Source organism: Clarias gariepinus, chromosome 21 (assembly GCF_024256425.1).
Source record: "Clarias gariepinus isolate MV-2021 ecotype Netherlands chromosome 21, CGAR_prim_01v2, whole genome shotgun sequence".
Classification (NCBI taxonomy): domain Eukaryota; kingdom Metazoa; phylum Chordata; class Actinopteri; order Siluriformes; family Clariidae; genus Clarias; species Clarias gariepinus.
In genome coordinates this window covers 28,347,411-28,470,000 of record NC_071120.1, presented here as the reverse complement: position 1 = coordinate 28,470,000, position 122,590 = coordinate 28,347,411, and the positions used below count along the sequence as shown (strand labels likewise).

Here is a 122,590-nt window from a genome sequence, read left to right as displayed (position 1 = left end):
TACATAAATAAATCCCACAAAGATTTAGGGACTGTTTATTTAGGCTTTTTTTCATCCAAAGGAAATGATTATACAGTACACATCAGGGTTGAAATTTATTCCATTTAAATTGGATCGTCTTGTCACCAATCATAATCCCTGCTGTCTCTTGTGTTTTGAATATTTATGACCTATGCTTTGCATATTGATGAGTTTCCAGTGACGTCACGGCGCGTGCAGGAGAAGGCAGCGCGGATTAGGGCGGGAAGCAGAGCGAGCGCGCGGGCACTGGAGCTCGCGGGAGTACGTACAGAGCTGCGCGCGAGCTCAGCACAGCGCCTCAGAGAGAGTAACGGCTGTTTCCCCTGAGGTAAAAAAAAAAAAAAAAAACACTCCTAATGATAATTATATTAATGATAATCAATCCGGAAATACGGGGTGTTTCCACTGTGAATTCTTGATGATATTTATTTATTGGGTGACCGAGCTCCTTGTGGAGTGCTCGCCGTTTTCTTCGACCGAGAGAGGAGGGATGTAGCGGGTAAAGAGAGGAGGATGCTGCTGCTGCTGCTAGCGCTAAACCTGCGGCTGGACATCAGACATCGCCATTGGACTGGACTGCGCGTGAAATGTCTCTCTGTCCGGGGTACAGAAGACGCGTGAATGTTCCACAGTGTGTGTGTGTGTGAGTGTGTGTGTGTTTAGCATAAAGCTCTGAGGTAACCTAGTGGATAATCTCGGAGATGATGCAGCTGTGGGGTTTAACGCACAATGGAGGCTGAAGGAGATAAAATCCTGAGGTAAAAAACATTAACAATGTAATAATAATAATGATGATCCTATTTCTTCTTTCTTTCTTTGTTATATTCATATCCTGAGGTAAATGTGACACGTTATTCCGTTATACAGGCTACCGAAATGACCTCTCAGAGCATCCTCCTCCTCCTCCTTCTCATCATCCTCATCACCAACGCTGAATTCAGGTCTGATCTGATCGGTGGAACGTTCGCTATCTGAACATATTTATTGATAGATTTTTTTTGTTGTAAATGGCTGCGGCACGGAAGATCAAAACTTTGCTGACGGTGAACATCCTGGTGTTCGTCGGGATCGTGCTGTTCTCGGTGTACTGCCGGATCCAGGACCGGTCCGAGGAGCTCGTGCAGATCGGGAGGTCGGCGGAGGCGCGCGCACGGACCCGACATGGCAAAGTTAGCGACACGGACCGGCAGTCCATCCTGCAGAGACTGGAGCGGCTGGAGGACGTGGTGTACAACCAGCTGAACGGTAACCTCACACCCAGTCGACACCACGGCACTGTCCTGCTGCCCTCTGCCCAGGGTGCGAGGTGACAGGGGTGCAGAATGCATGAGATCGATCCATCACACATCGGTTCACAAACGGGTTCAGGTTGGTTCCAATCTCTGGGAGGTGACAGGAAATCAGCCAGCCCTTTATGACAGGAGGAGTAACCCGGAATAACATACACACTAGGTACAGTCTCACATATAAAGGTGCAGCATTCTGTACATCCGCTTAGTACTGTTAAGACCCCTGACTTAGGTGTACTGTGGTACCTTTAGAACGTATCCATTGAACATGTCCAGTGTTGTCCACAAACGACCATTATGTGTGTGTGTGTGTGTGTGTGTGTGAAGGCTTTTATTCCAACCAAGCAGAAGCCACACCTGATTTCACCTGATTTCACCTGATTAATTAGTCGTTTTTGGCTTTCTATAGATCAGGGGTACTCCAAATCAAAATCCAGGAAGGTCTGGTCAAAAAGGTCTAAAATTTGTGTTTGTATAAAGATTCTCTCATTTTATATATATATATATATATATATATATATATATATATATATATATATATAAAATATATAGGCATTAAGTACAGTAAGTATTAAAAATAAGCAATTAAATTTTTTTTTTTTTATTGCCAGTCTTCAGTAACTATGTTAAACATGTGGACAGTTTGATCTTTGATATTTTCCTTGTACATTATGTGTATATAATGTACGGTGGTGTAGTGGTCAGCACTGGCGCCTTGCACCTCCAGGGTCTGGCCTCGATCCCCATCTCTGTGTGTATGAATAGGTAAATGTGAAAGGACTCCGGGTTGTTCTGTCACACTGAGCTCTCAGTTCGGGTATCTTACATGCCATCACTTCGGACTGCTAAAACCATAGAATATATTTTATGGTTTTAGAATATATTAGTCAAACTACTTTTAAGATTCCAGCAGGAAAAATAAATATAATTGATCTGTACAGTACATTCATCTTTGAAGGTTCAGTGTATATAGTCTAGGTGTAAGCGATGCTCTGTCACACTTTCGTGTTTCTTCCACACTGTCTATACATCGTAATTTATAGCCTTGATTGGCTCTGAGTGACTCGTGTAGCCATGCCCACCTCGAAGGAAAAAGCATTACTTTACTGGTATAATAATTATCCTCGTTTATAAGTAAGCATCAGGTCCGGATAGTACTCTCACTCTTTTTGGATCCGAACCGCGGTCCACCATTTAGTGATGCTTGCAGTAGACTATTAGGTGTGGCATCTGTTTGGGTAGAATGATTATCCCTGTTTGGGTAGAATTTTTATCCCCCCAAAAAACTGCTTTGTTAGCGAACAGTTTGCACCTACTTTACCATCAATGCCTTTTGAGTACCTGCTAATACTGCTACTATTACTAATACTACTACTACTACTAAAAATAATAATAATAATGGTAGTCCAGTGCACTGGGACTCTACACAAAGACGCTTTACACTGCACTTTAATCTTTTAGCTGTCCTGATCAGTGTGCTCTGCTGAAATGGATGACTTTCGATCTAACATCACCGTCACGCTCATCATCTCGTACGTCGCTAACCAGCCAAGAGCCGAGTTTCTGCTGTATATCAGCCTTGTGTAGAGCTTCACTGCTACAGACTTTGGGTCCAAAGTTAATTACAACGTCTTCACTAATTCTGTGCTCGAACTGTAACTGTAACAGCGCTAGCAGCTTGACATCAGCGCTGAACAAGACCAATTTGTAGAACATGACAAAGCACCTAATATAAATGCATAAAAAAACCTGGAAGTCTTTTTAATATGCAGATTTTTCTTGAACATATCTAGTACTCTTTATGATCGTCAAGTTAGAAATACAAACAAACAGGAACAGACTCTGCACATAAAGAAAAGACCTTCAGTGGCAGTAAATACTTTTAAATCAGAGTCACGTTCACACAGGACAGCAGTCTGGAAGATGGAAATCATGTAATTTTTACTCACATCGCAAATAAATTGCATAAATTATTTTTTGGCAACATTTTTGGTTTGTGCAATGTTGTAAATCATGGACATTTCAAAACAAAATAACTTTAATACGATTGTATTGTATTTATTTTGCAACATTAGAGTCCTACAAAGTATTTTTATGTGTCTCATTTTATGTACACACCAAATCTTCAATGAAAGTACAGGAATTTAATTATACTACTACAATTTATCGTTATCTGATAAAAGATTGATAGTAAAAGCACAAATCCCATCCTTTTTCATCGATATTGTCCCAGAAACAAGTAAAGTACAGTTTGTGCCTCTATTTCTGAGAGTGTGGTAGGAAAAACCTTAATAAATATTGTATGTAACACATCTGACTGATTTGATGGATGATGTAATTAACTTGATGGCACGGTGGCATAGTGGTTAGCGCTGTGGCTTCACACCTCAAGTGTCGAGGGTTCAGTTCCAAGTCGAGCCGGTCCTTGTTCTCCTCGGGCTTGGTGGTTTCCTCCGGATATTCCGGTTTCCTTCCAAAGACTAGGCAGATTAGGCTAATTGCCTTTTTCAAATTCCCGTGAGTGTGTGTGTACTTGTGGCCCGGTACCCAGGGATAGTCTCCAGGCCTCCTGTGACCCTGTACAGGATAAGTGTTATAGAGAATTTTCGAGAGAGTGAGAGTGTAATTAACTTTAGTGTCATTTTTTACACGCTTGCACAAGCAAGAGTGCAGGCAGAGTTCAAAAATAATCCCATGGTCTAATATATATATATCAGTAAATCTTTGTGTGTGTATGTGTGTGTTTGTGTGTGTTCGTGTGTGTGTGAGATGGTGACACAACTAAACATCTCAAAGCAGTCCTCACTCAAACCTCATATTTCAGTCTGATGGTTTTATAAAGGGGCAGAAATAAGGCATGTGTGAAGAATGTTTTTTTGCACCCCCATGCAATTCCTTGCAAAACCATGCAAAAACCCTATTGTTTGATACATCTACACAGGCATGTACAGTGTGAAATAGACACCCATAGTTGGCCTACTGTAGGTATAGAATGAGTGTGTTGTTCTGAACAGATTTCAGAACAGCAGGAAGATGTATTTTAGGCAGACCAGCTTGACCTGCTTGTGACTTTGCTGGTATTTGACCTTTAGCATTAAACCAAACTACAATTCTGTAGAATAGAGATTCCCAGCTATTCGTTCCAGCGACAAGACTGACCAAAAAATCTGTCTCTTTAAAAATCATAGAAGATTTTTGCCACATCATAGAAGACCAGGATAGCTAGGTAAAATTACTGGTTCCTGGCAAACGCCACAAATAGTGACGATCAGTTTAAGCGAAAAAGATCAGCTGCATTCTATCTGAATAAATTCTATCCATATGTGTATTTTGATTTCTTAGCATGTGTGTAATTATTGTCCACATCCCGTTAAGGGCTTATTGGTATTACTGCACCAAATTCACTTCCAGAATTAAACTACAGGTGCACATGTAAAATCTTTCAGACAAAATAATTATTCTACATAACACATTAACTCCTTAACTACTGCTTTTTCTACATTTTAAGGTACTGAGTAGCTGCCCAGGTGTTCCGTGGCCAGGTGCGTGACCGCACGTCTTTAGGTCACTTGCTAATCAAACAGATAAAAAGTGCAGAGTTGATTTCCAAGTGCGGCATTTGTTTTTAGAGTCTTTAAATATAGAGTGAGAAGAGCTGTGATTTCCAGTGGGGGCGAGCTGTTGTGTGCTGAAAAATCACTTGATTTAGTTCACCGCACTCCTTAACACTCAGAACAGCATAAATGTGCCTGGGTGTATTTTTAATTTATTATTATCCTTTAGACTAACAGGCATTATCACAACCTTACGGGCGATTTCATGCAAAGGTCAAGTTTACCATGAAAGGAAGATTATTCAAAATTCATATGTTTTATTACCAATTTGTACCGATCAATTAAAGGCGGCTACATTTTGATTATGGTGATTACCTTTTTACTTGCAAATTAAACAGTAAAGTTTAATCATTGTCAAAAAGTGTTGAAAGGCACAATGAAAACCAACAAGAAAAAGAAAAAAGAAACAAAAGAGAGAGAAAAGGACCATAAAAATGTCAGCAGTTATTGCTGGTATAGTAATTTCATCGTTTTTATTTTTAATTACTATGTCAAGTGTTTCATGTTAAATGAACTTATTAGACTAAAGCAAGTAATGGCACCAGAAGCAGCTGCACAAAGTCAGCTTATTTTCCAGTCTCATGTGTTTAATAGTTTATGAAATCCCACTTTCACAACATAACCTTTGCTAAGTAATATGTGACAGCATCTGTGTCTTCAGTGTTCGATGTTTACTTAGCACGATGCATGTAAGCAATTTATGTTGATTATTTATATTAATATATGTCAAAAAAACACCAAATTAGCCTTTCCTGGTCAACAAAGACCACATACATACACACACACACATACACACACACACACACACACACACACACACACACACACACACACACACAGATCACTGAAGTAAAACAAACATGAAGTGTTTGATTGGACAGTTTTAGCATGAATCTCTGTGGTGATAGATCATGTTCAGGATACTTCAGGCAAAACTCCACATGAATTACTGACTATGCAAACATAACCTGTAACACATTTTCTGCGATTAGATAGATAGATTAGTAAATTTCCCCCAAACCTGCCACACATGTGCTGCGAAAGCTTACCAACAAAAATGGTGTCCAAACAAATAGGTCAGGTGACTTGTGATGCGTTTGGGATATGCATGTATATTTAAAACCTGGTAGTTATAACATTTATTAGACAGTATTGTTTATATCATAAACCTATGGGTATCTGTTTACTTGCATGTGTGTAAAGTTGTAGGGTGTCATGTTAATGCATACACTACGCAATGAATACTCTAAATGATAAAGCTAGCAAACTGCGCTTATCCTAGTTATCAAGGGTGCTTGTAACCCATTACCCATAAGCTACAGTAACATCTTTCACACATTCCTTCCAGTTTCTTTTGCGTGATGCTGAACTGCAATATTAGCATTGTGCCAAGCATTCACACCCCGGACATTAAACTGTGGTAGAAGTCCTGCCTTAAGATGTTCAGAAGTTTTTTATTTTAGCACTCAAAGGCTGTGTTGCTCCGAATTTCATTTCTGATTTACTCCCCCCGGCCAACCCTCCATCCCCATTGCTCATTCAGTCTTATAATTATGAGCACAGTGTGCTAAAAGTCTCCTCGCCGCAGTCGTTTGGAAAGTGTCCATTCGAGCTTATTGTTATTCCGCAGTGGCGTCGTGTGTGTATGAAGGCGGTCACTCTGTCACTCTGAATTATCCCTTCTGAATTGGAAGGAGCGCCAAGAAGGCACCCCTTTACATACCTGATCACTGAAGCGTCTCTATAACCATAGCTGTGTGGTAGGGTAACGCTTTTATACTGGAAATTTGCCACTAAATTCTGAAAAGGTTTGAAAAAGTCTGAGTAAAGCTACACATGCTTTACTACTGTGTTCATTACTTACAGTGTATGTTTTAAATGTTAATAGAATGTCAGGCTGTCGCGACCCCTAAAGGAAACCACAGAGAACCAAGAAGAACAAGATGCTTGTACATGTTTGTCTTTATACTTTATGCACTTTATCAGCCGCTAAATTGATGGTGTTGTGGATTTTGCTCAACATCTTGCTCCCTTTGGTTCCTGAGGGAGAACCAAATTAGAGCGCTGTCGAGTTCTTGATTGTGATTGGTCAGAAACAGCGGGTCTGGGATTAGTGCAGGTTTTTATCCACACACTCATTCTGGGTCATTTTCGTTTAACTGTTTGTTCACACTAACACTGATCAAGAGCAAGGAAGTGAATATTGAGCGTCTACAATGACATGCTGAACTTCAACTTGCTTACCCGAAGACATGTACCTGAAAGCATCCTAATATGTTATCGTTTCTATAGCAACAGGTTACTCACATGAACTCATATGGTGGCAAGCTTTGACAATATCATCTTAGATGTTTTCTGTAGTAAGAATTGTGTGTGAAAAAAAGAATAGTGTTGTGTAGGGCCAGGGGTAGCTCAGTGGTTAAGACATTGGACTATGATCCCAGGTTCAAACCCCGCAACCACCAAGTTGCCACTGTTGGGCCCTTGAGCGCGGCCCTTAACCCTCAACTGCTCAAATGTATAATGAGATAAAAATGTAAGTCACTCTGGATAAGAGTGTCTGCCAAATGCCTAAATGTGTTGTTTGTATAGTGTAAGTGGAGGAAGTCTCCAGTGAAAGCACATTTTCAGGACAGAGAAGTTTACACTGCTTTGTATTTTCTCATGACATGCCAACCTGTAATTTATGTATCATTGTCTTACTATCCTACAGGGCGAGAGAGAGAGAGAGGAAGGCTTGTGAGGAAAACAAATGTTTATAGCTGCTGTAACGTAAATGAGACGAGGAACTAACTCATTTCACAAACATTAAGTGTGACAATAAACAGAGCAGTGTTTATTACATGTTGCTCTTTAGCTTTAATAAAATAAAACGTTGACAATGTTCCATTGCTAAGGTATAAGAGGAATAAAACACGTGTGGATGTGGTAGGAAAGGAAAAATAATTCATTCTGGGCTGTTAAAGGAACTTTGCTTCATTTCAACACCCTGTTACTCAGTATTTTACTGACACACACACACGCACACACAGACAAAGTGTTTATTATAATTAACAATATGTAACCCAGAATCACCTCAAACCTTTTAAAGCTCTCAGAAACAATAATTAAACCATAGTCGAGGAGAGGAATTGTTTTTTTGTCTGTAATTATAAAGGTTTTTTGGGACACACGTGTAAATATGCAGTGTGTTTAGAGCGTGACGGCTCTCAGGATGGTCACTATCATCCACAATGACACCCTGCAGTTTGAGTGTACATGTGGTTTGGGACAGACCCACGGTAAACAGATGATCGTGAATTTTGTTAGTGTGATTTGGGACACGCCCACAGTGGACTGACGATAATAGTGAACAGTGTCAGTGTGATTTAGGACACGCCCACAGTGAGGAGATAATAGTGAATAGGGTCACTGTGATTTGGGACACGCCCACAGTGAGCTGAGAATGGTGAATAGGTTCCAAAAGATTTGGGGCACGTCCACAGTCAACTGATGACAGTCAACAGGTTCAGAGTGATTTGTGACATGCCGGCGGTGAACTAATGACAGTTAACAGGGTCGGCGTGATTCAGGAAACGCCCACAGTGGACCTATAGGTCAGAGTGCTTGATGTGAGCTGAAGCCTGCTAAACTGTTCCACATGTTTATTTAAGTGGAAATAAAGTTCCACTTGTGTCTGTGTGAGCTCATGCTTTGTGACTTGTCAGGTTTAAATCAGGACTTAATGAAATGATCTTAACATGCAGACTTTAGTGTTTAACGCGTCTCAGTTACAGGGCACATGAACGTCTGCTGCTGAAGTATTTTTTCCATTGCATTTATTGATTAGGGTTTTAAATCTTTCTCAGTGCGGGAGTGAATCTTAGTTCAGGCGCAGAATAAATGGAGCACAGGTATAGTTTGGAGCACCGTCACAGAGATTTGTCTCATTGTATGTGTCTGATAGAGTGAGTTCAGCAAATGGCTGGATAAGGAATATACAGTTCATATTCCTGTACAGTGAAACCTCGGATTGCGTGTAACCCTGTTTGTGATCGTTCTGCAAGACGAGCAAAATTTTGTAATAAACAAGCTTGCTTGCTTTACGAGTACGAAATACCATCAAGCATCATGTATCACGCATGCGGTTCTTGTTTTGAGTGTCACGTGATGACAACTGAGCCAATGGTTTTTCTCTATCTCGCGCTGTGGAATTGTGGTTAATCGTCTCTAATGCTTGGTCTTTGTGCACTGTAACCACGTGTGTGTGCATAAAGCATATTTTATTTTGTGTTTGTATATATGTGTGTATAACAAAAAGCAATTCTCATTAGAGAGGTTAAAGATCTATTTTCTCTCTCCCTCTCTGTTAGCCTGCACAGATTCCATTTATGTGTGTGTGCACATCATTGGACAGCCTCTTTCCTTCTCATCTCGCCTTCTCACACACACACACACACACACACACACACACACACACACACACACACACACACACACACACACACTTCAATGGACATCACTGTTTTGTCACGTTTAAATTTACAAAGCGCAGACAGGCTTTCTTAAATCTGCCTCCCAAATGACACACACTCCATCCAAAAAACATCATCTTAAGGATCTCGAGTGTCATGGAAACAATCCAGTGTTCTCTGATATAAGTTGATTATACAGTACACCTAACACGCCTTTTCTCAGTGCATCCTGTTTAAATAGCTGGTGTTCCTCGTCCCTCTTACATCTTTTTATAACTAAACACATTTATTTATAGTAAGCTTATAATAAGAATTATAATATAAATGTCACCGTAATGAAGATTTTTTTATTTTATACTGAATTAAAAATTCTCCAGTATTTTAAAATGGTTTATAATTAGATGAGACCTGCACTATCACCAAGGAAAAATACGGTTAGTGTAAAGTCACTCATCCTGCATTCCTCTGTTGAGTTTTTGTGAGCGTCAATAAGAAATTTGGGAATGTGACTCTTCACATAATCTCTTATTGACCTCTTATTGACCTCTTATTGACTCTTTTATTTACAGCACAGTCTTTACTCACTATTTTTACATCTATCTTTCTCACTAACCTACTGTCTTTCTCTTCCTGTCCTGTTTCTGCCTCTCTTTTCCTAGTGTTTCTCTATATCCCTGTCTGATTTACTCTCTCTCTCTCTTTTTTCTCTTTGTCTCACTATTTCTCCGTTTCCCTTTCTGTTTTCTTCGTCCCCTTTTCTGAGTGAGGGAGCAAGAGAGACAGTCTCTCTCTCTCCATCCTACTGTTTCTTTCTCTCTCGCTCACTCTCTCTTTCTCTCTCTCTCTCTCGCTCACTCTCTCTCGCTTTCGTTGCTTTCTATCTCCCTGACTGTAATTTTCTTTCCTTCACACTGTTTCTTTATCTATCTCTCTCTCCCTCTATCTCACAATCTCCTCTCCTCTGTTCTACTATCTCTGTTTCTCTCTCCTCAGCTCTCCCTGTCCACCTGCCTTTCTCTCACTCTGTCACTCTCTCAGTTCTTATGTTTCTCTTTTTCCCCATCACCCTCTCTCCTCCCGTCTTTCTCCATCTCCATCCTATTTTCTCTCAGTTCTTCTGTTTCTCTCATTCTCCACCTCTCTTCCTCTGGCTCGGCCTTTGTGCTATTTTTTCTCTCTCTCTCCTTTTTGTCCTACGGTCTCTCACTACACCCTATCACTTTACCCTTGTCATTTACTCCTCCATCCTTCCCCACCTCTTTATCTCTCCTTCTCTCTTGCTCACCCCTTTCTCTCATATTATATTATTTATGTATAAAAGCTCTGATTATTAACTACTGAAATTATAATAGAAGTAAATGGAGTTATTTAAACCTTGCTGTGTTAAAGGTGTCCTGCTGTTTCTCTCCTTTTCTCATATAAAAGCAGAGAAACACTTACACACACACACACACACACACACACACACACACACACACACACACACACACACACACAAGCAAACAAAGAGATGAATCAGCAGCTTTGAGCTTCATAACCAATGACTGTAAGTCTCTGGTGTATTAAGGAGGATTTCTCTTGCAGTAAGTTTATTAGTCAATGCTAAAACAAACTCATTTTCCTCAGGACGGCAAAAAGCGTGCGAGTCAGCACAACGCAGAGGCTCATTCGGTTCCGCTGAGACCACAACTGTACGCATCGGCATACACACGTGATCAGCCTGGCTTTAGCGGTAATCATTTCTGACACGCTCGAACTGAATAGGTGCAAAAGAAAAGAAAAGCGACGGTGTCTCTCAGCTCTGCTATTCTAACAGCTTTTGTGCAGTTTATATGAGAACTAATTCATTTGTGCATGTGTGTGTAAGAGAGAGAGAGAGAGAGAGAGAGTGATGGGTCGGTGAAATGAAGTAGAGATGCTGTTATCACCCTGTTTTTCATCTAAGAGCACAGCACTGGGTGTTTGTTAAAAAAAAAAGACGACACGTAATACCTTTTATCCATTTCTTATTGAATTCAATGTTGAAGATCTGTGCATAATGTAGTGAATGGACTTACGGTGAAGTTACACACTGATGGTACAGACAATCCACAAACACTGCAGCTGTGTTAAGGTAATATAAAGTTTCAGATAGCTGTGATGAGATTAGAATGTTTTTTATCTGTTAGAGAAACATGCCTGAAACTGAAGTCTATCCAGCGTGGGCCGAGTGACAGGACCCGTAGGTTGCAGGTTTGCATCTGTGTGTCTGTGGACTCAGCCAGACATCTGTGTTCTTTCGCAATGCACCACTCACCTTTCAGCCCCTTTCAATCTGCTGGGATTTCTTAATCCCTGCTGCAGTCTCCAAGTCTTCACTGCTTCACACTGATGTTGGGTCCCGTGGCCTCGGGCTGTCTCTGTACTTTTCACAGCAGTACAGATAGAGACATAAGAGATGCATAAGAGACATTCCAGCCTTACAGTGTGAGGGTTATAACACACATACACACACACACAACCAAGTAAAGGTCAACCAGCATCTGAGTAACAAGCAAAAGTCAAAACAAAGAAATAAAGAAATGGCTTCAAAATGGAGAAGAAATTATTAGTTTCGGCCAGCTCTCGAGATTTAGCTGCTGTTAAAATTTCTACACCACCGGTTCCGGGCTGCTGGACTGCAACAGTTATGTTGGTGTCTTTGCGGTCAAATTCGTATTTCTGTTGCTGCTGTCGAACTCTGAGTGGCTTTTATGCGTCGACTCCGGGTTTCCACTGAACTGTGGTTGGCCCTCTTGGGCCTTCAGTGCGGACTTGCCATGTGTCTGTGTATCTGTGGTGCTCTCCACAGCTCTTACACAATCTACAACACAATCACCAGAATCCAAATCTTTGGAATGAGAATGTGAATTAGAATTTTTTAAATCGTAATGAGATGCGTGAGATTTGTTAGATCTGGAATGGACAGAATCAGAACTGTCATGTTTTTATTTACGCTGCCTTAAAAAAATAGATTAAAATATTTTCTGTCACAGATCATCATGACTAGGTGAAGGCTTTCTGTAAGGTGAAGGAAGGTCTGTCATATGGATCATATATCCTGTATACAGTGAGTGTGTATAAGGGAAATCATTAGGCTGAATTCTCACATAAACTCTGAAGCAGCTCCAGTCCTCCTTCTGAGTGTGTGAGTGAGGCAGAGTGATGATGTGCAAGAGCACGGAAGACTTTTAAATCAGCAAAGTGACAGGTCTGAGACGATTCTCTTCATTGCCGTTATGTTATTTGGCACAGCGAGTGATAACGTTTTTATCCTCCATCTTTAATATGTCTGTATAAGAACAACACGTTATGATTTAAATGTCAGAACGAAAGAGAATCCGTAACGTCTCGGCTCATCTCAACCCCATATCCTGTATTAAAAAAGATTTTATCCAGCTGTGAAATTAGATGAAGGAAAACAAAACAAAACAAAGATATTTACACGCAAATAAAACTGCAGTGTAATAGAAGGATGAATAAATAAAAAACTGGAACAATAACGGAATCTAATTTAAACAGTAATTTTTTCAGGTTTATTCTTTCTTCTTCATTAGCATTTTCTTCAGTCTTTATTATTTATTTAATATTTTGTTATTATATTCTTCTTTCATATGCAAAGATCTGAGTCATAATTTAAGCCGATGCCGGTGAAACGCTCACGTTTGTGTGAAGCTGTCCTGCCTGGTGGCTGAAACTCATTTTCCTTTAATCAAATCCTAATTACAGGAAAGACAGAAATGCTGCAGCGGTAAGAGAGAGATTGGAGCTCTAGGGCTCGTCATCACACTGTGTTCATCACGCAGATATAAACATATCTAGCCATCACACCAAGTGGAATCTTCCGCTGTTCCTCTGCTCCATTGTTCCTCAGTTGCTCTGTAAATGAACACTGCAGATGTACTGAGGTTCCTGTTCTAAAACACAGTATGGTGATATTTCCTGCTCAAAGACGTATGACTCAATGCATCAGTTAATTAGCAGGTGTGTTAGAGTGGGGACTAACGCACTGTGCTGCTCTCTGACACCTCAGCACTGCGGAACTGCATTCATTCAGCCTGGCACACCTTTACCAACATCTGATTGTGTCATAAGCAGCGATGAGAATTGTTATAATAAAAACTGGAACAATCACTTTAATCACATTCTAAATCAAAATCATCACAATAAGAATCATAATCCTCTTTTCTTTTTTTTTTTTTGGATTTTTTTCTCGATTTTCTTCCTAATTTAGTCATGTCCAATTGCTCCCCGTCACTAGGGGGCTCACACATTAAGCTTCTACTACCACTCAGTCGGGAGGGCCGCAGACTATCACGCGTTTCCTCCCACCCACGTGAAGTCACCGACCGCACTTTTTCGAACCGCTTGCTCACGCCCCGTTAGGGGTGGCATAACACACTCAGAGGACAGCGCTATCCACTCCTTTCGCTTGCGTGAGCTCACAGATGCCCTTGATTGGCTGTATGGCTGTCATTAATGTGGGAGCACTAAGTACCTCTCATCCCTCCCCTCTAAGAGAGCTCGGCCAATCAGCTCTCTCTAGGCCTCCGACTGTGAGAGGTTACAGCATCACCCGGGGATCGAACTCGCGATCTCCGGATGATAGGGCGAGCACTTTACCACTGCGAGCGACAATGTGAGGCCCGCCATCACAAAAATCTTTATTATCAAAATAAACTTAAAATCATCACAATCTTAATTAGAACCAGAATCAAAATCATCATTGGACTCATTACAGCAAGAGTCAGAATCATCACAATAAGAATCACCAGAACTTAAATCAAAATCATCAAAATGTGAACTAGAATCTTCACAAAATTCTAAATTATGCAGGTCAGGATTAAGAGACCGTAATCAGAATCATCAAGAATCAGTAAAAATTAATATCACAGTAAGATTTGTCAAAATGATTTTACAGACAGTTACTGGTTCCAGCTGAAGTTATTCCTCTTACACGACTGCACCGATTACAATTATCACATGAAATGAAACACTGTGCTTTTTAAAAAGCTTACAGTAACATGTAATGTTGTGGAATGTTGGTGAAGCGAGTTAGTTCCTGTTTTCTAATTTGATGTAAACCAGCTAATAAAAATATGTTTTTATTGTTTTAAGAGTTGCTGTTATAGAAAGATAATCATAGAAAGATAACTTACCAATACTGTGGTCTGAAGAACTCTGACATTGAAAGTAAAATCTGTGTGTGTGTGTGTTTTCTGGATGTAGGAGTGTCGAAGGCGATGGGGCTGCTAGAGGGTCCTGGAGGTCTCGGTCAGGGAGGAGCTGCAGCCACACTGGGGGGTGAAAGTCCTGAAGGCGGTGGCAAATACGAAGAGTACGGCTACAACGCACAGCTCAGCGAGCGCATCTCCCTCGATAGGAACATTCCCGACTACAGGCCAAAAAAGTGAGCGTTCTTTTTTAAAAATCTATCTTTACTTCAGTGTGCCATTAAAACTGCAGCAGCTTATGAGTTTCTCCTTCTCCACATCGCTTCGGTTAGAACACACACACACACACACACACACACACACACACACACACACACACATGCTGTTAGTGTTTTCTGATATTTTCATTAACTTCCACATGCTTCCCCCTCTCTTTAAGTTCTTCATGGCAGCACTTCCTACAGGTTACCAGATGTCTATATATAAAAAATATATATAATAATAACAATACAAAGGGACTTATATACCTCTCTGTTTTGTAAACAAACCAGACAACATCCTGACGCTCCACGGTGCATGCGTGTGAGTGTTTGTGTGTGTGTGTGTGTGTGTGTGTGTGCACGTGTGTAAGTGTGTGTAATGTGTGAATCATATTTAAATGTACCACACACTGACTGGGTGATTGGCGATGTCCAGCTGGTAAATGATCCATTAGCGAACTGACACAGAGACACTGACACTGCTGTATTTAAAATACAAAATGGTAAACGCCTTAATTAAAAAAATATAAACACTTTTGTATAAATCCTAACATGTTGACTCTATAAAACATGCTTATTGAAATACCTGTAAATTAAAATTTTCTAAATGTCAAGATCCCCCCCCCCCCGACTTCTTACTTTTGTGATTAATTTTTTTTTTCATTTGTAAGTTTCAATTAAATTCAGTAAAATTTTATTTGTATAGCGCTTTTAACAGTGATCATTGTTGCAAGTTAGCTTTACATAATCAAAATAAAATTATGGAAGTGTGTATGAAATGTGAATATGTATGAGTCAGAATAATCAGATCGTCCCTGATGAACAAGCCGAGGGTGACGGTAGGGAGGTAAAACATCCCTGAGATGGCAATAGGAAGAAACCTTGAGAGGAACCAGATTCAACAGGGAACCCATCCTCATCTGGGTGATAACAGATAGCAGGGATTGATCTGCACTCATAGCAAACTGAACCCTTTTTTCTGATGAGTCTTACAGTTTTCTTATGGACACACAGCTGTTTTGTCCCAATCTTGCGAGTTCTTATCACACTGTGTGTGTGTGTGTGTGTGTGTGTGTGTCTGTTTGTGTGTGTATGTGTGGAAATTCTTCTACTTTAACTAGTAAACACAGCTCTGTTTTTTTATCATTGGTATTTATTTTTTTAAACCGTGCAACTTCAATAAAAATTTAAATTGATTCCTGTTTATGATTTTTATTAATGTTCCAGTAATTTCAAATCTTCTTAGTTTGTTTTCTTTGCTTAATGCAGACCAATAATTTGACTTATCTGAAATGGTGACTTTTATTTTGGCCTGGCAGTGTGTTGTGACACATGATATCATCAATCACAAAAAAGGTCTGAAGGAGCACCCATTCTTACTGTTAGTGTGGGTGTTTAATGTCCTGCTTACCTGTAAAAGGAACAGCGAGGTGTGAGTGTTTGTTGTAGATGGCGATGTGCGGTGTTTGTGTTTTAATAATAATTAGCACGGAGCTCATCTCCTCTTACAAGTTTACATAGGACAAGTAATAAACCACTTGATTTTTTAGCTTTTGCTCTCTGTGATTTACGATATTTAAATAAAAGTACGGAATTGCCTGCTTGATTCAGCCCCTTAAAGTATTAGCAATATATAATCTCTAAAGTGAGGCACTGGAATGTTCGCTGTGGTTCTCTGAGGGTTATAATTCTCTCCTGTATCACCACTGGGCCTTTAGTGGACTTCTTGTCCATCATCTCCTCTGTATCGACTGTGTAAGTTAGAATTTAATAGATAAAAATAAAAGACACAGACACGCTGCATAAAATCACCTTAGAGAGATGACATTCACACCCAGTCACAGAAGCACTTTCAGTAAGAACACACATCTGATAACGTTATGGCGTCTTAAACAACACGCCGTCTCTGCACTAATCACTTCTATGTCGTTCTGAATCGCCTCTGAACCGTCTGTGAGTTTACGGCTAATGCCAGCGACAAGCTAACTAGTGGGTAACACAAGGCTGAATCCCAAATGTAGGGCTGTAGCTATCGAATATTTTAGTAATCGAGTATTTTAATAATTTTATCGAGTAATCGGAAAAAATCTACTTTTGCTTAAATAAACAGCAATGTAAAATATATCAGAGAAACAAAGAATAATTGGTTTTCTTTTTTAAAAAAAATCTACTTTTATTTTTTAAATGCTCACAGCATTTTATCAATTACTTTAAGTATCAAAAAACTAAGACACACAATAAAATAAATAATTATACAAAAACAGTTTTTGAACAATTTTCAGAACTAAAAGTTTCTAAATTTACAGCTCAGGCATAACATAAGACTTAACTGACAATTTCTGTAGTTTTCTCTTGCTGCTTCCTTCTTTCTCTTGGCTCGCTGATGAACATTCAATGCTTGTTTGGGTGACTTAAGCGCTTCTTCTTCGTCGGTGTTTACTGGCGTCTTGCATCTGGAAGCGCGCTGTGTCACGTCAAACAAATAATCTACAAAAACGTAACGCAAGCTTATAAAATTGATTGAAAGAAGCTTCGCGGCAAAAGATTTTGCCTCTATCATTTTTTGTAAGCGAATTACTCGAGTTACTCGAGGAATCGTTTCAGCCCTACCCAAATCCCTCTCTAACCCCTGATCAAGGGCACTACTCAAACTGATATCCTTAGGTTGCACCCTCATGCCTTTGACCGAATCACAACCGCACTGATATTCAGTACAACATCATGGCGTTGAGTGTGATACTGCACAGACAGACAGACAGAGAGAGAGAGTCTGAATAAACATACAAAAGACTACAGATTATAATCACTGTTTATCCCCAAAGGAAATCAGAACTGTTTGTGTGTGTGTGTGTGTGTGTATTTCCTGGCAGAAAAACGCACTGCTTGTCTTCCAAATAAACACACGATTGTTTACGCCTCTGCACACAAACATATGCTACCCGAGATATCACCTTTTTATTCTAAATCATTTCACAAGTGTCACATCTCTCGCTCACACACACACATACACACACACACACACACACACAGACGATAAACAAAAGCTGAATTAGTCATGTTTAAAGATGTGTTATAACCCCATCTCTGTGATCAGAAGCCAAAGCGTCGGTGCTGCTGTAATCCACGTCACCTCTCAGCTAATCAGAAAGCAGGATGCTTTGCAGGAATGTTATAAAAATAGATGATTAACATAAAACAACTACATTAACTTTAAACATGTTATAACGTTTTTAAACATTTTATAACAGGAACATGATTATTAAAACTTTTTTTCTTATCTTTATTGTAATTATTAATAACTTATAGTTAGCGTGTTGGGTCAGCGGTAGCTCCGTGGTAACAGTGTTGAACTACTAATCAGAAGGTCACAGGCTCAAACCCAAGCTCCAGCGAGATGTCACTGTTGGGCCCTTAACCTTCAGCTGCTCAGATGTTTATTGAGATTTAAAAATGTTAGTCGCTCTGAATAAGGGAGTCTGTCAAATGTACTTTTCTTCTGTGCTCTTTCATAATCATTATAATATTTATTAATGATTATAACATTTATAAACCCCAGAACGGCTTTGAAAATAATCTTAAAGCTCTTTAATAATTTATTAAAATGTAATATGGATAGCATGTGCTTCTTCACTCCTGTTCTGAAACTCCCATAATGACCTTAAAGCGGCGTTAATATTTATGAGCAGTTATAAATCCTGACATGTGAGTGTTTCGGGTAGCGTAGAGACACAAGTGCCCTTATCTAACACTCACTCATCCCCCAATAAAGCTCCAGTCAAGCACACTAATTCCTTCTTGACTTCAAATTAATTATTCTCTAATGAGTCACAGTTCATTATAATGCTATGTGGCCTACGCAGCCATGACGGGCATAAACATTTATCAACAATAATAATAATAATAATAATAATAATGATGGTGATGATGAATCATCACCTTTAATATATATAATTAAGATAATTAAATGATGTAGAGCACCCCTCATGTACAGGGTGGGTTTGAGGAATGACGTAGAGGTGGACGCAAGTGCAGGTTAGAATGATGGGATTTATTGAACAACAACAACAGCAAACACGGATAAATCGTAGGAGTAGTGAAAGAAAAAACAAGGGTCGATCGTTACACAAAGGGCTATCAGAATATCTGAAACCAAAACAACGGATCAAAGTTGAACAGCGTAAAGCTAACACAAACAAACACAGCTTGGTAACTTTGCAAAGTCCCTCTATAGCCTTTTTTTGTGTTTGTAAGAGTTCTATTTAAGCACCTGGGTACTTGGGTGCAGGTGTGTTTAGAACTCACCGACTTGGAACGTGACAGTTGCAAGTTGTAGTTTGTTTCCACCATGTTTGTATGCGGATAAGGTCTTGTCTGTTCTGCCGTCTTAGCTGGCCTGACCATGGGTGAAAAGTAACTAGATATTAAAAATTGCTAATAAAGTCCATATTTATAATACAAATGTATTAAAACTAATTATACATGTACTTTATAACACAGAAGAATGAAAGTAAAAGCCTCTGCATCAAACATTTCTTCTTGCATTGTTCGTCGAGCCTGAGGTCATCAGTTTTTTAGGACAATTTATTATTGTCTCCGGACGTAGAGCTGCGGAGTGTCCTCCCTCTCACTGTACGCCACCTGTACGCTTGTTTTACGTGGCACGTGCTGGCTCTCGTGGCTAATTCCTGTACGGTTAAATTATAAAATCCTATTTACTTTTATCTATTTAGAGACTGTTTTAATCATGACTCCAGTGATACTACAAGTTCTATAGACATTAAACATTGACTAGTTCATTTTCACTCACCCTGTGCACCTGGTTGGTCAGGAGCTGTTGATTAATTCTCTCTAACAGCAGCTCTTACAGTTTATATTAATGAGCTTACGCTGATACATTACTGTTTCTATAGTAACTGATAATAAACAGATTAATAAAAATAGTAGAAGTAGGGATGAAACGATTCCTTGAGTGACTTGAGTAATTCGATTACAAAAAATAATCGAGGCAAAATTTTTCTGCCTCAAGGCGTTTTAAAATTAATTTAAAAGCTTGCGTTATTGTTTTTGTATTTTGCGTTCTGTGTATTGATTTGATGGACCACAATCAAAAATTCATATTATTATTATTAAATATATTATTACTATTATAATTGACATGTGACAAATTAATACACGAAATAATATACACGAAGTAATACAAAAATGTTTACACTAAATAAATATGGCTTATGATGAAAAATTACCCCAAACGATTTTTATTATAAAATAAGCAATATAAAAATATACATGTATGGAAAAAATATATATAATTTATATATTTATAATTTATATTTTTTTATATTGCTTATTTTATAATCAAATTCATTTGGTGTAATTTGTAAATCATAAATTTATAAATTTATGTACTGATATAATATTTGATAGAGATTATGTGGGGGGGGCAGTTTGTGGCAGGGAGGGATTTTAGCGCATAACAGTGTGTCTTAGTTTTTTTTATACTTAAAGTCATTTTAAATACCTTTTTTAGTTTTTGCATCTGAGAAAAGGCTTTAAAATAAGAATGTATGACACTGTAATGCACTTAATTCATCTGTCAACTCTAATCTATTCCTTGTATTGTGAATAATGACAATGTTTATTTTTGATAAAATGCTGTATGAATTTCAAAAATAAAAGCAGATTTTTCTAAAAAGAAAAACAATTAATCTTTGTTTCTCTTATATATTTTATATTTATGTGCTCTTATAATTATTTTATATTTACATGCTGTTTAATTAAGCAAAAGTACATTTTATCCGATTAATCAATTCCATTTTTGGTAGAATAGTCGATTACTAAAATATTCGATAGCTACAGCCTTTAATACTGTAGAAGTGATGTCTCCTTGAAGTAACAGAGTGTTTGTTAAACCTTTGTATAGGCAGTCTCCAGGGTCAGAGGTCAAGCTTTACCCCAACATCCTATATATAAATAAATGTCATTCTTCTTCTTCTTCTTCTTTATCACTCTGGTCTTCCTGCGCTTTCCCAGATAGAGATGAGTGATATTTGGTTTGCTCTAGCGTCCACATGATGACCTTGTCTTCACCCTCTTGAAGTGTCTCATGTCTCTCACAGTCCCCTGGTGCATCTTGTATTCCTCCTCACATGACCAGGCCACGCCCACCACCACTGCTCCATATTGTCATTTATCTTTCACTTCCACGTCTTTATTTTAGCTGTGTGCATGTGTGTGTGTGTGTGTGTGTGTGTTTGTAAGTGTGCACCACATTCTTGCAGATCTTACTGGATCTGATCTTTTTCTGCATTTGGCAGTGCTGATGCATTCACACACACACACACACACACACACACACACACACACACACACACACACACACACTGCATCGACTCTCTGAGAGCTGAGTGTGTGTGTTCTTTTGCTTCTTAGTGCTATTTTTCACTCACAGCTTTTTCACTGTCAGCCACCTCCACTATATATACATACTGTATATATCTGTCTCTCTCTCTCTCTCTATCTCTCTCACACACACACACACACACACACACACACACATTCTGCTGGCAGAGTATGATGCACAAGTGCCACACACACACACAGCAGATGGTACACAGCACGCATTCTAACCGACTCTAGCTCTTCTGGCGCTATTTCTATTTTCACACTAATGGCATCCTGGTGCTTATTGTGTGTGTGTGTGTGTGTGTGTGTGTGTGTGTGTGTGTCTGTGTGTGTGTGTGCATGCTTATGGCCTCCCGAGTGTGCACTGTCCAACAGATTAGCAAAGCGAGCTAACTGTATTCACACTCAGCACTGTACACACTGTTCATACACTTACCTGACACACATGCGACCTTATAAACCGTGTTTTTCTTTCTCAAGTCTCTGTACACGTTTATCACAAGGTCGCTCATGCACCAAATGCAGGCTGTGACACACACACACACACACACACACACACACACCTCATTCCACCAGCTGGTTGAATTTGTCACCTCTTTATAGCCTCATACCTAATTTGTAGACCTTCATTCAAAATTTTTTTTACGATCCAATTAAAAGCGACAGCGGCCTGTGAGTGCAGTATCCCTGTGCTTTAGACCTGTTTTTATCTTTTTTTGCCACTGTTAAAAAAAAAATACCACAACTTTTTTATTACAGTTTAACGGTAAAGCGCTCTGTTTCTCTAGATGTGTTTTTGAATCTTGAATGTAAAGTTTTTGATCCCGGCACTGATTTATTTACCCCGGATTGAATCGATCTGTATGTTTACATGGATATTGTTCCTCCAGTCTGATTAATATCATTCATATTACGTTATATCTCGTCTGTGATTGATTAGATGCTTTACACTGTGAGAAACGTGAGTCGTTCAGAGCTCCTTAACCCGCCAAAGACCCAAGAGATGAGCGTGTGACGTAAAGACAGATGAGAGAGAGAGAGAGAGAGAGGTGGTTGTTCTTACAAGTTTACTGATCAGGAACGGGAGAAAAATTTCCCTCTCGGAAACACGTCATGTCACCTTGTGTCGCCCTTACGAGGGGCAAACATGCACAGAGAGAATATATTTATTCCAACAAACTAATTACTAAAATAATTGTTTACGTGGCTAATATTTACCTACCGAACAGTTTATCAAAAGTTTACACCACCCTCTAAATCAGATCGGGCCGGGTCGAGTCAGAATGTTCCGATCGGGGTGTTTACATGACACGTGTTGTTCTGATTGGACAATTATTTGGACTATTAGTGTAATATTAGGGTTGGTGTAAATGCGTTGATGAGGAAACACACACTGCACGTGTTAAACAGCCAGTCAGAATAATCACCAGTCTCTGATTGGCCGATTTGATGTCACATGTGATTTGCTCTCGTAGTGAGAGCAAGCTGCTGTATACAGTATAGACGACACACACACACACACACACACACACACATAAGAAAAATTTAACCAAAAATACAAATTTTCAGCTCAGTAATTAGGTGGTGGGAGGGGTTTAGTCTGACTACCCTGTCAATCAGAGAGCTCATATGTGTAGAAAAGGGCAGACAGCACAGTCCTATGTGTGTATATGTGTGTGTGTGTGTGTATGTGAGACACAGCAGGAGATGCAGTAAAATCATTATTCCTGCTCCTTGCTGCTCTCGCTGTTTTTCGGACAGTAATAATGAAACGGTCAGAGGACGTGTGAGTGTGTTGACCTGCTGCAATTTGGATGCAATCAGCGCCTCTAATTGTGCAGCGCAAAAATATTTCAGGCACGCCATGATGGCTAATAATGAAGCTAATGATTGTGAATAAATTAATGCTCTCTCTCTTTCTCTCTCTCTCTCCCTCTCTTGCTTTCGTTGTGTATCACATGTAATTACTGTTGCGCACGCTTGACTGCACAGCAATATCATCATATTATCTAGAAAACCTTGAAAAATGGGATGTTTTTATGGCCGGGTGTGTCTTATGAGAACTGCTGGTAATGCTGTGTGTTATTGCGTTCAAATACCCCTCGAGTGTGTGAAACCGCATCTGCGTCCAAAACTTTATCACAAACTGGTAAAAGGCAGCTGGTAACATCTGTTCACTCTGGGTTTACTTTAACCCATACTAGTTAATGTGTTTACTTTAAACAGTAAATAAATAGTAAATAATAATTTTAAGAAATGTTACAAAGGGGCGTTCGAGTCAAACTGGGACTCGTAATGAAATTCCAGGTAAATGAAGGTGTAAAACATGTGACTGACATTTACAGAAGACTTAAATCCCAATACGGTGATGAGACTCTTAGCCTCAGTGAAACGTGATTAGTGCTCACCCTCTAAAAATTTTAAACAGAAGAGCAAAGGCAATGTGAATCTAGAATGATTGACAGGTGTGTAGGTGTTTCCTGCCTGTAACACCTGCCACTTTCTCTTAGCTTGCATCATGTATACAAAGAAAGTTTATTACGTACATAAGGAATAAAACATTTACAACAGGTTAATTCCTTCCTTTTTCTTTTCTCTTTCTCTTCCTTTTTCTTTCACTTTCTCTGATTCATTTTTATAATGAAGCCAAAAAGCTTAACTTGTCCCACACTTTTTGCAAGTTACAAATCTCTAACACTCGACATTTCTTCCAGAAAAGTGTTAAATAAACACCTTTTATAGAAAAAAAGGTTCACATCAACAATGATACGTTTTGTTTGGTTAAACAAGACCATGACTTTTAAAACCTGGAGCATGTGCTGTGAATGAACTGTTACTATGGAAATTATGACCTCAGCATAATCAGAATGAGACACAGCCATATAAATCTGATGTTCACCTTACAGATGGCGCTGAGAAAACCATGCTCTGGTATATTGCAAGATAAAATACATCAGTGTGTGCTTGACTTCGACTTTAACATAACCGTATATTTAACATAAGTCATCTTTATCCATCAGTTTATTTTCCTTTTTTATGATTTGTAACTGTAGTTATAGCTTCATATAAGTTATATTATTGTCAGACAGTTTACGTTCTGTCTACAGCACTTTAATGATTTAGACGATTTAATTTTTTCAAAGCATTAAATCACAAGAAGAGAGCGAAATCACAGTCACACAAGGATAGCTGCTGTTCAGACAACTCCTTCAAAAATCAAACGCCGCCTCATAATCAGCGTAATCCTGGCTGTGTGAGGAATTATTTTATATTACCATAAAGCAGCAGACTGTAAAACAATAGGAAGTTTATTTAATGTTTTTTTTTTCCTTCGTTATGTTGCAGTCCCTGGCTCGTTGCTCTGCCGCAGATAAATAAAAGTTAGTGTGGGACTGAGATAAAGACGCCTCATTCATCACCAGGCTTATCAGCTCTGCTCTGTTCTGCTGCAGTCTGTGTTCTGCTAATGCTGCTGAAACTCTCTAAAATGAAACGCCGCCTCCAGTTTATTCCTTTAATTAGCACAGACTCGTTTACCGTCTTTAGTCTTTACAAATGAAAAAAATGTAAATACGTCAGCAATTAGAGAAGAATACAGATTAAAAGTCCAGTAATGTAACACTTTAATACTAAAAGGCAGTTCTCAAAAATATTCTTTATTAAGATATCCAGAGCGGTGTGTTCTGAGTGTGTGGTGCTGTTTTAGGAAAATGATCAACATCAGGATTGTGTGATGAAGTGCAGATGCTGTTGTGAGCAGTTATTACCCCCAGTGGTTTATTTCTCTTACACCAAAGCAGCTTACCAAAACAATACAGTCAACAATTACTCATCATACTTTATTTTATCGCTGCAAAGTTTTTTTTTTAATTCTTACTTGTGTATGTTTCCTTTTTTGAAAAGACAAAAAAAAACACAGCTTCGTATTGTTGTTGTTGGTGGTGGTGGTGAAAAAAACGACAAAGAAGCAAAAACTCTTAAAAACTTTAAGCTAGAGCTGACACTGGAGACTCCTTCCACAGGTTACGCAAACCTTCACCATGTCACCGCCTCCGACACGTCCCTGTGAATAAGCTGTCGCTATAAAACACTTCACACCACACATTTCTGTTTTACAGAAATACAGTAGTTATTATGAGATTTTGCTTTATCTGTAATCTCTGTGAAGTCTTTTATCTACAGGCTCAGTTTCTTTATCCTCTGAGTGTATCTGTCTTTAATAAATCACTCGTTTAGATTCGCATCAGAGACCAAGCTGTTAATAAAACACACACAATGAACACTGATGATGTTCTTCATGTTCTTAAATCTTTAAAAAGAAAGCAAGAAAGACTTGAGAGAAGGTCATCAGATTGATTGGACTCGGAATCAACTTAAGTCTGAATAAACTTTATTCACGTGATTCGACTCTAAATCACTGCAGTAAGTCAGTGGTCCGAAGAGTCATTTGTTTTTGAGTCAACATCTAGTTCAGTTAGAAATCAATTCGAAGCTGACTCGACTCAGCTCCAGTCAGTGATTCAGACATGCTGTGGGTGTGTGTGTGTTTGTTGAGTTGAGTTGTCTGCAACAGTTTCTTTGTGGATTTAAGCTAATTAAATCACGGAGTCATGGAGGTTTAGCACCGGCCCCCTGTTCTGTGTGATCTTTAACATTCCGGTTCTCAGTATTTCTGACCAATAAATAAAAAGAGTTTATTCACAACATTTGGCAGACACCACTTTCTATTTTATCACAGATCTGAGCAGTTCAGGGTTAAGGGCCTTGCTTAGGGGCCCCACAGTCATGACTTGTTGCTACTGGGGTTTGACCCTGGGACCTTCTGATCAGTAGTCCAACACCTTAATCCCTGAACTACCCCTGCCCTCAACCAAGGGTTTAGGAGTGGACCTTCAGCCGTACACACATCTTACACAACTTTTTTATTTGTAGTTTGTTTTATTATCAGCAGTTTGAAACCAATCCAGTTACCAATTAACGCCAGCTGTAAAGTTCGCTTTGATTCGGACTCGACAAACGGACTATTAGGTGTTTAAGTGCTTTAATCGATGCATTTGTAAACAGATGCACTTTGAGAACTAAACTCTAATTAGTGTGATCGGGATCTTGACACTTTTCTAATTACATTCAAATTGTTTTAAATGAACATTTCTCTATTTATTTATTTATTGCTTCACCCTTTACCTGGAGTTTCTCATTCTAATCCAAAAAAAGCTTTTTAAGATTTAGATAAATTTAACCTGGGAGATGAATATAGCTAATAACCATTTATTAAATCTGTTAATTAAATATATTAATGCACTATTCAGTTTCTTTTGCTTCATGTGTAAGCAGTATAATTTTATACTGCAGACTTTATTAATCTGCTTTAAACATGCATCATAAATCAGTTTATTCTCTCGTTCTGATGTAAACAGATCTGTCTCATGCTGTGTGTCCCTCTCCTGTTTCACTGCTCATTCTGAATAATTGTGTGTGTGTGTGTGTTTGCTCAGGTGTAGACAGCTGACGTATCCTGATGACCTGCCGCAGATCTCTGTGGTGTTCATCTTTGTGAACGAGGCTCTGTCTGTGATCCTGCGCTCCGTACACAGCGTGGTCAATCACACACCTGCTCACCTGTTGAAGGAGATCATCCTGGTGGACGACAACAGCGACAGCGGTGAGACGCCTCCACATGCTCCAACCATACTTCAACTTTAGGGACAGACGTCTTAGCAAGTGTCCAGAAATATATTTGAAAGTTTTTTTTTTTTTTTTACTTTAGGATCTCACATACCTATCCACGCCCTCATGCGCATTAAGCCCCGCCTTCTGGAATTTATTATCTGTGTCAGAATGAAAGCAAATTTTCTGTTGTTATAATCATAATTCAGTCTAAGCACAATAAGTCACCTTGATCACCATCATCATCATCCTCATTATCGTTAGTTTGTCTTGGAGTAAACTGGAAATAAGTGAGAAAGTCTTTGACTTCAAATCTGCTCACTGTGAGAAAGTGATTTGATTCTGAATCGACACGATTAGAGCTAGAAAGCGACTTAATTACAGTAAGGATGAGACTCAACTCAATCACAATAAAAAAGCAAATTGACATTAAATCAGTTTGATTACAGCAAGAAATGACGCGATTCTGAATCAGTTTACTCACAGTGAGAAAGCAATATAAAGAAAGTTGACCACAGAGTTGGTTTTAAAAACTCTTCAGACAGTTGATTTTGTGATCACAGACAGCACTGACAGCACAATTTTCCAGATGAAAATATATTACATTATTTTTGTCAGATTTATCTAAAGTCTGTCCTTAACATCTTTGTGTAGAGGGGACACGAGCACATTTTAATGAAACGTCTTCTTTAATGCAAAATTCGACACACTTACATATTTCATTTACTATTTACTATACTTCTGCCAAAAGAGTAAGGAAGTTGTAAACTTCATCTGAGGAGTGAAAATAACAGATACATATTTGTATGTTTGTAATTCTTTGAGTTTTTCACTGACTTCAGCTCTTCAGAGTGTTGTGGATGTGCGTGCGGTCGGCGTTAAGCTCTACACACTCTCCTGCAGTTTTAAGCTCCTTGTTTGTCCTACTTCATTTAGCTCCCGGTGTCTGTGTCCATCCCGACCTTGGCTTGTCTTCTGTCCTTTTTCTTTTTTTCTATATATTTATCTTTTTCTCTATTTATATTTATACACGCTCTGCTTTTGCCAGCTTGTAATAAAAGCCCTGGATTTTCTTAAATAAGCCAGTTTAAAGTGCGCACTGGAGACACTCCTCCTCCGACTGCGCATTATAAACGCCTGATCCCCCCTGCGGCTGTTTCTGTAATGAATGCAGATAAATGCAGAGTTGTTTTTGCTGATGCGCAGTCGGAGCCCTGAGGCGTCGTATTACTGTATCATAAACTCTAAGCCTTACACACACACACACACACACACAGGAAAAACTTCCAAGTCCACATAGACACTTTACATCCTCACTGTGAAGACGCAGGCGCTCATGTTTGGCGTGTGTGTGTGTGTGTGTGTGTGTGTTTGTATAATGTAAAGAAAAGAGCGAGCCCATAGGGCAGAATCCAGAAAACAGGTCAACATTTTGTGTTGCAGAGGCTCGCTGCTTATGTTTTTTCGCTCAGCACGGCCTCCCACATAAACACACTAACACAACATGCTGATGTGATGCTAAGCGTTGAGTTTTTATACCAGACAGGGCAGTTTGCTGCGAACATTCAGGATGTTTCAGTGTTGAGGCCGTCGTCATGGCAACGAAAGCTGAACATGCTCCTTTAGGCCCTGAATAACGATCGCATGACCCTGATCTCCAGTGTTAGCGAGTTAGTCTTTCGAGCTGCGTAGGTTTGATAAAGTGATCTAATGTAAATTAGTTATGCTAGCCGAGTTAGCTATGCGCTAGCTGAGAAGACGCCACACAGAGTATCAGACCTCCTTAGTGTTCCGATAGAACCGCTGTGCTTAAGAAGACATTTCTCCATTCTGATGCTCAGCAGCACAACTCAAGGTTTTATAAAACTAAAATGAAAACTCAGGGATTTTTTTTTCTTCTTTTTTTCTTTCACATTCAGTGTGTGGAGTATTTCTGGGACACGAGGCCTCACACTCCTGAGAGATTTCAGTTTCTGCTGACGGACCTTTCAGCAGCACAATGCTGTTCATATTCAGGCTTGCTGGCTTGACATTTTCTTTGTGCTGAGATTTGACCCTTGCCTCATTTGGGAAATGACTCGGGCATCGCTAATCGAAAGAAGTCCTAAGGGCACGTGTGAGCCGCCTTTTTTATTTTTATTTTTCCTTTAAATTCCTTCCGCATCATTTCTACTAGTCAGTCATCAGGATCCAACTGCTGCCTTGTGGTGTTTCTCATCAGTGTGTGTGTGTGTGTGTGTGTGTGTGTACCTGCACCCTAACCTCGATAACCAGCGGTATACACTTCATCACATCGCAGTAAGTCACTGCAAAGTCAAAACTGTCATGTAATCCTTTTATTATGGGGACATTTGTTTGCCATATATATATATATATATAGAGAGAGAGAGAGAGAGAGAGAGACACACACACACAAACACACACACACACACACACACACACACACACACACACACACACACACACACACTGCTCAGTTGAGAGCATCTTACTTGGTTTGTCTGAATAATACTCGACCTTGAAACAGAGCTGATATGAGAAAGAGCATCTGTACAGTAAGCGATGCTAATAGACTTGGAATCAGACGATGAGGCGAGTTTATCTTTAAAGCTTTTTAGCCATAAAGCACACGCCTGCTCCACAACTGAGATCTGGAGGAACAGGAAGTTCTAATGAGATTAAAGGAAGGATGCTGGTTTTCATTTTTGTTCAAGCACACATAGACACACACACACACACACACACACACACCCTTGAGGCACTCAGGCACTCAGCAGTTGCATCAGTTGTTATTACAGAGCCATATGTTGCCCTCAGGGCTGTGTGTGATCGTAGATCACGCAGACGTACACGCACGGAAACCGTTCCCTCCGTCCAAAACGTCATCTCTCTCTATTTCTCATGCTGTAATACCTCGTTTATCACAATGTAAACCTTCTCCTCCTTCCAAGGCAGGCTTTTATTCCTTCCTTCTTTCCTTAGACTCATACATAATTTGTTAGAATCTCAGTTACAACAAAAAAGATTCAAGTGAAAGTAAAACATCAGTTATTTTAAAGTTGGGTTTGGAAATTTTATTCTGAGCTACATTTGACTTTATTTTAGTTCTTGAGCACATTCCCGCCCAGGTTTACGTAGCTCCGCCCCCAGGGGCTACGTTGTCTAGTCATAAAGAACATCAGCTACTCTTTTCCCCCCAAAGTGAAGCAGGTGCTAGGTAGGTCATGTCTGGGGCTAGTGTCGATTCAGCAGCAAACCTTTTTTAAATCTGGTTTTGGTTTTCCAGGAGCTAGAGAGTCTGCTTTCTAGAAATGTAGCGGCAATGCCAGCAGCAAAAAATAAACCGTGAAGGTACTGCAGGTGGGACATGAGAGACCCTTTATAATAATTAAATAAATTGTTTTATTTAATAAGCTTTTATTTTTCAATTTGGTAATTACATTTAAAATTACCATAAAATATTTATGATTAGGGTTCAATAACACCTCTCAAATGACGTGAGTTATCTTCACTAAACCACCAGAAGGCACTTTGTTCTCTGCACCACTTCCTCTATTGTTTGTGTGATGTTTTAAACATTCTTAAAATTGCCGTCATGTGCAGCGACCAATCAGACGTAACAAAATCACAGACACAGTATGTAGGGCACTTAAAATATTATTATTATTATTGTTGTTATTATTTTTGGGGGGAATTGCTATACGGCCTGGCAGTCCTTTCCCAAGTGATGTAACATATTTCAATATCAGAAAAGTAAAAAACCTTCATCAGTTGTTCTAAAATGTTTGTTTTTTTGCAGTTCGACTGTTGAACAACACGGCCCCTCATGTTTCAATTGTTTTTTACGAATTGTTCTCGTTACTGAATGCAGCCCTGTTTTATGTTTCTCTAATCAGTAAGTTTATTTAAGTCAGTTCCAATTTAAATAAGATTGTGAAGCTTTCTTTTAGTTTGTATTCACAGTCTGAGCAGCCTTGTGTTAGTCTAGCCCTTGTTTTAGTCGGTCTAGGTTTTAGTTTTATCTAAGGTCTTGTTCACACGGGCGTTAAAATAGAGCGTTTTTCTTGCGCTCATAGCGTTCGGTGTGCGTGGATCAAGCGGCGAATGTTTTCTACACGTAGGAGTCAATGAGCGTGTTCACACGGGCTTTGGTGACGCGCATTTGTCCGGCTGCACGTTTATACAGCATTAAAAAAACGTTGCATGAAGCTTTTTCTTGCCGTTCAAAACTCAACGACCTCAAGGAAACCGCTTCTAGTTTGTTTTCTTCGCTTTCATTTTACGCTTCGGAGGACCGGATATATCCCATGATCCTACATGCTATACATAGGGAAATAACACACAAACTACAATTTGGGCTGCAGACTGACATTAGAGAGAGACAAAAGAACGCCGGTGTGGAAGTCAATCAAGCGCTACTACAAAACGCAACATAAACGTCAAGGACGTTCAGAGCAAGTTTGTTTATCCAAAAACTTAACGCCCGTGTGAACAAGGCCTAAGACACTGTACCTGCATCAGATCGATGCCAGCGTGACCTTGTGTTAGGGAAGAAAAGGAAGAGAAGGAGACGTCTCATTTAGTGAGTGTTTGTTTACTTCTGCGTACTGAAAAGTTTACTAAAGTAGAACCAGGAGCGGTTATCCGTCTATGCACACACACAAACACACGCACCCCCCCCCCCCCCCCCCACACACACACACACAGATTGCTAAAGCACCAAGTACACAGGAAGGTCAGAGTTTGAGGATGGATTGGTGCAGCTTTTAATAGGTTTTGTACTTTGATGAATTTGATTGGACGCTGACCCGATCCTGTGTGATCGGTGTGCAGTGTAGAGAGCCCGGCTGGATAAGAGAAAGAAAAGTTTTTTCAGAATTACCGCCTGTGCTTTGAAGGTCTGAATGAGAGTGAAAGAGTGAAATTATATTTTACTTCCTTGAAAATGTAATTAAGTAGAAGAAAGAGCTACAGTAGTGTGTTTTAAAACTGTATCACTCGCGAAGTATAAATACATCTGATACCAGGTGAAGGAGAATACTCACTTTCAGTCTTGATGAGAACCAAAAAAATTCTTATGCGAAGCATTTTAATGTGAGCAAACACCGCTAGTGTAACACTGCAGGTGCTAAATTCAACACTTAAAATGAAACATCAGGTTTTTCCTTCAGTCACTGATCCATCACAATCAGCATCTCAAATATTCCCACAATCCCCGGTCTGATCCTCCGCCAGCGCCGCTGCTCCGTCTCTGCCCCAGCCCCCTTCGCCTGATGGATGGATGTTTGCTTTCTTCCCCGTTACGCATTGTTGAGGCTGTATAAATTATTTCTGCCTCATAATTCTTTCCTCTGTTCGGTCTGACGCTGAGGCGAGGCAGGAAATTCTGCAGCTCCCTGAGAGCTCGGAGTAACACACACAACCACACACACACACACACAACCACACACACACACCAGCCCCTCCAGCAATGGTCTAAAAATGATCTCAAATCAATTATTAATTTGTTTTTTGTTATTTACTTATAAATGTATAAATATAGTATAACATAACATTAACATTATTATGAAATAAATAAATAATAACATTAAAAGCGATTTAATATTAAACTTAAACTAATTACACAAGTAATTACAAACATTATTTTATGTCAAATATTAAAATTTATAATTTACTTTAATAATAAATAAGTAATATGACCTGAATTAATGCCACTATATATATTTTTTTTATTTTTTTTTTTATTTGTGCTTTATAGGAGGTATATACATGTGTGTGTAAAAAACTTTTAACATGTAAATTAGTTAATATGAAAAATTATTTTAAAACAATAATAATAATATATAAATGTTTGTATAAAATATTATAGTATAAATATATTGTTAATGCTTTTTCTCTTTCTCCTCCGGCTCTCTGTACAGTTTCTCAGAGTGTAATCATGTTTTTCTCACTACAGCTCGTCTCTCTCAGGTGATACATTGACTGGATTTTTTTTGTTACACGGTGGAGGAGAACTAGGCCGCGTCCCAAATACCCTCGCCGCGTCCTATTTGTCGGCTCAGTAGCTGAAACTAAAGGCTTTGTGTTATTTGTGTGAACTCTGGCTGATTCAGAAGGAGCTGGCGTTACCTCACACCGGGGTTTTTACGTCTAAAACTATTGCGTCTGTTTTTATACATTCTCGTTTTCTCATTTTCATTCACTTTGAGTCCTGCATTCTGATTGGTCAGAAGGTGTTGATTAATTCTCTATAACAGCAGCTGGGACAGAAGCACAGGTTCATTTATATTAATGCGCTCGTCCTGATATGCAATGGTTTCTATAGCAACAGTCTGTTCTCAGGGATGTGTACGTTAGATCTAATGGGATGGTGTTAGTTTCTCAGTATTAATATTAATAATCACATATTAATGATTTTATAGCACAAAGTATCGTGCAGTTTAAAATCTGACTTGTCCCACATGTGTTGCTTTTTTTTTTGTGTAACTTTATTTGTTTTTGATGTGTGTACCTTCTCATGTGTGTGTTTGAAGTTCATGTGTGTGTTTTGTGTTCTCCCCCCCCCCAGTGGAGCTGAAGTATAACCTGGATCAGTATGTGAATAAGCGTTATCCTGGATTAGTGAAGATCGTGAGGAACTCCAGGAGGGAAGGTCTGATCCGCGCTCGGATTCACGGCTGGAACGCTGCTACGGCTCCCGTTGTCGGATTTTTTGACGCACACGTGGAATTCAACACGGCCTGGTGAGTTATTCCTTTTTATAGCTCAATATTTATCAACACTTACCTGTACAGTAGATACAAAGTCGTTACTCATTACCTCTGTGTGTGTGTGTGTGTGTGTGTTTGATTTAATTACTGACCCTGGAGGCGTGGTTAGTGTAAATCCTGACCAATCACAATCACAGAGCTGAACTCTGCCGTGTTAATGAGTGCGTTAATGTTTTTTACTGTGAGTGTGTACAATTTCCAACATGGTTGCGTGTGATATCAGTATGTATGTGTGTGTGTGTGTGTGTGTGTGTGTGTGTGTGTGTGTAAGATATTTATCACATGTTTGACCTTTTCCGAGCAGTGCTGTGTGATTGAGTGGTATTTATACAGAGGAAGGACGAAGACCGTGTAACGTAATCAATTCATCACATCACGCTGGCCTTTTATGCTGCTTCCTCTCTGTGTACGTGTGTGTATGTGTGGGTGTGAAAACTTTCTCAGTTATTAAAGTATTGTTTTTTTTTCTTTACTTTTATCTTTTACTTTTTTTTTCTTGTTTTTCTCTCTTTTCGTTTTTTTAATTCCATATTTCTTTTTCCTTTTTTTCTTTTTTCTTTTCTCTTCTTTTATTATACTTTCTTTTTTTCTTCTCCTTACTTATCCTCTTCTCTCTTCTATTCTCTTATCGATTCCTTTCTCCACCTCTTTCTCATACTTTAATTACCACTTCTTTTTTCTCTCTTCTCTTCTCCTTCCATCTGATTCACTCTGTAGTCTAAGTCTGGGTCTAATCCCTTCTGTAATTCAGCACTGAACAAACACTAACAGCAACAGCAGTGTGTTCTGATTGGCTGAGGGCAGTAACCACGGGAACAAGCACCCCTTAGACGACTCAATTAACAATAATTAGTGTGTAGATTTTGTTCATGTCCTCATTTGCATATTGCAGGTAAAAATGTGTAGCTCCACACTGTCACTATACAGCTGTTTTTATAGTGACCTATTAGATTATTCTTTTAGTTTAATGATGTTATTGATTTGTTGTGGATATAACATTAATGTAAACTTTTAAGCCCTTAAAAACATTAATTATGACTGGTTGTCATGGTCACGGAGGTGCAATAAAACACGCACTTTAGTAGAGTTTAACAACGACTATACTGTACAGCACAATCATGTGCCATGTTCCTGAACGCGAAGGCGGAGCACAGACAAGCGAGATATTTATGAGGAACAAAACAACGATTAAAGCGTAGTTAAAGGAAAGCGAGCGGTGTGCGGTGAGAGATAAGATAAAGCCTGGGCTGTGATAAAGGGTTTATGATATTTGGTAGCAGGTTATAAAGCGATCTGAAAGACCACGCATCACACTGAATCAGCCTGGGCTCTGCGGCACTGCTGGGGGATTTGCGAGGGATATTTTAGTTCTATTGTCACACATTTGAATCTAGTGCACTTATCTAACACACTTCTACTGGGGCATTAAAGGGAAATGCCACACAGACTTCAGCACTCAGAGCAACACATGATCTTCAGCAGCAGGCTTTCTGCAATCATTTCATCACTCAGAAACTTCTGTGTTTGACGTCATGTCGAGATTGCTTTGATTATGTCGATATTAAACTTTTATGATTTTGCAAATCGCTATAACGCCACCTCCTGCAGTTTTGTCACAATAGGAATATAGCCTGCAGATGTGTGGACTCGTGCATCTCTTGAGTGTTGTAATGTTGTCTTGTAATGTTATAGTAGTAGGTGCATCATGGCAAAAAATTATAATAATAAGAGCAAGAGGAAAAAAAACAAATTGTCCAATGTAGCTTAAGGTTTATAACTTGATAATAAGGTTGGAGGTTAAGTGCTGGGAGACTGCAGCGGCTCTAACGGAGCGTAAACTTTCTTTGTCTTGGCTTCAACATTCTCCAAAAATCCACTGAACGCGTTTAGTTCACTCCATGTCCTTAATTGCCCACATCTACCACATTTGCTAATGGTTGATTCTGATCTGCAGTGGGATTTAACCCTCACCTCATACAGTGCTGCTTCAGTCCATTAGTCCCGCTCATCCTGCTGTCTCACCTCCTCATCTGTACGTCCTAATCAAACACATCAGGTACATCATACCGCCAGCACAGAAGTGCTCTAATACATACAACAAACAACATATACATATGTAACCTTTAACACACTGTTATTATTTATGATTCTTTTAATTAATTATTTCTATTATTTAATTACAGAGATCCAATCTACCCACACCTCCTCCTCCTCCATCTACACGTATGTGAAGAGTTAAGTAAAGTAAAAAAACTAAACTCTCTTTAGTGTAGAGTCAGGATTGTGCAGTATGGAGCTATCCTTAGACCCAGCTATACACACACATGACTGAGCAAATTAGCAAAAAATAAATGTAAAAATTAGCACAGATTTATAAGCTCACTTGTTTTTATGCTTGTATGTTTCTAGTCATAATAATGATAATATCAGGTCAGGGGTAGCTCAGTGGTTAAGGCATTGGCCGGTGGTCCAGAAGGTCCCAGGTTCAAACCCACCGTGACCAAGGTGCCACTGTTGGGCCCTTAAGCGAGGCCTTTAACCCCAACCGCTCAGATGTATAATCAGATAAAAAAATTTAAGTCGGTCTGTAAAAGGGCGTCGGCCAAATACTGAAATGTAAATGTAATATACGCATGTGAGTTTTTTACATTTTTGCAAAGTGATTCCTGTATTCCAGTAGCAGTATCATTTGCACATTTTATAAGTAATAATAACTTTGATTCTGTATGACATCAGAAAACCCAAACACACAGTGTGATTTTTTTTGTTTTGTTTTTTAATCAGTCCTTGAGCAGCGCTATGTTGCCGCTCGGATCCATGCCGTCTGAGCCGTTCACGTGTGAACTGTGCGTCTCTACATAGCATGTGCAACTGTCAATACGCCCTTTTAATTCTTTTTACCATCCATGATTGATTAATTAGCAATAACATTACACCGCCCCCTGCTACCGCTCCTGTACATGTTTATTCTGCCAGCGTGACAGCGGCGAACTGTCTGCTACTACAGTAGTTAATCATTTGCGGGTGGCCTCGTTCTCCCGCACAGATTTTTTAAAAGTTTTTTTTTAATAACTATCCAGTGAGCTGCTTATATGGCCAGCCTTCTTTAGCTCATAAAAAACAAAGGGGATGTAAGATTTAACTCCACATCAGTGCTATTACAGTACGCCTACCTGAGCTTAATTACCCGTAATTAGCAATTAAGAAACAGATGGGTAAATCCACACTGATTCTCTGGTTAATTCTGACTGCTCCTCAAATTATTAGTCCAAAGATTTATCCTACTTTAGCTTTGCAGTACATGCCACCAAGCGTGACCAAATTTAACAGCTTCAATTAACATAAAGATGTAATAAAATTCCTTTTAAAGTAGCAAAAAATCACAGCCTCGGGATCTAAAGTTAAATTACAGACAGTGAGAATAAACACACTCTCGAGCTTGAAGTGAATCCAGGATTGAACTATCCTTTATTAAAAATAAAAAGCGGTCCAGCGAACATAAAACTTCAGAGGCAGCTGTCAGAATATCCGCCGTAAATAACCGCATTCTCACTTCATCTGCAGGATCGGAGTGAAAAGAGACTTGTGTGTCCAAAAACAAAGCGTCTGATGTGACGTGCCTTAATGACATCACAGAAGCATGAACAAAAAGGTCACATCTGGGCGGGGCGGGAGCGATGAGTTGGGGGACTGGCTTGTGATCTCTATAATAATAATAATAATAATAATAATAATATTAATATAACTTTTATAGACAATTCTGCCTAAAATCATCTTTTGTGTAATATTTATGTTCAATTACAGCCATGGTGTTTAAAAGACTATTGATTATTAATGAGTAATTAGAGTCGCATTATCACTGAATGCTGACGCTAGCCATGGCTTTATTATGTGAGATGATGTCATGAGTTTAGCGTACACACCTGTTTATAAGGTTCCTAATAAAGCTTCCAAATAAACCCCTCTGTCCATCATGAAGTGATACGTGTCGAGTTCTGGCTTCTGATTGGTCGCAGCTCTGACGATAGCGCAGGTTTATAGGGTACTAATTCGCTTGTTCTGATATTGTAATCGTTTCCATAGTAACAGCCCATTAAAAGGAACATATGTGTGCACAAAATGATCTTCAGCTTTACTTTCACACACTATAAGGTGATTAATCTCTCTCTCTCTCTCTCTCGCTCTCTCTCTCTCTCTCTCTCGCCTGTTGTTAAAGAAGCTCTGGAGATCTTAAGAATGCACTTAAAAAGAAAACTAGCGCAGAACAGATTAATGCGTCCTTTCTGCTGAGAGAACGTTCTGTTTAGCCTAGCCTTTTTTTTTTTTTAAACCAGTCTCCAAGTTGAGGAGCCCCTCAGAGCCCTGAGAGTAAATAAAGGCAAGATCCTATTATCTGATAAAGCGGTATGAAAGAACGTTTCCTCATTGAAGGTGTGGCACGCATGGAATTTCATCAGAGGAGACGAGTCGCTAAGGAGAGAGAGAGAGAGAGAAAGTGATGACACACATAGTCGAGCGCAGCAGGAGATAAAGATCTCAGGTTTACTTAGCAGAACAGAGAGCTCCATACTTTAGTGCTGAGTGTTTACACACAGGTTAAGAAACACTGAACATCAGACCTGTCTGAACATCAGACTATCTGACAGCAGCACATCGCTTTTATCCTCATCATTTCATCCATCATCTCATCGATCGCTAGCTAGCTGAGCCGCGTCTCCCCGGGGGAAACCCGTAACAAGGTCATACTGTCTCTGAATTTAATAAATATGTAAAAAGACAGATCGACATCAATTATCTCTGTGTAATTATCACCGAGGAATGATGTCGAGCTGTCACACTCAGCCATTACATAATTGTCCAAAAGTATTGGAACGACCAGTCCAGTGGGTTTTTGTTTTGTTCTGTTCTACACTGTGGAAATTATTTATCTTAAATCAATTTTTCATGTTCATGTAGTGTACATGTACATTAGAGCTCTGGTGGCAGACCACCTGATTTTGAGGTGAATAAAAGTATTGGAACGTGTAGTCCTCAATAAAAATGTATTCAATTCAAGTCAAGTAGACTTTTTTGTAACTTCACCCCTGTGCAGTTCAGTACACAGTGAAATGAAGCAGGACCTCCTCCAGGTCCAAGGTGATACACACATACACCATAAATTAACACAACTTACTACTTAGCTAACTAAGACTAGCTAGTAAGCTAGCTGACGCAAATCAAACTCACACATGAATTATACTATCTAAGTAACAATCAAAAGTCAACAACATGAGTTGTACATAGGTTCGGTGGTTTGTTGCGATTCTTCGTGATAGTTACCGAATCGCAGTACAGATGGATCGGCACACGGGTATCATGATAATATGGTACGGGGTGAGCCAGTCCGAATAGCTACGTAGTGTGTGCAGGTGAAAAACAGAAGCGGGAATGTGGTTGCTGTGGTTACGGTGTTTTTACAGTTTTCTGTCGACAAAAGTGTGAAAGCCGTCGCTTAGTTTTGATCAGCCCTCCTACTGAGAGACGGAAATCAGAAAAAGACACCTCCGAGCTGAGGAGCCCTGCACGGAACACGGATTTACACGTGCAAACGTGCGTAAAACAAAGAGCGGAGAATAAACGGGACGCGTAGGGAGGATGGCATGGAGAAAAGACGTATGTTGATTGGGAAGGCATTACAAGGAGGCGTGGGATTAAAGGATGAGTGTGTGTGTGACGTGAGTTTTTTTCTGACATCGTAGTGTCACGTGAAGTGAGCGTGTGATTGTTTCTCATTCCTGTATCTCAGTGTACAGAGTACATTTATAACTGCAGAAGCTTACATCACACACACACACACACACACACACACACACACACACACACACACACACACCGTCCTGTAGCTTCTTACTCACTTATTAATAACCTGCTGAGGACTCCTGAGGAAAACACACACACACACACACACATTCCTACAACCGGCTATTTATTTTACAGCACAAGGACACTGGGTACTGAGTGTGTGTGTGTGTGTGTGTGTGTGTGTGTGTGTGAGTGTGTGTGTGTGTGTGTGTGTTTTATCAAACACCATTGTTTTTTTTTGCTGTACCCACACCAATTATTTATTTATTCTTTCCATAATTCATTCTTTTTTCTCTATATTTTTATTTCATTCTTTCTTGTGTCCTTCCTTTCTTCCTATGTTCCTTCTCTCCTCCCCTCCTTAACACTAGAAGCGCCGAGCAGCGGTCATTTGACCGCAAGGGGGTAAAAAAAAAATAATACTTCACACTCGATCAATTTCCAGGACCCTCCTTTCATGACTTTTCCTAGTTCTGTGAGCTTAATCACCCTGTATGCTTAAATTTTTAAAATCGCACCAGTAAAAGCCAGTATAAATTAGTTAATTAATTAATTAAGTTTATTAATTAGTTTGTTCATTCTGTTAGAAGCTTCCGTGAAATTATCTCTAAAACAATATTGTTTTACATATTACATATGTAATGGCCCCTCCTGAGGATATAAAGCCTCATTATTGAATGTAAATAAATCAGATCTACCACAGCAGATAATATTATGCTATGTCATAACCGAAGCAAACACCACGATTATGCCTCGTTTCGTTCAGTGTTGCTAGGCAACGGACCACGCGCCTAATCGGCGGGAACGTGGTTCACTTGGCCGCGGTGTATTATAAACCTGCGAATTGTTTCACTGCTTATGCATAAAAGAGAGGGAAATGTGGAGGTGATGTGTGGCCACTGAATGAGAACTAAATCAAAGATTTCGGTAACTACACTGAGTGTAACATCTGCATAGTGACACTAAACAGCTGAACACCTTCACTTTTCCGTTTACCTCTGAGAAAGAAAAAAAGCTGTATGTTGTTTGTTTATATGTAGAATGTTTATAAAAGTACACGAAGTAGGCGCGCGCGCACAGACACACACACACACACACACCTCCCCTGAGCCCTCGGTCAACATCTAATGACCGTCGATATGCAAATGAGTCAAGACGTAGCCTAACGTGGTGTCGTGTCGGATTTCAGCGGTCAAAGAAAGTGGAAAGACTTTGAACAGTTGCAGCGTTTTTTCAGTTACAACAAGCACAGCGATGAGTCCACGCTGTTTCACTGGTTATGACATAGTGACACTGAACAGCTGAACAACTTCACTTTTCTGTTTACCTCTGAGAAAAAAAAGCTGTATTTAGTTTGTTTATATTCAGAGTAACACTTTCCAACCACCTCTCATAGTCTATTGTTAGTTTTAATGATTTGGCTGAAACTAATTATCACTACATAAGTACCCCAACACCATTGATCATGAGTTTCAGCTGAAACTAATTCTATACATGCAACAGAAAATGTAGATGCAGATTCCAAATGTATAAAGATACATGCTATATATATATGTGTGTGTGTGTGCGTGTGTATTCGATGCATGCTATATATATATATATATATATGTGTGTGTGTATGTGTGTGTAATCGAGGCTGGCTCTATTCAGGGGCAAGAGGGGCAGCGCCCCATCAACTAAATGTCTGCACATGTTAATATATTCTTAAAATTAATATATTACAAGTTGATAAACTGATCTGCGGTAGCAGAGAAATCCGCTGAAAAAGTGACACTACACAATAAGGTATTAGATGTCCCTCATGTCTCTGTCCCTCTGCTGTGCGTGTTCATTCACAGGCTGCAGCTCGCGCGCGCTCACACACACACACACACACACACACAAACACACACCTCCCGTGAAGCAGTTGCGGCGTTTTTCAGTTACAACAAGCACAGCGATGAGTATAAGAATAAAATAAGGTAACAGTTTGATCTGTGTAGTTAGTGCCCTACAGAATAGAATAAATGAATGAATAACACATTCCAACCACCTCTCAAGAGAGTGCCATAGTTTTGAAAAATACTTGCAAAACATCAGCATACATTGGAGGGAACTTCTGAGGTGGTCAGTGATTGATGGCACGGTCGTTCGGAGGGGGTTGTGATCACACCTACAGTTCTTTTGTTCTAAGCTGTCGGTCAAATATCTCTCCACTTGAAATGGAAGCACAAAATTGAGGGATTGAGGGTGGAACACCATTGATCATGAGTTTCAGCTGAAACTAATTCTATACATGCAACAGAAAATGTAGATGCAGATTCCAAATGTATAAAGATACATGCTATAAATAAAATCGCTATTACTTGACCCTGAAGTTTAGTTTAGCACACAAAAACTGAAAAGTCCTTTCTGGTAAATCAACTGCATATGTAGTTTATTCACAGCAATTCATTAATAAAATGAATATACATTGTACAGTACAAGGTAAACACGAGAAAGATTACAAAATAAAAAAAAACAAACAGTGTCTTCTTTATAAACAGCTTCTACTGTGCGTTGAGATGCTGAAATCCCTTGCATGTTGCCCCTCAATTTTGTGCTTCCATTTCAAGTGGAGAGATATTTGACCGACAGCTTAGAACAAAAGAACTGTAGGTGTGATCACAACCCCCTCCGAACGACCGTGCCATCAATCACTGACCACCTCAGAAGTTCCCTCCAATGTATGCTGATGTTTTTCAAGTATTTTTGCAAAACTATGGCACACTCTTGAGAGGTGGTTGGAATGTGTTATTCATTCATTTATTCTATTCTGTAGGGCACTAACTACACAGATCAAACTGTTACCTTATTTTATTCTTATACTCATCGCTGTGCTTGTTGTAACTAAAAAACGCCGCAACTGCTTCACGGGAGGTGTGTGTTTGTGTGTGTGTGTGTGTGTGTGTGAGCGCGCGCGAGCTGCAGCCTGTGAATGAATACGCACAGCAGAGGGACAGAGACATGAGGGACATCTAATACCGTATTGTGTAGTGTCCCTTTTTCAGCGGATTTCTCTGCTACCGCAGATCAGTTTATCAACTTGTAATATATTAATTTTAGGAATATATTAACATGTGCAGACATTTAGTTGATGGGGCGCTGCCCCTCTTGCCCCTGAATAGAGCCAGCCTCGATTACACACACATACACACACATATATATATATAGCATGCATCGAATACACACGCACACACATATATATATATATATATATATATATATATATATATATATATAGCATGTATCTTTATACATTTGAAATCTGCATCTACATTTTCTGTTGCATGTATAGAATTAGTTTCAGCTGAAACTCATGATCAGGGGTGTTGGGGTACTTATGTAGTGATAATTAGTTTCAGCCAAATCATTAAAACTAACAATAGACTATGAGAGGTGGTTGGAAAGTGTTACTCTGAATATAAACAAACTAAATACAGCTTTTTTTTCTCAGAGGTAAACGGAAAAGTGAAGTTGTTCAGCTGTTTAGTGTCACTATGTCATAACCAGTGAAACAACGTGGACTCATCGCTGTGCTTGTTGTAACCGAAAAAAACGCTGCAACTGTTCAAAGTCTTTCCACTTCGTGACCGCTGAAATCCGACACGACACCACGTTAGGTTACGTCTTGACTAATTTGCATATCGACGGTCATTAGATGTTGACCGAGGGCTCAGGGGAGGTGTGTGTGTGTGTGTGTGTGTGTGTGCGCGCGCCTACTTCGTGTACTTTTATAAACATATAAACAAACAAAATACAGCTTTTTTTTCTCGGAGGTAAAGGGAAAAGTGAAGGTGTTCAGCTGTTTAGTGTCACTATGCAGATGTTACACTCAGTGTAGTTACTGAAATCTTTGATTTAGTTCTCATTCAGTGGCCACACATCACTTTCACATTTCCCTCGCTTTTATTACATGAACATAAGCAGTGTAACATCCCGCAGGTTTATAATACACCGCGGCCAAGTGAACCGATTAGGCGCGTGGTCCGTTGCCTAGCAACACTGAACGAAACGAGACATATTCGTTGTGTTTGCTTCGGTTATGACATAGCATAGTTTATTATCTGCTGTGGTAGATCTGATTTATACAAATTTAATATTGTTTTAGCGATAATTTCACGGAAGCGAGTTCAGAACTAAATTGCTGCTCCGAGACGTTCAGAAGCTTCAAATAGAATGAACAAACTAATAACATTTTCTCCATACGATATAAAATTAAGTAGAGCTTTCCTTTTTGTTATAGTACGAAGCCCCTAGATGGACAAAGGAGGAGACTCTGTAGTAGGTTTTATCAGTTGAATATGAAAAAAAGATACCGCTGATTATCAACGCGGGAATTAATGGCGCATTGTCCAAGTGCAAGTTGATCTTGGAGCTAAACTATTTGCTTTGGGTGAAAGCGCCATCTAGCGATCATTGTGTGTCAGCAGCAGCTTCCCATTCAAAACAATAGGCGGTCAAATGACCGCTGAACGGCGTTTTTAGTAGGTAACACTGGCGCGGCGCTTCTAGTGTTAATAGTTCCTTCCTTCTGCACCATCTTCTTTCTTTCTTTCTTCCCGTTTCTTTCTTCTATATTATAGTCTTAGGTTGTTTTTCTGAACCTGCTGAAACTGATGTTCAGTGTTAGATGTAGAAGTGGTGTTTGTCTTAAAGGAGTAGTGTAGTGAAGTCACACAGTGTCGGCGGTAAGTCGTCAGCAGTCGTCCATCACCCGAGACGCGCTCAGTGTCTGAAGGCTGCTGCGTTATACGAGGGTGAGTCCAATTAACATCCTCAAACTGCGCCATTAAGTAGCGAAGCAGTGCGTTAAATGTGGAGCAGAAATAAAACTATATGACCGCTCATCTCACTCTTCTCACTCTTCTCACTCTTTTCAGCAGCGTCCTTTACTGAGACCTTAAACCCCTCTTTTACAGCTTTGTAAATCATTTTTGGTTTAAATTTGTTACATTTAAATGCTAATGTAGCTAACTCACAAGCCACGCCTTATCCAGCAGTACTGTACGCACAATAAGAGAGCGTGACGTCGTTGTTGTTTTTTTCCCTTTCAGGGCCGAGCCGATCCTGTCGAGGATAAAAGAAGACCGGACTCGGATCATCCTGCCCGCGATAGATAACATCAAATACAACACCTTCGAGGTGCAGCAGTACGCTAACGCGGCTCACGGCTACAACTGGGGCCTGTGGTGCATGTACATAATCCCTCCTCAGGATTGGCTGGATAAAGGAGACGAGACCGCCCCCATCAGGTAAGAATGGCAACAGCAGTGTGTCATTTCAGGAAAAAACAAAACATAGCTGTTATTATCGCACTGTTCTAAGCGTCGAGCGCGTTTAGAGACCTGGAACTGATCAAAGAATAATAATAAGAGTGATGCACTAACGTGGCGTATCAAAATACTTTCTGAAGTTGCTTTGATGTCGTGCAAAGTGTGAGATTTCTGATACTTTCTTTAGTCTCATGAATAAAACATTCCTGTTTACATGATAATGAAACGCTGTGATTTCACTAGACAGTGCGTTTTGGAATTAAAAAGAAAGAGACTCTGTGTGTGTCTGTGTGTGTCTGTGTGTGTGTGGATGTGTGTGTGTGTGTGTGTGTGTGTGTGTGTGTGTGTGTTAGTGATTACGTAGCTAATTCTTTTGCATCCTGCTGGTTGTTCCTGTTTGTCCTCGACTCCATTGGCATTAAATCTGCTGATTGTGCAGTTTAGTATTTATTTATTTATTTATTTCTCAGCTTCCTCCCTGCCACTGTTACACACTCAGTGTGTGTGTGTGTGTGTCTATATGTGTGTGTGTGAGGGGAAGGGGGGGTGGGCGTGTGTCTGCTGTCTTAGAGAGGACTTAAACTGTGTAATGAGGTTGCTGTGGGATGTTTGGAGTCGGTCGATGCCCAGAGTGTATCCGTTGCTTTCTCACTCTTTGTGTACTTTGTAGTTTGTCCACGCAGCGGGTTGTGAGTTTCACCCCCATGTCTCTCTGTTTATGATGGAGCTTTATAGGCGTCTAGCCGACGCAGGAGAGAGTCAGTCTAACCATAAATTAGTGATGTAACATATGGTAATGTTAATAATATCGTCTCAGCCGTGTATGTAAATAGACCTAATCATAGACACGGCTGCAGAGTGACTCGTCTGCCTCTCCAGATGAAAGTCTTCCTTGATTTTATTAACAACATCGACCTTCACCGTGACCGTGATTAATCAATAATAAGCACTTTACTCAGTTTGATCTCAGTGTTGGTATTGACTTAGAAAAATATGTCATAAATTTAGAGAGCGAGAGACGTGCATGCAATAGAGTCAGTGAGACAGAATTAGAAAGAAAAAGACAGAGTTAGAGACATAGGAATGGTTAGACAGTGAGACAGTAAAAGGAAGTTTGACAGAGTCAGTGAGACAGGGTCATTTCTTGACAGAGTTCAAGATAGCGTTAGTGACAGTGACAGATTTAGCAACAGTGGGACAGAATTAAAGTCATTTAGACAGAATAAAAGTCAGGAGACAGAGTTAGAGACAGTGAGACAAAGTTAGAGTCATTTAGTGGGACAAAGTTAGAGATGGTGATCCACACTGCAGCTGATCCTCTCCTTCTTTTGCTTCTTCTTCTTCTTCTTCTTCTACCTATTATTATTATGATTATTATTATTATTATTACTATTATTATTATGTCTTTCATAGTTATCATAACTTTTGTTTTTCTTTTTGATGTATCTGTTTGTTTTTTCCTGCTGATCTCTCTCTCTCTTTGTCTCTCTCTCTCTCTCTCTCTCTCAGCTCCGTATCTCAGTATCCAGTGTCTGATAATACTGAAAATCTTTTATTCTTTTTTGGGATGCAATTTTTTTTTTTTTTAAAACTTAACTTTTTATTGTTCCAATGTCTCAAACAGCCGTTCTCTCTCTCTCTCTCTCTCTCTCTCTCTCTGTCTCTCTCTCTCTCTGTCTGTGGTAATTAGGACTCCTGCGATGATCGGCTGCTCGTTTGTGGTGGATCGCGAGTACTTTGGAGAGATCGGCCTGCTGGATCCGGGCATGGAGGTGTACGGAGGAGAGAACATCGAGCTGGGGATGAGGGTGAGTGGTGTTACGCTTATTAAATTCATAACCTGTTCCTTCTCATGTCACATTTCCAATATAATACGCAGAAAGTAAGTGTGTGTGTGTGTGTGTGTGTGTGTGTAAGACTTCTTCACCTGTGAAGCTCGCTGGAGATTTATAGTCAAATATATTCATGTGATTAAAGTTGGCTGAGAGCAGAGCGGGGTCGTGTAGCACACATGATCCTCATCCTAATTACAAACCAACACCGCGGCCTCGCTCATATCAAACCGTCGCTCGTTTAATCCGCAAACACACAAAATCCAGCCAAATGTTTAATCACATTCCTGCACTCATCTTTTTTGGGGGGTTTTAATCTGAGGCTGCCCGAAGGAAAGACACGCTACCTAGACTCACACAAAGAAATGTGTGGCGCAGCCCAGAGTGTGAGGGAGATAAACTTCTGGAGATGTGGCTGGTGTGGAGCGTATACATGAGGACACTCACTCACTTACTCACTTACTCACTCACTCACTCATTTTCACACTCACACTCATTTATTCTCACACTGCCAACTTGAGAGGTTACATGACCTAAATATAGTAAAGAATTTATCATTTCAGCTGTATTTATCACTTCTTTTAGTAATCTAGTTGGAATCGAATCTACAGTAACAAACACGTTGATTTAGCCGTGGTGATAAGTTTGTACAGCTATTCCGGTCCAAGACCTGTAAAGCATTGAAAATCTAGATGTGGAGCTTTAGACTGGACTGGATCACGGGATGCTGTTAGAGGACATCCATTATTTTCTCCCTAATACTATTGATTTTTTCAGTGAAGAAATTCATAAAGTCTTCACTACTTAACTGTGATGGAATACTCTCTACAGATATCTTGGGTTATGTTAGTCTAGCCACTGTACTAAATAGGAACCTGGAATTGCTTTGGTTTATTGCTATCAGTTTGACAAATTTGCCGTTTGCTGGTCCGAGCCGCTTTAGGAGCTCGTCTGCAGCTGGACATTTAGTTTTTCTCCACTTTTGCTCGAGGTTACGAGTTGCTCTCTTGAGGATGTGAGTATGACTGTTGTACCATGGTGCATGGTTTTTACGCACTCTACCACTCACTCTCACACTCACTTACTCTCACTAACTCACACACACTCTCATACTAACCCATTAACACTCACTTTTACACTAACTCACTCTCACTCGCTCTTACATCCATGAGCTCAGCTCCACTCCACAGAGCTGCTCCGTCATCTTATCACACAACAAACACACAAACAGCAGGGCACCAGCGCCCCGTTCAGTAGAGAGAAGCAGAGACCCACACTGAGATATGATGTGAGATTAGCCATTGTAGCACAGGGGCATCAGTCAGTCCTCCTATTGACCACGGCCTCGTGTAAAGTATGTAGATGTCGCCTAAAATATCTTTCATTATCCATCAACACAACAGACTGAAAAACTCATTTTTCTCTCAGATGCCGTATTGATTCCAGCTGCAGGAGTGTGACCGAGGCTGCAGGACCGGAGGGATAGAACATGAGTTCGCATGTACATCATTTAGAAAGGAACCCTAAGATGAGATCTCGAACATGTCACACATGCCGACGCACAAAAGCTCTGAGTGTCGAACATAATCAGTAAATCAGTAGATCAGTAAATATTTTATATTATATTAGATTCTGTAAAGACATTTAGGACAAAGTGGTAGGATTGTAGCATTTATGTGTGTGGTTTTTTAAAACATACATCTTTTCCTTCCGTGCCACGCCCACTTCACTGTGACTGACAGGTACAAAGTGTCCCACCGGTATAGGAACACTCCTCCACATATGATAAATAAACACATCTCTACTTTACAGAAAGGTTTTTTATCAGAGAAACGTCTTTGTGAAGGACCTGTTGCTATAGAAACGATACCATGTCAGAGCTGCTGTTCTAGAACATTAATCAACACTCCCTGACCAATCAGAATGTAGAATTCAACAGCGCTTTGATATACATGTATTAGTGATAAATAGTTTTACTTCTCTACACCATATTAAAGATATTTTGGGGTTTGTTTCAATCCGTTAAAACCATCTGGTGGCCTCCAAATGGTGCAGTGGTAAAGCGCTCGCCCTATCATCCGGAGATCGCTGGTTCGAACCCCGGGTGATGCTGTTTTCCTCTCACAGCCGGAGGCACAGAGAGAGCTGATTGGCCGAGCTCTCTCAGGGGGGTGGGATGAGAGGTACTTGGGCTCCCACATTAATCACGGCTCTACAGCCAATCAGGGGCGTCTGTGAGCTCGCGCACGCGGAAGGGGCGGCTAGCGCTTTCCTCCGAGTGTGTTACTCCGCCCCCAACGGTGCGTGAGGGAGCAGTTCGAAAAGATGCGGTCGGCTCGCGTCACGTGGTTCGGAGAAAACACGGGATAGCTTTCGCCCTCCCGACTGAGTGGTTGTAGTAGCCTTAATGTGGGAGCCCCCTAGTGACGGGGAGGAATTGGCCACGATTAGATTGGGGAGAAAATCCGGAAAAAGAATTGGACAGGACTAAATAAAAAAAAAAAAAAAAAAAAAACATCTGGTGCGTAGCAACAAACAAAAATAACTATAAAAGTGTGTGGTGTCATTTTCTCACAAAGCTCGAGTGACTGGCCGCGCTGCATCGCTTATTGTTTGCAGTGTTTACAGAACAAGACGGTCAACTCGTCCATCCTCATCCATGTGATATATAACACTCTGAACATTAGGTTACATACAGTATGATAGAATAACCCAGCAAACTGAGCCAATTCACTTTATGCTGCACTTTATACTGTACGTTCAGTAAAGAACATTTAAAACAGTGTTAAAGTAGTAATAATAAGTAAACTGCCTGACCAAAACATGTCCACACACTCATATTCCACTGGGCTGCATTTAGCTGGATTATATACCTGCATTGTGGCATTATTTTAACATTCTCTGGAACTGCATTGACCAAAGATTTTCACTTCTGGTCTTGTTTGTGAAAATGATCCTCGTGCTCTAAGAGCCGCACTCTCACACTCTAAGTCCTGGAATATTCTCTGTGCCAAGAAAACCTCAATAGATGTGATAACTCGGTGATTCAGTACATTCAGGTGGCTCTCTAGCACACTGGCGACTTTTTTTCTGATGAGTCTCACTAACAAGGGGTTGTGTGTGTGTGTGTGTGTGTGTGTGTGTGTGTGTGTAAAAGTTCTTACCAATTTTAGTAATTTCTGATTTCTTTCATTAGTTGTTATCTTTGCTCAATGCAGTCCAATAAATGTAATTCTTGTGAAACACAGCAAAATCTTTTTTCCATGATTGCGAAATACATCTTCTGACATGTTTGCTTAAGAAATGAGAAGCTCCTTCCTGCATCAGTCAAGGAAAGAAATCCAAATAGCAATTATTTTTGGACAACCAGTGTAGAGTTCACTGTGTGTGTGAATTTAAAACACAAAAAAAGCATTTGATCCGTCTCTTTTAGCCAGTTATTATATCTAATAAGATGCTAATAAGAATGTTCCAGTATGTGTGTGTGTGTGTTTAAAACCGGCCTCCATGTGAGAACCCTGAGTGGAGGTGACCTCCAGTGTTTGGGATGGATGGAGGGATGGAGGGGAAGAATAAAGGTGATGGATGTTAACTAGAATCAAAGGACAGACAGAAAGTTCGACAGCAGCAGGATGTAAAGTTTAATCTGTGTTAAATATCAAAGAGGGAGATTAAAACCTGTACAGCATTTGTTTAACTCCAGCACTAATTGTACAGCAGTTTATTTTAGGTGTCTGAGCAGATGGTACAGGACCTGTACTGTGACTCTGCTCTGTTTTTTTACTGCTGAAATGATGAGACGAGGAGAATAGACTGTTAAAGCCTGGATGCAGAGTTGGTGAAGGGATGAAGTATCCACTTCCTGTTATTCGCCCAAACACACACACACAGTTTGCTCTACTGGCAGCGCTAGAGGGTACTGTATGTCCTGGTTTTTAACATATTATAACCTTATATTGGTATAAATGCACATAATTAGGTCTTTATAGATGACTTGACGTGCACAGACACGCTGCTTCATGTCCTCATGAAATAACTCCAGTGACACAGATTTCAGTTTACACACCATGTGTTCATGGGCTCTGTACCGTACAGCTTCATTTTTAAAGGCAGGGGTCGGCGACCCTCGGCTCCGGAGCCTCATGTGGCTCCCTGTGGCTCTGGAAAATAAATAATGGGTATTTCATTTAAATGTATTTTATTTTAATCTAATTCGAAATGTGAAGATTATGGTGATCTTGTAACATTAAAATTAAACGTTTCAAACTTTTTGTTGCTTAAAATATCCATCACAACCTGATGTGCGACAGCCGCCAGCACACGGTTTATTAAGATTTTCAAACCCCAGTTTTATTCAGGTTGACGGCTGACTGCACGCTCCAGTACACGCGATAAAAAGATCACGGCACACAGAACGCAGGCAGTATTTTTGGTGGATAATTTAAGTTTGTTTTTTTATTTCATAAATGCGAGCAGGACTCAAATAGACATCGAGCATTTTATTTGAAAGTAACCTTCAACTTTTTTTTCAAATTGTTGAAAATCTTTTTGTTGCATGCAGAAACAAAATTAAATTTTGTTTGTTTCTATGAATGCAACACACTATAGTTTTATTTATACGTAGCATAAAGGTGAAAGGCAATATATATGATGTTATCTTCATTTTAGACGTCAAAAGAGTTTTGTGGCTTCCTGTTTTTTTTTTTTATTTCCTGTGGGAAACACGTTAAAGTGGCTCTTTGAGTGTTTAGGGTTGACGACCCCTGTTTAAAGGGATGCGTACATTAACAATCAAACACCACGTTAACGATCATGGAAGGAGTTTCCGGTCTCAGCGCTGTGCAACAGTTAAAGGTAAAGCTGTAACTGTAAGTTCAGGACAGAGGAGTTTACTGCTTTTTTAAAACTGTTTGATTTTTTTTATCTTATTAAGTTTAAGAGGGAATAAAAAGAGAGGCTGGTCTAAAGTCTAAAGTATAAGTGAACTTGTTAAATGTTGCTAATGTAACACAGTAAAAATAAAACTATGAATGGATATGGGGCAGGGGTGGCTCAGGAGGTTGAAGCTCTGGGTTGATGATCGGAGAGCGTAAATAAATAAATAAATAAATAAATAAATAAACAGATAAAATCATAAATGACAATGTGCTGTATTTTACTCTAAAAGCAAACACACACACACAAATGTTACACACATTGCCATCAGCACAGATTCACATTCAAAGTGAAACTGAAGGAAGGTTGTAGAGGTTTCAGTGCTGAGATGTTATTATTGCACTCGGGGGATTCATTACAGCGTCTGGCATTCTTCTGTACGAATCCTCTCCAAGAGCCTTTCAGCTAAACACTCAGCCTGCAGAGTAACATATCCATCAAGGACACTGTGTGTGTGTGTGTGTGTGTGTGTGTATCATTTAGAAACAACAGAAAGGTAGCGAATCTTGTGTTTAAGTCACTGTGTGTGTTCTTTAAAGTGGATGTTCTTTAGGATGTAATGACACCCATGATGGTGTATTCAGGGTTAAATAAACAAAAAATAAATAAACAACTGGTGTATTTGTTAACAGTCGTGAAATTTATTATGAAAATTTATTATTATTGTATTTTTTATTAGGGCTGTTCACCAAGTTATTCATTTGGGTTAAGTTATTAACAGGTTACAAATGTTGGTCTTGCGTAATATTTCTCAGGTGTCTATTATTTTGTTCACCACTAGAGGGCAGATTTGCAGGTCAGGTGGTCTGCAGTATTGAGGGAGATGCTTATCCTCAGAGACTTTTGCGATGCTGTTGTTTTGTATGAGTGGTTGCCATGGTACTGACAGAACACAAAGAACCCACAAATAAAATGTCTGTACTGTCGATTATAATGATCGGATTTGTAAAACTATGTGGTTGTTCTATTAAGCTCAGTTGCATGGAATGAAATATTTTTCTTACCCTAAAAACAAAACAGAAGATTAAGTGGATTAAGCATTGAAAAGCACATGAGTTGGATTAATGAGGAGAGACACAGAGAGACGTGCTCCATGAGAGCAGATGATAGGGTCTGTTTCAGATGAGGCTGTTCATTCTGAAAACTTCTGTTTGCGTTGTACTCCGGGACAGCGCCAGGTGCTGAAATCAGGACTTATTGTCTCTGTACCCAAATGGAATCGTATCGTACTCGGCCTGACAAAAGCCTCACACGCCTGGGAGGATTGAACTGTGTATTTATAGCAGCCTTGATTTTAAGTGAGGAGACAAGAGACGTGTTTTCAACAGCCTTATTGTTTTAGTTGTTTATGTTTACGTTACAGTGCAGAACCTTAAGCCCAGTATGGTGTAGGTTACTCGTGTATCGCTGTGGGGTCTGGTTCCACGAATACGTTGGCAGTAAATACGTTGGGTGCTGTTGTGGGGTTGTGGGCTGGGGCATTCCATGGGGCTGGATCGGGACCTGGGGTGTTTAGAGGGCGGGTCAGGGGGGCCTTGGGCTCTTTCTCTGCTGAGACTTGACATTGACATGTGTGGTGACATTTAAGTAATAATAATAGTAATAATACTTAAAGCTGTAAGTTTGTGTTACTGTAAAATAAATAATGTGAAGATAATTATTACAACTGCAACCTTTCTTTAAAACTCAGGAGTGTGAATTCACCTCCGAGCTAAAAATAAACCAAATGCAGTAACTTTGAATTTTTGAGTTTTCTGAACTTTTAAATTTTCAAGTGTACTTGGAATACAGAAACAAATTAAAAATGTTTAATTATCTCAATTTATGCTGATTGTTAGACTTTGTAAAGTTACTCACTAACAAGTTATTTTCACCTGCATTCTGTTCTCACACATACAGAGTGAGATATAAAGCACATTGTGTTTTATCACTCCATGGGTGTCACTCTGTTCTTTTCCCACCCTTTCTGAGGTGAAGAAAACACACCTGGGGTCTTTATGAGAGACACACACACACAGACTTAGTGTTAATAAGAAAATTAAACCCAAAGCTCTGGGATGTTATATAACGTGAGCTGAGCCGATCATTTACAAACTTTTCGTATGGATACTAAACAGACGCTCACACAACAACGCACTACATCCGTACACTAAACATCGTAACGGCGTTGTGTTCGCAAGTGCGTTTGACGGCTCACGGTGCAGCGATAAACCCAGGCTCTCCAGCTCTTAAACTCGAGCTCATTACCGTCGCTGTGTTTTTACCTCGTCATTATTCAGACTGTAAAACCAACAGCACACATTCAGTCAATAGCGATGAAGCATGGCTCTCTGACTGGACATATAAATCCATTAGTCATGCTTAATGAAGCAGGAGGCATTTATCCCATCGATCCGGCTGTGTGTTTTTCACTCTAATCACATCATCACGGAGTCAGAGCGAGTGCTGATAAATTATTCAGCCTCATAAATAACCGCATCCTCGCACGCAGCGCTGGCAACGGATCAGTAATTGAATCAGTAGTTAAAATAAAAGAACATTTTATAAACCTCTGGTGATTTAAAAAAATAACAACATACACACAGATAATGGATTTTCTAGATCGAATGAAAATAAAGACGTGTTTAAATTTCTGTGGAAATATATATACGGTTGAGTAAAAAGCGAACGATCATATACGCAGAAATTTACATGATTATGGAGTGACAGAGTTTACACAGGACGAGACAGAAGTTATTACGCAAAAAAATCAAAAAGAGCGTTTTAATTTTCACATGAGTCGGGGATAATGTCACTCTGGAATGTTGTTGCAGTGTTTATTCGGGAACATCGAGACACTCTTTGTTATTAGGACATTTAGTAAATACATTACTATGAGAAAATGACGTTGGACCAATGTCCTTGGGATAACCTTGATCACACAACGATAGCTGAACATCACAAATATGACTTTTTATTATGACAAAACATTTCTATAGATTTCTCAGCTAAAGCCGGTTCCCTGAGCACCGGCCTCTCGTCCACCAAACTGCTAAATCGTGAAACGACAGAAAGGCAGAAAACCCGGCGTCAGCAGTATGAGCGTGTACATCAGTGCTGTCCAAATCCCGTCCTGGAGGGCCAGGGTCCGGCTCGGTTAGCAATTCACCATCGCTTAAACACTCCCACTAATCCTGGCAAATAACAGACGAGCTGAATCAATAGATTTTGAGGAGAAAGATCACCAGGCTGTTCAGTCCACGCCCCCAGGCCAGGATGTAAACAGCTCTGATGTACAGGATGCGCAGGTCTGAGCTTAACACCCGAAACCAGACGTCATGCCATGTGGACTTTGTTATAAAGCTATGAGTAAAGGTTGATGTGTTACAAACTTTATCCTGAAGTCATTTCATGAACATCATTTTAACTTTCAAAAGCAACGATGTCACAACCTGATTACAAGCACATGACAGCGTCATACCATGTCACGGGTCACACTGCGTGAGAGGTTATTTAAACTCCACGTCTCTCTGAACAGTGTAGCAGTATTGAGCTTGTCGTATCATCACAAGTTTAAATCATCGGATGGTGCCGTAGCCTCCCGCAGCCAGAGAGAGTTGATTGGCCGAACTCCCTCGGCACTCAACATGCTAGCACTCTCACAATCGATATTGACGCTACCCAATCATGGGCGTCCTTGAGCTCATTCATGCTGAAGGAGCAGATAGCACTGTGGTGAATGAGCATCAGTTTGAAACAAACACGTTTGGTACTGTGAGGGTCACGCCCTCGCCCTCCCTGGGTTCTGGTGGTAGCCTTGATGGGAGAGAGCGCTGACGGGTGAATGAATGACGGGTGGATGAATTGGGCTACGACTAACTTATGTAAATCTGATAATCTTGGGAGGATTTATCAAATACATTAATGAACAAATTAAACCTGCCTGATATTAATTGAACTTTTGAAATGCTGAGATTTTCTCTCTCCGGTATGAAGAAAAATAAGAAGAAAAACTACATGTGCTTGGAAAACACGTGGTGCGAATCTGTTATAGAGGTGCGAGGCCACAGCGCTAACCCTGAGACAGCCTTGGTTAAAGTAGTAAACTTCTCTAATCAGGGACGCATCTCCTTACTTGTGAAGTTGAATCTCGGCGTGGAGTCTCATACAGTCTCACACACCTCACCCACTTGCCCCAAAATCTTACATTTAGTAATCTTTATCCTGCTCTTTTGTTCTGTCGCAGTGATTGCAGGATGTTTTGATTTCATTCCTGTAAAATAAAATCACACAATGGTTGTGTTCTGGACCATTACATAAGTGTACACTATGATGTCATTAAAGGGGTCATACAGCACTACATGCACTATTTTAAGCTGTTTGGACTGAACTGTGTGTTAGGAGAGTGCGTACACAACCACTCTACGATGATAAAGAGCCGCCCAGTGGTTTTCTTTTCGTTTATTACAGTAACATCCCCCTTCTGAAATCAGGCCAATCGCAAAAGCCTTGCCTTGTGACGCCACACCACAAGAGGGCGTTCCTACACAAGTTGATTGACACTGGTGTTTTAGCAAAGACCCGCCCCGAGTGAGAAGACGCTGTTGGCCATTGTTTTTTCGCCGCTGGAGCAAAATGGCGCCTAAGCGAGTGTTGTGTACAGTAGTTGGGTGTAATAGCGAACACAGCAGTCGGCATTTACTACCGACATCTGAGCCACTGAGGACGCAGTGGCTGAATTTAGTTTTTGAAGCTAACGTCCCCGCTGATTTACCTAAATGCGTTCATGTTTGCACTACTCATTTTTCACCAGACTGCTTTATAAACGCGGGTTAATATAAAGCAGGTTTTACTAGGAAGCTGCTCTTAAAAATCGGATCTGTACTAACGCTTCGTGTTCCTGCTTCATCTTCACCAGGCTCGGTGAGTGTAATTTATTTTACTATGAATCTTTGCAGATCGCCTTTTCTAATAATCATGATGAATGCGGAGTGTAAGTTAACTTACACTCTCATAGAACATGGTTATTCTCTATGTACATCCGTCTCTATATAATCCCTAATCGCCCATTTATAATAAACAAACTGAAGAAAACAGGCTCAGGCTCTATATTCCATAGTTTTCCAGTTTGGACTGCATTACCCACAAAGCACTGCGTTGTGGCAATGCTTTGAGGGTAATGCAGTCCAAAGCATTGCCCGCACTGGACTACACTTCTGTCGCTATACCCCACGTGTCACGCCCCACAGAACGGAGGGGGCGGGCTCAGCAGAGGTCATGAGCATTTAAATTAGCATGTACTGAAACAGGTTGCTGAGAACAGAGCTAGTTTTTACCAGGTAAAAGTAGTGTTTTTTTACACAATCCTTTTGAATTTTTAATTAACGTATAATACAAACTTTTCATTAGGACCCTAAAGATCATATTAACATTTAATGAAAAATATAATGTGTAGGACCTTTAATGACACAATGCGTTTTTGATTTGTTTTGTCTTCCAGTGTGTTTGGTTACGCCTGCGCCAACTGAACACGTTGCAATGTGTGCGTTCTGAGATGCTTTTCTGCTAACCACGGCCGTCTAGAGTACTGTCTTTAATAACTGTTTATGACTAATGTAAAATGACATTTTATGAAAATGACGAAAAAAATTTTTAACAGAAGCTTTAAGATTAAACAGACTGCATTAACACGTCCTTTAGTGAAATAAATAAGCTTTAAGAACTCTATACCAGTGTGGGTAATCACTTACACCACAGGGTACACATGCACTAACACACACACAGTATCTCTCTCTTTCTTTCTCTGTAGATGTTAATGGCAGACAGTCAAATGCACTTTTGGGTTGATGCACCTTTCATTACATTATATCGATTTTTTTACTTTTCTTTTATTAGATGGAGATTCATTACATTTACTTCACTCTTATTTATTTATGACTACGTTATAATTCCCGCTGAGAGAGAGAACTGAGTGGTGCAAAACGGCCCTCAATCATGACTCATTCTGTACAAACGTTCTCTTCTGCGAGAGACAGTTGTGAATAAGCAGTGATAAAGAGTGAAGGAAACAGTATAACTGGAAGCCGTCTATCTGTCTGTCTGTCCTCCTCGCATTCTGTCTCTCCCTCTTTTTTTAACTCTCGTGGTTGTGGGATTTATAATTCATCTACCTCATCAGTTTTAGCGTCTGATTAGTGAAATTGGAGAAAATCCAATTAAATTAACTGCTGTGTAATCTGCAGAGTACATCCCATAAAACCGCCTCGTCCAATTAGCATTAAAATAACACGCAAAGAGAGAGAGAGAAAGAAATGGACATAAAGACGGATGTGTCTGTGCGGTCAGGTGGAGAAGGGGTACCTGTTTAGGTTCCTGTCTAAAGGTTATGGAATTCAAGCGGAAAAGAAGTTCCTCAGAACCATCCAGTGTCGAATGTTCTTTACAAGTTTCTCAGATTCATTCAGCCGGTGTCTCTCATCTGGCTTCCATACAGCTGTGTGGCGTCAGTGTGGCAGTGTAAGATAAATCCACACTTATGAACAGTTCCAGTAAAGGAACAGTGGATCTAGAACTGGGGCAGAAGTAGCTTAGTGGTTAAGACTCTTTGAAAAGTTTCACCGAGATTCAACATCACAAATAAGGAGACCTGTCTTAGAGTCCAGTAATCAGGCATTTACGTCTTTAACCAGTGCTGTCTCATGGTTAGTGCTGTGGCCTCCCATGTCTATGTACGAGGGTTTGATTCCCCCCTCACTGTGCTTCCTGATGCCTTCTGTGGTAACACCTTCTATATCTGTATTCAGACGAATATACATCCAAATGGCTTGTGTGCGCTAGAACTCTTTTGTTCAATCAGGAGAATGTAAGTATCTCCTCTCACCTGTCTGTCTCCGGGTCTCTCTATAACTGACATGTTACTGATGGTTCTTTTGATGTTTGGAACGTAGCACCATTTAAATGTGCTCTCTTTGCTGAGAATAAAAAGAGATCTTTAGACATTATGCCTGCGTGTGTGTGTGTGTGTTTGTCTCTCCTGGTCAATCGGGCCCGGACCGGTAAGTGTATCAAGGTGCGGCGGACACAACAAGAAATAACTCTTCTTCTCTTAGCTTAAAACTTGTCTCGGACACACTTCTCCTTCATTTAAACCTAACACTCCCAAGTGTTACAAAACTTATGCCTTTGTTCAGGACTGTGATAAACTGTAATATTTATTGTGTGTTACTCTGTGTTTTGTGTGTGTGTGTGTGTAGGTATGGCAGTGTGGGGGCAGTATGGAGGTTTTGCCCTGTGCCCGAGTCGCTCACATCGAACGCACTAAGAAGCCTTACAACAACGACATCGACTACTACGCCAAGCGGAACGCCCTGAGGGCCGCCGAAGTCTGGATGGATGAGTTCAAGTCTCATGTGTACATGGCCTGGAACATTCCCATGAATGTAAGCGCTAATGCTAATTATGTTAGTCCTGCTAGCAGTGCTAACTTTGCAAACCCTCCTAATCCTGCTAATTATGTTAATTATGCTAGCAGTAATAGCTACATTACTTGTGTAAGTATTTAACAGGTTAAATTCATTAATAGGTACATACAATAATTATTATTATTAGGGCCCAAGCACTATAGGGTGCACAGGACCCTCTTGTTTTCCTAAGGATTATTTTTTTCCCACCTTTTTGGGGTCTCAACATGCTCAAAAACGTATAGGATGCCTGGGAGTCTCGTGAATTTGGACGCAAATTTGCTTTATAACTCATACACACTCGCACATATGCACACGAAACTCTGTACACATTTAGAGCTCATTGAGCTGAACAACTTCCGCACTGCATGTCCTGGGATCAACTCAACAGGAGGCCGGTTATTTTGGGTCGTTTGCCCCAAACGACCCAAGTTGATGAATAACTTTCTGTGTGGCCTCATATTGAGTGACATTATATTCAGTGACACGTTCAGTGAAATCACATACAGTAGAGAAACATCAAAGTGTAATGCTTTTCTTCCAGAATCTGAGGCCTATTGTACACGTGGACTCATCACAAATGTTAACACTCACACACACACACACACACACACACACACACACATTACAAATGTTAACACTCTTACACTCACACAGACGCACACAAACACACACACAAACACACCTCTCCCTCACTCTCACACACACTAACCCTCACACACACACACACATGCACACACACTAACGCACTCAACAAATATTAAGGGTTCAAACTGACATTACCCCTGTATGGTGTGTGATGTGTGAAGTTTTTCGTTGCAACTGTGTGGCGATGGCTTTTTCGAGGTCGTAACACACTCAAATAACACACAGGTTATCATTATAATTATTGTTGTTGTTATTGTTTTTCTTTTTGTTTTTCTTCATATTGAGAGAGAATATCTCACAGCGATTAGCATCAATCCCATAATCCTCCTCTGTGCTAACACAAAGCCACTGACACTACCAGCAGTAATTACACTTCTGATGAGCCATGTAGCATCGAGGCTAATGAAGGAACAATGAGGGTCTCGGATGACTGACAACCCAGACACACACACACACACACACACAGTCAACCTTGCTCTCTCTCTGCCTGACTGAGTGTGTTACTTGTACAGCTCGCACACGAATAAACAATATAGACTCAGTATAGTTTACTTATCTAATAACTCTGTGATATTCTAACCTGATAGTTAATGAGCAGTTAGCATGTGAGATTAGCTTCGTCACAGCGCAGCCCTGACTCAGAGACACTAAACACATCTGCACACATCTGCACTCCAGCTCTCAGTTCCATATAATGGCTCTTTAATTTGCCTGTGATTTCATTACACACTCATCTGAACGGATGTGCGGTGTGTGTTTATGAACAAACATGCCATTTACACTGCATTATTGGTTACACCAACACACACACACACACACACACCGTGAAGACACTTTGGCATGAAATAATAACCATCGGAAGCAGAAAAATTATAAACTGATCAAATGGCATGTTCAGGTCATGGTGTGGCTTCTGTCTCATTAACCTGTCAGTCCCAGTGAAAGAGGCGTGGCCTCAGTGTATATTCTGTCAACCCCTGTGAAGAAGTCACATTGAAGGAGGCGTGGCCTCTGTATATTCAGTCACTTAAAGTGAAGGAGCCATGACCTCTGTATACTGTACAGTGGATCCTTGGATTATGAGCATAATTCGTTCCAGAAGCGGGCTCCTATTCCAAAACACTTGTAAACCAAAGCAAAATTTCCCACAAAACGTAATGGAAACTAAAATTATTCATTCCACAGCCCACAAAAATAAATACATAAAAATAATTAACACAAAGTTTGAAGGTAAACATAAAACGAATTAACCTGCACTTTACCTTCAAAAAATTTTTTTAAAAATCCAGACAGCTAATTGTTTCCGTTTATGCGCGCAGGAGCTGTGTGTGTGTGTGTGTGCGTATGTGTGTGTGTGTGTGTGATGCTTAAGTAAGAGGAGAGGAGGAATCAGACCCCCTCTCCCTATCCTCGTCTTACACAGTAAAACTTCCTCCTGTCTTATTTGTTTTTCACACACACACACACACACACACACACACATATTAAAGAAAAGACTGTTTTATCGAAAAAGTTAACAAGGAACATCATTACTGACACTCGCGTGAGTGCATACTAACGAAATTACTGCTGTGAAGTAAAAATAAAAATAAAAAATTAACCTGCACTTTACCTTTGAAAAGAATCGTGACAGAGCAGTGTTTCTGTGTAGAGCAGAGTGTGTGTGGGTGTGTGTGTGGGTGTGTAAAAGTGAGGGGAGGCAAGGTGTGTGTGTGTGATGGGGCAATGACAAAGTGCAGGCTGATGCAGAGAGGGAAAGAAGAAAACGGATCTTTAACCCCTCCAACGAGACTTTTTTGCTTTACACGCGTGCTGTATACTCACGCATATAGAAGAAAAATAAAATGTTTTACACACACATGTGGTCACAGCACCCACAAATGTTGATTATACCATTAAGAGACGTGCACTAAGACCCAGAAAAATGATTACCCACAATTCCACAGCGCAAGAGAGAGAAAAACCATTGGCTCAGTTGTGATCACGTGACGCTGGGCTTCAAAACAAGAAGCGAATGCGTGATACATGATACTCGGTACTCGTAAATCAAGACTTGTTCGTTTTCCAAGTCAAAATTAATAAAAAAAAATTTTTGCTCGTCTTGCGGAACACTCGCAAACCGCGTTACTCGCAATCTAAGGTTCCACTTTATATTCTGTCTGTCCCAGTAAAGGAGGCGTGGCTTCTGTGTATAGTCTATCAGTCTCAATGAAGTAGGCCTGGCTGTGTATATTCTGCAAGTCCCAGAAAAAGAGGTGTGGCCTGTGTGTGTATACGCTGTCAGTCGCAATGAAGAAGGTGTGGTTTAAAAACCTGACTAGATTTATGAGGATTAATAATTAATCAAAACTCATAACGTGTCCAGGGAGTAGAGTAGCTCAGTCATTACTCCACATCAATCCCATAATCCTCCACTGCACTAACACAATCCTCTGATGCTAACAGCTGTAATTAAACCACTGATGAGTGGCATAGCATCAAGGCTAATAAAGGAACACTGAAGGGTCCCGAATGACTGATAGAACATACATACACACACATACAAGGAGACACAACTTGTGTTTTTCTCCATCACATTGGCGTTTGTAAACAGTGTGTGTGTGTGTGTGTGTGTGTTACAGAACCCTGGTGTGGATTTTGGAGACGTGTCGGAGCGAGTGGCGCTGAGGAACAGACTAAAATGTAAGAGCTTCCGCTGGTACCTGCAGCACGTCTACCCGGAGATGAGGATCTACAACAACACCATCACGTACGGCGAGGTGAGAGCACTCACAAACTGAACAACAAGAGATTTTTTTAAAAACTGTCACTTTAAATAAAATATCACATTTATTCAAAATTCCCGTGGTCTTGCGTCCTGACTCGTAATCAGTGTAAAGAGTGAGGAGGAAGATCAGACACGCAGCTCCTCCTCATCGTCACAGGGTTTAGACACGAGCTCGACACGTGTGTGTGATACATGTAAGGCATACTGTTGACATTTTTCATAGACTTGCATTGGCAAATTATTAAGAAGTGTTTATTTGTATGTGCAATGTTTATTTCTGTTTGTTTGTTTGTTTCATAATTAGTATGATGTTATTAAGGACGCAAGCACTAGGCGCTTTCTTCTTATTATTTTTCTTCTTCTTCTTCTTTTAAGTAAAGGCTTTTAAGCTAATCAAATAAAATGTTACAGAAACACAAACTGTAGTCAGTACCAAGTCCTCCGTTTCACTTCTCAGGGAGGAGAAGCGAGCCTGATCGGTCTGATGGTGGCAGAAATTGCAAAGTCCAAAGATCTTGATCTTAAACTTTATTTGTGGCATCAGAATGCTCATTTTTGAATGCTCAAAATTTATACAAAAACGTGTTTAGATTTGTGAACAACACTGTATGCTGACAATGAATTCTGGTAGGTGGAGCTTAATTGATGAAAAAATTAAATAGCTTTATTTTAGATGGTTTATTTATACTAAACTTTAGGAGATGGATTCCAGTGTCCCTGCACTTTGTTTTGATCCAAACACACTGTTTGCTGTTCTACATGCTGTTGTGTGTAGCTTTAAAAGCCAGTGAGCTGCTGCCCCTCCCCTAACTCTTCATGACCCTTTGTGAAGGTGTATTTTTATATCCAGTCAGAATACAGAACTGGACTTCCCTAAAAACTGTGTCCAGGTGTTCAGTCAGAGGAAAGGCCAATTACTCAGTCTGGAATGATGTCATACTAGGTACTCAAAGCTCTTCAAACCCACAATACCTGGTGAAAAAGTAATTAAAAAAAACCTCTTTCCAGTTGTGTTGGACTAATGGCACTTAGTTATTAACCTAGTTAACCCAGTGTAAGTATGTATCCAATGATGTAAACATTAAAGCACTTTTGTAAGTCGCTCTGGATAAGAGCGTCTGCCAAATGCCTAAATGTAAATGTTTCCTAAACCTAATAACTGCTTGTGCCATCCTTGGTGGCAACCATTGCAATCACATGTTTGCGATAACTGGCACTGAGTCTTACACATCACTGTGAAGAAATTTTGTCTCACTCTGCTTTGCAAATTTTTTTTAATTCAGCCACATTGGATGATTTTTGAGCATGAACAGCCAGTTAAAGGATCTTAATCGGATTTAATCCGGACTTTTACTAGGCCACTCCAGGCCACTCTTATTTTATTTTATTATTATTATTATTTATATATTTTTGGGGGGTCATTCAGCAGTGGATTTGGACTAGCTTTTTTTTTTTCAGACCTTATAGCGTGCATTACTTTATCAAACAAATTCTATTTAAATGATTTCTTGATTCAGCAGGTCTGGCAGTAATCAGGCCTGGGTGTGGCAAGTGAACTTTTTTTTAATATAATTATTTTTGGGGTTTTTTCCAATTTTCTCCCCAATATTAGCCGTATTCAATTCCTCCCCATCACTAGGAGGCTCATACATTAAGGCTACTACTACCACTCAATTGGGAGGGCGAAGACTATCCCGTGTTTCCTCCGAACCGCGTGACGCCAGCCGACCGCATCTTTTCGAACTGCTTGCTCACGCACCATTAGGGGCGGAGTAACACACTCGGAGGAAAGCGTTAGCCGTTCCTTCCGTGTTCGCGAGCTCACAGACGCCCCTGATTGGCTGTAGAGCCGTGATTAATGTGGGAGCGCTGAGTACCTCTCATCTGTGCCTCCGGCTGCGAGAGGTTACAGCATCACCCGGGGTTCGAACCACAGATCCCCGGATGGTAGGGCGAGCGCTTTACCACTTCGCCACTCGGAGGCCTGGCAAGTGAACTTTAACACAATTTTAAAAAATCACAGTTTATTCATGATTTAGCAAAGAGGCAATTACTTTTTACAGGTTTGAACAGCTTTTGTTTCCTTAATAGAAAACTTTATTTTCTATTTACTCTGGTAATCTGTGTGTAATACTAAAATTAGTTTAATGATCTTAATCATTTCGGTGTGACAAATTAAAAAGGGACAAATATTTTTTCATAGCACTGTATGTGAGTGTAAAATACCAATAAAAATCTAAACAAAAATATGACATCAACTAAATGAATGAGTGACAGATGTTGTGTATAAGTGGCCTTTTGATCAGCGAGAGCTTTAATCTGTGGTGTGTGTGTGTGTGTGTGTGTGTGTGTTTGCAGGTGAGGAACAGTAAAGCCAGTGGTTATTGCCTGGATCAAGGCTCAGAGGACGATAACAGGGCGATACTTTACCCCTGTCACGGCATGTCGTCTCAGGTAAGAGTCCCAGGTTATGGTTTCTATAGTAACGGCTAATTCACGAAGACGTCCATGTGTTTATGTATTTGTGTAACATGTATGAAGGAGTCTCCAGTGTCAGTGATAAAGCCGTGACTTTCCCACATCTTCAGGACAGAGGAGTGTGTGTCAGGCGGTCGCACGGTGACCTGATGTATCCACACACACACACACACACACACATGTAACAGAGACTCAGGTCTAGTGCGGTGCTTCCTGATCCAGAGCGTGAGTGTGTGTGTGTGTGTGTATTTGAGGTCAGCTTTACTCAGTGTGTTTATCACTTCACTGCACACGAACTGGAGTCGCCCTCACACCATCGATTTCCTCTTTACTGTTACACTGCTGCTGATTCGTTAAAGACACGGCTCACTGAACACACACACACACACACACACACACACACACACACACATACACACACAGATATCTCTGTAGCCATCGTTCCACTTCACTATGCGCTTCTCTTGCTTTTTTCTCTCTGTTTTTTATCCTGTCTGTCTCTGTCTCCTTATATGCAATATGTCTATGTCCCTTTCTTTCTCTCTTTCCATCTATGTTTGTCTGTCTGTCTGTTTTTCTCTTTCATTCATTCTGTCTTTTACTCTCTCTTAAAGCAAGTTGAATAATAATAACAATAATAATAATAATTATTATTATTATAATAACAATAACAATAATAATATAATAACATCAACAGTAAATAGTAACATCTCTCTCCCTCTCTCTCTCTCTCTAGCTCTTTCCCTTATTCTGCCTCAGTCTCTCAGTTCTTCTCTCCCTCTGTCTCTCTGTCTGTTTTGTCTTTCTCTCTCTCTCCACCTGTCAGTCCATTTCTCCCTCATGATCTGTCTTTATACTCCTCTCCTTTCATTGTTCCTTTTTCTTATTACCATTTTTTCTGTCTCTCTCTTTTGTCTCTTTCGCGGTGACCTTTCTCTCTCTCTCTCTCTCTCTCTCTCTCTCTCTTTCACTCTCTCTCAGTAATGGAAGTGTGTAATCCTGCCCTGAGGGAAATACTCCAGCTAAAGTGTATCAGCACATTACATTACAATAATGACCTGTGTTACACGATACAGCATCATTTCATTTCCCCATCTCTCTCTCCCTCCCTCTCTCTCCCTCCCTCTCTCTCTCTCTCTCTCTCTCTCTCTCTCTCTCTCTCCATACAGTCGGTTTAGAAACGAAAGGAAAAAGCTAAATAAATAACAGGAGAAGCATAACGTATGCAGATTGCATTAACCTCCTCTGTTCCTCTGTGCCGCGTTCACAGAACATATAAACAAAAGAAGTGAAGTTAAAAAATAATGTGAATCGTGTTGGTAAGCTCCTGTGGCACTCGTGGAGTGTCGTTTCCTCCCTCACAAATTTAGCTCCTACCTGCAATTAGTTCCCATTTCCTTTGAAGCATGGTTACATTAGATCGTATACAGCACTATCTCTTATTGAATGTATGTAATGATAGCAAGACAGAACGTTTATAAGGAAATAAGGGATTTTTTTTAGCGGCTCAGGTGTGTAGCTAGTACAAGTTAGCTCACGTTGCTAATTAAATGTATGGCTAAAGCTCAGTTTGAAGTGCACCGTGTCACACAACCAGTTCTGAAGTGTCCAGGGCCGAGTCGATACGATGTTATCACGATACCTCGGTACTGTTACCTCGGTACTGATTCAGTATTGTGAAAATCTGTAACAATTTTGTCCCAATTTTATTTTTTTTCCAGTTTTATTATTATAAACAAACATAGCGAACAATCTGCTTTCACCACACAGGACTTATGTGTGAATAGATTGGAGTGCGCCACCTGTAGGATTATAGAGGAAATATACCATGTTACCACCTCAAACAAATATAATTATACAAAAATTCAGTTATGAATTGTGATTCTTTTGTGCGGTGGTTCACATGTCGCCAATACTTTTAAAGTTATACTGACTTTATAATTATTATTTTTTTAAACTATTTCTACATTTATTATTTACATACATCTTTATCTCACATGTGTTAAAGTCTCTAATCTGCCTTTTTCTTCAAAAAGACTTAAATTAGTATCAAACTCAGTCATTACACACACTTACACCAGTCTCAAAATGTTAAACTCTTTAATTTAAAGTTAGTTTGTAGTGTTTAAACGCTGCGCTCGCTTTTTAAGTAAGAAAACTAATGTTATAAGGAGCAGACTACATTTTATTACTCAATAAACCTTTTTTAAATGTTTAAAATTGTAATAAAAATGTCTAAAAATGTCATTTGGAATATGGATATTTATAAAATACTTATACACAATACTTATAGAATTTTAATTAAATTGGCACCGAGGTATCGTGATAATATCGTATCGTTGGTGACTCCTATCACTGAAAAAAAATTATATTCATAAAACTGTTATACTTACAGAATTGGCACTGAAGTATCATGATCATATCATATCGGCTCGGCCCTGGGGATCCTTGTTTCTAATTAGTGATGTTAATTATTTTTATTTTTAAACAGTAAGTAATCACTGAGAGTCAGTGAGGCGATAAATTGAATCGAATCAAAATGGATCACGACATGTAACTGAATCGATTTTCCTCCCTGTGTGTTTTATATCCTTGATGTTTGTTATCAGTAGTGAGATCATTTTAAATCGATATTGCGTGTCGGATTAATGGCGGTTCGGTAAGTGGGTGTGTAATAATCTGGGATTACGTGAAGGTCATGATAAACCATTAGCCGATAGCCTTATCCCCTCCGTAGCGTTCCCTCACCTGATCCTGTCTCATTGTTATAATGACATCTCATCACTAAAGCGCAGCGATCGTGCGACCCATCAGTGTTCCTCTTTAACCGGCACACGTACCAGCAGATGGATTTCGCGCTAATCATTTTCCCAAAGCCGCTTTTTGTTTCATCGTTTACGTCAATTTGCACTGAGTGATTGTTTCTTTCTCTACAGCGCACAATAGGATGAGCTACGTTTCCCACAGAATGACACCTGATCCCAGCGTCTGAAGTGCAATATTGTCTTTCAGCTGAATTATTAAGCACAGCACGCCGGCTTTACAGTAATGGACTCTATTGGATATTAGACGTGGAAACATGTGAGAGAAAAGTGAGAAAACCTGGAACAATAACACAGAAAGAGAATAAAGGAGGAAATTAGAGCGGTTACTGCAGCTTTGTCTGGGTTCACTTGTTTTTGTAGTACAGTAAAAAAAAATCACCTGCCGTCATGCTAATTTCTTTTAAACAGCTTTTTATTCAAAACCAAAATCATGTATATTATAAATATATGAGAGTATAAAGTGTTAAAGGACACTATTCTCATTTATTCCTACACAAAAATACTTTAAAGTACTTAAGATAGCTAGATGGATGAACAAAGTATTTTATTAATCCCAAAGGGAAAGTGTAGTGTTACAGCAGGCAGATTAATCCCCGGGTGAAAAAGGGGTAATGAGGAAGGTTGTCCTCAAAAATATGACACTTTCCCCTTATAGTGTCTCTAGTAAAACATTTTCTTTCCACACTGTTTAAAAGGGCTTATAGAGTGACGCTAATATTTAAGCTATCATCTTTTAAAGACGTTATTTAAGTCTAGCTAGCATCTTCACTCATTTTCACGTTATACTACCATTAAAGGGACAGTTTTTATTTGGTACTTTTTTATATTTTGCTTTTATTAATTACTGATTCTCCTGATTCCGGAATGATTGTATGTTTTACATTTAAGCTAATTAATTACGCCTGGCAAAAAAAAAAAAAAAAACAGAGTCTTCCCCAGCAGCCATACATCTGCCTAGCAGGTGGTTCAATTAATACTCAGCATGTTGTTTATTTCTTAATTATTATTCAAAGTCTAGAGACAACATTAACCTAGAGTAATCCATAAACAAAATCAGTATTAGGAAAGAAGACGTGACAAGATTCTTCAGTGAGACATAATTAGAGAGTTTCAAACAAACGAATCCCACCCGGCCCACTCTCACCTCTATCACTTTACTGTTTAAATAATGTTAGACTGGTACGAACTCAGCCTGTTCCACTGTATGTATGAAGTTTGTGAGGTTCATGAAACTTCTCCTCATCACTGTAAAGCACACACATCAGGACTGTCAGTGACACGGGGCATCATGTGGGGATTTTTAACATGCAGATAGTTTTCAGGCTGTAAATTCTTTGGCCAACTGAGAAAACTTGAGACTTGAGGGGTAGAGGGGTAAATAGTGATTGGGCTAGAGGGGTAAATGATGTAGATGTGGGTAGAAGGGGTGAATATTCCAGGTGTAGCATAGCATAGTGAAGACTAACTCATGTTGGCGATTCCTTGAGCTGTTCAAACACAAGTAATGGTAGTTAACAAATAAAGTGATTAAAGTCAGCTAGCTTTGCTGTGTGTGTGTGTGTGTGTGTGTGTGTGTGTGTGTGTAACATGTTCTTGTCACCATGAAAACATTTACAAATTACAACATGGTGCGTTTATTTTAGAACGCTTCACTCCTGCAGAAATGCGCGTTCATGGATGTTGACTGATTTCCGTTGTCCTTGACCTCTGACCTCTGACCTGATTGGCCAGATAATTCTACAGAAAGTGTTTGATCCTGGTGCTTTGCTTTCTAGAACTTTTCAGACTCTTTAAGTACTTCTCAGGATGAGAGCGTCCACTAAACGGTTGTTACTGTGATGAACGTTGTGTCTCTTCTGCTGTTCTGATGATGAGAATCAATATGTGCAGCCACTAATTGCCTCCTCAGGGATAAATAAAAGTTTATTCAATTCAGTAATGAATCCGAAGAGCTCAGAGCGCCGGGGCTTCACGAGCTTCTCAGTGGAACGCTATTCTGTTCTTATTCAGTTGTTTGTAATAGAAATCGCTTCGGATCAAATCGTGCTGCTTTAGTTACTTTTTCTGAACAGCAGGAAGTTTATAGATTTGCTTTTTTTCTCTTATTTCCTCTTTCAGTTAGCCCGCTACTCTACAGAGGGCCTGCTGCAGTTAGGACCCCTGGGCTCCACCACGTTCCTACCAGACACCAAATGCCTGATCGACGATGGACGGGGTCGAACGCCGAGCCTAAAGAAATGTGACACAGTGTCACGATCCTCACAGAGACTTTGGGATTTCACACAGGTACAGTGAATTATTTACTCTGTAACCAGACAACCGAATTTTTACCACGCATGTTAAAATATATTTAATTTTATTTAATAATGAGGAACAAAAATGTAATATTAGATTTAAATATCCAGAACAGCTGATGATTGTCATACAGACAGACAGACAGACAGAGATGCAGAAATGCAGACTGACAGAGATGTAGAAATACAGACACACAGACAGACCGACTAACAGAGATGCAGAAATGCAGACAGACAGATGCGGACTGTGATGCAGACACTTATAAGCTCAGAAAGACAGAGATAAAGGCAGACAAACTTAGACACATGCAGAAAGGCATGACGTCAGGCTGGGTTGCATTCAGACACAAAGACAGACAGACATAGAAAGCTGACAAATAGATAAAAAAAAAGAAAAGTGTGATAATTATTTTAACACTGTTAATATTCCTAACTTTTTTAGAACGGTCCGATCATAAACAGAGACAGTGGCCGCTGTCTGGAGGTGGAGATGTCTAAGGAGGCGAGTTTTGGGCTGCGGTTGGTCATGCAGCGCTGCTCAGGGCAGAAGTGGATGATTCGGAACTGGATTAAACACCCCAGACACTGAGGGAGCTGAGGGACACACTGCCTCCTCTCGGTCTCAATGACAGACTGACTGACTGGTCACGGCGGTGTGTGTGTGTGTGTGTGTGTGTGTGCGCTCAGCCCGAACCCCTCAACAGGCTGAGACGCCTTTTTTTATCAGCAGGCCGTTACGATAAGACGGTAAAGACGTAAAATAACAATCATACTTAGGAACTGTTGAAGAGGAAGCGGTGAAGGAACGCCCTTCGCCTGCACAGTCGGCACAGACTGTGTACCTACTGTTCCAGACGTCTACACACAGCGTTTAAACGTGACGAGCTCTGTTCTCAACACCTCGACTTCTCCTCTACATCTGCCCTCCAATCTTGTTTCATGACCTCATCAGCTGATCACCTCGCAGTTCAACATAAACACCAGCTAACAAACACTCCAGCTGGGTAACACACCTGCTAACCAGCTATCATACACACACACACAACAAAGGAACGCCATCACACGCCAAACTGGTCTACACATAGTGTAACCCTGCGTTCACACTAGTGTCTGACAAAGCCGCTGCGATTTAGCCAACAAGCGATGTTTTAATCAACACAGACAGTCAAAGTTATAACCATTAGCCATGATGTTGGAAAGTAAAAAATATCCATATGATTGGTAACCTCTGTTCTTTACAGCTTTGTTGAAAGCAGTGTGTAAATATAGCTGAAATAAATTGGCACAAAATTCAGGTAATTGGGTAATGTGAAGCCAATTCGCAGGTAATTTTGGCCCCAGTCGAGTGACAAAAACCATCAAGACTGCTCAGGACTGCTCAGGACAGTTCTACTCTCGCTCTTAAAAAAAGTTTAGGAATGTACGATAGGAAAGAGCCATTTGTATGAAGTGGAGTGTGTCTATAAGATCAGGTCCACGTTAATTAGCTCAGCTACAGTCAACATTTAGCTACAACCTTAAATACCAGTGTGCGCTAGCATGAACGCAGGGTAACGCTACAGTACATCATCATCTTAGCGCTACATACGAATGACTTTGAACTGTAACTTAATTCACACCAGAGAGTCGATACCTGGAGTTCGAGGCTAAAACACATGTCTAAACACACACTAACACTACAACTCTCACATACGTTAATAAATGTGTAAACACTCCAACATGCGCACACACACACACATTCTGTCTGTCACTGTAATAACAGCTTCATTATCACCACCAGCTGAACCCACATATGTGAAAAACTGCAGAGATTTGTTTTTACACCTCCGTCCTTTTAAATGTGAAGAGGAAGAGAAATAATGCTGTAACACAAACGAGTCTAAAACACTCATCAGCCAAAATGTCGCTTACATCGGGTTATGAGTATATATTTACAGCTGAGGCGTTAGAGATTTTATGCATTGGTTTAGATGATGGTTAAAAGGTGTGTATGTTTGTCCCATGCACTTCTTATTCATTCATTCATGTGTTTTGATCTCTTACCCTGAATGTAGTTGATCAGCTGAAACATGTTTTTTTTTTTTTTTTTTTTGTTAATAGCTTTTTATTGAACATTCAATTTTAAATACAAACAAAACTAGGGGACAAAATATATAAAAAGCAAATCACAGGATAAATACGTTCAAATAAAACAAAAAAATTATCATAGCTACCCAGTGTTTGCACACATGGCTTCAATTGAAATAAAATAGAACTAATTACTTTGTCCTTTCTTTTAGAAGAAAATATAGCAGCAGTACAAGCGTTAATTGTTCGAGGGTGTTGCTTTCACGTTCAAAGATAAAAGTATCATAAAAATAGGAAAGCCAGACAGACAACAGGTGGGTTTGTGCTTCAAACCAACTTTTTAAAATAGTCTTTTTGGCAGTGATCAATGCAGCCATTAATATTATTCTCTTTTGGGGTTTTTTTCATCTTATTTTTACTCTGCAGCACTGTGACTTGGCTATGCAATCCGCACCATGCTAAGGCAGAGGCTTACATGGACTACAGTTGATTAAATTTGACGCTGGTGTAAAAGTGATTAACTTTCAGTTATAACTGTACGATTTATTGGAATTTTTCTTTTCATGGCAGCGATATAGATTTGCAATACTCATCATGATAATAGGTGGCAACAGCGAGCCACAGCGCCAAGCCTGCCTGTTAGTCACAAGTGTTGTCAGTTTGTGATTTTGCGCTAAACTAGGCGTTTTAAGCATTTCTAAGTCACTTCCGTTTGTGTACTTGCCAATCGATACCAGAACCTGGCGCTGTCCCGGGTTACAGCAGGAACAGGACATTACAGAACATCCAACGTTTGAAGCACATCATCATTTTTTGCTAATGCGTGAACACAGACACTGTATCTTAAGTTTGTAGAGCGCCTTCTTGTGGAGTAAACTGCTTATCTGTACAGCGCGCATTTAACTGGTGAGGGAGGTTGGGGTGACGTGTCTAGTCCAAATATCGATGAAGCCTGAAACGTCCCGCTGCTTTAAACAGTTTTATGAGTATGAAGAGATTTACAAGTACCGGACTGATACCTGGTACTAGTATCGGTATCGGTGAATCCCTCATGTACAGTATCATAAGAATTTTCTGTACTTTAACGTCCTAGCTTTAACGTGAAGCTCTCTACGAAGCTGACGTGTTTTACCTGATCAACTACATTTATGGTACGAGCAGCAATGTTTTATTTTATTATCCACTGCATCAGTCTTAAAGTCCTAAATGTTCTAGTTAAAGTAAACTCATCACCAGCATGTCCACGCCCCATAACTATGCTCCAGACGTCTTCACACGTGGAGGTCGATGTTCTCTTTTATTTATTGTGAACTCAAAATTATGTGAAATAAACGTATTTATTTTGATCTGCCTTATCATATTCTCTGTTGTACACGTCCACTCCGTCATGACTTGCTCCAATGGTTCTATTAGTGTTTCTACACGACTGCAATAAGTGTGACAGGGTGGACGTGTCACACAGCTCGGTCACGGACGAGCCATGATTATAATCTCACGTGTAGAGATGAAGGAAAGGGAAGGAAAGTCACACAGCAGTGTTTTAGTGAACAGCGCCGGCTGAAATGTCGGTTTTTACAGTGATAGTTATGTAATAAAGTCATACAGTATGTACACTAAACACTCCTTTACTGCCTTGAAGTGCTGATCTATGGGACAAAACATTTCCCTCGTCGTTCATCTGCACTCTATTCGCCTTTACACAAGGCAAGCTCATAAAGCTTCATAAAGACACGAGACTCCTTTCACACCTTCCACCCTGCAATACTGAAAACACTTTTACTGAATGTGGAAGAATTCAAGCGCTAACTGTTTTAATTTTTTTTTTTTTCCTTCCTCTCACTTTTTTTTTTACCGAAACGTTTTGACCTTATGAACAGGTTTGAGACTGTGATCATATTACAATAAAGGAGTTTGATCTTGTAAAATATTTTGAGGTTGTTAATAAAGTTTGAATTTGTAAAGGGATAATAACAACAAATATTTAAGCTTGTAAAAAGATTTCATTTTTTTAAAAAATGTTGGAAAGAAATTGTGAGAGATTAAAAAGAATGAGCTTGTAAAATGATTAGACGTGTATTAAAATGTGCGGTTGTTTTCAAGCTGCTGAGGAATTTTTGTTTTTTTTTTATGTATTGTTTATTTAAGTGAAGAGCTTCTATAGTGCACACATCTCTGCTTCTTTGTTTGTTGCCATTATGGATTTATGTCTCAGTCAGGAGCCTGTGCTAACACCGTCCAATCAGGAGAGGACGCTCAACATCCTCGAAGGGGTGTGACCTGTGGATGACCATCACCCTTTTTCTCATGGTGAGTCCCTGTAGAGAGCTAGTTAGACCAATGATCTGACCGCTGGTTTAATAGTTAGTTATCCATGTGAGAAAGGTGAGATAGAGATAGAACATTTAAAACCTGTTAAGATCTTCACTTTCAGGGTTTTTCCCCCCAGTGTAGGTGGAGCGCAGGTGCTGATCCATACACAAAGAACCAGGAACGTAGGTGCTGTTCCTCACACGTGAGATCAGTAATGGAGGTGCTGTTCCTCACACATGATAGTAATGTAGGTGCTGTTCCTCACACGTGAGATCAGTAATGGAGGTGCTGTTCCTCACACGTGATATTAGTAATTCAGGTGCTGTTCCTTACACGTAATATCAGTAATGCAGGCACTGCACTGTTCATAACATCCGTGATGTAGGTGCTGTTCTTCACACGTGATATCAGTAATATAGGTGCTGTTATTCACACATGTCATCGGTAATGTAGGTCATGTTTTTTACACATGATATCAGTAATGTAGGTGCTGTTCATGACACGTGACATCCGTGATGTAGGTGCTGTTCTTCACACATAACATCAGTAATGTAGGCTGACTTCTTTAATGAAAAAATCGATAGCATAAGGAAGAAAATAACAGAGGTTCAACCTCTAATAGCATCTCATGATCTAGTTCAGCCAAGAGCTTCACATTTAGATTTTCAGTGCTTTACAGGTATAGGACAGGAAGAGCTGTATAAACTTATCACCTCAGCTAAATCAACAACGTGCCTGTTAGACCCAATACCAACCAGATTTTTAAAAGAAGTGATGCTTACAGTTGGAGAGCCAATTCTAAACATTATTAATTCTTCATTATATCTAGGTCACGTCCCTAAACCTTTGAAGCTGGCAGTTATTAAGCCGCTTCTTAAAAAATCTAATTTGGACGCGAATGAAATAACAAATTATAGACCGATTTCAAACCTTCCGTTCATATAAAAAATATTAGAAAAAGTAGTATCAGCTCAAATATGCACATTCTTGCAGGAAAACAACATCCTAGAAGAATTTCAGTCAGGTTTCAGGCCACATCATAGTACAGAAACTGCACTAGTTAAGATTGCAAACGACTTGTTTTTAGCTTCAGACCAAGGCTGCATCTCAATATTAATCTTACTTGATCTAAGTGCTGCATTCGACACCATAGATCATAATATTCTCATAGACCGCCTACAAAATCATATAGGTATTCAGGGGCAGGCATTAAAATGGTTTAGATCATACCTGTCTGATCGATACCATTTTGTAGATCTAAATGGAGTACCGTCTGATGTAATGCCAGTGAAATATGGTGTCCCACAAGGGTCAGTTTTAGGACCTCTCCTGTTCTCAATTTACATGCTTCCCCTGGGAAACATCATTAGAAGGCATGGGATTAGTTTCCATTGTTATGCTGATGATACCCAATTATACATCTCAACAAAACCAGATGAAATACCCAAGTTGTCTAGATTAACAGAGTGTGTCCAGGACATAAAAGATTGGATGACCAATAACTTTCTTTTACTAAATTCAGATAAGACAGAGATATTGCTCATCGGCCCAAAAACCAGCACACAACAGCTTTCACAATTCAGCCTGCGTTTAGAAGGATGTACTGTTACTACTAGCTCAACAGTAAAAGACCTGGGCGTGATATTAGACAGCAACTTGTCTTTTGAAAATCATATTTCCAATATCACAAAAACAGCCTTTTTCCATCTTAGAAATATTGCCAAACTTAGGAGTATCCTATCCGTATCTGATGCAGAAAAGCTAGTTCATGCATTCATGACCTCCAGACTGGACTATTGTAATGCACTACTAGGTGGTTGTCCTGCATCCTCAATAAACAAGCTACAGTTAGTCCAAAATGCAGCCGCCAGGGTTCTCACTAGATCCAGAAAATATGATCATATAACACCTATATTATCATCCCTGCACTGGCTACCTGTTCAATTTAGAATTAATTACAAAATAGTACTACTTACATACAAGGCTTTAAATGGTTTAGCTCCCTCATACCTAACCAGTCTTTTGATACGCTATAATCCACCACGTCCCTTAAGATCACAAAACTCCGGACTTCTGGTAATTCCCAGAATTTTAAAATCCACAAAAGGGGGCAGGGCATTTTCATATTTGGCTCCAAAGCTTTGGAATAGCCTTCCAGACACTGTTCGGGGAGCAGACACGGTTTCCCAATTCAAAAGTAGGCTCAAGACGCATCTCTTTAATCTGGCATACGCGTAACTCAACCCATAACCTCATACTCCATTACACTTATCCTGAATGGCAACTACGCTAATTCTCTCCATCTTTTCTGTATTTTTCTACCCATCCTGAGACATCTGGAGATTGTGCCAGCTTCAGTAGACAAAGGCCAACCCTGCGAGGTTTCTAAGGCATCTTGAGAAGGACCTGCTCCAGCTAGATTCTGCTTTATGATGGCTGGAGCTACACATCCTGCTCCTGTGCTTCCAGTGATCTGACCCTCTGCACCTACTGCTGAACTGAATCTACACAACTTCTGATATATTGAACTTTCACCTGCACAACACACTTGATGTTATTTCTATCTGTTATCACCCAGATGAGGATGGGTTCCCTGTTGAGTCTGGTTCCTCTCAAGGTTTCTTCCTATTGCCATCTCAGGGAGTTTTTCCTTGCCACTGTCGCCGTCACCCTTGGCTTGCTCATCAGAGACATTTCATTCATCATTCATTCATTTAATTATTATCTAGACACATTTTTCTCACACATACACACTTCCAAATATTTTCTTTTCTTTTCTTTCTTAAAAAAAAAAAAATCTTTCATTTTTTCTTGTGAAGCTGCTTTGGGACAATGACCATTGTTAAAAGCGCTATATAAATAAAATTAAATTGAATTGAATTGTTGTTCATGATACGTAACATCCATGATGTAGGTGCTGTTCTTCACACGTGACATCGGTAATGCAGGTGCTGTTCTTCACACGTGACATCGGTAATGTAGGTGCTGTTATTCACACATGTCATCGGTAATGTAGGTCATGTTTTTTACACATGATATCAGTAATGTAGGTGCTGTTCATGACACGTGACATCAGTAATGTAGCTGCTGTTTCTCACGCGTGACATTAGTAATGGAGGTGCTGTTCCTTACATGTGACATCCGTGATGTAGGTGCTGTTCTTCACACGTAACATCAGTAATGTAGGCTGTTGTTCATGATACGTAACATCCATGATGTAGGTGCTGTTCTTCACACGTGACATCGGTAATGCAGGTGCTGTTCCTCACATGTGACATCAGTGATGTAGGTGCTGTTCTTCACACGTGACATCGGTAATGCAGGTGCTGTTCATGACACGTGACATCAGTGATGTAGGTGCTGTTCTTCACACGTGACATCGGTAATGTAGGTGCTGTTTCTTACACGTGACATCAGTAATGTAGGCACTGATCATCACACATGAAAAGTACTTTAGGTGCTGTAACCTCTTACACTGTACCTATTATGCACACTTCACATTTTGTCTGTTAATCATCAATATTTTAAACTATTACTGATACAATTACACTCATTCTGCAATTTACAAAACAGATGCTGCTGTTTATGTTCTGCTCTTTGTGTGTGTGTGTGTGAGAACATTTCTGTGCTTTAGCTGACTGATAACGTCACGCTGTCACTGCAGTAAAAGGGCCACTGGGAATTATGCAAATTAGTTCTGCCAAGGTCATCCAATCAGTTAAGGTTCTTTCTGCATCATGAGATGTGACAGTCGCCATAACGGCTGCGTCTCGGAGCGCCATCCGAAATGACACCGCCATGTCTTTGATGTGCTGAGGGGAGATTATGTCTTTCACTTTACTCTTCACAGCGCTTTCTCTTCCCTAATGTTTTCACTTCTGTCTCATTCGCACGAACCCAAATCAGCATGTTGACTTGTTTTAGATAAACGGATCTGAATTAAACGTCACTCTGGTAGTGAGGCAGTGAGTCTCGAGTACAGCCTGTGATGCAGCACATGTACATGTACAGGAGCACTAAATTCCACATTGTTGATTGGTTGTCTATAACAGCTCGGTTACAGAAGCTTAACATCTAAATTTATAGATTAAAAGATTTTACTAATTCTGGTACAAAAATGTAAAACCGTGGTTCTTTTTTGAAGCCAGAAGGATGGCAGTGTGAAGTCCTGGTTCTGATGGAAGCTTATTATTAGGAGAGTAATAAATAATGAAAGGCTGAGCAGAAGATTAATAGTAGGGCATTGATAAATCTTTAAAACACAGGTGTAGAACAAATCAAGCTGCACTGAGGTCATTGATTACACCTGCTGCTCGATGGAGGTTTTATCTCCTAATGCAGTTTACAGGGTTGTGATTAATAATGTGGGTTTGGGGATTTTTATTGTTTAGGATCTGAAACAACAATTCAGTAACCAAGCAGCAGTGCAGTCGTGTACACCACGTTAACAAGCTTAACTTTCATAACGTTAACACTGTTCAATTAACATGGTCTAAGAACTTATTTATAATAACTTAAATTAACACAATGTAACATATTATACACATAATTTAGTGGAGTGTACAGGAACTCGGGTAGTTCACTTGAAGAAATAGTTCAAGGAGCTACAAACTTATTCCTAAACCCTGAAAACGTCTTCAGAAATTGAGGAACCTTTATCAGAAATGTTTTTAAATTGAGAAGATTGGTTGTTTGTGTCTCAGACATGTTTACTAACACAGCGGAACCTCGGCATACAAGTTTAATTTGTCCCAGAAGCGATATGATGCCAATTCTGGATACTGATATTACAAAAATCAAATGCAAAAATCAAATAGCTTTTGAACGCACGCTGAAGACAACATGGTTTTAATTGCTAGACTATGGAAGGAATCCAGAATCACAACAAGGGGGTTGTGTTATAGACTTATGACATAAAACACAGAGAGAATTATGAAAAAGTTCACGCATTATCATAAAACTTTAAAGATTATTTGTACAATTTATATTGTGTTTTACATTTGCGTTGTTAAAAACTTGTTTGTTTGTCCAATATATACACATATACATATGTATATGTCATGTGTATGTCGTGTATGTATATGTATTTATATGTAATTTGAACCTTCCCATGTGTTCTACTGTACTTTTAAGAAATGAGAAATTATTTTCTAACTTGTTTATGTACTCCCTCAGGACCTACGAGTGAAGAACTGTAATAAAGGCCTCTACATCATCCAACAACCCCCCACCCCCACCCCCCGCCCCACAACCATGCCAGTAAATCATCACCATTTCATCTTAACGCCAGTTTGTGTTAATAAAACAATTTCAGCTTCCTGAGTGTGAAAGTAATTACGCTCTCATTTTAATTTAAACTGAATGCACACAGGGCGCATATCAACGCACACACACACACACACACACACCTGATTTATGAGCAATAAAAATGAGTAGAGTGACAGCTGTTGGTTAATAACTCACACTTTACCACTTGCACTGAAAACCCGACATAACACAATCACAACTTTCTCCGGCTGTGTTCAAACAGCACTGTTCACTAACGGCTGTGATACAGGAGTCATTGTTCACTAAGGCTTCATTACAGGAGTAATTGTTCACTACAGCTGTGTCACAGGAGTGCTTGTTTATCACAGCTGTGTTACAGTGGTGATTGTTCTCGTGCGGGAGAAATGAGTCGGCCTCACCAGTTTCAGTGAATCAGTCCTGGAGCATGATGATAGAAAATATCTGTCCTGTGAAGCTGTCCTGATGGTGAATAATCATAACTTTTGAAAAAACTCTGAGACAATCTGACGTCCAGGATAATCCTTACGATTTAAACACTTGCATTTGACACGTTTGAGATTCATTTCCTAAGGCGTGTTTATGGTTTTTGGCCACATGATGGCAGTGTGGGGAAAGGGGACAGAGATTTAGTTGATAGGATTGTTATGCTTTACATTGTATATTCATGTCAAGACTCACTTTGTCGGACTTAAGAACAAATCAGACTTACGGACATGCTCCCGGGATGGAACTCGTTCATAAGTCGGGGACGACCTGTGATCGTTCACTACAGATGTGTTACGGTGCTAATTATTTACAATAAACGTGTACCAGAAGTAACTATTCAGAACAGCTGTTTCATACAAGAATAACTGTTTACTATGATTGTGTTAGAGGGAAAAATGTTCACTACGGTTGTATTAACTGTTCACTATGGCGGTGTTACAGGAGTAACTGTTCACTACAGCCGCATTCCCTCCTCTTTTTATACTGTACCATCTCATGAGCTGCCCCTCCCCCCACTCCTCCTTTAACACCTCCTTTAAATGTGGCATTGTTGAAGAAGTTCTTCATTTTTATTCTCTTTTGAATTTAGTAACACACTACTCACAGCACTCAGAACACGTGGTCCCGTGTGCGAGCGTGTCGGTCCGTTTCTGTGCCGTAAAAACGAAGGGCAGATGCTGGATTGCGGCGGCTCTTTAATAAAGCAGAATAAAGCTGAAGGTCACGGTAGTTTATTTCCATTCGCCTCAAACAGGAGGTTTCTCTACAGACTGAAAATCTGTGCTTTTATCAGAAGTGCATTCTGCTGGAGGAAAATATAATAATAATGTGTGCTATTTGGTAGTGTTGTGTTCCCTCGCTCAAGGTCGTCTCAGAGCAGATCAGGCTGTAAAATAAACAGTCCTGATGAAAATAGAGCCTCATTTATCCTCTCTCATAGTTAGTAGTCTGGGTATTTAAATATTTTTTTCATGACTGAAACGTGTCGTAATTAGGTCTTTAGATGGGAATAAGTAAAAGAGAAAATGTATACCATGTCATGATGCAATAGTTATGAAATATAATGTATGGCGTTGGTGTTAGCACTGTGGGTTCACAATTCAGGGTCGAAGGTTCGATTCCCACCTCGGGTTTGTGTGTGTGGGTTCTTTGTGTGCTTAGTGGGTTTCCTTCTACATTCCAGCAGGGGGAGCTCAGTCATTAAGACATCAGACTGCTGATCAGCAGGTCACAGGTTCAAACCCCAGAACCACAAAGCTGCCACTTAACCCTCAACTGCTCAGATGTACAGTTGTGTCTGGATAAGGGTGTCTAAAAATTGTTTTTAATTAAAAAGTGTAAAGCTTTACGTCTTCTCTGGCTCTGCCTGGCCACGCCCACTGACTGGCTTCTGCCAGTTATATATAATTATGACATCCTTCAGATTTTTTTTTGTGTGTCTGCAGTTTATCTCTGGTTTTTATCACTTTGTCAGCCATTTCGAGAATTTAGGACCGTGAATGGTTCTGATGGCTCCGCCCCTTTTGTCATTATCTCATCAGAATAGAAATCAAACTTAGTAGGACTTATTTAAAATTTCATTTTCTGATGTTTGTTATACAAATCTAATTTCCTACTGCTTTTTTATCCAGTCCAAATCAAAACATCAGACAGGTTTTGGAAAAACATCTTTGTAATCACTGTTAGCTGCCTAGCGCATGAAACCACTTGCTAAAAGAAGAAAAAGATTTCTGTCAAAGAGAAACATCTCACCAGCTTAGCTGTTCATATAAATGTATAATATACAGTATATATCTCTATACTGCGGACGTGTGTGATCCTGAACGCTGATTAAATCAATGTGTATAATGCTAAGCTCAGGTCCAGTGTCTACTCTTTAACTATTTAAACACCGTATTCAAGATAGTGTGTGATCACATGACCATCCAAATTCACAAATCAAACAACCTGGTTTAAATTGATCCTGGTGTTTGTGTCTCAAAGATTTGATGAGTGCAAATGATAAACAATTGGAAAGTGACACTACGATAAATATAAGATCATATGTACAGTATAAATTTTTTTCTTGTTCGCATTGAATGTTGAGAACTACAGTATGATGTTTCTACAGGTCTGTGCATCCGCTCTGTCCTTTGGCTCCACATAAAAATGTCACCTGCAGCACAAAATCTACAGCCTGTTGGCGTCACTTCATGCGGTTGAATCGATTCAGGATCGAATCCAATCACCTTCCCTCACTCCAGTTTGATTGGACCTGCACACGTGTGTGATTGCGGTGTTTTCACCTTCCAGAAAAAAACCCACAAAAACACCATGAAGCACGTTAAAGTCTCACATTAAACCCATGTGACACATTAAAGCACCTTGTACTTTCTTCACTCTAAACCTTTTTTGTCATTAGTGATGCAGCAGCGAATCTCTTCATCCTCCCATACGTCAGGAGCGTGTTCCTTGACAGCTTCATTTCTCCTCGGACGCGAGCGAGCCGCGGTGGGAAATAAGCGGCGTGTTGGAGTGTAATCCTGAAGTCCCACTCCAGTGCTCTCCTGCGAATGGAAAGTCAATACTCATTTTCTCCTGGTCAAAAACTCAAAGTACGGAGCACGGCGTGCGAGATGAGTGCGTCGTACCGAGCCGGAGAGCCGACGATCCGTGACGTGAAGGAGAAAGATTACGTTATGGTTAGCTTTTAAATTCTCCCTAATAGAGTTCCTTTATCAATAGTCAGCTAATTTAATTTAATGCGCTGTGTTCTAATTATTATAGAGCTGTGTTACCCCGGGTTTCTCCGGATTTCTGTATTTTATCCGGTAGAAACACCCGAATGTGTTAAGTTCAGAAGTCTGAGTAAGAGCAGAGCACTGAGTGAAGGAATCACCAATAATGTTATTCAGAATTTAACAAAAACTATCCTGGAACTGTAAGTTTATAAGCTTCTTATACACTGCGTTTGTTTATTGCTCGGTCACCAGAAGCTCCTATTTTACAAGAGAAACAAAGCACAAGCTTCAGATTTGCATAAACAATGATGGGGACTGTTTGTTTGTTTGTTTGTTTCTGTTTGTTTGCTTCATATTTCATTTTGATGGAAAAGTGCCCCGTGGTTCTCAGCGCCCTTCAGGACCGCGTGAGGATCATCAGTCTGTCTCTGAAATGAAACATAATGGGAAAAATGTCCACCGGGTGATGGAGATTGATTGGGCTGAATTGCGAGTGCTAATCGATAGCGCCGTTTGCTCGATGGAGTGAAGCGTTTCTGATCGTTTCCACACCGGAGATGATGAACAGGGAGAAAAATAACAGCGGAGATTATTACAAAGTGTCACTTTACCGACCTGAGCTGTGACTTACTGTATGTCACTTTTCATTTCATACACAAAATACAGTCGTGCTGTTACAGTACAATATCCTAATGTTGATTATTTTCCTTTATTTTTGAGCTCTAAGCTCAGCCTGACTTTCCTCTCTTTTAAAATGAAAAAATACAATCTGTTACAATAAAACCACAAAACTCTTTCAAGGTGACAGAAAATGGAGTTATTACCGGGCATTTGAAATCCATTTTTAGATAAAAATAAGCCGTTGCTATAGAAACGATACTGTATCAGAACAAGCGCACTAATATAAACTGCTGTTGCGAAGAATTAATCAACACCTTCCGACCAATCAGAGCGCAGAACTCAGCAGCGGTGAGATATACAGTAAATGCTGTGTAATGACTTCCTGCTCATAAGGAACTCTAACAGCTTCAGTATGTGGAACTATACAGATCTCTAAGAAAGGGAAATGATTCTTAATAAAAACCCATTCGATTATGAGACGCATGTCTCAGGCAGCTGAAGCTCCGGCTGCTTGGAACATCCTGCTCTGACAAAGGGCCTCTGCCTCTTTTCATCAGACATGGAGGGAAGGAAATTGCAGCCTAGTTTACTTTTAAGTGAGCTGAATTGCTCCCTGTAGCAGCGGCGCGGGCAGCGACACGCGATTGAAGGCTGAGCTCAGTAACAGCGGGCTGTCAGAGCCGAACCGTCAGCCCGCTCGCGCCGCTTCTCATCGGGAGACAGGAAGCAACCTCTGGCGTGTCACCACTCCTCAGTGTCTCGGTGTTACCATGGTAACAGAGCAGCGGGGATGGTTGAAATCGATAGAGCGTGACTCTGGGAGGTCAAGAGTTCAAAGCGAGCATGGAGATAAAAAACAAATCTGACAATAATAACTAGAATTATATTAAAGGGTAATCATTTTAAAATATATATTAATTACTGTATGTAATAAATTAGTTTTATACACTTATATATTTATAAAACAATAATCACATTATTATCATTTAAGTGGTATACTTTAAAAAATCACACTCGTTGTACTGAATATCAGCACGGCTGTGATGCGGTCGTAGGAATGAGGGTGAAGATATCACAGCTGTGCTGATATTTAGCACAACAGCATGACCTCGAGTGTGATATCGCTTTTATACAACAGTTCCACAAACACCATTTATTATCAACTGATTATGATTAGTTTTTTTAATTTAACCAGTTACTTTGCTTCGCCCACACATATACCTTCCACGTCTGGCGAAACTAACTAACTGCGACTGGCGGAGATGGTGACTGACAGTTAGTGTAATTAACAGGAGGTGAGAGTGGTGTTAAACTCTTAGCGGTACTCGTACCGTGTATATGAATATCAGCTCCATCAACTTCAGGGTTCTGGGGTCGAATCCCAAATAGCATTAAAGTGCATTATGTAGAGTGTACTATGTAGTGCCCTTGATCAGGGGTTAGAGATGGATTTGGGATTCAGCCTTGTGTTGGAAGCTAGTTAGCGTTGTAGCTTCTGAAATAATAAGCAGAAAACAAATTAAATCTTTTACAGTAGGCATTGTTTTTTATTAAATTAGAAATTATTTATACTAAAACATTAATTAGGACATCCTGGTGTAATAACAAACTACTGGGACATTTATTACTTTTACCTAATAAGCAGGTCATCGTTTAATACGTAATAACTTCCTAAACCACAAAAATGATGTCAATTCCTATTTAAAAATTAGGAAATAAATAATTAATAATATATATATTATTAGTAATAAAATGATTCAGTACTGGTGTCTATTGACTTTAGATATAGAGACTTTTTGCGAGCGGTTCGAGCGCTATTGATCCATTCTGTAAGCGGATCATTAGGTTTGTGTTCGCTCGCAGCCCGGCCCACACGTCCTTCATTTAATCTCCTGTTTATCCATTTATTTCCACCAGGCGAAATCTGTCAGCGTGATGAATGGAGGCTGGGAAGAGACGAGTGTTTGTGTCCTTAACTCGCTCTGAACTTCAAGGTCCTTCACAAAGTGAGCCGCTGCGCCGCAGTCACACCATTAAACGCCTTTATTGGAAATCACAAAGGCTCTCGGACGCAGATTGATGGGTTTTTTATGAGCGATACAGTCAGCTGAGCCTCTGCGGTGTTCCTGCATGTTCTTTTGTGTTAGGCTTTGTTTTGTTTTATTTTTTTGGGTTTTTTTTAAGCACATTATTGTGGCTTCTTTTCATTTTTTTTTTTTTTTTGATGGACGGCACTTTCTGCTGTCAGCGCGAGGCTAGCTCTTTTGGCAGACGCGGGCGTGTGAAGTGTAAGCTGATTAATTTAAAGTCCTGAATAGCTGTGGAATAAAAGACACCCCTGAATTTATTTGAGAGTGAAGTGAAAAGTGACAGGCTGTGATTAGAGATAAACAGTTTCTCCGCTGTTTCACCATCGGCTGAAACTTGCCGCTTCCTCGGGGCCTTTCTGTCGGGCGGAGCGCGGATTAAAGACGCTGTGACTGAAAACGGAAATTCCCTGAACGAGTCTGACATCCAGGCGCCATCTTCTAGCAATTAATGTGGAACTTTACTGAAATGACTGAGATCTTGATGTCACTTTACGTTATAGCAGCTATAAACACTCGTTCCCTCACCTGTCTCTCTCTTCACTTTAGTTAATAAATCAGCAGCTTGGCTTGTTACTAACAAACCACAACACAGTGTGTACAGTACACTCCTCTGTCCTGAAGAGAACTCACAGTTACAGCTTTACCTCTGACACTGGAGACTCTTTCCATACATGTTACAGAAACACATTTCTCCTTACAGAAAACATTTTTAACCCATTTACTGTACTTAATTGTACACGTGTGACAATTAGTAAAACAACTAAAAGCAAGATGTCTGGATTTCTTCCTTCCTCTGGACCACAACAAATCCAGCCGACTCACAGCTCGTCGTCCTCCAGAGAAAAACCTGAAGCAGATTATTGGATAAAATCGCGTCCTTTGTTCGTACAAATGTACTAACACTCTCATACTCTAAACTGCAAAGAGTAATAGTATATAAGTAACCTAGGCCACAGTTTATATTATAATATTGTTTAATTTTATTTACATATTTTACAGTAATTATTTCTATTAGTTATTAAATGCAAATTCAGGTTATGGTTGTAGTTGCATTGTTATTTTTGTTGTTGTTGTTGTTGTTGTTAGCTAATCTACTTCTTAGCCCTTAGCGAAGCAGACTGAAGACAATTTGCATGACGTTTCTCTCCAAGCTCTAAAATCCAACATGGCATGCCCCCAGCATACTGTGTATATAAAACATCACAGGTGTCTCTCTGATGGAAACACTTATAAAAAGCCCAACAAAATCCCCTAAAAGGAAATTATTTATAGATTTATATTTATATATTATACTAACATCTGCTGAAAGTGGAAGTGGTCCATTCTTTAGACACAGTTTGTACATCATCTTCCATTTTAACGCCTTGCATTATGGGTTATGGTTAATATTCCCAATGTCCACTGAAACGAACATCACACAAACACATATTTTTTTTTACCTTTGAACAGTTTAACATTTGCATAATGTTTACCACTAGACACAAGACTACAGAGTGAGTTGAATTGAACGTTCAGGACGCTGTAAACCTCGCTCGCTCTGACGGCTAATAAATCCTTCCCCGGCTCGCTGTTCCTCAGAGTGCTCAGCTCGTACCGCGCGTGTAGCCGCATCTCCTCCTCCAAACGGCTGTATTAGCTTTTATCACTGTGATTTATAGCTAATTGAAGCCACACTGGCTCTGTGCTAAAGTCAGCATGTCGCTAAGGAGTTTTTCTTTTCTTTGGCTTTTGCTTTATAGACGTCATAAAGAAGGTGTTGGAGTTTTTCTGACCCGGAGGATAAAAGAAAACACTTTGTAGACTTTCTGTCGTGTAAAACACATAGACGGTTTAGACGGTACAGACTGTACGCTGTTTAATACTCCGACTCTTATTTCTGCTCCAGTGCAGTCTGAGTCGAGGTGTGGAAATCAGTGGTGTGTGTTAGAGCTGATAAAAATGTAGAAGAAGAAGATTCCTCCTCTGTTACAGATCTACACTGAGTGATGAGGATGAACAGGAAGGTTTAACTCTAAACTCTAAAAGACTCTTAATAATTTAAGTACAGTGTGTTTATAATGTTTGTGTAATGAATACTAAGCATTATGTTTATAAAATTAAACACTAAAACAGTTTACAGAGTTTACTGTAGGTAAAATATATTGTATGAAAATATTTTATTGTTAACATTAATGTGCCACACACATCATTTTCTAAAGGTGTAATGAATTAATGAATCCTGTCGTATTTAATGTTCAATCAGATAGTCCTCGGTTCTACTCCCAGTTAAATCACAGAAGCAGCTTATGTATTGTACGAGAAATAGACACTGCAGTGCACCAGATACAAATGTTTACATTTACAGTGGAACCTCAGATTGCGAGTTACCCTGTTAGCGAGCGTTCTGCAAGACAAGCAAAAATGTTCAATAAATATTTTCTTGATAAACAAGCGAGTCCTGATATACGAGTACCGAGTATCATGTATCACGTATGTGCTTCTTGTTTTGACGCCGAGCGTCACGTGATCAGAACTGAGCCAACGGTTTTCTCTCTCTTGCACTGCGCAATTGTGAATAATCGCCTCCCCTGCTCGATCTCTTACGCGCGTCTCTTACTTGAATCGTCAACATCCGTGCGCGTGTGTACTGTTTACTATAACATTGTGACCACGTGTGTGTGTGTAAAACATATTTTATTTTGTGTTTGTATGTGTGTGCTCACGCGGGATGAGTGTGTGTGTGTGTGCGTGTGTGTGCTTGCACAGGGTGTTTGTGGGTGTTTGTGTCTTTGGCAATCTTGAAACGACAACATATCAGTTTCTTCAGTACTTGAGGTAACCCCCCACCCCACCCACCCACCCAATAAAATCCAATCCCCTTCCCAACACTGTTTGACTGATGGCACTCAGTTAGTCACCAAGTAACCCAGTGTAAGGATCTGTCAAATTACATAAACTTTAAAGCAATTTTGTAAGTCACTTTGGATAAATGCGTCTACCTAAATGGCTAAATGTAAATATTAGTACTAAAACATCTCTGGTTGTAAAGTGCTATAAAGCATATTAAAATTTGGTTCTGAAACAGGCAGCATGGTGGTGTAGTGGTTAGCACTGTGACCTTACACCACCAGGGTTTGGATTCAATTCCCGCCTTGGCATCTGTGTGCATGGAGGTTGCATGTTCTCCCTGTGCCTGCTGGGTTTCCTCTGGGTACTCCGGTTTCCTCCCACAGTCCAAAGACATGCAGATTAGGTTAATTGTTTTTTCCAACTTGCCCCTAGTGTGTGTGTGTGTGTGTGTGTATTCGTGCCCTGCAATGGATTGGCACTGTGTCCAGGGTGCACCTCATGGGACAGGTTCCAGGCCTCCCGCGACCCGGTATACAGGATAAAGCAGTATATACGATGATGATGAGTTCTAAAACAACTACAGTGAGATGTCTGGATTTCTTCTTTCTTCTGGACGACAACAAATCCAATTATGTAGTTAATGTTAGGCACCTCAGAGGCGCCATGTCACATGACAAGGAGGAGCTTTAAGCTCCGGGATGATATTGCTGGTAAATGAACTTTAATATTCATCTACTGTATAATTGTTTTTGATAACAGCGACAAGTCGTTCATCTTAAACTCGTCGCCATGTGCAGGTTTATGTAGAGTGGAGGTCATGATCTTACCGTGAAGTGTTTTGTGTATATTTTCAATCAAGGAAGTCTTTCATTCCAAGCAACAAGTCTTTATCTAAATCTTTAGATAAATCAAAGATAAATCTTTGTTGATTAAACAGAAACCTTACGAAGACTTAAGAAGACTCGTTGATGGAATTTAAAGAGTTACAAAGATGTTTTGATTGAAACTAAAGACTTAGGAAGACTCTGCAGGTCTTTATTATTTATGAAAAAGTCTTTGTAAATCTACTTCCTCAACCAATCAAGTATTTGTACGCCTTCAATTTCAGTCAAAAAGTCTTCTTAGGTCTCTGTGAGCAAAATCTTTCCGTCTTCACAAATCTTTATGATTTGTTTCTCCAGTGTCTCCAGTGTTTTATATAAAGTGTAATCCCACCTGTAGCACTCCTCTGGGTCTCTCTGCAGAGGTGTGTGGACCCTCACAGCGCCCCCTAGAGATGCTACTGTATTTATTAATGGTTGTTATCTGTTGCTTTACTGTACCAAGTCAGCGTGTTGGTGGTGATCACACAGCAGACCGTAAATAATAAATCATAATAAATAATGAAACTCCTAATGATCTGCTCAGGCTGAAACCAACACTGTACAACATTCTGATTCTTAAAGAAGCCGTGTGAATATTGATGAGCTTTATAAATATCTAATATGTCAGAAATTGTACAGTGCTTCTTTAAAAACATAATAAGATATTTACTGTACAGCTGTGCCGTGTGCCCATGTCTGAATTTTACGGCGCTATAAACTCATCCAGTGAATAATGGTTTATTTATTGGGTAATATTTGTGCCAAGTGAGAGGAGATCGAGGCTCAGATTAATTCTGCTAACACGAGCCATAAAATCTCTCTCAGCTCACCTTTAACCCCGCAAGCCTTAAGACTTATTTTAAAATACGCAGATCATTAAAGCAGCCCATTAGAGCCGGAGGCTGCGAGAGTGAGGACCGGGGACCGAGTGTGCAGGAACGTCAAGCTAATTAATGTTCACTTTCAGGTGAAATTAGTTCGGGCAAGACGTGACAAAGACACGTGAAATACCACTGCGTTAATGTGCTTACGCTAATTCACAGTGCAGCGTTGATGCTAATTAACCAGAAACAGGAGGATTAAACCATTACCAGTCACTCAGTGTGTGTGTGTGTGTTCAGGCCGTGCTGTCATTTATTCTAAGCGGAATTAATTATTTCTTTTAATTATTTTCCTAAAGCAACATTTCTGCCCCCAAACACATCTCGGTTTTTATCAAGCGTGTTTGATGTAAAGTGAAAAACGCTGCACAATTTATTCTTCACCAAACAGCCGCTTTGTAGAAACAGAAAATAAGCAAAACCCTCCAAAAAAGGGCTTGTCTGTTTTTCAGCTGCAAATTCAATTTCCAAAGAGCTTTAGACCGAAATATGTTCTGTAGCCATCAGCAGAACGCAGGAAAGTGGCAGGAGCAATCAGGGTAAATATTTCCATATTTCCCCACGGAATAAACGCTCTGTCTCTCTCACTTACACACACACACACACACACACACCAAATGAAACGCAGCCGTGAGCAGGAGTACACTGATAAACTTTTTTAAGAATACTGCAATGTCCAATGTTTTTTTTTGTTTGTTTTTTTTGCCATGTCTTTAGGTCAGTGAGAAACGTTCTGCCCTCTGATTGGTCAGAAGGATTTCTTACTCCACTGACAATAAACAGAGACTAGTTATTGAGACCACGTGGTAACGTATTGTACGTGGTCAGACTAGCTCCAGTCATTTGGCTCCCGATGTACACAGGACCGTGTCTTTTGGCACACTGACTTATGAAGGTCGCTGCTCCATGTGTCTGTGCTGCAGCCGGTGCTAGTCTGTCCCTGTACGTTACCATGTCTGCTATTTCATCATGGAAAGCAAGTTAGAACAAAGAAAGAACGTGAAATTCTACATAAAACTGAGTAAATCTGCCCCGGAAACGTCTGATAAAATTCAGCAAGTTTCGTCAATGAGGCTGGAAAGAGTCGTTCGCGGTGTTTTAAGCGACACGCAATCTTCAAGAGCAGAAGAACAAGATCACTGGAAGATGACGAGAGATCAGGAGGAGCTTCAGTAAAACTGTTCGCCAACTTGTGCATGATGATTGTCTGAGAATTCCCGCACGCCAGATAATAATAATAAAATATTAATAATACTGGAAGTAATAAAGTAGATTTTTACTACTAACCTTAATTTTTTTTTATATCACTTCGCCTTATATTTTTCCAAGTAAACACTTTATGGGGACAACTGGTAAATATTTATTAATTATTTAACTTATTTTACTATTAGTTATTTATCATGATAGCATGAATTCTAACCAATCAAAGATCTTTGTTCTGGGGAACTGTATTAAATCTGTCCCTCTCTCAGTCAGGCTGTATCCTCCCTTGTGTATTATTTAAGTTAATGCAGTATGACTGCCCTCGTGTGGCCATTACTATGAACTACAACACAACTGTGAACCCATTACATGTTTACAATCCACATTAAAAAAGATTCAGTGTTATAGTTTCTTTAGCAGAAAGATGTGTGTGTGTGTGTGTGTGTGTGTGTGTGTGTGTGTGTGTGTGTGTGTGTGTGTGTGTGTGTGCGTGTGTGTGGGTGTGTGTGTGTGTGTGTGTGTGTGCGCGCCATGAGATTTTCTGCAGAATAAAGCAGGTGTGTGAGGGAACAGACGCTCCTTAATGAACATCTCAGCACCATCTGGACTTCCTCGCCACTAATCTGCATAATGTCTACCTCAGTTTAATTGTTGTTGGATTTTTACTTTTTTTTGCTGCGTTTTCAACCCTTTTGTGATGTTTGTGTTTTAATCATGCTTTCATGGCTAAGCTTAGTACACAAGCGTAGTTTACAGTGTTTGAGAACAAACACACAGAGGGCCTGTTCTACTGGATCAGATGCTAAAACTGGAACACGTAAATGTGCAGACAGAAAGAATTGTAGGATTGTAGAAATTGTTTCATCTAACAGGGCTAAGTATTAGAAATTTTTTCAGAAATAATCTAAGATTTCCTGTTCTACAATCGTATGTACACACAGTGTTCCATTAGAGCACTGTATTTTAGCTGATTTGTGATTCCTGTGTTAATTCTAATCATAAAACTGCGTGTTTTCATTTAAATAGAATAGTCAAATAGTGTTCGGGACTCAGACACAGTCTCAGTGTTTAAGTCCAGGCTAAAAACCTATTTATTTAGCCAAGCATTTTTATAAATAGATTTGCCATAGGTAAAGGAGCAGATCTGGGGGACTCATGGACGTAGAGTATTATGGTGAACTGGTATGTTTGGATGCTGTCTTCCTCACTCTCATTGATCACTCAGGTTTGTTGACGGTGAGGTGATTGTTTGCTTTACATGTCAGGAAGCCCTCATGTTTGTGTTTCCTTCTGGCTCTCACTTTTAGTTATGCTGTCATAGTTAGTCCTGCCGGAGGCTCTGCTTGCACTCTGCACTAAATATACATTCACTTTTTACATTGTTCGACTGTGACCATACCTAACTGTTATTTCTCCATCTCTTTGCTCTCTCCTTTTCTGCTCTCTCTCTCTCCCTCTCTCCTTTTTCCTCTACCTATCTCTCTGTCGAGCTATACATGTCGCTCCTGAGCTGCCAGTGATCCAGACCCCCTCTGCCCGCTGGACCTCTCTAACTCATCCTGGAGTCCTGCTTCTGGTTGGAGATCTTATCACATGGATGCCCCCGTGTGGTCTGCCTGGAATGCGTGTGGTGACTGGGGTTGGTTCCACTTTTCCATGAAGGTGGTCCTGTCCTCGACTGATGCAGACAGCTGTTATCTGAGGACCTGTGACTTCAGTCGCTCAATAGTTCAGGACTGGAATTTCTCACAGTCTACCTGAGCCTCCAGGAACAAACTGGACTTTAATCTTACACATCTCCTCTTATACTGAACTTTCAGTCTCACATAATATTATGCAGATCAATCCCTGCTATCTGTTTTCACCCAGATGAGGATGGGTTCCCTGTTGAGTCTGGTTCCTCTCAAGGTTTCTTCCTATTACCATCTCAGGGAGTTTTTCCTTGCCACTGTCGCCGTCGTCCTCGGCTTGCTCATCAGGGACAATCATATAATTTTGATTCATACACATTCACATTTCATACAAACTTAATTCTTTTAATTGTGTAAAGCTGCTTTGTGATGATGTAAATCATTAAAAGCGCTATACAAATAAAATTGAATTAAATTGAATTGAATTAAATATTGATACATTTACAGCTTATTCAGTAGAACTTGTATTTCAGTTCCTTAATTTGTCTTAAACACAATTTAATTTTTCTAATTATTTAGGCCCCAAGCACTAAGACATCATAGAGTGTGAAGATTCTTTTCCAGCATCTGGCCTTTTTAAAGGTTTTAAGATGCTCAAAAAAACATCATGAAAATTAGCACACAGGTTGAAATCTGCTGCCATTAGGACGCCTGAGTGGGTGGGGCCTGGGCGTGGCACGAGGCCTGGGCGTGGCACGAGGCCTGGACGTGGCACAGGGTCTTTATAGGAGATATTTTGCTGCATAGTTCATAAACACATTATACGTATACATTTAAAACCCAGTACACATTCAGATCTCATTAAACTGTACCTTTTTCCTGTGCATGTCATGAATTTATACGATCGCCATCAAACAGGGCCAGTATAATCTCAAGACTGTGCGGACGCAAGATTTTAAAGGGATTTTTAATGTCTCAAATGGTTCGTCCATGGTTCGGCCTTTAACCTTATGGCAAAAGTGGCTGATAACTTTCTTAGTTATATATAAAATTTGTGACGACGCTGCCTTCTGTTAAAGTCAGTGGTTGTGCAGATTTATTTTCTCAAATTATTATTATTATTATTATTATTATTATTATATTTAGTATTATTATTTGGCTGATATATTTGGGGTAATTTTGGACATTGAACTAATAATTCATCGAACTATTATTATCTTTTAGTGACATGGGGCCCAGTGACGGTGAGCCTCGTCCCCACACGGAGCGCTTATGCTGTTACACCGGAAGTGGAAGTTGTGCTGTGAGTTATTTTTTTAATTATTATTATTAAAACAACGCTTTATGTTTGCTACGTTATTTACATAAATATAAGTAAATCATATTTCAGTTTTCTTAAATGAAATTGTATCTAACAGACATTACTAGAGTGTAGAGATACGTTAGATATTACTCGGTTCCTAGCTAGCCTTTTTGTTTTCCCACCCGTTCTCTTGATATGTTTGTAAACTGGTTATACCGGATAAGGGGTGGGGATTAAAAAGGATCTCAGCTGGTAAATGTATTTCTAATTTTATCTTATTATTATTATTATTATTATTATTTTATATATATTACAGACTGCTTTAGGTGTCTCCTTTTTTGTAATTTATCTGTAAATGTTTTCTTTCCATTTTTCTTTTTTCTTCAGTAAAAATGGTTTGAATGTTTAGAGAAATTGGGTAAATAAAGGATAATTGATTTGATTATAATTAAAGGCATTTCAGGGTTTAAGCAAGAATTTGAAATGACATGTTTCTTATAACTTTAATTTATTATTATTATTATTTGTGGGAATCAGCGGTCGATACGATTTTATCACGATACCTGCCCGATTCTATAAATATTCTGAATTCATATACATTTTTTTCCCGATTTTGTTACAGTTTTAAAGCTTTAAAAAGTTTAATGAGTAATTAAATGTAGCCCTTCATAACATTCCTAAAAAAAATGAACAAATAAAATGAAGTAATAAATATAATTAGACTGAATTACTAAATAAAACAGAATAATTGTTTATGGTGCTGACATTCTGCTTTGTTATATAGCGTTCAGTTAGTTGGTGTTTTAGATGATTATTATATTTCACACACACACACACACACTTCTGTCCTCACAGTCTGAACTGATCTCCCTCGGGTGCTGATGTTGTGGGCGGAGCTGAGATGTTAATGGACGTCCCCCGGCACGCCCTGCTGCGCCCCCTGAGCCGTAGTGAAGTGTTGGGCCTCCTGGTGAGACTCGGCGTGTTTGGAGCGGTTACGTACTACAGCATCAGATGGGTGGTGGAGGCTCTGGACCCGACGCACAAGCAGAAGTCTAACGCTAAGAAGAGGGTGACGCTCACAGCACACACTCACACTCTAACACACTCTCACAGCACACACTCTCACACACTGACGCCGCTCTCACACTGGGGTTTTATCAGGTTTTACAGCAGGGGGGTGTGGGGTGTTAATGGTGTTTGGTGATTGACTGAGATCTAGACAGAGTATGGAGAATGTTGGTCTGACTAACGTTCTTCTCTTCTTTACTTCCCCCTTCATCTCTCAGGCTGAGCAGATGATGAGGAGCATTGGGGTGGAGGGAGTGAGTCTGAACGAGTACGAGATGAACATCGCCGCCCTTCTGGTCAATCCTCACAATATGAAGGTAAAATCCAGACGTCGCCTTCATCTCATCTCGTTAATTGATGGAACAGCAGTTAACATTGAACACAGCCGAATAACATCCTATGTTTCCAGGTGTGTGTGTGTGTGTGTGTGTGTGTGTGTGTGTGTGTTTTACATGACGTGTTTTTCAGCGTTGTGTGTTAAATCTTTATAAAGGTCACATGGAGAGACGTTGCAGGTCTTGATCATGTCATCACTGGGCTTCAAGAATCCGTTATCCTGCCTTTTCAGAAACGTCACCTGTTCCGGGGATCTAAACTTTTACAGCCACCCAGAGGTACAGACCACACACACACACACACACACACACACACACACAAATGGTAAATGTTTGTGTTTCCTAGTGAAAGTCTGTGTTGGTGATGTTTGGTTTAGATTGGTGATGTTTAATGGAGGATAGTGGTGTTTGATTTAGATTGGTGTTCTTTGATGGAGTATGGTGGTGTTTGATGGAGTATGGTGGTGTTTGATGGAGTATAGTGGTGTTTGATGGAGTATGGTGGTGTTTGATTTAGAATGGTGGTGTTTGATGGAGTATATTGGTGTTTGATGGCGTATGGTAGTGTTTGATTTAGATCGGTGATGTTTGATTTAGATTGGTGTTTGGTGGAGTATGGTGGTGTTTGATTTAGATCAGTGATGTTTGATTTAGATTGGTGTTGTTTGGTGGTGTTTGGTGGAGTATATTGGTGTTTGATGGAGTGTGGTGGTGTTTGATTTAGATTAGTGATGTTTGATTTAGATTGGTGTTGTTTGGTGGAGTATGGTGGTGTTTGGTGGAGTATATTGGTGTTTGATGGAGTGTGGTGGTGTTTGATTTAGATTGGTGATGTTTGATTTAGATTGGTGTTGTATGGTGGTGTTTGGTGGAGTATGGTGGTGTTTGGTGGAGTATGGTGGTGTTTGGTGGAGTATGGTGGTGTTTGGTGGAGTATGGTGGTGTTTGATGGAGTATAGTGGTGTTTGATTTAGAATGGTGGTGTTTGATGGAGTATGAGGGTGTTGATAAAATATGGTGGTGTTTGATTTAGAATGGTGGTATTTGGTGAAGTATGGTGGTGTTTGATGGAGTGGTGTTTGATGAAGTATGGTGGTGTTTGATGGAGTATGGTGGTGTTTGATTTAGAATGGTGGTTTTAGATGGATTATGGTGGTGTTTGATTTAGATTGGTGGTGTTTGATGGAGTGTGGTGGTGTTTGATTTAGAATGGTGGTTTTAGATGGATTATGGTGGTGTTTGATTTAGATTGGTGGTGTTTGATGGAGTGTGGTGGTGTTTGATGGAGTATGGTGGACTTTGTTTAGTCAGTATAAAAGAGTTGGCTAACAAACTTGAACACTGCAGTTCCTGTAGTTAGATGTAGACTAACACCTGCACCTTCCTCCTCAGGTGTTCTGTTATACGGCCCGCCCGGCTGTGGGAAAACTTTAATCGCCAAGGCAGCAGCCAAAGCCTCAGGCTGTCGCTTCATCAACCTCCAGGTTTCCACTCTGACAGACAAGTGGTACGGAGAATCGGAGAAGCTCGCCGCTGCTGTCTTTTCATTGGCTGTTAAACTGCAGCCCTGCATCATCTTCATCGATGAAATCGGTGAGTGACACTCTGGGACTGAAGGTTCACACACACCTCTGGCTGTTCCATGTTGGTGTGTTCATATACGTTATAACTCGTACATACTATATTAATTGTTTATATTTAGGAAGGCGTGTATAAACAGGAGGCGGAGTGTATAAACAGGAGGCGGAGTGTCGGTGTGTGTTTGTGAGCTGTGAGGTGTTTAAACCCATGTCTCGTCTTAGACTCGTTTCTGAGGAGTCGCTCCAGTTTGGATCACGAGGTCACGGCAATAATGAAAACTCAGTTTATGAGCCTGTGGGACGGACTGGAGACCGGCTCCGACACTCTGGTTTACACACACACACACACACACACACACACACACACACAAACACATTTAATACCATATATCCTTCAGTCAAAGTTTTTTTTTAAACTACTTTGAATTTTTTTCCCCTTTACTGTTGACTATTAAAATCATCTAATATTTTGTTATTTGGAAATTTTAAAACACTGATAGAAATTTTTTCAGTGTTCTTGTATTCTTATGGCACTATATATAAATGAGGGTAAAGAACTTTATCACTATCAGACTGTTATTACAAGTTGATATATCTGCCTTCACGCTGTATGTCTTCGGCCTCACAGACAAAAATCACATCAGGTCACAAAAGTTCAAAGTCCCAAAGTTATACATGAGAAATTTCAGATTCAAATCTGAGTTGCTGCTACAAGTAATTTTTTCTTTAACCTCACGTTAGAGATTCCTCTTCCTATAATCCGACATGGGGAACACTGTGTCTAAGACATTTTGATAATTAGGTAGAGTGTGATGAGAAGTGATCTTATACCCTGCTGGTGTTTACAGGTGATGGTGATGGGTGCCACTAACAGGCCGCAGGACGTGGACGCAGCGATCCGCCGCAGGATGCCTGCGACCTTCCACATTCCACTTCCGGTGAGTTTATTATTCACATTTAAAATAATAAACTCACACAAACGGTTTGATTTACACAATAACAGGTTATTATAGATCATAGATGGATGGAGGGATCAGTAATGGACTTGGTCACAGATGTATGCATAGACACGTGGAGTAGCTCCACACTGATAACATCATTATTGTCTTTATTTATAATATGTTTGTGTATATTTTTGTGTGTATGTTTCTATGTTTGTGTAAACTGTTTCTTGTTTACAGAACACGGCTCAGAGGAAGGAGATCCTTCACCTCATCCTGTCTGGAGAAAGCGTGATTATTCTTTATGATCAATACTTAATGTGACTGCGCATAAGAGACTTTTATAATTATATTTTTTGCAGTTTGGCCTTAACTTGACATATGAGATTGAAAAAATATTCTCCTTTTTATATATATATATGATATATAATGTGTGTGTGTGTGTGTGTGTGTGTGTGTGTGTTTCAGCTGAATAAGGCAGTGAATCTGATAGAGATTGCCGAGCAGACGGAGGGATTTTCGGGCAGCGATCTGAGGGAGGTGTGTCGCGACGCCGCTCTGTACCGAGTGCGAGATCTCATGCGCAAACTGCAGCTGAAACAAATCACACAGCGACTACGACTCGAACACGATGAAGACGATGAGTACGCCTCACACTTTACTCTCACTGTGTTTTACATTTTTATGTAAATGAATGTGTTTATGTTATCTTTATCTATATGAATAACGTGCGCTAAATATCACTGTGACACACAGCTCATTCTCTTTAACCTTTAACCTCTGACTATCTGATATAATTAAAGTCGTACAGAGGGTGAAGCTCATGCAGTGGTCAGCGTTGCTCCTCTGTCCCGGGTTCGAGTCACACTTCACATTGTCCTGCAAAAATGCTTCTCTCTATTGTTGTTTTAGTTTAGTTTAGGATTTATTATATCAGATATTGAAGTGAAATTCCAACAGACTTCCTGTCTGCTAGCCAGCGTAGGGACTGACCTCGCAGTGAAGGGCACTTTATACCTCAGGTTTATTATTATTATTATTATTATTATTATTATTATTATTTGGACACTATTATTATTATTTATTGAAATGTAAAAATTAAATACACCATAAGTAACTGAATTTCTCTAAAATGTATAAACTTTTCAAAGTTATACATAGTTTATATATATTTATATATAAATTATACATAAGTTTTATTTGGCATGAGAAATGGAAAAAGATAGAAATGCATGAGGAAGAAAATTCTGTACAATTGTGGTGAAAGTACTTAATAGCTGTGTGTGTGTGTGTGTGTGTGTGTGTTTAGGACAGCAGACAGTGTGTGCCTGAGGCCGATCTCTCACCTCGACCTGCTGTTCGGAGTGGATAAGATGAACGAGGCCAAACGGGCCACAGCTCCAGCTCACAGCGGTGCCGTGTTTGTGGACTGACACATCAGGACCTCGGTTCTGTGTGTATAAAGTGTTGACATTGCTTGGCCGTGATCCAGTATAAAATAACCCCTTTGGCAGAACAACTGCGCCTGCTGTCTGTCCGCTCTACGTCCACACGCTTTCCAGTTTAAAATCACTTCTGATCACCTGCATGTTCGTAAATCAGCATTAAATCACAGCACGGCTCAGAGTCCTCAGTGCAATACTCTCAGAGTTTCAGTGCCGACGCACACACACACACACACACACACACACACCTGGAGCGGGACTTTGACCCCTAACAGGTCAAACCAGGAGAATATCACACTCGTACCTCAAGTTTATCATGAGTGTGTCACATTGTTGATGTATAGTGTATCATATAGGGTGTTTAATTTAATTTAATAAATTAATAATATTGCGAAGTGTTAAATTATTATTATTATTATTTTATCAAATGCAGATTATAATTTTTTGTATGTATACTCAGCAAAAAAAGAAACGTCCTCTGACTTTCACCTGTTTTTACTCTCAGTAAACTTAATGTGTAAATATTTGTATGAACACTAAAAGAGTCAACACCATAAGACATAAACTAAAAATGTTTCCCAATGTGTCCCTGAATGAAGGGAGGCTCAAAATCAAAAGTACCAGTCAGTATCTGGTGGCCACCAGCTGCTTGAAGTACTGCAGTGCATCTCCTCCTCATGGACTGCCTATTGCGGACAGTCTGAGCACTGATGGAGGGATCGTGTGTTCCTGGTGTGACTCGGCCAGTTGTTGTGGCCATCCTGTACCGGTCACGCAGGTGTGATATTCGGATGTACCCATCCTGTGCGGGTGTTGTTACACGTGGTCTTCCACTGCGAGGATGATCAGCCGTCCTTCCCGTCTCCCCGTAGCGCCGTCTTAGGCGTCTCACGGTGCGGACATGGCGATTTATCGCCCTAGCCACATCAGCGCTCCTCATGCCTCCCTGCAGCATGCCTAATGCACGTTCTCACAGATGAGCAGGGACCCTGGGCATCTTTCTTTGGGTGTTTTTCACAGTCGGTAGACAAGTCTCTTTAGTGTCCTGCGTTTTTAGAACTGTGACCTTAAATGCCTACTTTCTGTAAGCTGTTAAGGTCTTAACGACCATTCCACAGGTGCAGGTTAATTAATTGATTATGGTTAATTGAACATGCGTGAAAAACATCGTTTAAACCCTTTACAATGAAGATCTGTAACGTTATTTGGATTTTTGCAACATTATTGTTGAAATACACAGGGACGTTTCTTTTTTTGCTGAGTATATTTTAACTCCTGAACAAACACTTCAAGTCACTTCCAAAAAAAATAAAGTTTGGATACACCTTTTAATTCTAAGGACTTATGTTGTTTCCCTATTTTTATTTTTTAACTGTTCAGTTTCAGTTATGAAAGCATCCCGAATATAATCTAATCTCTGAAGTACAGTTGAGATGTTGATGTGTCTGAGTTTAATCTCTTAAAGCTACGATGGAGTTTTGTTTCTCTTTAACTAATTACATACGTCTGTTATTTCATTCTTTTAATGTCTACAGTTCCATTTTATACAACCACTGTTTGACTGAAATCAAAACCCAGACTGTATATGACACTTTATATCATTTATTGGTGTAGAAGCTAAAATTCTGAGAAAAGGTTTATTGCATTCGATGTTAAATACAGTGCTGTGACAGTGTGTGTTTTAAATGTTGATGTTTGTTTGAAAATATTTATTAATAAACCGATTTAACCTCACAATTTACTGTTGTAACTATTTATGTAATCATTAAAACAAATTGTATAATTAAACTGATCAAAGGTTACAGTCTCATAATGAAAGCCTCAGATCTCAGCTTTGGAGTGTGACGGGACAGAACCAAATGCACCCCCGTGTATGTCGCGACCCCACTAACACACGGGGCCAAGTTAGGGAAAATCTGAGAAAGTCACATTTTTTACCCGAAAAACACGCAGGCTAACAACCCCTTAGAGTATTTTGGGGTGAAAATGTTGACTTCCTCTGATCTCCTGCATATTCTTACTGATGGTTCCTGAGATCAAACCGTCCGGATCAGCGCAAGTTTGGTCTGAATATCACAATCAGGAGCTGAGATACGAGCTTTACATTTCTGACAGTGTTTAGAGTACAGAAGTCGACACACTGCCGAGACGTTGCTGAAGACCAGGTTGCTTTGATAGCAGCCTTCAGCTCGTCTGTGTCGTGGTGTTGGGTGTGTCTCATCTTCCTCCTGACAACAGCCCAGAGATTCTCTATAGGGTTCAGATCAGGTGAGTTGTCTGGGAGTCAAGGACACTAACATTACAGTCAGTAAACCAGTTAGTGGTAGATTTGGCGCTGCGAGCAGGTGCTACGTCCTGCTGGAAATCACATCTCCATAAAGCAGGTCATCATGAAGCGTCCTGGTGGCTGCAGGTGTTGATTCTGGACCTGATTAACACCAGAAGACAGTGGAAACTTCACACCGGACTTCTAGCAACGTGAAGGAGAGTTTCAATAATTAACTATTTGTTTAAAATTCAATTACAACTAATTAAAAAAACTTTTTTAGAAGAAGTGTATAAGAGTTAAAATAATTCATCTCAGGGTTCATGAAGCTGCTGCTGATTTTTACTTCCGAGTAAACAAGTGATTAATCTTCATCTGGAACATTTTTTGGACTGAAGAGGAGCTTCGAGAGATAACACAAACACTCTGAACACGTCATTAACTTCGGTGTAAAGTGGTAAAGGCAGAGATACTGTACATAACACACACACATAGATGTGTACAGAAATAAACATTAACTGAAAAAAAAATGAAAACCATTTCAGATTTAAAGTAAATGTACGTTTGTAAGCAGGTGGACATGATTGCGTTCAGTAGCGAACATTTAAACCAGCATTGTTTAAGTTATAAAGCTGGATGTCAGAGCTGTAGGAATTCAAAACGTGCCGAAAAATCGCTACCTCACAGTCACCCTGTGAATAATATATTAAATAAAACTTATATAATTCATATTCTAGCCAGAATAATCTTCTAGAGACTTGAACAGAACGTAACACAACAAAACTGACACAAATCAGCGCTGATCGTGTGAGCAAATCTCTTTAATACAAAATATTAAAATTCAAATCAAACCACAGAACCTTAGAGTCCAAAATTAAAACTTTGAGCCTACAGTAGCTAGAACATCTCTGATTATAAGACACATTTACAGTAAATACTTCTGTTAGATTTATTTCATTACTCACTTCTTTATATTAATTATAATCACATTATTGTAATATTTTATTATTCTTTTTATTATTCAGGTTATCATTAATTTTTATTATTCTCTGTTATCCAAAAAAAACAATAAACACACCAGAGTCTGGTCAGGTAAACAGCGTACCTGTGCTCTAAATACTAGGTTCCGAACAGCGTTAAGAAAACTTCAAAGAACCCACGTGACGAGGTCTCGGACCGTATCCGTCTCGGGAACTGTGAGATTTTTTAAGACAACAGAGACTCAGTCTGACGACACCGAGACGGTCAGGAGGTCGAGCTACACCGTCGACAACAACGCAGTTTCTCTTTTGCGTATTTCCGCGGGTCTTTAAGAGGAGCGAGTGTTATGCTAATTAACGTGTGCTTTAATAAATTTTTTTTTTTCTTAAACACTGAAAGCACACGTTCTGTGAAATATTTCCTAAGGGACGATATGGCTATTTTATTAGCAGTTACTAAAGCTAAAAAGAGTTTCCTTGAGACTATTATTTAAAAAAAGAAAAACGTCTTGCTGATCATCTGCTGTTTAAAGGAACAGTTTGGAGAAAAATAACAGACAGCTGCACAATTTTCTTTTATTCTTTTTGTGTGTGTAGCCGATCTGTCAAAACATTTTAGTGACAAGTGTTTTATTTTAATAACTTTTTTACTGACTACTGCAGCTAATAACGACGCTACTGTGACCTTATTTCAACATAAACAGACGCTACATTTTAAGTTTACAATTTAAAAACAGCTATTTTATGAATCTTTAAACTGTAACGCAAAGTTTACAGCGCAAATAAAAAGATTAGCTTTTTCACTTTTAACTGAATAAGGCAACTACAAACATTTTATTTCGTGAAGAGTTTCATTATAACACGTGTCGACGTTTCTTTATTCTTTTGTCGTTGTGGTTCGTCACTAAAGCAGAACATTTATGAAAACATTTATTTAAAAGTTTTTAAACGCGTTACACCTGGGAACACATTACACCTTATAGCAACGGTTATAACTCGTTATGAGTTGTGTGAAAAAAACAACATCTTTAATGTTAACTTTAATGAGTATGAGTAATAACCTTAGCTATAAAGTTTATAACTATTAAAGTTTCATTAAAAGGTTTGTAGAATTGAAATTTCTATTCAATAAACAGCGGCGTCTCCACGTCTCTCGTATCAGTATGTACAGTATGGACTTCCTGTTTGTATCAGTGGGTGTTCCTGATTGACTGGTGATGCTGAAATACGTCACGTTACGATCACTTCAGCAGATACTGATGTAAAGTCAAACCCAGTAACCAGACCAGAAGAAGCCGAGCTGCACCCGATCTTTACCTTTAACTGATGTTTGATCTGTACACACAAACCAATCGCTGTAGCGCTACGGGAGACGGCGGACATCGTGGGTTAAAGCACGAAGCAGCAATGAAGCTCGAAAAGCATAAATACTTTATATTATTAATCTTCCCCAAACTATTCCTTTAACACTGTAATAACTATAAATTGATGAATATGAATTGAATCTGAATCCTGGAGCGAGTCACCGAGCCGCGAGTCACCGAGCCGCGAGTCACCGAGCCGCGAGTCACCGAGCCGCGAGTCACCGAGCCGCGAGTCACCGAGCCGCGAGTCACCAGTCACGCGGCTCTCTGCACTTCAGGAAGGTTTATATATTTTCTCCTTATAGATGTTTAATAAAGTCCTTGTCGAGGATTCTGATAAACCTGCTTTAATCTTAATCAGAGTGGGTGGAGCCTATGACGAGTAAAGTGCACCTCATCAGTGACATGAAACTCCGCCCCCTTTGTCCTTTGGGCTATGCAAATTGCGATATAATGATATGTAAATATTAAGGGCGGGTCTAATCATGTTGAGGACAGCGAGGTGTGGTGGCGTGTGATTACATCCTCGAGAGGCAGCAAGAGAGGGAGCGAGAGGAGTGCACTCGGAAGGGCGCGTTTTTCCTTGTTCTTGCTTCTTTTTTTTTTTTTTTTGAAGAAAGAGCACCTGATTTGGTTTGGAAGAATAAAGGGGTCAAAGTTCAAGTTCAAATCCCCCGCTTCTCCTTTAAACACACACACACACGCACACAGCTTTTAGGCGAATACTGGAGAGAAATCAGACGTCCCACATGTCTCTCTCTCTCTCTCTCTGTACGGCGAGCCCGTGAGATCGTCTCGGTTCTCTTGGTGAGACAGGGTTCCTGGAACGTCTGTGAGTCTGTGAGGGGACGTCCTGTCCTCTCCCCTGTCTCTGATCAGAAAATGTCCGGACACATGTTCCAGTCCTGTCTGTCTTTGGCCTCCCAGTAACCCCCTTTATACACGAAGCTGGTCTCTCCGCTCACTGGGTCGGTTCTCTGGTGGAACCAGAGAGGCTTATAGCCCTCGTACTCCCGACCTGCCACACACACACAAACACACACATATGTCAAACATATGATTTATTCTTATCTACAATCCTCACATCTAGACATCTCCACAGTTATAAGGTTAGATCTAGCACTCTAAAGGGTTCTCCAGTTTCACCCCTCATGCAGAACCCTCAGGCCTCCACACTGCTTCGTTTTGGAGTCGTTTAAATCGCATGTTTATCTGCACGTCAGATTTTAATTAGACTGTCGAGGCTAGAAATTAAAGAACTAGATATCTAGAGTGGATTAAAAACAAAAAAAATGTGGCTTCATGAGGAGAAAATGTAGAGTGGAAAAAGAAATAAAGAGAAATGACTGAGAGTTTAAAAGAAAAGTAAAAAGTAAAAACAGTCATTTGAAACAAGATAAACAGAAAGAAATCAGAAAAATAATACAAGAAAAGAAATGCTATGAGAAATAAAATGAGATAAAAAAGATGATGAAAAAGAAAAGAAAAAGAAAGAACAAAAAAATAGTGGGATGTCAAAAGAAAGGAAAAAAGAAAAAAGAAAGAAAGGAGAAAAGTAGTAAATCTAGATAGATTGAAAGAAAAGAATTAATAAAAAAAACTGGGAAACAAAAAAGAAATAGAATGAGAATAAAATACCAGTGGGAAAAAAGATGATGGAAAAAAAGAGGAAAACAAAAATAAAAACAGTTTGTTGTTAAGAGAAAGAAAGAAAGAAAAAAACACTAAATAAAAGAAGAAAGTAAGCCAGACAAAGAGAAAAATAAAAAATAGAAAAGCAGTAAATCTAGATCGAGCAGCTGAATGTACAGATGAAACTGAAAAAATAGAAGAAAGAGAGAAATGAGAGGTTTAAATGGAGAACGATACAATAGACTGGAAAGAAGGAAAAAAGAGAAAGAATTAAAGTAAGTGACAACCCCAAGGTGGGTTCTCTAAAGACCCCAGGTGTATCTTTAACTCGTATCTGACAATAATTTTATTCATAGAATAATATGAACTCCATGTCTTTACACTCAGCAGCAGCGGAGAACCCGTGGCTCTGTGTAGAACCTTACACCTGGGAGACACCCATTTATTACGGTTCCCCTTAGAACCCCTTTAGAGGCTGGAATCATTAACCATCCAAAGCATGTGGCATTATCATGAGTATCTCTGTCTGTGTGTGTGTGTGTGTGTGTGTGTGTGTGTGTGTGTGTGTGTGTGTGTGTGTGTGTGTGTGTTTGTGGTTTCACGGTGTACATTACAAAACCAACCACTGCTGACTTCTGCCATGTCTTGGTTCTGGATGTGTCGATGTGTGTGTTGGGTTCTGTATATCTGCATTACACTGCTGCTGGGTTTTAGACGTGTACTCTGTGAAACTCTCATTTATGTTTCTCAGGTTCTAAGTGTTTGTGTTGTGATGCTGGTCTGAACTGTGATAAATGTGAGGGTTCTAGATGTGTGCACTGTGTTGTCAAGTGATCCAGGTTCTAGATCTTGTTCGTTGCGATGTTGGTGTGAAGTGTGTTTGTAATGTGCATCGGGTTCTGGAATTTTGAGAGTTGTCACACTGAATAAAACTTGCGAGTTTTAGAACTCATCCATGTGTTTATTATGTATATCAGGTTCTAGATTTGCCAGTTGCAAAACATGGTCTAGATTAACCATTGTAGATCTAGAACTATGCAATGTGTTCATAATGCATGTCAGGTTCTAGATTTGCGAGGTGTGATTGAGGTGTAAATTGTGTGGGTTTTTTTTTATGAAATGAGAAAGTTCTAAAACATTTTAATACTTTTGTAATGTGTGTCGGGTTCTAGATTTGTGAGGACGTACTGAATTAAACATGCTGGTTCTAGAACTTTTCCATGTGTTTATAGTGTATGCTAGGTTCTAGATTTGCGAGTTGTGATGGTGGTTTGAACTGTTCTAGATAAAAGATTGTTAGCTCTAGAATTGTGGCACTGAAACTGAGTGTAAAACTAAGTTCAATATTAGGTTCTAGATTTGTTGGGTTCTGGCATTTTTCGGTTCTAGATTACCCTTTCTGCTGATCTTCACTGTTGGTTCTTAGTGTGTGTGTAGTGTGCATAACTCCAGATGGCATTGGTTCTAACATGTGCGAGTGTGCAGCTAATGATTGTTGGGTTCTGTGTTGGACATGTTTTGGTTCCATATGATGTCATGGGTTCCGAATGACTGCACTGTGGTAATGTTGTAAAACCTTTGGATGTGCATTATAGGATATAAAACATTTTGGGTTCTAGATACAGTATGGGATAAAATGCTGATGTTGATGTCTTGGGTTCTCGGCATGTTTGTGTGATGGTTCTGTGTTGGGTTCCAGATGATCGTGCTCAATTGTAATTGTTTGTGTGTTGAGTTCTAAATGTTTCTCATCTTATTAATCAGCAGAAGGGCTGTGTTGGGGTTAAAACTTCCTGGGCCATGCTTACAACCAATAGTGCTCACACACACACACACACACACACACACACACACACAGTAGGAGAACCATAATTAGTGGACTGCGAGCACATGGTGAGATCTCCATTACAGATCACTGCTGGATCTGCAAATAATCGTGGACACGTCACACTCACATGCTCACACACACACACACACACACACACACACACACACACAGACACACACACACACACACACACAGGTGTGAAGCAGCTGTACATGGACGAATCCAGGTACTAGAACTCACCAGGGTCAAGCTCACACTCTGAGCACCGGGAGGAGAAAAGAGAGACACATCATAATCATAATAACATCACCACAGAACCAAGTTCTCACAACAACAACAACAACAACAACACACAGTATTTCACATTCTATCATATCAGTCAGTCTAGAACCTGGAGAGTGGTGAGAACGATATCCAGAATGTTCTAGACTCCTTCTCTACGTTAAGTGGAGTCTTCAGCACCGGGCGGATCCTGCCTCAGTTACCTCCACTCCAGTCACTGAGGTTCTAGATGTTTATATAGTATGGCTACCATGTTATACAAAAATAACACTTTATGGAATGCATATTGCATACACATCTAGAACCTTAAATCCAGAAGGACACTTTGTATCATGGTCTTGATTCTTGGTGTTTTAGATTGTAGATGTGCATGCCTTACAGGTACCACGCAGTGTTCTAGTGTTCTTCTGCATGTTTATGTCATTATCTGTGAGTAATCAGTTCTAGATAAACATGTGGGGTTCTGAAGGTGGGCACGGTTTTTAGTTTTTAGATGTGTGCTGGGTTCTAGATGCATTGGGGTTTTAACGTGTTGGGTTCTAGATGGGTGTTGGGATGTGTGTTAGGTTCTGATGAGTATTGGGTTTTGGCATGTATTGGGTTCCAGATATGTGGTGGGTTCTGATGTGTGTTGGGTTCTGACGTATTTGGTTCTAGATGTGTGTTTGATCTACATGTGTAAGGTTCTAAGTGTCCAGTGTTGGGTTCTGACGTGTGTTGGGTTCTAGATGTGTGTTAATCATATATGCAAATTTGGGTGAGTGTTTGGGTTCTTAATAATTGCTGTTTTGGGTTCCTGGTAAGTGCATGGTTCTAAATATTTGCGTCATGCTTGTGATCTGTTTTGGGTTCTAGAAGTTGTGTTGCTGATGTGTGTTGAGTAACAGATGCATGCATTTTTTTATATTTTGTCGTTTTTTGGTGTTTGAGGTTCTTGCAGCTTACACGTAGGAGAACCGTGTAGGAAAACTTCAACAAACATCAAACACAAGAAATCTAGAACCTTAACTGGAAGAGTTCTCCAGCTGTTAAGCACTGCACTTTATGTTTAAATTTACAGCAGAACATTTATAAACTCCTTACAGAACGTGCAAGGACACTGAGTTCGTCACGTTCTAGATCATTGCTCCATCATGAAGAACCTCATGTTCTTTGTCCTGACACCTGGACCTGGAGTGCTGATGAACAAGTATGACAGACACTCTGGAGCAGCACCTTGTTTGTATGTGTGTGTGTGTGTGTGTGTGTGTGTGTGTGTGTGTCCTGAGTCCGATCTCACCTTGGTCAATGGCGTCAGACGCCTCGGCTTCTCTCCTCCTCCTCACAGCCCTCTGCTTTTCCTCAAGTCGTTGTTTCTCCGTGTTGGCTTCATCCCATCGTCCCTCCTCCATCAGACGCTGGTCCGGACGCAGGCGGCTGTCCGTCACACACACGCCGTCCTCCTCTTCGTTCAGGGTAAGAGCCAACGACGAAAAGAAATACATGTTTTCTGCATTCTCTCTAGCAGAACACACGGGGGGTAAATAATTATAGATGTCTTTAGATAGACAGAGTACACACACACAAAGAGAAATTGTATAATAATTTACATACAAACACTGTGTTTGTTTGTTATTGTATTTGTGTCTTATTGTTATTGTGTGTTATTGTTTTAGATCCGGTGTTTCTATAGTCCTATGTAGAAGAATGTGTTGGAGAAGGTCGGTGTTGAGGAATGCCGTTGTTTGATGAACAGGGTTTGGTTTTTTTAATGGAACATTGGGGTGTGTTGGTGATTAGTAAAGAACGCTTGTGTTTGCGGAACATTGGAGAAGGTGTTGATGATAGTATCTGATGGACAGTGATGGTGCTTGATATAGGATATTGGTGTTAATTGGATCGTCCTAGTGTTTTATGGAGAACATTAGTTAACTACTAGAGAATGTTGGTGTTTATTGCAAATTGTGGTGGCTGATCATTATTGGAACATGTAGGGGTTTACAGAAGAATGCTGGTGCTGTCGGTGTTTGATGGAAAATATTGTGTGTGAGAATTTTAAAAGTAAGATGCTTTTTAATGAAGAATGCTGCTGGTGTTATTTTTTTGTTGGTGGTTGATGGAGAAAATACGTTGAAAAAGCTTTTTATTTAAAAAAACTGGAGAATGTTAGTGTTAGAGAATGTTGGTTGTTTGATGGGCAGTGTTGGTGTTGTCTGGTGTTTGTTTTTTTGGAAAACATAAGTGTGTGTTGATGGTGAGTAAATGTTGTGGTTTGGGGAGCCTTAGAGAATAGGGATGTGTGATGATGGTGTTTGGTGCAGACTGTTGTGTGTTGATGGATAATATCAGTTGGGTGTTGGAAAATATTTGTGGTCATGGATGGTCCTGGTGTTTAAGGGGGGCTGTTGGTGTTTATTACCAATGTGGTAGTTGATATTTAATGGAAAATGTTGGGGTTTTGATAATAATGTAGGTGTTTGGTGGAGGATAGTTGTCTTGATTGTTGGTGTTTATTAAAAAAAAAAATGTATATAAAATAATTGTCTTACTTACTTAGTCTTACTTAAAAAAATTTATAGGTATAGGAAAAATCGGAAAAATGTTTGTTTTTATGGAAAAACATCCACGTGTATTGATGTTTGGAGAGTTTTTGTGTTTGAATGATGTTGGAGAATGTGGATGTGTGATGTTTGGTGAAGAATAATTGTGTCGATTGAGAAATGTTCTTGATCCTAGATGGAGAATGTAGAACATAAAAGTGTTCATTGTGTGTGTGTGTTTGTGTGTACACATACGGGAGTGGGTATTTCTTCCACAGTAGTCGAGGTGTTAGTGTTTGGTACACGGTCTTCTGCTTGCCCTCTACATTGCTGCCGCCTCGGCTGCTCTGTACGATCTTCGCGCTCTCCATTCGGTCGTCCCACGTTCCTGACAGGATGTAGTGCGCCTGTCCTTCACTGTCTGACACCACGCCCGTCACCTACACACACACACACACACATTAGCATAGCACAGCCAGAAACATACTCTGAACTTCTCCCCATATTAACATAGTTCTCTTGGTGTTTATTGAAAGTTATGGATGTGTTTGAGAAGAGATAAAGAAAATGGGATGGTGTTTTTGCTGAACGATGGTGCTGGTGTTTAGAGGTTTTTGAGCTTTGATGGAGTTTAATTGTATTTGAAATTGCTGGGAAAACATGGTGTTTGTTCAGGAATGTTGGTGTTTGTGGGAAAACACTGATGTGTTGATGGTTAGTAAAGAATTTGGTGAATGGTGGTGTTCACTAGAGAGTGCTGGAGATTGATGAAAATATTGGTGTTTCCTGAAGAATTCTGGTGTTTAATGAAGAACATTGGTGTTTATTAGATAATTCTCGTGTCTGATGGAAAATATATGTGTTTTTTGAACAGTTGTGGTGTTTGATGAATATTGGTGTTTACTGGATAATTCAGTTTTTTATGAATATTGGTGTTTTCTGGATCAATCTGGTGTTTGATGAAGAATATTGGAGTTTGTTGGATAATTCTGGTGGTAGACAATGTCGATTTGTCATTGAAGAATGCTGGTGTTTATTTCAAATTGTCTTGGTTGCTCACTGTGGTAGAAAGTGCTGTTGTTTAATATGGAATGTAGGTGTTGAATTTGGAAATTGGAAAATTTTGGTTGTTTATTAAATAATGTTTCTGTTAGAGAATGTTGGTATTTGCTAATTGATGCTGGTGTTTAAAGGAGAATAGGGTTATTAATAAAAAGTTGTAAATCGAAAAGTTTTTTTTTTTAAATGATTTTGGTCCTTGATGGAGAATGTTAGTGTTTAGTAAAAAATACTATTATTTGGTGAAGAAAGCTGTTTTTGGTGTTTTATGGAGAGTGTTGAACTGGACACTCACCTTGCGAGGAACTTCCCTCGAAAAGTAGCTGTATGGAGAAAACTTAAGCTGACACGTCTCTTTGGTTCTGTGGTTCACAACGTCGATATCGCCCGACTGAGGACAAGATGGAGGTCAAAGGGCAAATATTAAAGGGCATTCTGGTGCAGGAGATCTTCAGGCTGTAAATCTGATTGGATGTGGTGTTGTGTTTGGGTGGAGCAGCGAGAGCACAGACCTGGTCAATCCACAGTTTTCCCACGATAATGTTGTGCACGGTGGAGGTGACCTTACGCCACACGTAGTGGTTCCCGCTCGCATGGAACTGCAAATGGATGGCACCTAAAAAAAACGTGATTGGTTTAGGAACCTGTAGTATGGCTTGTTTGGAATAGCACAGGAGCAACAACAAAAAAATCTGAGCAACCTCTAACCTACAAGCCCGCCCTTAGGCCACACCCCCTATCTGAGTCTGATGCTGGTGTGGTGTGATAAAAACTATACGTTGAGAAATAAGCTTTTAAAGCTACAACTTTTGTTAGCATAAGAATTTAGCTTAAATTAAGCTAAGCTAATTATTAAGTGTTTGTGGGTGTAGTCTCTCACCCAGGGGCATGATGGACAGATATTTGCCACGGAATTTGCTAGCAATGGTGATTTCCTGCCACAGGGTCCAGCCTCGCTGTGAGATGACGTGATGCGCCGCGGCTGGAGGATGATGACTGACCTGAGAGAAACAGACAGGGAACTATGAGACGGTCTGTAGTTTCACCACTAGAGGGCAGTGTTGGTCAGTCTCCTGTTCATTTTCTAATCTAGACAGAGTTTGTGTGTGAGGAGGGTAACCTGTTCGCAGAGGGAGCGGTATCCGTAGTCGTCCAGCCGGTCGAGCTCGTACGTTTCACCCAGAAGCGGGTTGAAGGGTTTCGCCGTGCGATGGACGGTGGTGGAGTACGACGAGACGGAGAAGGCAGCCACCAAACACATCTGCTCAAGAGAACTCTCGCAGCGAGCCGCTTTATCCAACAACTCGCTGTACTCCAGATCCTCCGTCAGTCGCTGCAGCATGGAGAGGGGCTCGTTAAAGTTCACCTGGGACAAAGGAAGAAGGTGGAGGAGAGACGGGTCTGTTAGAGACGCTGTCTCGTGTGGGGATATACAGTAGTACGAAAGTATAGGAGTATTGTGGCAGTACGGAGGCGGTTTCACAGCAGTGTGGGGGATGGTGTTGAGGCAGGCTGGGGTATTATGGTAGAAGTGAGGAAGCAGAATACTGCCACAGAGTGGGGCAATATAAATAGAGGAAATGTAGAGGCAGTATGGAGTCAGTGTAAAGGAAGTGTGGTGGCATGGTGGAGGCAGGATGGAAGCACTATGGAGTAATGTGTGGAGGATGTATGGAGGCAGTGGAGGTTTTATGGAGGCATGTGAAGGGACAGTATAGTGGTGGAGGTAGTATGGAGGCAGTATGCAGGTGGTGTGGAGGCAAGATGGAGGCAGTATAGTGGCAGGATGGAGGTAGTATAGAGGCAGTATGGAGGTGGTGTGGAGGTGGTGTGGAGGTGGTGTGGAGGTGATGTGGATGTGGTGTGGAGGCTCACAGGCATGGGAATCTTGGAGAGCTCTTTTCCGATGCAGTTCTTCATGATGCTCCACAGGTTAAGCGAATAGTTAGGCTTGTCCGGGATTCGGCTCCGCCTCCTCCTGCGTGTCTGCACCTCCCTCCCTGATAAATCATTGCAGCTGGGAGACGACTGAGAGACAAAGACAGGGAGACAGAAGGACACAGACAGCGTCTACATTCAGTGCTGTTTTTAAGTTACAGTAAATCTGTCGCAAAACCTTCTCATAAACTTCAGGTTCAGTAATGGTGTTTGTTCCTTATAAACACTCACATGTTGCTCCAGGTTCCAATCACTGGGCTGCCCACCGCTGGCTCCACTTAGATTACTCTGAGAACGTCTACCACACACACACACACACACACACACACTTTAAATTACATTAACCTGCCTATTAAAGCTACTTATTTCATTATTCACACAGGAATGATTGACAGACTACAGTGTAGCATCAGACACCCAGTGGGGCAGAGGGTGCCAATACATTGTGCAGAACGACAGTTAAGAGCTGTAGAGACTGTGACCTGTGCTGGGAGGCGTCTGTAGCCGGCACTGTGATGAAAGCAGGCGAATCCTCCATGGCGTCGAAATATTCCGTATTCTCATCTTCATCACTCGCTTCCTCTTTGTGGGACCTCTCACTCACTCCTACAGGAAACACACACACACACACACACACACACACACACACACATCACTATGCAGTACCCTTAGTTCCTAAAACATTACATGCTAAATAGGCACCCTGCATTGCATAAGTATTTGCCCCCTTGAGATACCCTGTAACACTGTGGGGTTATAAACTGTGTGTGTGTGTGTTTGGTGCTGACCGGTGTGTGTGGAGGTCGTGTCAGGTGTGTTGGTGGTGTGTGTCGGCGCCTCCCTCCAGGCTCTCTCCAGGCTGTTGTGCTGCTTGGCCAGTTGTTCTATCGTCTCCTCCAGGTGAGTGCGCTGCTCTCGCTCATGCTGCAGGACTCGCTGCCATCTGCGGCTGTGGCTCTCAGCCAGCTCCAGGAAGTCACGGCATGCCTGACGCCAGGACAAACACACACACACACACACACACACACACACACACACACACACACACACACACGTCAGGACAAAACTCCAAACACTCCAGGACACTTTAATCCAAATCCAGAACCTTCCACACCCTGGTCGAGTCCCACAGACGAAAACACATATCAGGGCTTTGAGGTACTGATAGAAAACTCTCAGCAGAACGCTCAGCCAATCACTGCTGTGTGTCAGGTCACAAGCCCCGCCCCTTTAATGAGAACAGCCAATCACCTTGGAAGAAGCCAAGACTTGCATGACACTGCAGGACACTGTGGGACACTCAACAAGACTTTACGACACTCTACAACATCACTTCAAGACACTTTAAGACACTGCAGGACACTGTGGGACACTCTGTGACACTACATCACTTTGCGACACCTAAAGACACTCTATAACACTTTGCATCACTTTACAAAAGTACATAACACTACGATACATTGCTTTACAGCACTGTAGGACATTTTAGGACACTTTAAGACACTATAGGACACTCTACGACACCAGAACATCACTCTATGTCATTTTGCAACAGTCTACATCACCTTACGACACTCTAGAACACTCTAGAACACTGTATGACACCACAAACAAAGCAGTTTATGTCTCTCTAAAGTGTCTCTATGACCCTTGACTTTACTTTATTACACTGTAATACACCCCAGGACACGTTATGTCACTTTTAAATGCTATAAATCACACTTTTTATGACACTTTGTGGCACTCTAGGACACTTCAAGACATTTCGCATCACCTTACGACACTACGTCATTCTATAACACTCTACATCACTTTACGACACTCCCCATAACTATGACTTTACAACTCCTTCACGGCACTTTAAGGCCGACACGTTTGCCCGTTTATGACACTTTTCAGACAATTTTTACTGATCCTGCGACACTTTTTATGACACTGACACTTTCTTGCCCTCAATGCTTTACGACACCCAGACTGACACGCTACAACAACTCATGACACTTTAAAATGCTTTGAGACATTGGCACTTTCTGACGCTTTTAACACTTAATGCCGCTTTGACACTTTACACGTTACACTTTCTGACACTTCATGACACATTTTGACATTTTATTAGACTTTGACAGTTTATGACGTTTGACAGACACTGTCAGTTTCTGGCACTTTACAATGATTTACAATACGATGACGTGGACATTTCATGACGGCTAGGACACTCTACAGCACTTTTATACTTTATAACACTTTTCGGACATTTATTTTTATGACCCTTCGACACTTGACAGTTTTTGACACTATAGAACATCATGACAACTTATGATACTTTTTTCAACATTTACTGACCCTTTGACACTCATTTAACGACATTGACACTTTTAAACACTTTTATGCGCTATAACGCTGACGTTTTTGAGTTTGTCACTCTTTATAACACTAGGACACTTAATAACACTTCTCATTAATCAAGGATATTTTTTAAATATTTTATGACACTTTACAGAGCTTCATAACTGTTCTCTGACAAGCTACAACATTATAAGTTTTAAGACTTCATTAAACACTTTATGAAGCTTTTGGACATTTAATGACTCTTGGACATGTACATCACTTTAAAGCCTAAAACCTATTTTTCACTCTTTGCCAGTTTATGACACATTATGACACTGTTTTTGGCATTTTACGATCCTTTACCAGTTCTTACACTGCTTTACAACACGTCATGACCTTTATGACACCTTTATGACACCTTTATGACACCTTTATGACACCTTTATGAGTTTGAAGTGATGAAGGTCCAGAGAGCGTTGATGTCTCTGTGTCTCTGACAAAAACACCATCTCTGAACTGCTGAGGATTTAAAGATAACTGAACGCTGCGGTGAGTCATTCATACACACACACACACACACACACACACACACACACACACACACACACACACACACACACAGAGCCAAACTGCAGCAGAGGTTACTAGAGTTTACAGAGAAACATACATTTCTTTCTTTTTTCTTGTACATTCTCTTTTTACTTTCTTCTTAATGCCTTAACTCTTACTTTTTCTCTCTTTTGGATTTTCTTTTCTTTTCTCTTTTTTCTTTTTCTTCTTTACTTTAAAACAGTTTCTTTCTTGCTCTTTTTTTATTTTCTCTCTTTGGCTCACCTTTTTTTCTTAGACTTTCTTTTTAATGTCTTTCTTCAGTTTTCTCATCCTTTTTCAGTTTTTCTTTCTTTTTTTCCTTGTTTTATTTTTTACTATAATTTAATTTCTATTTCTCACTGACCCTTCCTTTCTCCCTGGTTATTTCTTTTAAAGTTTCTTTCTTTCATTCCTTAATCACTTACTATCAATTTCTACTTTTTTTCCTCTTTTCTTTTTGCACCTGAATATTTTTGAGTTTTTCTCCTTCACATGATCTTTTTTTTGTAACCGATGAACTGAATCACGTCTGCGGACTCCTGAGTGAAGTCACAGTCACCTGCATCACTTCCTGTCTTGACTTCCTGATCACATGACCCTTACCGGCACTCTGACCGTTAATCCTGTAGCGTGTGTAAACTCATTCATTAGACAAACTCATTCAATAACACAAATCTAACCTCCACACAAACACACACACACACACACACACACACACACAGAAATCTACACAGTGTACAGAAGATTACATGCACAGAGCGAGACAAAAACAAATGTGACACACACACTCACCCGGACCTCTGCGTGTATGACCTGAGCTGATGTACAGAGCCATATATAAGTGTGTGTGTGTGTGTGTGTGTGTGTGTGTGTGTGTGTGTGAAAGCTGCTGTGAAGACAAAAATCCACCTCAGACTCAGGAGTCGCTTCCACATTTTCCTGCTGAGACTCTGAAACCGACCTTACAAACACACACACACACACACACACACACACACATACACACGTACGCACGCACATGCAGTGTATGACTTGTGACAAAATATAGGGGAAATTACTGAACGTCTGTAAGTGTGTGTGTGTGTGTGTGTGTGTGTGTGTGTGAGACCACCTGACCAGTCATTAATCAGCAGCTCATCCCGTCACTTCAGGACGAGTTTAATATCGGACGTTTAGTTCCTGAGGTCACAGTCAGGCTGAGGGACATCAGACGAGTCCTGAGTTTCACTTTTAAAGATTTGTATTGTAATAATTAACTGTAACCAATAATAATGTTATAATAATAACAATAATAATTATAATCATTTTGCCCTTTTAATGATAATTACTGATTTTTATTCATTATTTACTTATTGTTTAACGTTTTATTTGCTTACTTTATACAATGAGGCTGGACATTTTATTGTTGTTTATTGTTTTATTTGGAACTGAAATTTATTTTCTTATCATTGTCTGTTGTTATAGTCTGTTTATGATTGTACAGAACTTTAGTCAACTGTCTCGTTTTAAATGTGATTTATAAATAACTCGAGTGAATCTGACAAGGAAGACTTTAATCAGGATCATTTTACTTATTATTATTATTATTATTATTATGTTATGGATTATGTATTTTTTTTGTTGCGCTGTCAAAGTAACCAGTTGAAGCAGACGTGTCTAATAAGAGGAATAAAGAGCGAGATAAAGGATGACACTGAACAGTATGAAAGGAAGAAGCAAAACCCAAGCAGATAAAATAAGCATAAATAACTCTGGGGCGTCTGGAGGCCGGGTCATGACCTTGGGCTCTGTTCTCCGGTGCCCTGGGGGTTCTGGTGTCTCTATCATAACCAGCGTTGACCTTTTTGGCGAGCCGTATTCTGTAGGCATGAACCATGATCCAGTCCATGATCCAGTCACCAGTTTGCTGTATAATATTATAACACCTCGCCCCAAGACATTTCCATTAAAGGAGTTCCTGGGAGGCCGGTGTTTCAGTCCTGAATCAGGCAGATGATTGGAGAACCTTCTACCTTCATGGTGTCCAAGCTCTAGTGAGACACTGGGATAAGTGTATTAGTGTATCAGGGGATTATATAGAGGAATAAAGGGAGTGTTTACTTTTAGGACTGTGTTCTGTTCCACATCCACAAACACCAAAAACACGACCTACTGAACCACCTGACTTACTTGAATGTAAGTTCACTTACTTTATAAGTTTACTTGAAACTATAAATATGTCTCACTTCATTTCAGAAACTGTTCATCTTTTAATCTTGTTTAAAGTTTAATTAACCCAAAACAAAGATCTACAGGTTTCTCTTCTTCAGTCGTCCACTAATAATTAGCGAGCAAAGAAAAGCCTCACGTCAAACACGGCTCACTAACTGAATAAACTGAATAAAGTTACATTGCGGAGGCTTGAGTTTAAATTCTGAAGGTGTGGTCTTCTGGGTGTTTACCGGCGACGCGGCATACACTATGGTCTTGGTCTCCCTCATCTTCCTTTCAGTTTGAACCCTTTTTTCTTGTCCCATCACCCTTTAAACAAAAACCAACATCAAATAATCTCCCCCTTGTCCTCTTTCCTCATTTTCTAAAAGACTTTTCGCGGCCTGAAAGTCCCTGCAGTGTCTCCGGCTGAGTACTCGCACTTCCTGTCCATACTGACACCTGAGTCCCTGCGTTTTTAGAAAACAGTGTGACAAAATGTTTCTTTAGATTCCACATTGAGAAAAGTAATGCCTTGAATAAAGCCCTCAAGGGGACTCCACTGTAAGCAGGACAATGCTGGACAGCTGTAATGAGAAGCTGAAGGTGCGTTCTCCTCACTGCTGAGGGACAGACAAGGGAAATTGAGATTTTTGTTCATTAGTAAAGTGACAAATCAATAATGTATTTAACTATCTAGCTGGAATTAATTTCTAGTTTTTATTGGAAGACAAACATCGACCTGTTTTCATCGCAGAAGGAGACGTTAGGAAGAGAGTTCAAACAAGTCGTACAATAAAAATATAAAAATACTTTCATTTTAAACACATAAAAAAATAATAAAAACATGATGTAAGCTATACATTTCATCTTCTGCTCTTCCTTAATAGTGCTGGGTGAACTGGACGTTTGAAACGCTTTAAACCTTTTTATTTCATTTTATTTTAGCATTAGACGTTTTCAGCTCTGGTCTGCCCTCTAGTGGACAGAGGTGTTAACCTTTCAGGTGTAAAACAGCTAACCTTTTGTCTATTTATCACAGAGACATAAAACATTTCACATTTCAAGGGATAAACACACACACACACACACACTGATGCGCTTTCGTTTCCATGGTAACGGCGCAGCGCACTCACGTTGATCATAGCATTGGAGGTGATGCGGAACAGAGTGGCTCTCTCGTTCACCGCCTTGATCTTCTCGCTGCCCTCGACGGGGACGCGCAGAGCCTCGAGCTCGCTGAGAGAACGCTGCAGCGCCGCGCCGTGCTTCGCTATCAGGTCGTTACACGTGCACAGATCGTCCAGCTTACTCGCCAAGGTCTTCAGCGCCCCCTGCAGTTCACTCCGGTCCGAGCGTGACGTCGGCTCCTCTTCCCCTGAGTCATCTGCAGAACACACACACACACACACATTTATATTTAGAAAATTTACACACACCCAGGGTCTGGATGGAGAAATCGCACCCTAACTCCCTGAGCCTGGAGATTTCAGACTCTAATTCATTATTCATGATTAAGGGGACATTCAGGTACTTTAGCACAATGGCACTCTGTGTGTGTGTGTGTGTGTGTGTCCACACAATTTAGTCAGCTGTTCTAGCTATATAACCTACTGTATTCAGCCAGTTAGAACCACCATGACCAGCATGAAAAGCTAGAACCAGGCTGGCCAGCTAATGAACCCAATCCACAACAACCACCCTGACCAGCAAGAACCACACTAAGAAGAAAAACCGCCAGCAAGAACCACCCAGACCAATAAAAGAAGAAGAACCACACAGGGGGGGACCATGCTAACCAGCAAGAACCATCCAGACCAACAATTACCACCCTGACCAGTTAGACCCATCCTGACCAGCTAGGACCATCTTGACCAATGAACTGGACTCCATATGAACTTCTCTACATCTCCTGTTATACTGAACCTCCAGCCTCCTAACACACAGTATGAGTGCAGATCAATCCCTGCTATCCGTTATCACCCAGATGAGGATGGGTTTCCTGTGGAGTCTGGTTCCTCTCAAGGTTTCTTCCTATTACAAGGTTTCTTCCTATTGCTGCTTGGCGACGATGATCAGTGTTAAAAGCGCTATACAATTTAATTTGAATTGAATTCAATTGAAACACCAAAAACCAACCTAACTGCAAGACCAGCTGGTTACCCTGACCAGTAAGAACCATAATTACCAGTTATAGCCACCATAAACAGCAAGGACCACCCTGACCAGCAAGAACTACCCTGACCAGCAAGAACTACCCTGATCAGCAAGGATCATCTTAACCAGCAATTACCACCATGACCAGTTAGACCCACTCTGACCAGCAAATGAATACACTGACCAGCTAGGACCATTTTAACCAGCAAGAACCATCCATATTAAACCACAAAACCAGAAAGACCAGCTGGTTACCTTAATCAGCATGAACCACTCTTACTGGTTATATCCGCCCCCAAAAACAAGGCCAACCCTGACCAGTTTGAACTTCCCTGGTCATCAAGGCCCACACTGACCAATTAGAACCACCCTGAACTTCAAGAACCAGCCTGACCAGCTAGGATTATCTTAAACAGATTACCACCCTGACCAGCAAGGACCACCCTGACCAGTTAAAACCACCCTGACCAGCAAAGATCACTCTTAACCAGCAAGAACCACACTAAGCAGCAAGAATTTCCCTGATCAGAAAGGCCCAGGCTGACAATCTAGACCAGAAATCTCAGACTGATTACCTATAAAACTCAAACCATTTAACTACAGCACCAGTATGACCAGTATGGCCAGTTAACACATTACATCTACACCAGCTAGAACCAGTGCATGTTCTCTGTCACGGACGTCTTCAAAAGCAAAAAAAAATCTATTAATACTTTCTTAAATTTGCCTTTTATCTGACAAGGTCTCTCTCTCTCACACACACACACACACACACACACACACACACACACACACACACATAACATGACGAATAAAAGAAGTTTTTTAAGGATGACAAGCCCAGAACTAAAGTGTGTGAAAGTTAAAGTGAGTTGTGAGAGAGCCGAGTGTTCCTCCGCTTGTCTCTGTCGTCTCTGTGACCTCACGACCTGCTGTGTGCGCTAACGAGCGGAGACGCAGAACTCTCACTAATCAGATCCGGTTACAGACAGATAGGGACACACACACACACACACACACACACACACACACACTACAACTCAAAGACTAATAAGCCCATTTATCTGAGACACACAGCAGAGAATCAGAACCAAGATCTTACACTCACACACACACATACACACACATCCTTCTAATCTTCTAATAAACTAATTAAATCTCTCTCTCTTACACACACACACACACACATACATGGTTTCCGGATCAGAATAAACCACACTGAGATCTAATGTCTGTCCGGCTAAAACTGATGCCGGTTTATTTATAGAGACGCTGCAGGCCGACACTGCCGCTCAGATCAATATGTCAAAAAAACACCAGGAGAAAGACTTAAATCTCAAAACACCGGACATTTTCATCAATGTCATTATCATGCTCCACATACGCTACAAAAATCCTAAAGACGCGGCTAAACACCAGAGAACACAACCGCACACCAGTAAACAACATACAAACAAAACACCTGCAAACACTAACCCATGCAGTAGGAGCCATGTCAAACAGCCGGCTGGACCATGGCGGGTCCCATCGCGAACCATGATCCCCTGCGATGACGCAGTTAACGAGGCCCCGCCCCAATAAGATGGCCGTAATGCTGTATAATGCCACCAGGTGGAGCAGTGACTGCTTCAGTTAACTGCAGTGTCCAGGCAGCTTTATACAGGCAGCTTTATACAGTACGTTCATATACAGGCAGTTCCTGCATCGTCAACATAGTTTCATAAAAAGATGATGTGGTAAAAACAAACAAACAAACAAACAAAAAAACG

At 40.1% G+C, this 122,590-nt stretch overlaps 3 protein-coding genes across 4 annotated transcripts in view; 2 read left to right on the top strand and 1 right to left on the bottom strand.

The window, feature by feature from the left end:
• The first annotated feature begins 982 nt into the window (after nucleotides 1-982).
• galnt9 (polypeptide N-acetylgalactosaminyltransferase 9) lies at nucleotides 983-71,299 on the top strand. The gene is made up of 11 exons (XM_053481647.1): nucleotides 983-1,266; nucleotides 14,626-14,806; nucleotides 26,728-26,894; nucleotides 33,468-33,642; nucleotides 44,586-44,783; nucleotides 46,495-46,612; nucleotides 58,804-58,989; nucleotides 62,280-62,417; nucleotides 64,784-64,879; nucleotides 69,847-70,014; nucleotides 70,465-71,299. The coding sequence occupies exons 1-11, from the start codon at nucleotides 1,029-1,031 to the stop codon at nucleotides 70,609-70,611; spliced, it is 1,812 nt and encodes a 603-aa protein (XP_053337622.1). The 5' UTR covers nucleotides 983-1,028; the 3' UTR covers nucleotides 70,612-71,299.
• Nucleotides 71,300-94,358: 23,059 nt separating this feature from the next.
• Nucleotides 94,359-99,891, top strand: atad1a (ATPase family AAA domain containing 1a). The gene is made up of 10 exons (XM_053481294.1): nucleotides 94,359-94,567; nucleotides 95,171-95,387; nucleotides 95,605-95,703; nucleotides 95,880-96,000; nucleotides 97,114-97,314; nucleotides 97,524-97,630; nucleotides 98,150-98,239; nucleotides 98,483-98,533; nucleotides 98,711-98,886; nucleotides 99,552-99,891. Exons 2-10 carry the CDS (start codon nucleotides 95,217-95,219, stop codon nucleotides 99,673-99,675), a joined length of 1,140 nt encoding a protein of 379 aa, XP_053337269.1. The 5' UTR covers nucleotides 94,359-94,567; nucleotides 95,171-95,216; the 3' UTR covers nucleotides 99,676-99,891.
• A 2,865-nt stretch (nucleotides 99,892-102,756) lies between these two features.
• Nucleotides 102,757-122,590, bottom strand: part of osbp2b (oxysterol binding protein 2b) — a 52,292-nt gene continuing 32,458 nt past the window's right edge. Inside the window, exons 3-15 of one of the 2 annotated variants that reach the window (XM_053480673.1) lie at nucleotides 119,801-120,051; nucleotides 114,344-114,542; nucleotides 114,038-114,161; nucleotides 113,787-113,853; nucleotides 113,493-113,645; nucleotides 112,738-112,983; nucleotides 112,498-112,618; nucleotides 112,130-112,233; nucleotides 111,913-112,008; nucleotides 110,814-110,998; nucleotides 109,319-109,539; nucleotides 107,998-108,015; nucleotides 102,757-105,315 (exon numbers count right to left, since the gene is read on the bottom strand). In XM_053480673.1, the coding sequence (XP_053336648.1) occupies nucleotides 105,173-105,315; nucleotides 107,998-108,015; nucleotides 109,319-109,539; nucleotides 110,814-110,998; nucleotides 111,913-112,008; nucleotides 112,130-112,233; nucleotides 112,498-112,618; nucleotides 112,738-112,983; nucleotides 113,493-113,645; nucleotides 113,787-113,853; nucleotides 114,038-114,161; nucleotides 114,344-114,542; nucleotides 119,801-120,051 (1,928 nt within the window). In that variant the 3' untranslated portion in view covers nucleotides 102,757-105,172. The remainder of the gene's footprint in view (nucleotides 105,316-107,997; nucleotides 108,016-109,318; nucleotides 109,540-110,813; nucleotides 110,999-111,912; nucleotides 112,009-112,129; nucleotides 112,234-112,497; nucleotides 112,619-112,737; nucleotides 112,984-113,492; nucleotides 113,646-113,786; nucleotides 113,854-114,037; nucleotides 114,162-114,343; nucleotides 114,543-119,800; nucleotides 120,052-122,590) is intronic. The other variant, XM_053480674.1, reaches the window with a different exon arrangement.

What these genes read in the sequence shown, in the direction of transcription:
- galnt9 (XM_053481647.1), top strand. Translation starts at nt 1,029, where the DNA reads ATGGCTGCGGCACGGAAGATCAAAACTTTGCTGACGGTGAACATCCTG. An exon ending in CCCGACTACAGGCCAAAAAA is followed by an intron (nt 14,807 to 26,727) that starts GTGAGCGTTCTT and finishes GTGTTTGCTCAG; the next exon opens with GTGTAGACAGCTGACGTATC. An exon ending in ACACCATCACGTACGGCGAG is followed by an intron (nt 62,418 to 64,783) that starts GTGAGAGCACTC and finishes GTGTGTTTGCAG; the next exon opens with GTGAGGAACAGTAAAGCCAG.
- atad1a (XM_053481294.1), top strand. Translation starts at nt 95,217, where the DNA reads ATGTTAATGGACGTCCCCCGGCACGCCCTGCTGCGCCCCCTGAGCCGT. An exon ending in AGTCTAACGCTAAGAAGAGG is followed by an intron (nt 95,388 to 95,604) that starts GTGACGCTCACA and finishes TTCATCTCTCAG; the next exon opens with GCTGAGCAGATGATGAGGAG. An exon ending in ACTTTTACAGCCACCCAGAG is followed by an intron (nt 96,001 to 97,113) that starts GTACAGACCACA and finishes CTTCCTCCTCAG; the next exon opens with GTGTTCTGTTATACGGCCCG.